The 111,980-nt window shown below is 40.5% G+C and overlaps 2 protein-coding genes across 9 annotated transcripts; both read left to right on the top strand.

Annotated features, from left to right (window-relative positions):
• Window positions 1-2,984: 2,984 nt before the first annotated feature.
• LOC119871535 (60S ribosomal protein L12-like) lies at window positions 2,985-3,387 on the top strand. Its single transcript, XM_038535115.1, has one exon. It carries the CDS (start codon window positions 3,049-3,051, stop codon window positions 3,382-3,384), a length of 336 nt encoding a protein of 111 aa, XP_038391043.1. The 5' UTR covers window positions 2,985-3,048; the 3' UTR covers window positions 3,385-3,387.
• Window positions 3,388-4,827: 1,440 nt separating this feature from the next.
• Window positions 4,828-109,987, top strand: HSPB3 (heat shock protein family B (small) member 3). 8 transcript variants are annotated; one of them, XR_005358469.1, is made up of 16 exons: window positions 4,828-5,073; window positions 5,176-5,341; window positions 9,005-9,102; window positions 9,194-9,251; window positions 12,639-12,793; window positions 33,313-33,399; window positions 35,827-35,960; window positions 37,298-37,516; window positions 62,545-63,701; window positions 97,699-97,862; window positions 101,635-103,312; window positions 104,705-104,825; window positions 105,732-105,762; window positions 106,950-107,064; window positions 107,165-107,361; window positions 109,843-109,987. XR_005358469.1 is itself a non-coding variant. In XM_038535114.1 (2 exons), exon 2 carries the CDS (start codon window positions 79,376-79,378, stop codon window positions 79,826-79,828), a length of 453 nt encoding a protein of 150 aa, XP_038391042.1. In that variant the 5' UTR covers window positions 62,783-63,581; window positions 79,260-79,375; the 3' UTR covers window positions 79,829-80,401. The 8 variants fall into 8 exon arrangements, 1 of the variants encoding a protein (XP_038391042.1); XR_005358473.1 differs by lacking the exon at window positions 109,843-109,987 and adding an exon at window positions 109,353-109,609 and having other exon boundaries at window positions 62,545-63,581; XR_005358470.1 differs by lacking the exon at window positions 109,843-109,987 and adding an exon at window positions 109,353-109,609 and having other exon boundaries at window positions 107,009-107,064.
• Window positions 109,988-111,980: the final 1,993 nt, after the last annotated feature.

Genomic DNA, 111,980 nt, shown 5'->3' with positions numbered 1-111,980 from the left:
GAGTATTGGAAAATTGGCATAAGCTGATAAATCAGAAAGGAATAATAATGACAAAGCAGTTACTATAAAGAATAATGGTATAAAAATATATTTTTAAGAACAATTGGAGGTAATATACACCAGTGGTGATTATCTTTGTGAGACAAGTTATTTTTACCTTATTTGTGCTTATTTGTAGCTTTCTGATCTTTCTACAGTGAACAAGTGACACAACAATAACCCATAAGCTTCAGGCTTCTCAGTAGGAGCTCAAGCCTGTAGGTATAAAATTTGAGGATGGCCTTTAGCCACAATTTAGTTATTTTTGATTTCATACTATTTCTGCCAAACATACATTTGTAAGCAAATGCTTGGAACATATTTAAAGAAAGAATGAAGACCAAACAGTTTCAAGAAAACATATTTCTTAAATACACAGACACACATCACTATGAACAATGAGTGTGCATCTCTACCCAGGGAAGAGAAAGAGAACCTTTTGTATAAGAAGTGATTGGTGAGGGAACAATCTTAGGCTGTTGCTTTGAAACTTGATTTACACTCATTCGAGGAACTGTTTCTTCAGTGTACTCATTTTATTCTCTCTTTAGGCTCATTGCACATTGGGGCAAGATAGCAAACTGTATTGATCAGAATCACAATAGAAAACAGATGGCACAAACGGGGTAAGTGAAGAGAGGAGAGCAAAGGGACAGTTTACAAAGATGTGGGCAAGGCTGAGGAAAGGTACAACATCAGGGCCAGCTAGCAATACCAGAGAGAGGCTGAAAGAATGAGAAGGAGGAATTGTTATTTGAACCTCAGAGCTCAGGTGAGAGATGCAGGGACTCAACAAAAGTCACGACACCAATCATGTCGGGCAGCTGTCCCCCAAATGTTGGCTCAGCATTTCAGGCAGCTTCAATGTCAGGGCACCTCCATACCAACACAAGTGTCCACAATCCTCATAGCAGGGGAAGAGAGGACGTAGAGAAACCCACAGCAGCTCTTCAATGCAGCTAATTAGAGGTGATGGGTCACTTCAATTCACATCTCATTGGCCAAAGCAAGTCATGTGGGCCTGCCTAACTATAAGGGGCTGGGGAAGAATCCTTATATGCACCCAGAAGGAAAGGAGAACTGGAAACACTGGTGAAAAACACAGCTGGCGAGGGACCCATATTCTTTTATATTATGCAGGATTCCTTTGTCTGAGAAACAAACTCTTACCCAACCTTGGGACATACTCTATGCTGTGCCGTGTCACAGTAGCCACCAGCCACATTGAGCACTTGAATGTGATTTGAGGTATGCTGTCCCTGTAAAATATACCTCAGAGTTCAAAGACTTAGCACAAAAAGAATACAAGATAGCCTATTAATGATTTTTATTATTGATTATATGTGGAACACTAATATTCTTTTAAATATTGGGTTAAATAAAAATACATTATGATTTATTCATTTTATCTATTTTTCTTTCTTAAATGTGGTTTCTAGAAAATTTTGTATGCGGCTTGTGTTTGTGGCTTGCATTATAGTGCTATTGAACGGTGCTGCTCTAGAGAGTTCTCTTGGTTCCCAAGAGGGTTTCTAATAGAAAGAGATAAAGAATTACCAATCTCTGCTAGGATCCTCTATAGGATGAATCATTATTTTAATTGCTCCTGTAGCTAATTAGCTACACAAGTGTGAAGGTTTTCTTCTTTATTTTAGCATCTAATTTAAATTCCTTTATAAAGATTCAGCAGTTTTTTTTTCTCTCTCTCCTCCATAAAAGCAAAGCACAGGTGGTTCATAGAGACCATTATCCCGTGGAGAGATTTTTTTATAAAACGTGTTTAAATGTCACTCAGTTCCATTAAAACAAAGGAGCCATTCAGCAAAGGTGTTGCTTCTTAGTTTTTTACTTTCTTGTGGAAACTAATTTTGAGACTTTGACTATATTTTTATGAGGAAAGAGGGTACAGAGAAAGCCATTAATTTTACCTTTTCCTACATATGAAGAGTTAAAGTTGTAAGAAGTCCTCGAATTCACCTGGAAATATGGTCTAACAGTAACTATCCTATGGCCTGTGCAGAGAAAAGCCTCCTTTGCTCCTTCAGCTCCCTCCTTCTCCTAGTCCCAGCTCTTTGCCCTGGAGGCTGACCTGCTGGTCTGCACGGAGAGGTCTGGAATGGAGAGTTCTCATAGAGACCAGGAGGGAGGGGATCAGGGTCACAGTATCTATTCACCTGCTAGGTAGCTGAGGGCTGTATATTTAGAGTTGAGTCAGGAAAAGGGCATCACTCTAAAAGGAAGAATTTAATACAGAAATTAGAGTATTGACTGAGTACCACTGCTTTTCTTCATGACTTCTGATTCTAGTGTTTGCTCACTTTGCTCCTCCTTGTGGGTCTAGGAGTGGTGACAACTTTGCTGCTCTTACCCTCAGGCGACTGTCCTATCCCTTGTGATTCTCTAGTACTCCCTTGAGTACTGTGCCGTCCGCATTTGATTGTAACCCTCGTAGTGGGCCTGCTGGCATCTTGTAGGAGGGCTGCATCAAGACAAGAGGTTGTTGAGTGTCCTGGTCAATAATGAAGGACAGAGGAGCAACATTTTGAAGGTATTTCCTCAAGTCTAGGAACATAAAACAGCTCTTCATGTATTTCTGCCTGGTATTTACAATGTCTTAGAACAAGGAACTCTGTAATATGCCTGAGGTAAGAAAGAAAGTTATCAAGATGCATTTTGTATGTTGCAGTTTTCTCTCTGGCAAAGAAATGTCAATATTTGAATTGCACATTAAGCTCTACACTCATCAATTCTTGGTCTTCTAAGAATATACTTGTACTTCTTTTAGATGGGAGGTTGAAATACTTCCTATGTTTCCCCACCTGTACAATGAGGGGTGTGTTTAGACTAGAGTATCTTAAATATCTCTGTGCACTGACATTCTGTAAGTTTATGATATTTTAGTCAAATTTGTAAAATATAGTTTTTTGGCCTTTTGCTCAGGAGAGGTGAAAATGCGATTGTCTTTGGTTGTCGTGAATTCAGGTTCATCCACCAAAAGCCACCTCCACCATGCTGCCTAAGTTTGACCCCAAGATCAAAGTCATATACCTATGGTGCATCGGTGGTGGGGAGGTCTGTAACACGTCTGTCCTGGTACGGAAGATCAGGCCTCTGGATCTGTCTCCAAAAAAGGCTGGTGATGACATTACCAAGGCAACTGGTGGTTTGAAGTTTCTGGGGATTACAGTGAAACTGACCATTCAGAACACACAGGCCCAGCTGGAAGTGGTACCTTCTGCCTCTGCTCTGATTATCAGAGCCCCCACAAGGAACCACCTAGAGATAGAAGCAAAACACATTAAACACAGTGCAAATGTCACTTTTGATGAGCTTGTCATTGCCTGACAGATGTGGCACCGATCTTTAGCCAGAGAACTCTCTAAAACCATTAAAGAGATTCTGGGGACTGCCCCATATATGGGCTGCAATGTTGATGGCTGCCACCCTTATGAAATCATAGATGACATCAATAGGCATGTGTGTAGTACAAAGCCCAGCTAGTTAAGAGCTACGAAGGAACATGTTTCGATAAAGGATCATTTGACAACCAAAAAAAAAAAAAAAAATATATATATATATATATATATATATATATATATATATGGAATAATATGATGACGTTAATGTGTAGGCTTCTCTGAAGTGCTGGGCTGAATATTTTGTGAAACAAAGTTCACCTTCCCACTTAAGAAAATCAGAGAAAAAAATTTTTAAAGATTTTATTTATTCATGAGACACACACACACACACACACAGAGGCAGAGGGAGAAGCAGGCTCCAAGCAGGGAGCCCAATGTGGGACTTGATCTCCAGGATCATGCCCTGGGCTGAAGGCAGGCGCTAAACCACTGAGCCACCCAGGGATCCCAAGAGAAAATTATTTTTATTAATGCCCTTGAAAGCACCATATAAAAGAGTGCATGGTCCTAATAGCACCAAGCCAAAGTCAGAGGTCAGTGAACAATGGCCCAAGGGTCAAATGCAAACTGCCATCTGTTTTTGTAAAGTTTAATTAAAACACAAGCCATGCTGATTTGTTTATGTATTGTCTATATCTGCTTTCTCACTACCATGGCGTAGTTGAGTTGTTACAACAGAAATTGTGTCAGTCCACAAAACCTAAAATGTTTACTACCTGGCCCTTTACAGAAGTTTGCCAATTCTTGGCTTAAGATGAGTAAGCAGCTCTCTTTAAGTAAAATTCCTATTCAGGTTTTTCAGGTGTGACATATCCCAGACTCTGATAGCGGGTAGTTAAAGGTACAAATAATTGCCCATTTTGAAAGTGCCAAAATTAAGTGCTCACTTCGACAGCACATTTACTGAAAGCACCAAAATTATAAAACTTGGTTTGTATGACACTTGAAGGGCAGCCTGGTAATCTGAGGATTTGAGCTCAATTTTATTCTTTACCAGCTTAACAATCTTGCGAGAGTTACCTAATTTTTCTTAGTTGTAACATCACATGAGATAATATGTGGAACACCTTAAATTTCTATCTGAAAGTAAAAAGTTATTAAATATTAATTTTGACGCTGCAGGAAAGGAAATTGTAAATCTCTGAAGTCAGAAGGTCGGAAAATGCATCATATTTACCTAGAGCTTAACATGCAATGTTCAGTAAACAATTGCATAGCCATCTTCCCCCCATTGCCCTTAAAAAGCCACTCCTTCAGCAAAACAAACAAAAAAACCCTTGAATCTCTCAGGCAGGTGACATACTAGGAATGATGCATGGAAGTGAGAAGCTCAACAGCAGAATTTGGAATGACTGCTGCCTGGCAACTGTGTACACTAGGACCCTGGCCAGGAAGATATTGGGGTTTCATAGCTCTCAAGCTACAAAGGCATCTGCAGTTGGCTCCAGGAAGAGGCTCTGAAATAGAAGCTTCCAACTATGTATTCATAGGGGACTTGATTTCTAAATGAGGAACAGACAACCTGCTGAGAAATACCTGTGTGTCTCAAATTGCAAAGCTGGAACAAAAGGGGTTTAGTGATGCAGAGCAAGGAAATCCTCAGGAACAGACTAAGGTTTAAAGGGATCATCCTTATGTATTTATTTTCAGAACAATAGGGGATTTTTTTAAAAGATTATTACAAAGAAGAGCTAATTCTTCCTTTCTGGTTGTGCAGGGTTTAAAGTCCAACAATTCACTCCTGTTTCTCTGCCTGAGCTGAATTCAACAGATAAGAAGAAAGTCTTAATGATTAATAAGCCCTCTGGAGCAAGAAAGGGAGTTTATTTTCATTTTACAGATGAAGAAACCGAGGCCCTGAGGGATCAAAACACCTATTTGAGGTCATATAGTTCTTTCATGCAGAGTGAAAATGAATTCCTGGGTCTCTGATTTCTTTCTTTTTTTTTTTTTTTTTAAGATTTTATTTATTTATTTATGAGACACACACACACATACACACACACAGATAGAGACACAGGCAGAGGGAGAAGCAGGTTCCACGCAGGGAGCCTAATGTGGGACTTGACCCCAGGACTCCAGGATCACTCCCCAGGCCAAAGGCAGGCGCCAAACCGCTGAGCCACCCAGGGATCCTGGGTCTCTGATTTCTGCTGTACTTTTTTTTCTCTAAAGCACCCTGCTTCTCCAGAACCCTCAGCTTAGGTAGACCACACTGGTCCTGCCTCTGACTTACTGCATGATGCAGGCATGCTGAAGGATCTTTCTGTGGCTTTTTTTTTTTTGTCCTCTGTAAAATGGTTCGAATACCCATCTATCCTTCCTCATAAGGATGGTAAAACTCAACTGGCATCACAGACATGAAATTGTGATTCAGTAGATATGGCAGACACTTATTCCTTTCTATAAAATCTATTCCCTTCTTCCTTCTTAACCTGATTTTATTCCAGCAGCCATAGACCCAGTCACAGAGAATAAATCATGCTTAAACCATGGGAGCCAATGGTGGTCCCATCCCCTTTGCAAGTGATTACCCTAGAGATTGTCACGTGACCCAGAACTGGTCAGGAAGATAGAGAGGAAAGCCTGGAGAGGGGTGTGGAAGATTTTAAGAAAGCTCTGCTCTACCTGTTAAAAGGCACAAGTGGTAATGTGAAGGAAAGTTTAAGCGTCTGCAAAGGATGCTCTCAGGTGAGATGGAGGACATCATGAGTGGAACAAAGCAGATATCAGTTACAAGCTCATTCACTTTTTCAGGAAATATTTACAGTGTGTTCACCATGTGTTAGGTACTGGGAAATACAGCAGAGAACAAGCAGACCCAATTCCCTGGTCCCGTAAAGATGACACTCTAGTGAGGGGAGACAAGATAAATAAGCACAAAATGTAGTATATTGGGGAGAAGTGTAGAAGAAACAGGGGAAGGCAGGGCTGGGAACATGAGTGATTGGGGGCCGAAGTTTTAGACAGGGCTGTGAAGGATGCTTTCACGGAGAGGGTAGTTTTGTATAAAAGCCTGAAGGAAATGAGGATGGGAGCCACGATGGAATTCGCAATTTAGAATCATCTTGTCAGAGGGCACAGCCAGGTGTTTGATGTGACTGGAGTAGAGTAAGCAACATGGGGAAGGATAGAAAGTGTGAGCAGTGGTATCGATTGCAGGTCATCTGGAAGCTTGAAGCCACTATGGGTCTTTGTTTCTTACTGTGAGTCACAGTGGAATCCATTGGAAGATTTTGAACAGGGAGATGACAAGATCTGACCTTCATTTTAGCAGGATCATTCTGGTAGCTTTGTGCAAATAGACTGAAGAGGTACAAGGGCAGAAATAAACCACTTGGGAAGATATTTATAATACAAGTAAGAGCCACTGGTGGTTTTGGCCAGAGTGGTAGTGGAAATGTAAGAGGTGGTCCAGATTCTGGATGTATTTTGAAGATGGAGTTAAAGGGACTTGTTAAAGATCAGAGTAGGGTTTGAGGGAATTGAGGACAACTGAGGTTTGGGGTTTTAGCACCTGGGATGGTGGAGTTGTCATTTACTCATTGGGAAGACTGGGAAATGTATGCTTTGGGAGCAATGTCAAAAACTTGCTTTTTGGGCAGCATGGGTGGCTCAGCAGTTTAGCATCACCTTCAGCCCAGGGTGTGATCCTGGAGACCCAGGATCAAGTCCCATGTCAGGCTCCCTGCATGGAGCCTGCTTCTCCCTCTGCCTGTGTCTCTGCCTCTCTTTCTCTCTGTGTCTCTCATGAATAAATAAAATCTTTTAAAAAAATACTTGCCTTTCATCTTGTCTGAGATGCTGAAAATTAGTCATCAAAAAGGATATTTCATGTAGGCAGTTGGATAACAAGTTGAACAAATTAGGCATTAATCAAATGGAAGAAACACCAAAAATGTGTCTTAGGGAAGCATCTGGCTCATTGTGTAAGAAGCAGGGTGATTTCTTCAGGCCTGTTTCCTCATCATTGAAATGGAAGTAACAGCCAGTGTTGTGTAGGTTTAACAAGAAGATAAAAGTACCTAGTACTGTGCTTTAAGCAACAAAAAACAAGTAATATTCTTTCATTCATTCTCCTACCTGACTGTAATCTTCAAGAAATTAAGCCTCTTGACCTATTAGCTAATTTTCCTTGGTCTAAGAATCAAAGAATACCTGAGTATTTGTGATGGGCTCAGTGACTTAAAATTCCTGAAAGCCATTGTATGGGCCTGGGGTAAAGATCTAATTTCTATTTTATTATTTTTTTAAGATTTTATGTATTCATGAGGGATAAGAGAGAGAGAGAAGCAGAGACACAGGCAGAGGGAGAAGCAGGCTCCATGCAGGGAGCCTGACGAGGGACTCAATCCCGAGACCCCAGGATCATGCCCTGGGCTGAAAGCAGGCACTAAACCACTGAGCCACCCAGGGATCCCCTAATTTCTATTTTATATAAGATGAAACAGATTTAGAAATAAGTTAATTTTTCCAAAGTCACACAGCTAGTGCCACCTTTGAAGATTGGTTTTTCCATTATTTTGCACCTAATAATTGCATATTTAAGGACATTCTCAACTATCTTTATTATTTACTAACATCAATTCCAAAACGTGACCATTTTCTCTCCATGTTAACAAATCATTTTTGGGAAGAATTTCTCAAAATGTTTTAGAGGACACAGATCTAGAAGGGGAATTCTTACCTATGCTAGCAACCAATTCAACAAATAGGGATGTTTCGTAATGAATGATGGTAACCCCCTGGGTTTACACCTTTGGAATATATCCACATGACACATTCCCTACTGATTAATTGACATCTCCAGTCTTTAGTTTATCTAAAGTGAGAGTAATACAGTTTTTAGCAAATTGCATATTGATCAGAGAGATATTACCGAACTATGATTTGATCTTTTGGTGTTAGGAGCCCAGTTCCAGGACAAATTTAATGTAAGAACAATGTTATCGCAATGCTTGGATCTCAGTTTAATCCTGAGTCAGTTCTGAGGTCCAGAGGGCTCGTGGAGCTGATGGTTTGCTAGATTAGAAAGTAGTTTTTGAAACATGAGAGCTAAATTGTGATTATGAAGGTGACAGTTGTGATCAAGTCCATATATGGACCTATTCATGTAGGCTAAATTATAAAGCAGGTGAAGAATGCGGTGTTTTCCCTTTCCTTCCACCCCTGCCCCCCTCTCTCTGAATCTTCCACAAATCTACTTTAAAAAGTGACCTTTACTTTATGAGTGTTTAAAACTCCAACCCATTATTAGTAAAATTAAAAGAACTAAGCAATCTGGAAGAAAAGTACAACAAAGGATAGTTAGAGTTCTCAATGGACTATTCATACAAGTCCACCATAAACAGCAAAATCCCAAAAGGTGAATAGGTACAAAGGACATGAGCCAACAATTCATAGAAATAATACATTCCTAATAAGCACACAAAACATCCACAGACTCACTAGTAACCAACCACAGAGACTTCAGCTGAAAAAAACAATATCACTTTTCACCAGTCAAATTAGACAAGGTTTTAAAATAGTATTCAATGTCTCTGTAGGATGAAGTTGGGATTCCATTCCATGTTTGTGGCAGTATAAGTGGCAAAAAGACTTTCCGGTAAGTGATCTGGCAACGTGCAACAGCAGCACAAACCATGTGTGTATGCTCAGATCCTATAATTTATTTGTGTGTGTGTTTTTAAGTTTTTGTATGAATTCCAGTTAGTTAACACACAGTGTAATATTAGTTTCAGGTGTGCAGTATAGTGATTCAGCACTTCTATCCATCACCTGGTGCTCATCACAGTAAGTGCCCTCCTTAATTCCCATCACCTATTTTCCCCATCCCCCCACCCACTCTTCTCTGGTAACCATCAGTTTGTTCTATATAGTTAGGAGTCTGTTTCTCGATTTCTCTCTCTCTCTCTCTCTCTCTCTCTCGTTTTCCCTTTGCTCATTTGTTTTTTTTCTTAAATTCCTCATGTAAGTAAAACCATACAGTATTTGTCTCCCTCTTATTCTTAATTATTATACTTATTTCCCTTTAGCTCCATCCATGTCATTGCAAGCGGCAAGATTTCACTCTTTTTTGTGGCAGGGTAATATTTCATTATATATATATAACATATAATATATATATAATGCAATCTCTATCAAAATATCAACAGCATTATATATATACTATATATGTAGTAGTATATATTTATATATATATAGTATCTTTACCCATTCATCAGTCAATGGACATTTGGGCTATTTCTATGGTTTGATTACTATAGATAATGCTACTATAAACATCAGGGTGCATGTATCCCTTTGAATTAGTATTATTGTATTCTCTAAGTAAATACTTAGTGGGGCAGTCGCTGGATCATACAGTAGTTCTATTTTTAACTTTTTGAGGAAACTCTATACTGTTTTCTGCAGTGGCTGCACCAGTTTGCATTACCACCAAGAGTGCAAGAGGGTTCCCCCTTCTCCACATCCTCACCAACACTTGTTTCTTGTGTTGATTTTAGCCATTCTGACAGTGTGAGGTGAACTCTAATTGTAGTTTTGATTTGCATTCGCCTGATGATGAATGATGTTGAGTAGCTTTTCATGTGTCTGTTAGCCATCTGTATGTCTTCTTTGGAAAAATGTCTATTCATGTCTTCTGCCCATTTTTTAATTGGATTATTCTTTTTTAGGGGGGGTATTGAGATTTATAAGTTCTTTACATATTTTGGATATTAACCCTTTATCAGATATGTCATTTGCAAAAATCTTCTCCCATTCTGTAGGTTGCCTTTTAGTTTTGTGGATTGTTTCCTTTGCTGTGCAGGAGCTTTTTCTTTTGATGTAGTCTCAATAGTTTATTTTTGCTTTTGTTTTCCTTGTCTCAGGAGACATTGTCTAGAAAGTAGTTACTATGGCTAATGTCAAAGAGATTACTGCCTATGTTCTCCTCTAGATTCTGATGGTATCCTGTCTCACATTTAGGTCTTTCATCCATTTTGAATTTATTTTTGTGTATGGTGTAAGGAAATGGCCAGTTTCATTCTTCTGCATGTGGCTGTCCAGTTTCCCCAACACCATTTGTTGAAGAGATTCACTTTTTCTCATTGTATATTCTTTTCTGCTTTGTTGTAGATTAAACTGATCATATAGTTGTGGGTTCATTTCCAGCTTTTCTATTCTGTTCCAATGATCAATGTGTCTGTTTTGTGTCAGTACTATACTATTTTGATCACTACAGCTTTGTAATTTAAGTCCAGAATTGTTATGCCTCCAGCTTTGTTCTTTTTTTTCCAAGGTTGCTTTGGCTATTGGGGATCTTTTGTGGTTCCGTATGAATTTTAGGATTGTTTGTTCTAGATCTGTGAAAAATGCTGTTGATATTTTGATAGAGATTGCATTACAAGTGTAGGTTGCTTTGGATAGTATAGACATTTTAACATTATTTGTTCTTTCAACCCATGAGCATGGAATGTCTTTACATTTCTTTGTGTCATCTTCAATTTCATCAGTGTTTTATAGTTCTCAAGGTACAGGTATTTCATCGCTTTGGTTAGGTTATTTCCTAGGTATCTTGTTTTTGGTGCAATTGTAAATGAGAGTGATTTCTTAATTTCACTTTCTGCTACTTCATTATTGGTGTTTAGAAATGCAATACATTTCTCTATATTGACTTTGTATCCTGCAACTTTACTGAATTTTTTGATTGTCTCTACAAATACATTAAGACTTAAGGAAAAAGATATTCATTAAGGTTATTTATAAAGCAAAGTTTAAAAAACTAATATCCATGAGTAAATGTTTAAATTATGTTTAGCCATATGGTATACTCCATGTCATCATGGGATGCCTTAGAGACTTATAATAATGCAGAAAAGATGATAGAGTAAAGGCAAGAAATAGGACTTCTACAAGATTGTCTTACTTATATGAGCAATATATGCATAGAGGGCAGCCTGGGTGGCTCAGGGGTTTAGCGCCACCTTCAGCCCAGGGCCTGATCCTAGAGATCTGGGATCAAGTCCCACGTCGGGCTCCCTGTGTGGAGCCTGCTTCTCCCTCTGCCTGTCTCTCTCTCTCTCTCTCTCTGTGTGTGTGTCTCTCATGAATAAATAAATAAAATCTTTTAAAAAAAAGAAAGAAAAAGAAAAATATATGCATAAAAATACATTTCATCATATTTCCTTTTACTGTTTATAGTTGCTGATATTTAGCTGTTATACCAGGCAATTGCTCAAGTGTCCCCCTGTGCCAGACCCTGCACTGAGCATTTTCAGATATTCTCTTTTAAACAGTAACCAGAAGATGAGATTTTTTATCTTTTTTCCCTAACCCTTACCACTAATACTTTTATTTTTTTAGCACAGACTGTTACAAGTGGGAAGACTAGTTCCCATACTTAAAAAGGTCTATTGAAGCATATTTTATATGTCATAGAATTTATCTATTTCAAGTGTGCAATTCAGTGATTTCTAGTGACTTTACTGAGTGATGCAATCATCACCATAATTCAGTTTTAGAACATTTTTATTCCCACAATATGATTCTTCATGACCATTTATTGTTAATCCTCAGTCCCCCTTCCAGCCTCAGGCAACTGCAAATCTACTTCCTGTCTCTATAAACTTGCCTTTCCTGGACATTTAATGTGAATGGAATCACATAACATCTAGTCCTTCGGCCTTTTGTATCTGACTTATTTCACTTAGCAAAACATTCTGGAGTTTTGTGCATGCCATAGCACATGTTGATAGTTTATTGATGAATAAATCTTCAATTGTTTGAATACAGCCCTGTTAACCCTGGTTATCCATTCACCAGATAGTGGGCATTTCTTTTGTTTCCCAGTTTGGGGATATTATGAATATACCCATTTTTCAGGCTCAGTAACACCCTGGATTGCACAGCTACTCAATGTCAGAGCCAGAGTTTGGATCTAAGCTTATCCAACTCCAAAGACCAACCACTCTATTTATTGCTAGACATTAGAATAAGGTGATTAATTCTTTCCCTTCATATTTTTTGTCTCTATACAGTCTAAAATGCATATTTTGTAACTTAAAACTTTGAAAGAAGTTTTTAAATATCTTTAAACCGCAAGCAAAATAATGGTGATATGTTATCTGTTCCAGAAGCAGATATATTTTATAGACAAAACGTTAGCTTTATTCCTTCAGTAAAACTGTCCAATTTCAGTCCTCAACAAAGGATCAACCAAAGATGGGACCATGGCAGCAGGCTATCCAGAAGTACTTGGAAAGTTTATCTCCAGCCCTAATGAAAGGCTCCTGGATTCTGTGTGCTCACCCCTGCTGTGGACTTGCTGCAGGACCTCCAGCCAGGATCATCAGGTACCCGGTGCTTTTGTTTCAGGTGATCACTGAAGATGGGGCCAAACCCAACTGAGTGACAGTAGTAAAAATGTCTCTCAATGAAAATATTTTATAGCCAATTGGTTCTTTCTGACGTTAGACAGTAGCTGAATAAATCCTGATATTTTAACTGTCCTTTTGTCTTTCAATGCTTTGGCATGTTTTACAAACTATTGGCATTTTCCTGTATGTCTTTTCTATCACAAAGATACACAGTTTAATTACATTTGAAAATACATGAAAGGGTTCTTGACATCACTAATCAGCTGGGGAATGCAAATCAAAAACACAAGGAGACGTCACCTCACACCTGTCACAGTAGCTATCATCCAAAAAAGACAAGAAATGAGTGTTGGAAGGATGTGGAAAAAAGGGAGCCCTGGCACACCGGTGGCAGGAGTGTAAATTGGTGCAGCCACTATGGAAAACAGTATGGAAGCTCCTCAAAATATTAAAAATAGAACTACCATATGATCCAGCGATCCCATTTCTGGGTGATAAAGATCACTATCTTGAAGAGATATCAGCACTCCCATGTTCAATGCAACATTATTCACAACAGCTAAGATAATGAAAATAATCTGTGTCCATAACAGATAAATGGATAAAGATGTCTTAGTTGCACATAAGCACACAGTGGGTTATTATCTAACCATGAGAAAGAAGGAAATTCTGCCATTTGTGACAGCTTGGATGAACCTTTCATTAGTTTAAGTGAAGTAAGAGAAAGAGAAATACTGTATGATATCACTTATATGTGGAAGCTAAAAAGGCCAAACTCAGAAAAACAGAGAGTGAAGTTGTGGTTACCAAGGGCTAGGCAGGTGATGGACACAGGGAGATATTGGTCAAAGGGTACAAACTTACAGTTATACAATTAATAAATTCTGGTGATCTAATGTCCAACATGGTGATTTTAGCTAATAATACTGTATCATATACTTGAATGTTGCTAAGAGAGGATCTTAAGTGTTCTATCCACAATAAAATGTAATTGTGAGACAAGATGAAAGTGTTAGCTAATGCCATGGTGGTAATCATTTTGTAGTATATTAACATATCAAATAAACATGTTGGATACCTTAAACTCCCACAACCCTACATGTCAATTGTAATCTCAATAACATTGAGGCAGAGGAAGAAAATACAGGTCGTTGGGATATGGTAGCCAGCCCCTAGGATGGGGCCCCCATCTCCAGACATTCACACTCTTGAAGAGTCCCCCACCACTTTATAGCAGAATGGGTCTTGTGTGAACAACAGAATGTGCAAAAGTGGTGTATAACTGCAGAGACTAGGTTGTAAGACTGTGCGTGCAGACTGTGCCTTAGCCTCTTCCTTCTCTCATCACTGGTTCTGAGGAAAGTCATGTCACAATCAGTTTTATGGAGAAGCTTGTGTAGTGAAAAGCTGAAGCCTCCTGCCAAAAGCCATAGGGATGAGACTTGGAAGAGATCTCCCCCCAGTCCCAATCCAGTTTTCAGAGATTGCAGACCTAGCTGCCACCTTCACCACAACCTCCCTAGATGGAGATTTTGAGTTAGAGCCAATCAACCAGCTCAGCGATTCCAGATTCCTGGCCCTCAGAAATTGCAAAAAAAAAAAAAAAAAATTATCAATGTTTGTAGTTTCTGGAGCTAAGTTTTGGGGAAATTTGTTTTTTATCAACACATAACTAAAACTTAGGGGAAATCAACCTATTATTTCACAATTTATAAATTACTGCTAACATTTTGGTATGTAATCTTTGTCTCTCTTTTTCTGTACTTAACAAATAGGTATGAAATATGAATATAGAAGCTGCTGTGGAAAACAGTATGGCATTTACTCAAAAAATCAAATAGAAGTACCATATGATTCAACAATTCCTCTTGTTGTAAAAAAAGATTTTATTTATTTATTCATGAGAGACAGAGAGAGAGAGAGGCAGAGGGAGAAGGAGGCTCCCTGCAAGGAGCCCCATGTGGGACGCGATCCCGGATCCTGGGATCAGGCCCTGAGCTGAAGGCAGACACTCAACCGCTGAGCCACCCACGCGTCCCTACCCAAAAGAATTAAAAGCAGGGATTCAAACGGATATCTGTAGACCCATGTTCATAAGCAGCATTATTCACAATAGCTAAGAAGTAGAAATAACCCAAGTGTTTATTGATGGAAGGGTGGATCAACAAAATGTGGAGTATACATACAATGGAAAATTACTCAGACTTAAAAAGGAATGAGATTCTGATCTATATCTGTGCTATAACACAAATGAAACTTGTTGACATTATGCTAAAGGAAATAATTCAAATGCAAAAAAACCCAAATATTGTATGATTCCACTTATACAAGGTGTCTAGAATAGTCAAACTCATAGGGACAGAAAGTGGAATAATGAGGAAGGAGGTAAAGGGGAGTTATTGTTTAAGTGGGTATAGAGTTTGGGATGAGGAAAATTTTCTGAGGATGGATAATTATGATGGTTGCACAAAAATGTGAATTTATTCAATGTCACTGAATTATAGACTTAAAATGGCTAAAATGATACATTTTATGATATGTATATTTTACCACAATAAAAGTGTATTAATACAAATTAATATCAATTTGTAACCTATCTTAATGGAGGCTCTTAAAAAATTTAAAAATAGAACCGTCCTATGATCCAGCAATCATACATCTAGGTATTTACCCAAAGAATGCAAAAATACTAATTCAAAAGGATATATGCACCCTGATGTTTACTGCAGCATTATCTACTATAGCTACAATAGCCAAACTATGGAAACAGCCCAAGCGACCATCAACTGATGAATGGATAAAGATGTGATATATGTGTATATATTACAGTGGAATATCAGCCATAAAAAAGAATGAAATCTTGCCATTTGCAATGACATGGATGGAACTAGAGGCTATTATGCTAAGTGAAATAAGTCAGTCAGAAGAAGACAAATATCAAATGATTTCAACTCATATGTGGAATTTAAGAAATAAAACAAATGAGCAAAGGGAAAGAGAGAAAAAAGGCAAAACGAGAAACTGATTCTTTTTTTTTTTTTTTTTTTGTTAGATTTCATTTATCCATGAGAGACACAGAGAAGCAGAATCCCCGCAGGGAGCTGGATGTTGGCCTCAATCCTGGAACCCAGGGATCACACCCTGAGCCAAAGGCAGACGCTCAACTGCTGAGCCAACCGGGTGTCCCAAGAAACAGATTCTTAACTATAGAGAACAAATAGGTGGTTACCAGAGGGGAGGTGGGTGGGGGTGGGTGAAATAGGTGATGGGGATTAAGGAGGGCACTTGTTGTGATGAGCATCAGACGATGAATGAAAATGTTAAATCACTATATTGTACACCTGAAACTAATACAGCCCTGTATGTTAACTAGCTGAAATTAAAATAAAAACTTAAAAAATCATAACTAACCTTTCTACTCAGTATCATGAACATCCTTCTATGTCAAGTAGAATACATTATTCTTAATGCCTGAATAGTAGTGCATTTGATGGACAGTTTCTGACCTGGGCTTGAGGAAGTCACAGAACTTTGAGTTACGACCCACTGACTTCTCCAGCTAGGTCTCTTATTTGCTTATCCCTGTCTCCTTTTCTATATTTGTCTCTCAGGTTTTTTACTGCAGAATTCAAGAGTCTTCCTCTGTAAAAGGTCAGAGATTCCTCAATAAACAAACAAGTAGAGGATGGGAGGACACATTTAACATCCTCTTTCTCACAGATTTGTTCTTTCTTGCCTTACTTCCTGCATCCCTAGTCTATCAAGTATTGTGAGACAGAAGCCCATAAATAATGAAAAGGCATTAAATAAATCTATTTGTTGTCTGGTTGTTTCTTTAGTCTTCCTTTATTACAGGTCTGTTGCTCAACTTTATCCATGTTAGCAACTTTCGCTTATTGATTATTTTATCCCCTTCTCTGGCTAAATGAAAAGCTTTCATTTATTTCTCCCTAATTAGCTTGGGCTTTTCTTGCCAATAAAGTGCCACTTGCTGCTGTTTAGAATCTTACCACACTTGTAAGGCTCATTCTGAGCACATTCCTTCTGTGCTGATGTGCAATTATGGGTCAGAAGGAAGAAATGCTAATGCAGTCCTGAGAGACCTGCTCTTGGTTCTAGTTGTTACCTCCATGACAGAGGCACCTTGGCAGGATGACCGTCTGGGAACTCTGCTGAGAGGCTGGATAGGAATAGATTTGAGGGACTGTACTTTGAAAGCTGCTTGTATGAGCAAAGAGACTTCAAAGAGATTTTTCTGAAATTTCACTTTTGGGTTTGTGAATGTAGTGTACAGGTGAAGTTGACCATTTGTTTGAGGCTGCGCCTCACAGGAGGGATATATCCTCATAGGGTCATCACAGGGCAAGGGAGTATTTCTTTCCATCATATCTCATTTTGCAGGTTCAGAAATCTGATTTTATCAGAGGTTTGTAACATGATTTGTTCATATTCCAAATTTTAAGAGCCTGATTTGTGGAAAAAAAGAGGGGAAAAGAGAGGAAGAAAGAAAGAAGAAAGAGAAAGAAAGAAAGAAAGAAAGAAAGAAAGAAAGAAAGAAAGAAAGAAAGAAAGAAAGAAAGAAAGAAAGAAAAAGGAAAGGAAAGGAAAAGGAAAAGTTAACATGAGAATTTCCACTCAATAGCACTTATCAGGTAGGCCAGGTCAATACTTTTCCTTCTCAATAGGGAATTCTTTTTTCCCTTCTTGAGTTCAGATTTTGGGTTCTGAAGTCAGACCACCAAACGTACAATAGTTTGTGATGTTGGGCAAGCTACCTGAACCTCAATTTCCTCCCTCATAATATGGAAGAAGCGACTATATCGTAAGGTCGTGAGGAATAGATATAAAACAGTACATAAAACACGTAGCTCAGTTATTAGTAATGTTCATAGTAAGTTCCTCATCCCTTTTTCCTTCTCCAAGATGGCATTAAGGAATTTATAATCAAGTCATAAATACCCAGGGCACCCACTCAACAAGCTGCACACTGTTGCCTGCACAGTTCAGCAGATGTGTGGGACTTGTACCATGGCAGGCACAGAGGAGGATACACGGTGATTCGGTATACTTCCTGCCCTCCAAAGACACGTGTGCATACACACAAGCCCACAAAATCTGTGTTCAAGTGGCTTAAAGTCTCACCAAAGTGTGAGTCCTGGGCCTCTGACAGCCTCATGGGAAATGACTGCACTTTCCCCGACCCGTGGCAGGCACTGTAGGTAGGTGGAAAAAAATCTCTTGCATATATGTGCAAGGCCTTATTTATTCATACATAAATGCAAAGTTTTAAGGAAAACTTTATAGCGTATAGTTTAAGGAAAAAAGAATAAAACTCAAATAGAAGCTTCTTCATTGTACTTTTGATCTTTGTAAAGAAAACAGATAAGAAAAAATAAAGAAGACAGATGATGAGTAAAGCTATCATGCGGGGATAGGAAGTTTATTGATAAAAACAAATAGCCACCTCAGTGGCTCAGTGGTTAAGCATCTGCCTTCGGCTCAGGGCATGATCCTGGACACCCGGGATCGAGTCCCACGTCAGTCTCCCTGCATGGAGACTGCTAATCCCTCTGCCTGTGTCTCTGCCTCTCTTTCTGTGTCTCTCATGAATAAATAAATAAAACATTAAAAAAAAACAAAAACAAATGATGGGGTGGTCTCTTCCTTTTTGAGGTATGCGTAGTGGGAACCCCGACCCTCAGCATATGAATCGTAAGGGGTATATCATGATTATAAACAAGGGGTTTTGCTTTATGGAATCTTTTTTTTAATGTTTTTATTTACTTGTTTTAGTAATCTCTACACCAATGTGGGGCTCGAACTCACGACCCCAAGATCGAGTTTCATGCTCCCCCAACTGAGCCAGCCAGGCGCCCCACTTTATGGAATGTTAAAGTAGCTGAGCTCTCAATCAGCCAACTGCCTCCCAGTCTCAGCATCAGCTATGCTGCTGCCTGAATGACTTTACGATTCTGTGTTCTTGTTAGCTTAGTTATGGTATCTCTTGCTGACTGATCTGTGTTCTGGGGATGGGGTTTCCATTTGTCCTGGGGCCTGTACCCTTATATGAGTGGCCAAGGAGGCAAACTGTACTGTCTGCCAAGGTATTTTGATTGCGTGATTTGATGTCCTTAGATGTAAATTCATTGCTCTTAAGCAGTACTAATGCTCACTAAGTGCTACACCGTATCACCACTTTACTTTTTGCCCTATCTCCTGAAGGTGTTTGAGTTTTTCATCCTAGCCTTAGAGTAATCAAAGCCTTTACAATCTTGCTGAATCCTACCTCTCTAGCCCCATCACTGAAGAAATTCCTAAGTAACAGCTTGATAGCTGATATTCCCTAAGGGATAGCCCAAGGTCTCTGTGACTTTGCCAGGTCTTTCCCTCTCGGGTAGAATGCCCCTCCTGCCCTTATTTTCAACCTAGCCAATCTCGACTGCTCCTTCAGATCTCCATTTGGACATTGCCTCTGTGAGGCTTTGGTCCCTGAGTCTACCCTGCCCCCTCGCTAAAATTTGTCAAACCTCCCTCCGAAGCACTTGTCTGTACTCCAAGCACAGTGTGGTTATTGGAAAGCAAATATGCCACAACCATTTCAGAAGTTCCTTAGAGGCAAAAACCAGGTGTTCTCTGTTTTTTCCTCAATGTAGGATCCTTTGTGGCATTGAATCCTTTCTGGGATATCTATTATGTATGGAGTCTCAAAAGATAACAGATGATGGGTTTCCCTATCTCAGACCAGGACAGGGGGGTGAGGCCAGTGAGCAGAATCTCTCTCGGTTCTCAGCCTGTTCCAACACAGCCCTTTGCCACTGCCAGGTGGAGCCCTTATGAGATTCCCCACTCCTCCAGGGCGCCTGACATCCTCTGCTCAGGGAAGGGAGAGAAAGCATAAAATCTTCTCCTTAGTCTTTATGCTTTGTTTCCTTGATAACAAAGGATTGCCAGGAACAGGTCTGATCTCCCAATGTTAGACTTAGGGGAGCCTCCTGGATCTACTTAGTACCAAACACTCTCTTTTGTCTGGCTGTTGCCCAAACTGTTCTTGCCCAGGTGCATATAACCACTTGGGTGGGTGGCCACCCCTAGTGATTTTAAGTTACAAGAGAGTAGAAATACGTGAATCTCGTTGCTCCAGGAAATCCAGTTATCCTTCCAGTTCTAAAATAAAATCTGGCGGATGTTTGTTAGAGACTTCATAATTCGTTCTTCAAAGGAAGGAAGAAAGATTAAATGCTATTTACATACCTACAACTGGGATAGGCAGACATTTGGGCTTTGGAATAAGCAATGGTCTGGGGAATTTTGAAGGAGAGACAATCAAGGAAATTGCAACTCTTTCAGCTTCAAAATTGAAGCATCAATTAGAGAAGAAAGTAGAAGTGGAGAGAATGTCTATTGTCTAATTCAAGGCTGATGGACTTCCTAAGTGTTTTAGACTAGAGCAAGCCCACATTTGGAGAGTACTCTGAGCTCTTTAAATAATAGTTCACATATATTAGACATAATCAAATATGTAGTCACTTAAGGATGTTAAACTCTTTTTTTTCTCTTTCAAAATTCTCTGTGTTGGGGTTTAAAAATACAAGTGATAGCAGAGTCCCTGCAAAATGATTGCCATTGCTTTATTTCTGTAATGGTCTATAAAAGTTGCAACTAAAATAAAATTGTGTGCAAGTTAAGACTTTGCCCAGCTTAGATTCTGGCTATGTTGGAATATTTGAACCCAAGACCCAGTATGAGATGCGGGCAGTCCTCCTGTTCATTTCCTCCTGTGGATATTTTCCCCTCTGTTTTGAAATCAGAAAAAGGAAATCCAATCCTGAGGGTTCCATTCCTGGCATATTTATGCCCCAGGCAGATTGAAGGTGTAAAATAGACTTTGCATAAATGAAGAGACAACACGCTTTTCAGCCCAGGACAGGAAACTTCAGCTGTTGCCAAGACAACTGTAGGATTCTGGCTTCTAGACTGGCTGCCTGAGGAGCCTCTCAGAGTCCCAGCCTCCTTGGCTGTCACTTACTTTCAGACCTAATGCACAGGTCTTGGTCATGAATTCACAGTGACAAGATAGAATTATTCTACAAGCTTCTCCAAACAATGGGACCATCTCTGAATTAAAAAAAAAAAAAAGCAGTGGGGCCTTGCAGGAACAAAATATATACATAATATACTTCAAACATAAATAATTGAATGATACTATAGTGGCAGAGAAGTGCCATTACACATTTGTCAAAATTCATAGATTAATGTCCGACATCCAAGAGTAAGCCCTAATGTAACCTATGGGCTTTGGGTCATTATGACTTGTCAGTGAAGGTTCATTAGTTGTAACAAAGGCACCTCTTTGGTAGGGACACTGATGATGTCTATGTGGGTTGTAGGGGAAAGAGCAAGGCGTATACGGGAACTCTGTACTTTCTGCTCAATTTTGCTATGGACCCCAAACTGCTCTAAATCATAACATTATACATAAATAAACAAATAAATAAGTGGAATCATTGTGGGGTAGTGGAACAAATCTGAAGGGCTCAAAGCAAGGCTGTGCAGGAAGGCTGCACTAGTTGGAGCACCTTACAAGCAGAAACCCAGTGGGTATGAAAGACCCAAAGAATACTCTGTTGCCTATAAGAACATCGTGCTGCTCTCTGGGTGAGAAAATAATTTGGTTCAAGTAGCCTGGGAAACTAGTCTCCCTGGGATAAACCATGTTTCTTATTTATATTCGTGGCTGCAATGTAGAAACATGCTGAGATTTGTAAAGGTTACAAAGGAGAGAATATGGCCTTAAGAAAGGTGATGTTTTATATAATGGTCTAATTAATGCTGATATCTATCCATCTCAGCCCCCTGCCTTGAGCCAGGAAACCTTACTCCCCCGTGTCTATCCAGGGCCCAGACACTAGGGACTATTGAGTAACCTCTTCAGGTGCGTCTGTACGTCTGCTGTTTGTTGCGGGACCCTTCCTGCTCTTTCCCAGTCCCTGGTAATAGTTTTTGTTGCAGCCACTATGATTGCCCTTGCGAAGAAGGTGCGGTGTGTAGTGGCAGGGAGTAGAGGAGATAGGTGTCAAAGTGAGGTTGAAGGGTCTCCCCACCCCCAAGAAAGCAATCTTGGAAATCTTGGGGTTAAGGTGGCACATGCTCACACCTTTCTTCCCACCCACATGGACCTTTTTCCCAGCCAGGTGGACCAGTCCAATCCAATGTCTGTGATCTTGATCTTGACAGGCCAAAAATATGACATTAGTATGAAGTATGTACATGTTGAAAATAGAAGAGTAATTAAGAGGCTGGGCTCTGGAGTCAGACTGGCTGGGGTAGAAGTTCACTTCTATCACTTAGAGCTAGGTGGCCCTGGGCAAATTCCTTAACTTCTCGTCCCTCAGGTTCTTCATCTGTAAAATGAGGATAATAATAGCACCTCATTGTGAGTTGTGAGAATTAAATGATGTCATCTATGTAAAACACTCAGAATAGTACCTCGCACACTACAATCATCCCAGTTGGCTTATGGTCATGCTACTGACTTTCTGGCTTCCTCCTATTTAGACCCAGGCATGGCTATCTCACTGCTTGATATAATGCATTTGGGAATGCGAAACTGAAGCCCCAAGACAAGGAACAATATATTCTGGTACAGTAGTATTTAGTTTTAATTTCATAAACAACTGAAAAAACAAACAATAAAATGTTGATACTTTTCTAGATTCTTGCAGTGACAAAAGAACAACCAACATAAATGGATTCAAATCCCTTTAGCACCAAAGCCACTTTATGAAATCTGTTTCATGGCGTGTTTACTATAAGAGGCGAAGAAATTTTAGGTGACAAAAATCTGTCTTATAATTTAAAAAAAGACTGTGATAGTGAGAAATCCTACTATAAAGGTTGGGAAAACCTACTTTAGTTCTTGTACTATGTCTTGTATAAGAACTTGTTTTTAATCCATGAAGAGGAGGAGATTGCCCTCTATCAACTTCCTTTATGCACTTTGTGGGCCAAGGTTGTGCCTAGACACACTTATGAGTTGGCTCCAAGCCTGATGGACCAGTCACTGGGAAAGTATAGTTCCCCCTTCCCTCTTCCTTCATGTGCTCACTTTACTAAACAAGGGGGAAAAAAAACCCCAAAAACTGTCCTCCTGGATCATTATCCATTGATTTTTTTTTTTTTTTTTTTTAAAGATTTTATTTATTTATTCATGATAGTCACAGAGAGAGAGAGAGAGGCAGAGACACAGGCAGAGGGAGAAGCAGGCTCCATGCACCGGGAGCCCGACGTGGGATTCGATCCCGGGTCTCCAGGATCGCGCCCTGGGCCAAAGGCAGGCGCCAAACCGCTGCGCCACCCAGGGATCCCTATCCATTGATTTTAATGGAAGTAGAGTGGGAGGTTATCTCTTGGATTTGAGTCACAACTCTACTTGCCCAAGAGGCTGTTGTTTTTATTGTAGTATTAGGTGCTTTACAGATATACATGCTAATGTTGAGTTGTACTTGTTTAATTTTTTTTATTATATTGATCATTCTGTGATAATAATTTAAAATGTTTCTGAAGTTACCAAATGACTAGAAAGACATCAAAATCATAGCAATGACCAAAAGAACTTCCTGTGATGGCAGAAATTTGTTTTTATACTGCTCAACACAGTGGCTACTAGCCACATGTGAGTTTTGAGCCCCTGAAAAGTGGCTTATGTAAGTGAGGAACTCAATTTTTAATTTTATTTAATTCTAATAAGTTTATCTTTAAAAAGTCACAAGTGGCCAAGCCTACCAATTGGACAGTTTAAGTTCAGAATATGATTAAAAGTGAGTTAACCTCTTAAAATCTCATTTTATTAATGTACTTTTAAAGGCTTGAACTAAGCCATTGGTTCTCAACACTGGCTGTACCATGATATCACTTCAGCAGCTTTGAAAAATACGAATGTTTGGTCTCCCTATCCAGTGCTATTTAGGGTGCAGCCTGGGCATTGAGGTTTTTGAAGCCACTCAGAAAATTCTGAAGTGTAGTCAAGATTGGGAACCAGCACTGAAGTACATTACCTTTAATTTCTCTTCCAGTTCTAGATTTAGCTGCAAAATATGCTGAATTTAGAATTCTATAAGGCAAATACAGCACTTTACTCTAGTGTTTTAGTAGAAAATTACCTATGGATATAAGCTTTTTGCAAAAGCTGTTCATCCTAAAACTTATCTAAAACTTAATTATTTGCAAACATTAACCCAGGCTGACCTGATTTACTCTCCTTTGGAGTTTTTCCTAATTGATACAGACCATGGGTTCAAGCTATAGACAAGAGGCTATGTGTATGTACTTGTTTGGGGATCTGACTGCAGCTTTGTGTCAGGGTTTGGCCATCTGCCTGTGAATCTGCAGGGGGTGACCTCACTGAGTTATCCAAGCTGCAAGTTCATGGAGATCTCAGTGGGAGGTCCTTGGGCAAATCACTTGGAGCACCATACAGCAACTGCTGAGTTTGTATCTTCCCTGGGATTAGAAAAACAAAGTTTTTGGCCAAGCCATTCTCTCCAAAGCTACCATGGACATGGCTCCAGAAAGTGTCAGGACAGTTGTTCCCAGGACTTTTAGGGCCTTAAACAGAGGTACAATTCTTCTAGCTACTAAATGCCTCAAACAGTGAGTGAAATAGGTGTGAGTATTCAGATTTTTAAAAACTCCTCATTGATTTTTTTTTTTTAAGATTTTATTTATTTATTCATGAAAGACACAGAGAGAGAGAGAGGCAGAGACATAGGCAGAGGCAGAAACAGGCTCCCTGCAGGGAGCCGGATGCGGGACTCAATCCCAAGACCCCGGGATCATGACCTGAGCCAAAGGCTCAACCACTGAGCCACCCAGGTGCCCTCTTTAGTTTTAAAAGGCAGTTTGACTCATAACTGGGATTTTTTTGAGGACCTTAACTAATTGATACTATATTTACATTGAAGAGTAAAGGACTACATGTAGTCAGAATATTATAGATCACTGAGAAAGGAAGGAGGGAGGATCACTTTACAGATTGCTTTATTTGCCATCATTTTAAAATAAAAGAATAGACAATGGACTAATGGAACAAAACAGAGCCTGACACCAGACTCCATGTATCTCTACGTATTTGATATGATGGACATGGAATTGCAGATCACTGAGGACAAGACCGTTTAATAAATCTCACTGGGAAAATATTATGTACACATAAATTTAAAATAAAACTAGATCCTCACCTTACACTAATAAATTCATCAATTCCAGGAAGATTAAAGATCTAAACGTGGAAAGTAAAACTTTTAGAAAAATTGTAGGATATATACATTATTCTCCACTCCTTAAATCATGAAGATAAGACAAAAATGCCAATGGAAAACACTGAAATTTGCCTGCACAAAATTCAAAACTTCTACATATTAAGATAGCAAAAAACAAAAGTAAAAGAAGAAAATGCAGACTGGGAGAATGGATTTGCCATACATAGTTGATAATATTGAAGGTTCTTTTAAAGCAAGGAGACCAAAAGAAAAATGGGCAAACAATCCAAACAAACTATTCAAATAAAAGGCATCATATTTTCCAATAAACATGCCTCTCCACTAATCAGGTAAATCCATTTTTTTTCAAGAATTTTTAAATTTTAAGTAGTTAAAAGCCCCAATGTGGGGCTTGAATTCATGACCGTGAGATCAAGAATCACATGATCTACTGACTGCACCAGGCAGGCACTCCAAGGTAAATCAATTTTTAAAAAAAGATTTTATTTATTTATTTGAGAGGGAGAGAGAGACAGGGAGAGAGCAGAAAGCATGAGGTGGGAGGAGAGAGGAGAAAGAGACTCCCTGATGAGGAAGGAGCCCAACTGGGGGCTGGACCCTGGCTGGGATCATGACCTGAGCCAAAGGCAGAGTCAACTGACTGAGCCACCCAGGTGCCCTGGTAAATCCAATTTTAAAGTACTATATCATTTCATACCCATAAAATTGGCAAAATATATTAAGACTGACAATATCAAGAGTTGATGAAGAAGTGGAACAACTGGAACCGTCAAATACTGCTACGAAATCAAATGGGCACACCCACTTTGGAAAGCAACTTGGCAACACCTAGAAAAGTCAGGTGTGCATATCCTATAGTCCAGCAATATAACTTGGAGCATGTACCCTACAGAAATTTTTGCACATGAGTGGAAGGAAATATTAAAGAAATAGACATTCAGTATTCTTTATAAAAGCAAGTAATTAAACAAAATTGCTATCAATCAGAGAAGTGATAAGCTGTGGTACAGCTCTGCAAATTAGTGAGTTAGCACTAATGGAGATGTCTCTAATAGGATTGAGTGAAAACTAGTTGCAGAAGGATACTCCCTATGCTATTTATATAAAGCTTCAAAAAATAAAATAATTTATTATTTTTACATGAAACTATCTACATATATATAATTAATTGTCCCACATACACAAATAGCTATATAAAACATTAATGGTTTCACTTATTTTATGGAACTAGGATGAGATTTGGGAGAAAAACACAAAGGGTTTTAAAAATATTTAAAATGTTTTATTTATCCAGCACAACAGTGGATTTGTAGATGTTCATTATACATAGTTTGGAAACCAAGAATGCTTCATTAAGAAATAAAAGGCAGGGACGACTGGGTGGCTCAGCGGTTTAGTGCCTGCCTTGAGCCCAGGGCGTGATCCTGGGGTCTGGGGATCGAGTCCCACGTCAGGCTCCCTGCATGGAGCCTGCTTCTCCCCCTGCCTGTGTCTCTGCCTCTCTCTGTGTTTCTCATGAATGAATAAATAAATAAATAAATAAATAAATAAATAAATAAATAAATAAAACATTTTAAAAAAAGAAATAAAAGGCAGTAAGTTGATGATCTTCCAAAGAATGTTTATTTATTTATTTACTTATTTTAGAGAGAGAGAGTATGTGTGAGAAGAGGAAGAGGGAGAGAGAGACTCTCAATCAGACTCCTTGCTGAGCATAAAGCCAGACATGGGGCTTGATCCCAAGAGCCTGAGATCATGACCCTGAGCCAAAACTAAGAGTCAGATGCTTAACTGACCAACCAGGCACCCTCAAAGAATATTTAATGATAAGATTTTGGTGATAAGGAACAACAGCAACCAAGTTACAACTTGGGAACTCTCAGACTATGACTTATGGAACTCTCAGATATTCAACAAAATAACTGGTAGTTATTAAGCTTGTATGTGTAGTAGGTGTGTATCTGGGTCTGAAACATAGGTGTGCAGGAGATAATTCTTAATTTTAATAAAGATCAACATCTTTTCTATTTCAGGCTACCATTTGAGTCTTGTCATTGGTGACAAAGAGGAAGCTGTTTAGTTTAGGGGTGTAACCTATCCTGGAGATCCTTATCTGGTTTCACTGTACTGACTGGCCTTCTGTCACTGACTGTTGCAAAATGTATCCCTCCACTTGGGTAGTTCTTTATGCTCTTCCCCTGACATACTTTGGGAACAGAAATCCTTCTGTGAGAATGCCTGGCCTGGTCTTGACTGTGTGGGCATGGTGGAGTGGAAGCATTAATTGCTATTTCAAAATAGTACCCTATTTTATACTTATATTTTGTAAATGAGCTTACAGTCTAGAAAGTGAAGGGGATTAGAATATGTCACCCCAAACTATGCCACTCTGCCATAAGGATTATTTTGAGCTATAAATAACTAAGAAACAACAGACATCAGAAAAGCTCTCTACCTTCTCATTTCTGTCTGAAAGCAGGGCATACATTTTCCTTTGTGAAGCAGTTCTGTACCAGGACGAGAAGATGATTCTTGTCATTGGAGACAGCACCAACTTGAATCTGCATAAATAAACCTTACTGAAATAATCCTGGTCTCCTCTGTTAGTTTCTCCCATATATTTACCTTCCCCAAATTTACTACTCCTAGAAGTCCAAACCCCTTTTCCTTTGTCTTGTTACATCTCCACAGTTTGTTGTTCTTTGTTATAATGGTATATAAGCTCTCAGATCTAATTGCTTCTCGCAATTTTCACTTCTTTTCTATGTAGCTCCCCATGCCACATAAAAGTATTGACAGCAAATAAAATTTATATGTTTTTTTTTCCCTGTATAAGTCTTTTTTTCAATTTTATTAGCAGGGCCTCATGGATTGAACCTAAGAGGATAGAGGAAAAAAGATTTTCCTCCTCTACAAAAGGAAAATGACATATGGGGGTGGGGGAAAGGTAACTGCTTAGGTAAACATGGAAAAAGCTGAAGACTTACCTCATCAGTAATTTTTAGGAGCTCACTTATTTAAGAAAAAGTACATATATTGTGAGATAGCTAAAAAAAATTACATTTCAACTCCACATCTTGTCAGAAACATTGCTCTTACTAGGTGATAAGTGATAAGTCTAATAATCAGCTATTACATGTTGATTATTAATTAATAACAAATATTTTTGAAATAGATTTCTATAGACTGAATGCTGTGTGTCCCACCTCATCAATTTCACGTATTAAATCCTATAACCCAGTGTGATGGTATTAGGAGGTGGGATCCTTAGGAGGGTTCTACCTTCATGAATGGGATTAATGCCTTTATGAAAGAAGTTCCAGAAAGCATCCTTATCCTTTCTGTCATACAAGGTTACAGAGAGAAGATGGCCATCTATGAACCAGGAAACTGGCTCAGCAGATACTGAATCTGCCAGCCCCTTGATCTTGGATTTCCCAGACTCTAGAACTGTGAGAAATAAATTTGTTGTTGATAAGCCACTCAATCTTTGGTACTTTGCTATAACAGTGCAAACACTTTAAGACACGGATGTACTGGATTATTTTCAGATTGGGGTAAGGCTATTAAAATTGTGAAGTCCTCATTTAATTCAAGCAGGGTTAAGAGGTGGGTGTGGTTGTGTGGGCAGACTTCCAGGGAGATGATGGAGGCCTCAGGTCTAGAAAGTTTTCTTGGACTGTCATCCTCTGCCTTGCCAGGTCTCAGCTTGGCTGCTCCATGGGAAGTGGCCTTCTGGTTCTCTTTTTCCCTCTTCCCAGGCTTATCCTAAAGGTCAGAGCCAGGTCTATGTTAAGGAGTTTAGGATATTTTCAGGAGCCTGTTGGTACCTTATATTCTCTACCTACTTCCCAATGTCTATAACTCTTACAATTAAAGACATATTTTTTTAATTCAAAATTGGAGATATCTTTAAGATCTGTTGATGCGATAAAGTTGGCCAAAACTTCTTGCTCAGCCAGTGATCCTCAAAGGATGGTCTTCATAGCTGCAGCACCAGCAGGACCTGCAGATGTGTTAGCAATGCAAATTCTTAACCCCCATGTAGGCCTCCTTCCAAATTAGAAACTCTGAAGGCAGGCCTAGCCTGCCGAAATCTGAGAACCACTGTGCTAAACTGAACAAACAAATGACTAAGAATGGAGCTTTCCACACCTCTGAGTTACAACTTAATTGGAAATGAAGTTGAGAGAACAGCCCTAGGCCCTGGAGGAGCAGGTGTAGAAAGCACAGACGCTGCATCAGTCGGTGGTCAATGGGAACCAGACCTGAAGGTTCGTCCTGTTCTTGGCTGCCCAGTGGACCAGTATAGAAGCCAACACTAACATTTGGCAACTTGTTAAGTGCTTAATTGCCTTGTTGACTGACTGGCTAAGCACTGATGACCTACTATGTGTGAGGCATGAGGGACAGCAATGGATAAGCTTTGATCCCTGCCCATACACAGCTTGGAGTCTAGTGGGAAAAGCAAATAAGTAATCCAATAGTTGCCGTCTTTGTGACTCCTGTGACAGCGTGGTAGATGCTATGGAACCTGATGAAGGATGTCTATCCCAGACTTGGGGTGTTGGGAAAGGTCTTGAGACTTAAAGCATGAATAGAATTATGTCAGGTGAAAGGAGTGGGGCCTAGGGTACAACATTCACTGAGTTTTCTTTCTTAATAAAGGAGCTCTGTCTCCAGATGATTTATCGATCTCTACCATCCCACACAGGACATGAAAAAATGCCCAAGATGTTTCCTAACTTGTTGAAAGTGAAATATAATATGTATAATAAATAAGACAACTTCTGATTTATTTGGGCCCTTGAGGCCCTCGGTTTGGCCAGATAACACTTCGCTAGGTTACTCACACTACAAATTTAGGTTTGAAGTTATATAGGAAATTATACCCATCAAAATTGGAAAATGTGATACAAAATATTACAGGATCTTCTTGCATGGAACTTACAAATCATTATTGCTTATTTAATCAGTGTTTCAAGAAATAAATGGTAATATCCTTAATTTATCAAAGGAGATTTTTGTTGAGTGCCTCTTTTTGATGTTCACTGAGCATCTACTAGATGGCAATAAAGGGAAATGAAAGAAGTCGGTAAATAGTATTATCAATAAGGAATAAGGCCCAGTGTACTCTTCTAGTTCACTCCACATATCTTCTTTCAAGATAATTTACTCGTAAGAGTGGTTCCTTCAGTGTACATCCTTCAAGGCAGTACCCTCAGCATCAGAACATTCTCATCTAGATCTGTGGGTATCAAATCTATCAGAACCAATACCCATTTCTATTATAAATACTTTGATTATCCCCCAATGCATTTATAATGTAACTTTCTTTGTATCTATCTTTTCATTTCCATTAGTATGTTATATCATGTTGATTTTTATAATTGCATGTAGGGATATTTTCTCAATAAATGTCAGAATGTGCAGTAGGGCTCAACTGCACTAGAAGACATAACGAAATTGTCTGTAAGAATATTTTTGTAGAATCACCTTGAATAGTAGATACAAATGCGGATTGATGGTTATGTTACTTTTTCAAATTATGACCAACTTAGTAAAATTCAAACAAGATTTATGTGGTAGTTGCATTCCTGGGAATTTTATAAATATTAAAACCATATACAAATTTTCTCTCTCTCTCCCTTTCCTTATTTCTTGTAAAAGAAAACATAAGTCCTTTGCCTAGATAATTATAAACAGGTTTTTAAGCAACATGAATGTTCTTGGCACATTAAAGTTCCTGTGGATTTATTTTCTGTTGTGTGAGACCATCTCTTTCACTACAGGCAAGCTAGCATCCCTGGACCATGGCCCATAATCCTCATAATCAAAGACTCCCCTCAATTTCCAAAATGCCTTCCAGGAGACAATATAAACTTTGTTCTCCACTTGCCTTGAGAACCATTATTCTAGAATCTACGACCTAGTTGAATTTTATTTACTCCTTTCTCAAACTAGGTTTACAACTAGCTGCCAAAATAGAAAACATCTGAAACTCAACACAAATGTCTTTGCTAACCTTGCCTCTATCTTTCTTCTAGGGATAATTTACCTTTTGTTGGAATAAATGACTCATCTAAGGCACGAAACTAGGATTCTGAAATGTAGTAGCAATTTTGGTGATAGGAATTTTGCCAGCAGATCCTTCCAAGTTGCCTCTTGCCATTTGGTATACCTACAGAGCAGGACATATGAGGGCCAGAAGGTGGTGTTTTGCACCTTTAAACAAAAGTAGTGGTGTGAACCTGACCATCTGGACAGCAGCAAGAATTCCAAAAGGTTACTGGCTTTTAGGAGGATGACATGAGCCTCAAGCAAAGTCACCTGGGCTAGCTCTGGAAAAGCAAACCTGTAAACTGTGGTTTACTCATGCTAGGATAATTCAAGGTGATAGTTCTAAGGGATTGTTTACAGATGTGTGGACAGGGTGAAGGAAACCAAATGGATAGTGTAGGACTCTGAGAGCTATTATTGCCCCTAGGCCTTGAAGAGACAAAGGAGGGAAGAATTCCTAAAAGCTGGAAGACAAAGTTTCCTTTGAGCAGCAGCTGCTTGGGAGGACCCATGCTTTTTGTGAAAGAATGCCATCAGTTGAGGTGACCCTACAGGAAGGGAGTTGGGAAAATTGTCTTCCTCCTCTGCTTTGCTGCTGGGGAGGCTGAACCCAATGGGAAACCTGAGGGCCAGGGTGCCTGCTGTAGTTCATAAAGTCCCATTTCCTGGACAGTGAGAGGGTGAAGGGTGGGCCTGGAGGGCAAACAGCTAGAAAGTTGTTGAGCTGAGTGTTTTCTAACTTCTTTGATGGAACATTTAGAATGCTAGTACATTATAAATTGATAGTCTTATTCTTTCTTAAGTATAAACATATTAATCTGCCTCCAAGTCACATGTACATGGATAGGAGACCAAGATGAATATATAATACCTAATGTACAATTAAGGTTGACAAGTGAAAATAGAGAAAATTGTGCTTGTGACCACAGGTCAAGAAGATGAAGGTGGAGTTAGTGGAAAGCAACTGCAGGAAATTACTGTTTAGTTTCAGGCTACACGCTGGGTCCTACCAATATTCAGTCCTTAGTATTTGATGGCAATCTTGTGTAGAGGAAAGACCACAGGCTTTGGACTCAGATCTGGCTTTGAAAGACTAGGATGGCTTTGAAAGTCTAGGATGATGTAAACTTAGCCAAACAACTTCACTTCTGAGCCTTAGTCTCTTTGTCTAATGTAGGGAAAGGGTTAATGAAATCTATCTTACCCTGTTATAAAGACTAATAAAACTTCTGAGCCTGGCTGGCTCAGTCAGAAGAACAAGTGATTCTTGATCTCAGAGTCATGAGATTGAGCCATGTTGGGGGTAGAGTTTACTTAAATTTTTTTTTTAATAAGATACATATAAAGCACCATAGGTACTTGGCCAGTGTTAGGGTAGTGGTTCTCAAAGTGTGCTCTCAGGTTAGCTGCATCAGCTCTATGTAAGAAACTTGTAAAGAGAAAAGCCAACTTTCCAGGGATGGAGCCCAGCAATCTACATGCTCAAGTTTGAGAACGATTGTGTTAGACCTTCCTGAGCAGATGAAGAAGAGGCAACACAGATTCTGATAGGTGTGTTGCATAAGTGACACCTGTGACTGCTCTCTGAGCTACCCAAAGAAACCAATGGTGGGTGCCCCCACCTCTTGTCCTCTTGTCTGTGTGGAAGAACAACAGTTAGACAAACCTTGCTGTCCCACTCCCGTCTTTGATTGAGAGCACTTCTCCCTAGACTTTTGTTTGGCTGTTTATGTGGGAAGCTGATCTGGGAAAGGCAAGATGTTGTCCTGTTCTTTCCATGATTGGGTGGGTTGGTCTAATTCTGAGGTCAAATATTAAACCTCATTATGGCCATATAGTTAGGCCACCTCCTTCATTTAGCTTCTATCAATAATAAAGTTAATATTTTGATCTTTGTTTAATTCTTGCATAGCAGCTACTTTTCAATTGGTTCTGGGAAGGGTAAATAAAGGAGTGTTTTTTCAAAACATACCCCATGATAGTTAGCCTCCAAAATACTCCCCCAGTGATATAAACTTCAAGAATTCACACCCTCCCACATAGTTCCAGAGTTGGTGTATCCAATACAATATGTCAGATGTGATGGTATGTTGCTTCCAAGATTAGGTTGTAAGAGACTCTGTGACTTCCATCTCTTTTTTTCTCTTTCTCTCATAGATCATTCACTCTGAGACTGCTGATTACACATGCCAGCTGCCATGTAATCAGCAGTCCAATTGAGAAGCCTGCATGAAAAACACCCAGGTGAGTGAGACTGTAAGTGAGTCCATCAGTCCCACTCGAGTCTCCAGGAGACAGCCTCCTGGCTGACACTTTGACTACAACCTCATAAAAGACCCTGAACCAAAATAACTCAATGAAGCTGCTTCTGGATTATGAGACGGTCATATTTGTTGCTTTAAGCTGCTAAATTTGGGGAGTAATTTGTTACATGGCAATAGATAACTAGTATACATTGTAATACCTGGAAGCCGGTGCTACTTGCAATTGAAAAGTGGCTTTGGAACTGGGCAGGGGATGGTAGCTGGGAGGATTTTAAAGAGTGCCTTAATGATACTAGTCTGCAACAGACTGTTAGTTGAATTTTGACTTTGAGCAGGTTGCTGGTTGGGGTTTAAAAGAAAGTGAGGAAAATCTTATTGAAAAAGGAGGACAGAGCACCTGGGTGGTGCAGTTGGTTGACTGTCCAACTCTTGGTTTCAGCTCCTGTCACGAGCTCAGGGTCCTGGAATCTGGTCCTGCTCTGGGCTCTGCTGTCAACTTTAGAGTTCTCTCTCTCTTTCTCTCTCTCTCCCTTTACCCCTCCCTTTGCTTGCATGTGATCTCTCTCTCAAATAGATAAATACATCTTTAAAAAAAAAATAAAGTTGGGGATCCCTGGGTGGCTTAGCGGTTTAGCGCCTGCCTTTGGCCCAGGGCGCAATCCTGGAGTCCCGGGATCGAGTCCCGCGTCAGGCTCCTGGCATGGAGCCTGCTTCTCCCTCCTCCTGTGTCTCTTCCTCTCTCTCTCTCTATGTCTATCATAAATAAATAAATAAATAAATAAATAAATAAATAAATAAATAAATAAACAAACAAATAAATCTTTAAAAAAATTAATTAAAAAAAAGAAAGTAAAAGGACAGAGAACCCCCCCCTTTTTTTTGTAGGGGCTGTGAGTTTAGCCACATTGTTATCTTTAGTAATGTGGAGGATAGAAAATATACCTAAAGAACTGGGTGATAAGAAGATTTCCAGCCAGAGTGTTAAAAGTGCCACTGGTTTCTTCTAGCTCTTTATAACAACATGCAAAAAGAGAGCTATACACTTTAGGAAGAAATGGTAAGCCAAAGGAGCCACCTTTACTTATTAGCTGTAAAAATGTCAAACTCTACCTATCACAAACAATGCTAAAATTAAGAAATGTCTTTAGAGCAAAAGTTAAATCTAGGACACCATCAGGGAAATATGGTCTAAAGATGAAGCTGAGAAAATGAGTGAAAATATCAGTGAGGGTGACAAAACATGAGAGACACCTAACTCTGGGAAATGAACAGGGGGTAGTGGAAAGGGAGGTGGGTGGGGGGTTGGAGTGACTGGGTGATGGGCACTGAGGGGGGCACTTGGCAGGATGAGCACTGGGTGTTATGCTAAATGTTGGCAAATTGAACTCCAATAAAAAAAAGAAAAAGAGTTGGACATTAAACTTACTGAGCAACCCAAGCACCCTGCTATTGAGTGTTAAAGGAACTTTTTAAAAAAAAGTACAGTCATAACTCTAATACAAATATAAAACATGTATCAAAAATAAATAAATAAATAAGGGCGGCCCCAGTGGCGCAGCGGCTTAGCGCCGCCTGCATCCTGGGGTGTGATCCTAGAGACCTGGTATCGAGTCCCACGTCGGGCTCCCTGCATGGAGCCTGCTTCTCCCTCTGCCTGTGTCTCTGCCCCTCTCTCTGTGTCTCTATGAATAAATAAAATCTTTAATAAAATAAAATAAAATAAAGATGAAGCTGAGGGTGTGACTTTAAAATCCCTTGCTGTGATCCCAGAAAGATCAAAAGTGGTGCTCTGGTGTACCAATTTAGTCACATGAAAGGTCCTCTAAAGTTGTAAAAGGTATAGCTCACAGATCCTCTCAAGCAAACAACTGGGCATCTGGGAAGCTTAATAGCATTGCTCCTCAGCAGAGTCCCTAGGTGGAGAAGAGGTTATCTTTTGCCTAATAGAATGGATCTGATAAAATTTGTAATAGATTCACAAAATTTTTAAAAAGAATTCTATCAGTAGAAACATTGCCAATTAGAACTCAAAGGGACAGAAGAAGTACAAAATGAAAAGAAGGCTTTGTACCTCTCCCCTCAACCCCCATCACACACATTTTACTATAGGTTTGGAAAATTATTCACCTGTTCACAGGTACTAATTTTTAGGAAAAAGGAAGGATGACTCAGGAGATGTAGCCTTGGAGAATAACTCCTGGGTAGGAATAGCGCTGAGTCCTGAGGAACTTTCAACATTTGCCTGGCTGGATTTCAGAACAGCAATGAGGACTCCTGTGTGCCTCCCATTTCCTCCCTTTTGGAAGAGTACATAGTATCTGTGCTGTTTGCCCTACATCTTTTCTACCATCCTACATTGGCTGTGTGGGCGGCAGCTCACTTATCTCTTTAGTTTGCTGGTTTTTAGATTAAGAGGTACCATACTAAAAGGAACTGTATCCAAGGAGCCTCCTGTGAACCTGGACCTGACTTAAATGATCTGAGTCTGGATTTTGAACTGATGCTGTAATGGAAAGAGGACTTTAGAAGTCTTGGGATGGGGTGAGTATACTTTATAAGTGGTGAGGGAAAATGAATCAGGGGGGCCCAGAGGGCAAACTGTGGCAGCAGTCTCCAAGGCCTTCTCCTGCTGGTATCCTGGTATAGCTCTATAGAATCTCCTTCCATACCGCCAGGATTCACCTGCAACATACTACTACTTCCAAGATTAGGTTATAAAAGACACTGCGGCTTCTCTCTTTCCCTCTCTTTTATAACTCACCCTAAAGGAAGCCAGCCAGTGTGTAGTGAACATTACCCCTATAATTAACACCCCAAGTGATGAGGAACTGAAGCCTGTCAACAACCACATGAATAAGCTTGGAAGCAGAATCTCCAGCTCCAGTCAAGCCTTCAGAAGTCTTTAGCCCAGGCTGACAGCTTGACTGTGATCTCATGAGTCAGAACCGTCTAACTAAGCCACTCCTGGATTCCTAACCCTAGAAACTGTGTACGATAATAAATGTTAAGTTCTTAAATTTGAGAGTAATTTAAAATGCAACAATAGATTTTAATATGCACCTCTAATGCTCATTGTACTTATACTATGGACCATAAGATCTCACAGAAGAGCAACTTCTAAATTTGTGTGGATAGTTTATATTTTTAGAACAAGTCTTTCATGCATGAAGGAGCAAAGAAGGCTCTTCCTTTTCCTTTAGTATAATCCTTTTGATAGGAGTGAAAACTTGTGAATCTGGCATAAGTCCTAATAGATATTATTCACACTTCTCTTTTATTTTAGACAATTCTAAATGGATGAGATCAACCTAAGAATTTTCTTGGATCTAATTTAGAATCAATACCAGTTGAGTTTTCATGCAACTTTTAAATTGGGCTGGCCTTAATTTTAGCAATATGAATAGACTTGGAATTCATCCAGAACTCTAAGCAATAAGCTTACTCAATTTCCTTCAGCTTCTTGGAAGAAGACCTTAGTAAGTTGGTGGAAATTCCATTCTTTTAAGGTTTAGTTTTTGTGGAGGTATCTTTAAGACACACAAATGGACTCCAGAGACAGTCAAGATAGGAGAATATCACTCATAACTTCTATTTATCTATGTTTTATCTATTTTTCTAGGTTCTTAAGTGAATTTTGATACTGCATTTGGCTTCTTACTCTTATAGAGAGTGGTGAGGAATGCAGTGAATTTTTAAATGGCCTAGGTCTAACATTTGCATTCTCCTTCCACAAAGCTTAAACACAGCAATCAAAATCCACCTTCACCTCATGAGTGATGTTCACTCTCAAGTTCCTATACATTTCACCTTCTTCTACTCAGAACTAGTTTGACCAATTAATTGGACATCTGCTTTTCTTCTCCCTTTTTGGAAAATAGGCTGCTCCTGTGTTTTCAAGCCCTCCTTTCTGGAACATGTGAAAGCTTGTTCACAGACTCCTTACAAGCAAGACGCTCTCTCTGAGGATCCAAGTCTGGAAGCACTTTATGAGCAACAATTGGAGATCTGTCTGTTCTGTTAGTGCATTCCATGGGAGTGTTATACTGTCTGGAAAGAAAAGCTCTGTGCAGACCACTTTTACGTGGACACCACGAATGGTACGAAATGTCATTTCACTTATTAACATTAAATGCCGAACAGAGTGAGGGAAAAAACCTCACTTAGGTTTGATTAGAAATGTAAATGACTTTAAAGATCTCTTAGTTGGTCAAAACTTTTTCTCCTTCATAGTTCATACATTTTCATGGATGAAAATGGCCAAGGGCCAAACTTCTACAAGAAAACTGTGAATCTTTTCAGGATATAATCCTGCAAATTCTTTCCTCTTAGCAATTTCCAAATATAGAATACAGCTTTGCTAACTATAGTCATCCTGCTGGACCTCACATCCCCAGGACTTACTGATCTCATAACAGGACATTTGTACCTTTGACCTCCTTCACTCATTCCTCCTACTCCCTACCATCTCCTTGCAACTCTTTCCTGAGTATTTTTGTATTTTTTAAAAATATTAAAATATAGGGCAGCCCGGGTGGCTCAGCGGTTTAGCGCCGCCTTCAGCCCAGGGCCTGATCCTAGAGACCTGGGATCGAGTCCCACGTCAGGCTCCCTGCATGGAGACTGCTTCTCTCTCTGCCTGTGTCTCTGCCTCTTTCTCTCTGTGTGTGTCTCTCATGAATAAATAAATAAAATCTTTTAAAAATATTAAAATATCGGCAATATAGGACAATAAAGTCAATATGTGACGCCCCCAGGCATGAGTAAGTCCTTTGCCATTTCTTAATATTTTAGCCTCATTACTGCCTTTATTTTCTTTTTCCTATTTTCTTCATCCTATATTCTTTTTCTCCTTTCTTTTCCAGTCTAGACCACCCCTCTGAAAAGGACCCTCAGTGAGATCAGGCACTGGGTGTGGTCTGGGGGATGCCCCGGGTCAGAAGGGGCTGAACAGGAAGACAGCTTAGTTCTTAGGCACCCAGTGGGGACAGATAAGGTGACAGAACAAGCCCTGGGTCTTGTTCCCAGCAACTTGCTCTTGCATCTTAGGACAGATGCCATGAGGGGAGATCCAGGCCTCTACTATCAGTTTGGCACTATGTTTTAATTTTTTAATTTATTCAAATATTTTATTTATTTATTCATGAGAGACACAGAGGCAGAGACATAGGCAGAAGGAGAAGCAGGCTCCCTGTGGAGAGCCCGATGTGGGACTCGATCCCAGGACTCCAGGACCATGACCTGAGCCAAAGGCAGACGCTTAACCACTGAACTACTCAGGTCCCCCCAGCACTGTGTTTTTAAACTCCCTTCAAGTCTGACAAAATATATAGGAAAAAGCCATACTGGAGGATGCCTGGGTGGCTCAGCTATTGAGTGTCTGCCTTCAGCTCAGGACATGACCCCCCCAGGGTCTGGGGATAGAGTCCCGTATCGGGCTCCCTATAGGGAGCCTGCTTCTTCCTCTGCCTATGCCTCTGCCTCTCTCTCTGTGTCTCTCATGCATAAATAAATAAAATCTTTAAAGAAAAGAAAAGAAAAAGCCATATTGGGTAGAGATGAAAGGGCTCTTAAAGTTTCTGGCTGGGTTCCCTTTATACCTGTTTCCTCCGACAGAAGAATTTGCTGTGCAAGCCCCCTTGGGGTTGCTCTTGACCAAGCTTTTGCAACCAGAAGCAATGAGGAGGGCACAGGGGTGATGGGACAGATATCAAGGCCCTGGCCACTGGACTCTGAAGTTGGAGTTCCTCTGGGGAGAAATATCAGGCCCTGGCTTATCACAGACTGCCAATAGGATGCCTGGAAAAGACACTGGTTGGGCCCCCAGCATGGCTTCTCAACATGCCAGATACTAACCCAAGTTAACCATCGTCAGAAGCTTGAACTTAGCTCAGTTTGTCTGTAACAGTCAAGACAATGGGTCAGGGTGTGGCTCCATCTGGGGTTTGAGCTGCAGACCAGAGGAAGGAACAATGAAAGACTGCCTGTGTTTCTGTGGTTTGGCTCAACTGGAGAAGAGACTGTGGGATAATCGCTGCGTGCCCATGTCAGAATCTCTGCAGTTAGCCTGGTTACTTCTGAAGCTGCCTGGCTGAGTGGTGGTAGGTAGACAATCAAAGCTGGTCTTTGGACAATAATAGCCACTATTTATTCTCTGACTCTCATGTGCTCGACAACATTAGGTGCTTTATACACATAATCTTAACAGTCTATAGAGTCAGGTGGTATTCCCATTTGTGGAATAAAAAGTTGGGCAGTCCAGGGAAATTTTGTGGTTTGTTCAACATCAGGTTTCTACTAAGTGGTCAACATTTCAACTCTGGTATACAGTTATTTTTGCAACAATTTTATAAGCATCCCTAAAAAATCCTTGCAGTTGGCAAAATAGTGAACCAAAAATAATAGGGCTTTTGGGAGAAATGGGGTCAGTGCTAGAAAACTTTATTATTAGAAACTAAAACCTCTTACAGCCTTACATCCTGGGGCTGAGACTTCTTCCCAGCCATGCTTGACCTCAGGGCATTCACTGCCAGTAGACAATGTTTGCATCAGCACTGGGAATCTGATCCAGGGTTCGAATACAGAGGGGTGCATCCCCTCCATCTTCATCTGCACCTGCTGCTCTACTGAGAAAACTTAGTGGCTGGTTTAGTGGCTTCAAGGACCACCATGTCATTGAAGGTCCTTATGTGTAGACTTATCGCTTATTTTCCTAAAGTCTTCATATATTTCTAAGACCTTCTTCCTAAATGTAAGAAAGCTTACCCTGACCTCAAAAATCATGTATTTAGCAACATAATTTCTGAATCACAGTTTTCACTTCCCCAAATTCCTACACTCATGAGGTACATCCTATCAAGGAAACAAGTGCTGTTTTGGATCAGAAAATTCCATTTTAAAGTCCATGCAAGGGATCCCTGGGTGGCGCAGCGGTTTGGTGCCTGCCTTTGGCCCAGGGCGTGATCCTGGAGACCCGGGATCGAATCCCACGTCGGGCTCCGGGTGCATGGAGCCTGCTTCTCCCTCTGCCTGTGTCTCTGCCTCTCTCTCTCTCTCTGTGTGACTATCATAAAAAAAAAAAAAATAAATTAAAAAAAAAATAAAGTCCATGCAAAATTTTCCCCTGTTCTAGAGAGGCTTCGTTGGACTTGAGGGAAATTTATACTGGCTGGGGCATTTCTAACTGATAGGGACTGTTTTTTCTACTCATATAATCATGACATCATAATAAAATCATTCCTTTTTTTTTTTTTTAAGATTTTATGTATTTGAGAGAGAGAAAGATTTTATGTATTTGAGAGATTTTATGTATTTGAGCATGGAAGAAAGCACTATTGGGGGTGGGTGGGTTGCAGAGGAAGAAGCAGACTCCCTGCAGTGCAAGGAACCTGACCTGGGTCTCAATCCCAGGACCCTGAGATCATGACCTGAGCTGAAGGCAGACACTTAACTGACTGAGCCACCCAGGCACCTAACAGTGGCTTCTTTATTTCACCTAATATCCAGCCCATATTAAAATTTTTTGATAGTCTCAAATGCTATTTATAGTTGGTTTGTTCATATTGATCCAGACAAGGCCTAGTTACTGCATTTGTTTGTTACATCTACTACATCTTTTGTTCTATACCCTCTTGCTCCCTTTAAATAAAATTCATTTGTTGGAGAAACAAGTCCTTTCTATTATGGAGAATTCTACATTTTGAATTTGGTGGATCGCTTTTTCACAATATTTGGGTAGTTCTCTATTCTCCATTTTTATTAGCTGTAAACTGGTTGTTAGATCTGGAAGCATAATTAAGTCTTGGGTTCCATTTTATTGGTAAAATTATTTGAAAAATGGGTCTTTATAGTTCCTGTTGCCTTGTATCTTGAAGTGCAATGCTGAGGCCTAATCTCAGTGATGCTAAGCTAGATTAGTATATTAGGAGATGGCAACTGGATCCCTCCATTATAAAGTCCCCAGGAACTTAGCACTTAATGATTGATCAGCCATTGATCATTTCTTATATCCACTGCTTCCCTGAGATTAAAAAATGGTGATTTTCTAGGTCTGTTATTCCTTCTGTATTAATTAGCTGAAACTCTTTTTGTGAAGAACTTGACCAGATCAACTTTTGGATAAGCTGAAATATAGCTGGTTCACGAAAGATGGAGTCTTGATTCTTTTCTTTTTTTTTTTTGTATTAATTTTGAGTGTAAAGTGTCGGTACCCTAGCAGACTCAGATGGTTACCAGTCTTTCCCTGCGAGTCATCATAAATTACTGAATTTTTATATATTGATGTTTTAAGCACTGATGTCATTCCTTTTTGCTCAAATTGTCCCAACTTTGCCAGCAGACGTCTTTTTGGCTTAGTTGCTGTGTACTGTTGACGTGACCTCTTTAGAATCTGATTGTTTCCTTGCTTTCTGGCACAAAAACATGTCTGACTCATTTTGTAAATGTCCTGATGTGGACCTGAAATCAACTATTTCTCAAAAGGAATGGCTTTTAGTAGAAAATAGTACTTAAAGATCACAATTTGGTCATTGAGGAGAATTTTGCTCTTGAACAAGAGCTGGATACAATCAGACATAGTTTTTTTTTTTTAAGATTTTATTTATTAATTTACGAGAGACAGAGAGAGAGAGAGAGAGAGGCAGAGACACAGGCAGAGGGAGAAGCAGGCTCCATGCAGGGAGCCTGACTCGATTCCAGGTCCCTGGGATCATGCCCTGAGCTGAAGGCGACGCTAAACCACTGAGCCACCCGGGCTGCCCAGGTTTTCTAATTATGCACTAACATTTATAAAACTTCATATTGCAATTTCTTCAAGAGAAAATATCATTATTGCAATTTTAAACATAGTTGTTTGACTCTATTTGCCTTATGAAAAAATATTCTGCTCTTTGATAACATGAGTCATACGAATACAATTTGGTGTAGCCAAATTGATAGAGAAGTGTACTGCTAGCAAGTACTAGGGAACTACCTATGAAGGTAGTTTGAAATACTGCCCTAAGTATTTCAAAATGTCCAATTATGATGCTATGGACTAAGAAGTTATGCTTCAAAATTCAGGTTTGTTTTTGAATATTAACACATTTAGAAGAGTAAGGCTTTTAAAAAATATTTATTTGAGAGAGAGAGAGAGCATGCATTAGCACACAGGCAGGAGGAGCAGCAGACAGAGGGAGAAGGAGAAGCAGGCTCCCCACAGAGGAGAAAGCCCAGTGCAAGGGGGGCTCTCGATCCCAGGACGCTGGGATCATGACCTGAGCTGAAGGCAGATGTCTAAGCACTTAATCAGGTGCCCCTAAAACACACATTTGCTCAGTTTTTGGTGGGAACATTGATATAGTTTCCATTTTATAGATTATTGTAGTTTAAGAATATTTTGTTTTTGTCCTTGGTTGAGAAATCTGTTCATTTTATTTGTGGCAGTCATTTGCAATTCTTCAAATTAGCACATGAAAAAAAACCCAGCTCCAACTTTATTAGTAACCAAATGTTATGCAAATTAAAACAAGAGCATTTTTGTTACAACAAATTAACAAAGACTTTAAAATTTGTATTCTGTTTCAGGGAGGTTTAATTGACAATCTCACTTTTTAGGCCTACTCTGCCATCATGACTCCAAGATTTGGTTCTTTTCTCCTTGGGATGTCTTCTATCTCCTTCCCCAAGTATCAGAGTTCCTGCTCCCTGACACACCCCCAAGCCCGCTCTTCTCACTTGCCAGACTTGATGAAACAACAAATACATTCTGCACAGAATTCAGGGTTCCACTAATTCTTTCTGTAAAGGGATAGATAGTATTTTTGCCTTTGTATGCTAGGCAATAAAATAATCAAGATATTATGAAGTTACTTACATCATCATTTGAAATGTAATCATTAAACTATAAAAAAGAATTTCTAGTTTGTAGGACTCTACAAAAACAGGTAACAGTCTAACAGTCCAGACTTGGCCCAAAGGCCACACTTTGCCAACTCCTGGCTAGATCCTCCTGTAAGGAAGAACATACTGCCCAGCTGTGGGGAGTATTCTCTAATGGCCTTGGGCAGTTAGTTTCATTACCATCCACCTCACACCTGAGTCCAGCTTGTGCTATTCTTGGGCAGCTCCCAGCCAATGACTGAGCAAGGTCTAGACTCCCACTGGCAGCCAGCAAGGGAAAAGGACCTAGCTGCAAAGAACTGAGGTCTGCCAACAACCTGAATGAGTTAGGAAGTGGATCCTTCTTGAGGGCCTGCAGATTAAGAGCCCAGCTGCCACCTTGAAGGGGACCTTATTGAGATCCTGAGCAAGAACCAGCTGAACTCACCCAGACTTCTGAATTACAGAACTATGCGATAATAATTGGGTGCTATTTTAAGCCATAAAGTTTGTGGTAATTTTGTTATCCAACAATAGAAAATGAATACACTGGGAATTTTTGTTTGCAGGGGACAGCCCATGAGACACAGAGCAGATGGGGAAGAGAGAATGGATCTGAAAGCAAAGAAGCCAGTGACCAAACCATATCACAATTTTTTGAATACCTCCTTTAGTTTAAGGCTTTGGCACATATGGATTATTGTTTTCTCAATAACTATAAAGATTTCACTAACTATTGAATGTGGCTTTATTTATGATGACAATAGGAATGTTAGAAATTTCAGTTGATTATTGTTAGTCTTATTGAAGAAGGACTTTATTAATTGATGATGGCCACATAAGCCCTTTTCTCCCCCCAGACTGGTTCTCTCCATTTGCTTTGACGTTTGTAATTGAGGAAAGGCTACTAAGAGGTGTGGCTGCACAGAAGAGTCCAAGGCCATGCAGATGGATAGCATTGAGTATTCCCTACAGGAAGCTTAGTAATCAGCTGGTGTTACCCACAGCAAATACCTATAACATCACAGGAGTGACTGAGACCACCAGAAATGCATTTAAGTATAACAAAAGGCCAGCCCTCAAATGATCGCTTACAAAAAACCAAAAAGAACCTAGAAATCTCACTGCTTAGCTTTTAAAAATCCATTATTTCTTCCAGACAGAAGCACTTAGTGGAGCAAAATGGCTTATTTCAGTATACATGTAGAGAAAGCAATGTAACAATAGAGCAAAGCTTCAAGATCTTCTGATCAAAGACTTGTGAAACTAATAGCTAACACAGAAAGGAGATAATAGTCCTCTTGAATGCGTTTTGAGTGCTCCTATGAGATGTGCAATCTAATTGGGGTGTAATTGCCAACTACTGATAATGGATTTTTTTCCTATGGGTTGTGCTACCTGAGGTCTGCATCTGCTAGGGCTAGAACTGTATGGAAAAACAGGGCTAGCCAGGATACCTCTGCAACAGTGACTGAAGGTTAGAAGGCAAATGGAGTTGAATATAGTGTGTAGCATCCAGTTTCCCTGATAACCAGCTCAAGCTTAATTTTATAGAATTCTGAGGCCTTATTAATGAAACATGATATAGGGAATTTATAATAGTAATGGTATTGCATTGATCGCCTGATTTCAGAGTAAAGAACTGAAGGGAGGAGAAAACTTAGAGTGTATTCTGCTTTTATTGTAACAGCTGTTGTCAGGAAAAAGAAATAGCCTTGTCATCAAAGTAAAGCTCTTATTTACAGAAGAACATTAGCATTAAAGGTAGAAATAATGATAGAAATAGAAAATAATAAGTTTATAAGACATAACGAAATAATTATTCCAGACAAGGATCAATAATGAATGTTAAAACTGCTAGCAGAATGGTTGATAGAGCCCTAGACATTGACTTGGTACCAAAATATCACCCCCACAGATTACTTGACAATAGCAAATGGGGGGGAAAATCTTTTGAAATAGGGAAATAAGGCTATCATCACTTAGTAATCAAACTTACTTCCCAATTTTCCCACTATGAATGATGATAATGCCTTACATACAATATTTATGATGGAAGTTGGATCTGAAGGCTTGATTGGATTCAAGTTGAAGGAAATACAATGCAGAGAAGAACAAATGGAGTAATGCTATGAGGAAACAATTGGACATTTTCAGAAAGTGGGACTTCTATGAGAACTGGACTCATACAAAATGTCAATGACAAGAAAAAAAAGGAGGAGTTATTAATGAAGAGACTAATGAGGGCAGATTAGGAAATTAGGAAACTAACGAAATAGAACCAAGTCCAACGTGGTATCCTTGATTGTATTTTGGTTTTAGGAAAAAAAGCTTTAAAATTACTTTGGACCAATGGTGAACATTTGAAAATGGGTCATTCAAATATTACGCAGGATCTTTAAAGGAAACAGATGACAAACTAAAAAGAACTTAATCATTTATTATTTCATGGCAATACTATGAGAGGTGTGGTCAGGGCCAGACAAACCATCAAGGGAATCAAGGGATGCTGATGTGCCTGGGATTAACATGATGTGATGCAGCCAGTGCCAGACCAGCAACCTGGCAGGGAGGAGCAGGGTAAAAATGTCCCATCCACCCCCACCTTTCATCTCTTCCTGGTGCTTCCCATTAGCCTCCAACGCCTGGGGGTGCCTGCTGTTGGCTGGACCCAACTGAGAGCCTAGCTATGACAATCTCTTTCTGGGCTCAGAGGCCAGCAGAGAACGTGGATAACACCTCTGCAGGTGGGGAGCAAAGGGACAATAAAGCAAAAGGGACAGTTGACTGGTAGATTAGAGAATTTTTGTTAATTGTTAGGTATGGTGTTGATAATGGTGTTGTGGTTATATAAAAGAACATCCTTAGGTTTTTGCTTTGTTTTGTTTTTTGAAATTCATGTTAATGTATTAAGAGATGGGATGTCACGATGTCTTATTTATTTTGAAATGATTCAGCCAAATAGGTAGGTAGGTAGATGAATAGATGGATGGATGGATGGATAGAAAGGAAGGAAGGAAGGAAGGAAGGAAGGAAGGAAGGAAGGAAGGAAGGAAGGTAGGTAGGTAAGATACTTGAAGCAAATATGGAAACAAGCTTGTAGGATTTTGTTTATTGCTACCTGCTTTGTGCACTCAGGCACCAATTGTATCACTTCTGAAGAAATAGTCTTTCCCCCCCTCTTCTTAAACCCAGGGTCTGGCACATGAAGGATGCCAAAAATTGAATTCTGACCTATATATTCCTTTCTTAGTGATAATTATAATTGCTGGCTATCCTATACATACTATTACAAATTAGTTTATGATGTTGTTATAGTTTGTCTGCCTTGCAAGCTGTGAGTCCCCTGACAGTAAGGGCTTCATCTTAGCTATCCTTGAGCACTACTGTGTGCCTCCTAATATCCATAAAATATGTCATGATTCAGTTCTGTTGCTCACAAAAGAAATGCTATAAGAGGTGACCAAAAAAAGTAGGAACAAAAGTTATATCAGGTGGTACAGGCTTGCTATGGACCCAATGTTGTGTCCTCCTCAAATTCACATGTTGAAGCCCCAGGCCTCAACATGATGCTATATGAAGGTTGGGCCTTTGGAAAGTGATTAAGTCATGAGAGTGGAGCCTAATGATGGGACTAGTGCCTTTCTGGGAGGAAACACAAGAGATGACCTCTCTCTCATCTATACAAAGAGACAGCAAGAAGATAGCCATCTGAAAACCATGAAGAGGGTCCTCACCAGATACATCATCAGCCAGGACCTTGCTCTTGGACTTCCCAGACTCCAGAACAGTGAGAAATATGTGTTTGTTGTTTAAGTCTATGGTATTTTATTATAGCAGCCTGAACTAGGACAAGCATCATTTAAGGGCCACACGTGATGTCAGAAGGGACAAGGGAAAGTAAATGACAAGGCTTTAGAGGAGGATGAAATGGCAGACCTCAGTCCAGGGTGAATGGAAGATCCTAGAGTATATGGTCACACAAATTGAAGTAGAGGGTCTGGGAGGAACTAAGGTCTTTGGGAGGTCTGGGATGTCCACAAGTAAGGAGCCAGGTGGTACTTAGCCATTCAGACCAGCTAGCTCATTGGCAGAAGTGAGGTCCAGATGTGGATAGGTCTTGGGGTCCCGGGATCAAAACAAGCAGATAGAAAAACAGAGTGTAAAATCCAGATAGGGATGCTGACAATATGATCTGAGATTCTTCATAGGCAGATTTGAGAGGAGGCACATGTGCTCTAGTTATATGCACACATAACTAGAACTAATACTTCTTGAGCACTTAGTTTGCACAAGTTACTTGTTTATGCATACTATATGTAACCCTGTTGAACTCACACCAGTGCCATGAGGGTAGATATTATGCCTACATTACAGTTGAGGAGAGTGAGAATCCTCTATAGGCTGATCCTCTATAGGCTGACATTATAGAAAAATGGAATTTCCATGGAAACTGACCAAAACTGATTGCCTTAAATTCTAGGCTATAGCCAAACACAAGGCTTGCTGTCTATACCAGTGCTTTTCCAACCACCAAGGTGAAGGTGATGGATCCTGCCACTGGCATGTACCCCAGTTTTCTGATCTTGCAAACAGAAGGGCTGATTCTATTTTCAATTACCAATGCTGAGCTAGAAGAACAGGGCTAGAGGCAAGACCTACCCCACCATATTGCTATTGCTTTCCAGCCTCTGATGACAGCAGAGAGGGGCCTGAGCTTTTCTAATTATCAAGCTTAAAAGCTCCAGAATCTGGAAGGGGAGGTGCGTGGGAGGTTGGGGTGACTGGGTGATGGGCACTGAGGGGGGCACTTGATGGGATGAGCACTGGGTGATATGCTATATGTTGGCAAATTGAACTCCAAAAAAAAAAAAAAAACAAAAGCTCCACAATCCAAGGGTAGAAAGCCCCTCTCCTGAAATCCAGTGTCCAGGTCTGCCAGATTGCTGTGTGCTGTCCTAGAATGGGTAGCTGGAGACCCATACACCTAGCTGTTTTCCGAGCTACAGTAGTGTTTCCAAGTGATGCTGCTTCAGAGGCTTGGCCATTGACCTTATTTGCATGATAACCTAAAGCATGAAGAGGAATTTCAAAGGCCACATAGTAAGTGGTAAAACTGAGATTTTAACTCATGCAGTCCAGACTCTATCAACTCTTGTGCATGGTTTCTAGTGGGTAAGTATATCTCTGCATTTCCCCAGGATGTACAGCATACAGATTTACAATACATTCTCAGTAAATATTTGAATGACTATAACAGTGATCTGAAATAACAAGGAAGGGAGATAGCACTGATTTAATAAAAAATCTTTATAAAACTAGCCCAGCAAATTGTCTTACACACACTATACAAATGTTTTGTATTTAATTGCTAAAGAATTTTGAAGTTGAATTCAAATTAATAAATACTATTGCATCTGTCAGTTAAATTAAAAGCAATAAACCACCAATTGCCACCTATTTTCCAATCAAGAGGGAATGGTCCTTTAAAGAATATAGAGTGTTTAAGAGATACACGATTAATACTAAATTTGTGTGATAAATTTTAAGAGTCTAAGAGATGAAGCAAGAGATAAAGATGGAAATGGAGTAGTTGGCATAAGATTTCTCACAAATAGATCTCTAAGTGGATTTAGGAGGAGGGACATGATTTGAATAAGAATAGAAGAGGAAAATTACCTATAGGTATAATAAAAAGCACAGATTGAGAAATGCACACAGAAGACGTTGCTGGTCAGTGGAGAAGGATAATGATCTAAATTAGGGGAGCATGTGATGTCTGGTAACAGGGAGAGAAGGCAGAAAAAATATGATGTGACATATTACATATTTTCAAACCTTATCAGTGGACATTTGAGCTAGAAAGTAATAACGTGTTCACAGGTGGTAGCAAGGTGTAACGAAAGTAAGCCGTGCTTTGCAAAAATTAATCTGATAGTGATGTTTAGATGGATTTGAAGGAAGACCCATTAGAAGGTTATTTGCAGACTCCCAGCAGCATAATAAACTGAGCTGATGTAGATGGATGGTCCTCCCACTACTCAGAAATGTGAGATCAAATATTAATGGGTGATAGACAATGACGGTAAAAAGGAATAATAGGATAAATGACATGAAGAATGGGAATTGGGAGGATCAGATTTAAGATTCTAAGGTCTTTAAATGTGATGTGTACACTGGCTTGAAAATGTAGTACTAAAAGAATGAGAAGAAACATATTTTCCAATCCAGTAGCACGAATAAAGAAAACAATCCAAGGGAAAGGAAAGAATAGTGCCCATGGGAACACAACAATAGATTATAATATGAATGGTACTTCCTTTTATGTGATATAAGCATTACAAATACAGTGGGACAGCCCCATCTGTGATAGAATAGTGGTTTATTCTGGAATTATTAAGCACAGGGAGGGAAGCAAATGAAGCTGGCACAGAGTTCAAAAAGGCTTCGTTATCTGTACTGTTTTTTGGTTTCTTGAAAATATCTGAAGCAAGTACCTTTATCTCCTTACTAAAACCTTGGGATGAGCATATAGATGTGTACGTTCTCTAATTTGATGTTGTATAATAAAATGTTTGAAAAGCTATTGAAGTAAATAAAGCCTGAGGTGAAAAGTCAAACTAGATGTTGGACAAGAGGAACCTTCTAACATTACCCTAGGCATCTCTAACCCTGGAAGGAATCCCCTAAATAATATCCATGAGGCTGGTATGGCAGTGAGATATGAAGGTACACCTTCACCAAGCCTCAGAGAGACGCACCTTCTCACTTTTGTTACTAAGGGTTTACCTTCTATAGGACAAAAGCGGCCTTCAGCTCTGTGTGGGACAACAGGCACACCGAGTTTGTTCTGTAATCTGTTTATAGTGCCCTCTTGTGGTGGCTCAACACAATTCTCTAACCCTTTTTCATGTGTAGGTTAACTTTGTATGTATTTTCCGAAGTATTAATGAAAGCATTCACCAGCGGTTCTCTGTCCCATGTTGTAAGTCAATGGCACGATAGGGTTATCAGTCACAATTTCATTTATTATTTAAAATTTGGCGACTACCTGACTTTTTAAAATTTGAATCTAAGATCTTGGCCAGTGAGTGGTTTTTAGTTGGAGATATATGTTAGACTTACCTCTGAAGTTTTATTACAATGTAGTGTTTAGGACTTCTCCAGACTTACTGATTTGCTTTACTTGGTATTCTTGGCATATTCTTGGTATACACCACCACAAATTCTGATAAATATAGGAAATCTCAGGACGCTTGTGTGGCTCAGTGGTTGAACGTCTGCCTTCAGCTCAGGGCGTGATCCCAGGGTCCTGGGATTGAGTCCCACATCGGGCTCCCTGCAGGAGTGCATATGTCTATGCCTCTTTCTGTGTGTCTCTTATGGATAAATAAATAAAATCTTTAAAAAAATATAGGAAATCTCATCAGAACTATTTCATATTATTTCTGTGCTTCCCACATATTATTGAAAAATTAGCATTCCCATGAAGTACAAAACTAAAAGTATTGTACTGATAACATTTTACCTGTACAAATTTAACAGATTTAACTTACGGTTAAAAAGAAAAGCACGATTCTTTCACTATAGGAGATGAATAATAAAATTAAATAGCTGAATATTCTGGAATTTCTTATATTTGCTCAATAATAAAAACAATGACTGCCTCAGAACCCCATAGAAGGACAATTCCCAGGACTTTGAACTAATGGCACTTCAAAGAATTGGCTCTTGGGTTTAGGCTTCTGTTGGCGTTGCTTAGACAGATTTTAGTCTATCCCTGAAGTTGAGTAAGGATTTCCAGAATGTTGTAGTTGGAAGCAGATGGTTCCATAAAGCTGTTAACCCAAGATATGACAGAGCAAAAACTGATCATAGGGAACTGAAAGAACTGATGCAGCATGATTGTAGTTGCATATTTGGAATATTGTTGTTTTAATGCTATATTTTCTGGATATAAAAGGAAGCCTTTTCCTCTGAAGCTTATCTGTACCCCCAAAACTGTTAAGTTGCCTTTATTTTGTAAACTGAAATAAAACATTTTTTTTATTTTTTATTTTTTTGAAATGAAACATTTTTAAATGATATATTTTTCCCAGTGACCCCCCCACCTCCTGTTTCTTGAATTCAGAAACTATTATTGAGTATCCTTGCTTTTCACAACAATGTAGTTATTTGCAAAGTTTCAATAAGAATCTGTTGTTGTTTTTTTGTTTTGTTTTGTGTTTAACCAGGCCGTAACTGGGAAAATTGAGTAAGTATAGCCTTGCCTAGAATGTCATATTTGGGAAAGATGCCCATTTAAACAGATGTAACCGTGTATTTTTGAGGAGCTAGGGTTGACCTCCCAGAAAAACTGGTACCTGGCTTATATTTCACCTACAGGTGAGCAAGGAAAATCACTTCTGGGCAGGCCAGGAAGCTTGGGGTATTTGGGAGACATCCACAACAGGGAAACAGAATTTGTTTACATTTATAGATATTGCCAGTAAAATCTGGAGGAGAGAAATTGTTCAGCATGGCTAAGAGGCTAACCTCAGGATAGCAAATAATAAAGTCCATCTTAGAGTCCTTAGGGTAACTTCCAGGAAACCAAACTCAAGAAGGTCCATATCATAAATTAATATCCTTGTTGCTCTTATGTGGATAATCAGGCAAACCTAGGCAGCTTTTCTTACTGGTCTAGATGTCTTCTATATTTGCTGGGTATTAATATTCTAATTAAGATTTATGGTTAAATAATGTACTAATATGTTCTCTTGTTCTTTTTATTTTCTTAGATCATAAAATGATGCTTTATTAAATCAGATCTGGTTCTTTCTTTATAAATCAATTTCTTGGTTCACTATTTACTATAAATGAGATGGAAAGAACACAATCTTTCAATTTTCACCAATTCACAGCTCCCTTGTGGCAGGGAAGGGTACAGAAAGTAGAAGGAAAGAGAGAGGACGGTGAAGGAGATGGAGTCTTGGAGAATGAAGAATGAAAACAGGGTAGGATTAGGTGTTTTAGTTTTTTTTTTTTTTTTTTTAAGATTTTATTTATTTGTTCATGAGAGACACAGAGAGAGAGAGAGAGACAGAGAGAGGCAGAGACACAGGCAGAGGAAGAAGCAGGCTCCATGCAGAGAGCCTGATATGGGGCTTAATCCCAGGACCCTGGGATCATGCTCTGAACCGAAGGCAGTCCTCAACCACTGAGCCACCCAGATGCCCTAGGGTTAGGTTTTCAGAAATAGGATGCAAGACTCTTGACAGAAAGCCACCCTCCTTTTTCTCTTCTGCCACAATGGAGAGAAAAGGACATTTCCAATTTTGCACCTAATTCTGGGAAAACGCTATTGTTGCCCTGAAGTTGTGTTTGACTCCTAATAATAACGATTTGAGGTACATTTAGACTTTTATTTACACAAAATATCTAGTTATTACTTTCTTACTCATTTTGCTATTTTCTTTCAAATTAAAAAAAAAAAAAGGAGAATTGGAGAAAACCTGGCTTCAACAGCTTTGATTTTGCTCACTACACCTCACAGCACATTTCTGGTCATAGAACAGATGGCAGTATTTTCTCGTGCTTTTTTTGTGTTCTCTTCCTTCCCCATACTTCATTGATCACCGTTGATTTCAATCACTTATTTAGTAGTTCATATTGTGTGCTGGCCTAAATGGTATAAATACATTGTGTTCGAGACAAAAACTAATGAAATGACTTTTAGAACGGAGGTGACACATTCCAGATGGCATCTGCTCTAGCGGGCTTTTCTTTCCCTGGGTCACCTGTGCTATTCTGGAATTGCAAATGTAGAGGTCACAATGAGGGTTCTTCTAGAAGATTTCAAACCAGCACTTACTAGATTAAAATGGTTTTGTGTATGCCTTTTAAGCATACATTCTTCCTTATTTTATTTCTGAAAGTTTTCATGAAATGCATGCGCCAGTTGCCAGGCATCTCCCGTCCCCTTTCCCCACTGTCAAAGCTCTTTTGGGTCTTGTAGGAGGTGGGTAGGGTGTGGGAAGCAAACAGCCAATGGTTAAGAGCTTGGGCTCTAAGACTCTTCTCCTCATATCCCAGCTCCCTACCTAAAGCCAGCTATTTATGGTCCCTGTGCCTCAATTTTCAAATCTGGAAAATGGGCTTGGTCATAGTACTTAGGTCATAGGGTTGTTGGGCAGATGAAAGAAGAGAGATGCATAGAAAGAGTTTCAGGTATGGCTAACATGTGCAAAGTTGCTATAGTGTTATTTTTAGCCACTCAGAAGACCTCATTCTCTCACAGGGCTCGTGTACAGAAGTGTCACCGCAATAGGAAACCACAACACAAGACAATAAAAAGTTGCAGGTAAACTTCTGATTTGGAGGTCAGTTATACTTTCTGTGTATTGATAGAAGCTGTCAGTGAAGTTTTAGAAGAATGAACTTTTGTTTACAGCAATTACCAGATAGCAAGTAACTGAGTTACTTACTTTCTACTCTTCAGTGTTGGTGGAGGCCTGGTGTCTGGAAGTTGGAGCCAGGATCTCTGAAGCTCTTGAGGAGTTTCTAATAATGAGAATCTGAGGAAGTCTGATGGCTTCTGAGCAGCCCATGAAAGGGGCTTTCCCCTAGGCCTCCACTCACATCAGACACCATTAGGAAAGACTGGAGTTATTACTGTGTATTTCTTCTTTTCTTTATTTTCTTTAATTTATGATATTTTCTTTTCTTTATTTTCTTTAATTTATGATAGTCACACAGAGAAAGAAAGAGAGCCAGAGACACAGGCAGAGGGAGAAGCAGGCTCCATGCACCAGGAGCCCGATGTGGGATTCGATCCCGGGTCTCCAGGATCGCGCCCTGGGCCAAAGGCAGGTGCCAAACTGCTGCGCCACCCAGGGATCCCTGTGTATTTCTTTTCCATCATGCCTTTCTCTCTGGTTCTTTTCTCTCCATGCCAACGTATTGGAGGGGAGAACACCTTTCTCATATGGCACTTCTATGTAGCATCAGCCCATGGGAACAGGTTTTGTTAGCATCAAAACCCAGTATTTGTTGGCTCATTGCTCTTACTGCGGGAAGAACACGTTAATCCCCCTACAGAAGGTCTTCTCTACCATATTTTTCTAAGGAATCCCAGAAGTGTCTCATTTGTGCTCAAATCAGCCCCTGCCTTCTGAGCCCCTGTGGGTAGGTCATGTTTTTCCTGTTTGTCATGTGTCACCTCTTGGAGCCTGCTGCCTGCCCTGGTGTGCTGAGTCTTGGACTGCAAGGGCTTCCAGATGCCAAATGGAAAACCATGCCAATCAATCCTTTTTGGACCAGAAGTGAGCCAACTGCTGCTCTTTCGTGGAGTTCAGAGCTGGTCTATGAACCTGAGCTGGGTACCCGCTGTCAGACTGAGCCACCATTGTACTACCTCCCCCCCTATGGTTCCTCTCTCCCTCTGCCTCTCATGCAAAATATCCACCTGGGGAGATCATCCACAGCCTCTTAGCCAGTCTTAGTGAAGTCTTCCCTCCCCTGCTATGTGGTCTCACCAGTCAGTCCTCATTTTCCCTATGATATTTTCTGCCCTCTGCATGGGTCTCTTGTCAGAGGACAAATAGATGAATAGTCTATAACCAGAAGTATGGTGCTTCTCCTGGGCGAGATGTGGTCAGCAGCTGGTAGGCTCTCAAAGACTCTAAGAACAACAACATGAGTTTGGCTTCTGAGGAGAGTTCAAAGCTTCCCCAGTGAGAAGCTGATCTCCACCTATTGCCTCTTCCATTCCTGCACTGAGCCCTTGATGGGTGCCCCTGACCTTGGGGAAGACCCTGGGTGTGTGTGTGTGTGTGTGTGTGTGTGTGTAAGAGGTAAGTGTGGCAAGACAGGGATGAGTTTGCTCTCTCAAGTGAACAGCATATTTGGAACTGACTGCTGGTCACATGGCTAAATTCATTCTTCATTTTCATCTCCAGACCCATTTTGTCTATCCTCAGGTTTGGTGTTACTCTTGGCTCTCCCAAAAGTAGCTGTGTAGACATGGGAGAGCTTCTGCTTTGGGCCTTGTTTTAGGTTCTTGCTTTGGGCCTGACATGGAATTGTCTGTCTGCTGTTTCTAAGGGCTATGAAGAGCCTCAGTGTTGACAAGGTGACACTTCTCTCTACCCTGCTCCTGCCACTGTTCATCCCTTCCTCACCATCAAGCCATGTAGAGCCAGGTGGTATATTTAAACTGAGATGATTCAAACAGGGTTTATTTACAAAAGGACCAAATATAAAGGAATGGGTGGGATATGGAGGAAACACAGTGCTAGCAATGAAACCCAGAGCTAGTGGCAATAGACATGTTGCCTGATAAGGTAAGAAGTGACAAGAAAGGAAGGGAGGAAGTAAATTGAACTTGGAAGGAGGGAAGCCCTGTAGAGGAGGTGCCCTTGAGAGAAGTAGTAATCCCCAGTGAGGTACACAGACAGCCTGGGGGAACTTGCAGAAAGGAAGGCAGAGAAATAAGCACCCCAGCCTTCCTTCCTGCTCTCTCTCTGGTACCCTGCCAGGGACTCCCACTGGCTGAGCCCAAAGGGGAGCCAGAGAGCCTGGAAGCCTGTTGATGTAATCCCTATTGTTCCGCCTCCTGGCCAGGAGCAGCATGGAGGGGTTGGCCCAAGATATTTGGCAAACTCAAGGCCCTCACAGCTCATGAGAAAGAAAAAAACAAGAGAAACATATTTAACATTTAGCAGGTGGCTCCACTTGGTATTTGTCACTCCAGAAGATCTGGGTTGGGGGGGGGGCAAGATCATTAATAGTCTTCTTGTCCATGAGTGACAGTTAAAATATAACTATGGCCAGGATGATTGCACTAGATCTTGGAGCTTACCCTTTCTGAACTGGATGATGCTCCTTATAGACTTTCAGGCCCCCAGGCCCAGAGAAGGGCCTCTACTGTGGCTTCCATTTCCCTTGCAAGTGTAGTTGGCACACTGTCCCCTGGAGCTCTGGGCTCTTTTCCAGATGTGCCCCATCTCAGCCCTCATGCCTTCAAAACCTGAAAGCGGTTCACCTAGCAGCTAGAGCTGATGTTCTCAGGCCGATCTTTAGAGTTCTGGTCAAAATACTGACCTCTAGGTCCTCTTTCCAGTGGCCTCTGCTTCCAGAGGGGCCTTTCTCTCTCTGTTCCTCTGCACAGTGAGAATCTGGGGTCTGCTTTCTCAGGCAGAGTGAGATTCCACAGTGTCTGTGAGGAGCACCTCCAACTTTGCTCCCTCGTGGGGTGGTCAGACCCCTTTCTATTGCTCCCACCTGTGCTGCCTGCAAAAGCTTGCTCCCTTCTCCTTTTAATGCACACTTCTGTATCTTTCAGTGATGTGAAGCAATTGTCCATGACTCTAACACATTAGCTCAGTTGGAGCCGTCCATATGGACTAGCAGAAGGCCAAGACTCCAGCCCCGGCCAGCCCCCTCTGGGGTTCTAAGGTGCCTAATAAAAGTGCATTCACCCTCCTCCCTCTCTTGGAGGTGCTTTCTAAGCCTCACTATCTTGTTCCACTGCTATCAATGGTAGGCCATTTGTAGCTGGCTAGTCCGCCTCTTTCCTCATGGTCTATGAAGGCTCTAAGGCAGACACAGGGATTTTTCCAGGTGTCCGTAAAATCTAATGCTGATTCTATAAATACCTTCCAGAAGCCAACACCACAGGAGGTCTGTGGGACTGCATACAAAATTCCTGAAATCCCAGATTTTTATATTGTGGTTTCTGTCTTTGGAATCCCACAGACCCTAAAACAAGGATTTGGATGGAGGTTATTAATTTGAGAGGTGGCTCTAGGAAATATGGTGAGGAAGGGGGCAAGTGAGACAGAGAAGGACAAAGTTAGCATTAATGAGATTCCTGCCATGGGCAGCTGGAATATAAAGCTTCTGAGCAACTTTGGAGAACACCCCTCAGAACTGTCACAGGGAGACAAGGAAGTTGGGGTGTTTACAAACTCTAGCCTCTCTCTGCTTCTACATATTTGACTTTTTTAGATTTCACATGTAAATATGAGGTCATGAAGTTTTTGTCTTTTTGTATCTGGCTTATGTAACTAAGCATACATCCTCCAGGTTGATCCATGTTGCAAATGGCATAATCTCCTTTTCTAAGGCTGAATAATATGCAAATATATACCACAACTTTTTAATCCATTGACACTTAGATATGTTTCCACATCTTGGTTAATGTGAATAATGCTTCAATGAATATAGGAATGAAGATGAGATGCTGACTATATTTCCTTTGGGTACAGGCCCAGAAGAGGGAAAAACTCTTTTTTGAACCACTTGAGCAGGGGTACAATCTCCCCACTATGTTTGTTTGGGCTACTGCTGATACCATAGTCTCAAATTATGAGTGACTTGCATGGAAAAAGAAAAAAGAGAAGGGGCACCTTGGGTGGTTTAGTGGTTGAGCATCTGCCTTGGGTTTGGGTCGTGGTTCCGGGGTCCTGGGATTGAGTCCCTCATCAGGCTCCCTTCAGGGAGCCTGCTTCTCCCTCTACCTATGTCTCTGCCTCTCTTTCTGTGTCTCTCGTGAATAAATAAATAAAATCTTAAAAAAAAAAAAAAGAAGAAGAAGAAAAAGAAAAAAAGAGAAGATGTTTCTCTGTGGGATAAAGGGTAATGGAGGGGATTAGTACTTTTTTTGTTTCTCAGCCCACTGTCAGTGACTAGGTCTGGTTCCTGTTTTGGGGTATTAAGTGGCAGTTGAAGGAGCTTCTGATACAGAGATTTTGAGATTTGGGGTATAAAGCAGAGACATCTCGAGATCTAGAGGGCTGAGTGTGACTCAGCTGGAGAAATATTTTCTCTATTTCTGCGCTGTGCTTTTTACAGTGTTTGGGAGAAATAAGGACCAGAAGCCACATATTCCCTTTAGCCTGTGGAGTGATAGGCAGCTTTGGGAACCCAGGAATGATTTTGCAGTGGGGGCAGCCTCCCTGAAATAGCCAGAAGCAACAAATACCAACTAGAAGAGTGGAAGATAACTAGGAGGAGACCTGCCCACCACCATGCCATATCTCCAAGATTATATCTGGGAGAGCCCAAAGGGTATTGCATTTGCTCAAGACTGAAGTCCTGTAGGGGTGGGTGGGGGAAAAGAGCCAGCAAAGCAGGGATAAAGCTAAGTTTGACAGCATAGGGATGAGGCTTGAATATAGGAGGCCTGGGACATTTGGGTGACAATCAGAAAACTAACATGTCTTTAGCAACTTCACTAAATGAAAGTCATAAAATCTGTTTCCCTTTCTGTTGACTCCTGTTCTTTGCTGCTTTTAGTTACTCTCCAAGTATAGATCAGATGCAAAAAAGAAATCAACTTCCAGCATGCTGAATAAACAGTCTCCTAGTGATTAACTTCCCTCTAATCCTTAAGCTAAAATCGGTGGGTATCATGAGTGAATATGAATATCCTGTGTGAAATTGGCTTATTTGTGTAGGTTTAGGCAGCTCTACTGTGTGTCTGGCTTATTTTTACAGAGCCTTTCTTCTTGGGCTCCAGGTTTTAGGCCGTAGCTATAATTATGATGATTAGTTATAGAAAGTGGTTGTTAACCAACTTGTTTTATTTTACTACCACTTTACTTAAAAGCAATTGAGAAAGGAAAAAATATAAGCCATACTTATCTTTAGACGTTTAGAAAATATATAAACAAAATTTTGACGTTCTTCCCAACCAGAGACATATTCCTATTATCAAAAAGAATTGAGGTTTCTATCCAACAGCCAAAATACTTGCTGAGCCCATGGTGCTTGACAGGATTTTTCTTTTGCTATTTCAAGAATCATCATTAGTTTCCCCAAGAGCGTTCTATGGTTAAATGAGTGAATCAATGAGTTAATGTCAAATAGGTTTGATTATTGCAAGATTACTTCAATCAAAAGAAATTGAGATGGAATTCAAATAGAGTCGAGGAGGGTACACCAGGGTGGCTAGACTGTGGGCTCCATCTGAAACGGTGGAGAAAACTGATATGGAATTGTCCACGGAGGACTTAGTTTCTAGGGGACTTCTCATCAGTGGTGCAGCCCATGTAAACTTCTCAGGAGGAATGTAGGCAGGCAGATTTGAAACTGGTACCCGTAGGAGACACAGCTCAGGGTAATTTCCTGTCAACATTGGTGTGGGATCTTTTCATTCTTTTCTTTTCTACAACTTGGTAGTTGAATTTGTTATTCTTACTTGTTTCAAAATGTGCCTAATTTTCAAACAATTTCCATTCTTCTTTTAAAAATGGTATATTTTATTATTGCCTCAATGCTTCAATAACTCTTTGGAAAACTTCTCTTGTCCTTGCCTTTCTTTACTAAAAATTAATACAACATAAGTAAAGGAAATTTCATTCTGAATGTTAATCTCCAGGCTTCATTATTTGCTCCTGCATGTTTCTGAGATTTTAAGGGATCAGTCTTTCATCTTTGTGTAACCAATGCTTTTTCCAGACCTGGTACATAGTAGGTATTGAATTAATGTATGCTGCTCAAATATATTTGAATATTCGAAGTCACTGAACATAGAAATACATTCCGTATCTTATCCCCTCTGCTGCCTACAGAGCCAGTAAAGCCATTTCTTAAAATAGCTTATTTTTAATTGCTTCACAGTTATACCTTTATATATATATATTTTTTTCTTTGTTGGTTAACTTAGCTGATGATGCCCCTTTCTTCCGTAGTATAAGATGATTATCACAATTAGTATTAATGATCTCTTTCTCCATGTCTCTTCTTCCACTTTGTCTTAGAGGAATTTTCTTGGTTATTTTCCATCCCTTTCAGACTTAATGGTGTGGATGGTGGGTGGGCTGGGGATGGAATACTGATAGAGTTATGTAAGGGGTATAATTAGGGTGGTAGTTTTGTGACCCTAACTCTCCCCTCTTTTTTGAAGAGGCAGTCAAAACCATATCAATTACTTATCCTTATGCCAAAAGAGTAAAAACATAACTTAAGAAAAGATAAGAAAGTTATTAATAGTGTCCCATGGAACTCAGATGAAAAAGCAGTCAGACCCCTGGAAGGAAGTGGAAACAGGTACTGGGAAGCTACAGTATTCACCTTACTCATCTCCTCTCTTTTTATCTATATACAGATTGGTTTCTTCTTTTCTTCAATCCCATGGCCAAGTATGGCCACTGAGTTAGCTGGGGTCTCTGTGATGGAGACCTTGAGATGGAGTTAGGGGCATAAGAAGTTTGTTGGGATGTAATGCCAGTGAAAGAGAAAAGGAAGAGGAAGCTAGATTGGGCAGGGGAAGTTTTCACACTATGATGCAGACCTGACACTTGTTACAGGAGAGTTGGGAGGAAACGGGATCAGACCGGAAGAGCCTCAGATTATGATGCAGACATGTGAGGAGCTCCAGAATGAAGATTATCTGTTAGAGGTGCTCCATGTTGGCAGAAATGTCCAGGCTTCAGTTCCCTGTAGTGGTTAAGTCATTAGTTAGGGGTTGCCTGGAACCAGGTTGGCCTGGGCTCAAAAGTTGAGGCAGATTCTGCAGGTGTTAGCCAGTAGAGGCTGTCAGCTGACTCTACTCTTGTACTTCCTGACTCCATGCCATTCTTGAACTGAGAAGTGAATAGTATATTTCCATGGCTGCCATGGTCACCAAGAAATCAACGTCCCCTTATTGTGAGCATCTACATAGAGAGTTTACCCATGGGAGGGCCTGTGTATATTTGTCCCTGAAATTACCAAGAAAGGGTTTGGGCCTAGGAGGGTGGGTTTACCTTTTACACAATGTCCTCTGGGGCCTACTGCTGTGGTTAAGAAGATGAGGGGCTGGGAATCTTTTCCACAAGATATTGTCCTCGTAAAGCTGGTTAAAATTTGAAAGTTGGAGGTCACCAAATAAAGGAACATGTTCACTAATTTATCCAGTTGCTGCCAAAAGGCATGATGAAGCATATTTTTGAAAAATAATCTATTTTTCCTTTTTGTAACCTCATTGGAAGAAAGCATAATTCTGTTCAGATGTGCTGCTTTAAGATAATAACCTTACGGAAAATGATCTTTGACTTTATTTTTCATTGCTTCAATCATAAATAGTTCTACTCCTGGCCCCATGTCTCCCTCTTAGAAATTTTCCATAATTCTTTTTTACCCATTCTATTTAGAATTGTATCATTCAGCATGCAAGGGAGAGCAGAGGTAAATTAAATGTAAGTATTGGTAGAAATACATAAAGGGAAAGCAGTACCACATTCCTGGAGGAATTGCAGAGATTAACGTCACCATCGAGAATTTGAAAGATGCAGGAGTAGTGCTTCCTACCACATCCCTATTCAGCTCTTCTATTTGGCCTGTGCAGAAGATGGAGGGATCTTGGAGAATGAGAGTGGATTATCATAATCTTAACCAGGTGGTACTTGAAGTATTTTTAGATAGAGATACTCTTTGGAGCATTTGGCAGGCCTCTATAGGTGAATTATAGTGCAGACTTCTAGGGTTTTGGGAGCAAAGCCTGGCCATCATCTGCAGATAACTACTCTCCTTTGGAGAAGCAACTCTTGGCCTGCTACTGGGCCTCAGTAGAGACTGAGCATGTAACCGTGGTCCACTAAGCTACCATGTGACCTGAGCTGCCCATATTGAACTGGGTGCTTTCTGACCCATGACATCATAAAGTTGGGCCTGCACAGCAATACTCCATCAGCAAATGGAAATGCAATGTATATGATTGGGTGTGAGCATGTCCAGCAGGCACATGAGGAAGTGGCCCAAATGCCCATGTCCCCACTCCTGCTGTATTTCCTTCTCTCTCCTGGCCTGCCTCAGGGGGAAGTTCCCTTTGAAAGCTGATAAAGGAAAATAATGAACTACAGATAGTTCTGCATGATGTGCAACACTACCCAAAAGTGAATAGTGGAAGCACTACATCCTCTCCCTGGAATATCCCTGAAGGATAGTGGTGAAGAGAGATTCTCCCAGTGAGCAGAACTTCAGGCAATATGTCTAGTTTTTCTCCTTGCTTAGAAGAAGAAATAGCCAGATGTGCAATTATAGACTGATTCATGGAGTATGGCTAATGGTTCGGCTGGATGGTCAGGGACTTGAAAGGGACATGATTGGAAAATTAGTGACAAAGAGTTCTTGGGTAGAGGTATGAGGATAGACATATGAATGGGCAAAAAATACAAAAATATTGTGTCCCATGTGAATGCTCACAGAGGGCGACCTTAGCAGAAAAGGATTTTAGTATTAAGTGGATGGGATGACCCATTGTGTAGATACCAATCAATTTCTCTCCTCTGTCTCCACCCAACAGGCTTATGACAAGGGGGCCATAGTGGTGGACATGAAGGTTATGCATGGGCTCAGCAACAAGGACTTCCACTCACCAAGCCTGACCTGGCTATCGCTACCACTGAATGCTCGATCTGTCAACAGCAGAGACCAACCCTGAAACCCTGATACAGCACCATTTCCCATAGATAGCTGTGTGGTGGCAGGTTGATTATGTTAGACCACTTCCATCATGGAAAGGACAGCATTTTGTTCTCACTGGAATACAGACCTACTCTGAATACAGATTTGCCTTCCCTTGCATGCAATGCTTTTGCCAAAACTACCATCCATGGATTCATACAAAGCCTTATCCACCATTATGGTATTTCACACAGCATTATTTCCCATCAAAGAACTCACTTCACAGCAAAAGAAGTGCAACATTGGGTCCTTTCTCAGGGAATTCACTGGTCTTACTTGTGTTTCCCACTGTCCTGAAGCACATGGCTTAACAGAATGGTGGAATGGCCTTTGGAAGACTTAGTTATAGTGTCAGCTAGGTAACAATACCTTGAGGTTCTGGGGCAAGGTTTTCTAGAAGGCCACATAGGCTCTGAATCAGTATCCCATATATGATGTTGTTTCACCAATAGCCAAGATTCACAAGTCCAAGGATCGAGGGGTAGAAATAGGAGTGGCACAATTCACTATTCCCACTATTCAACCTCTAGCAGAATTTTGCTTCTTTTCTCACAACTTTATTATCTGCTGACCTAGAGGTCTTAGTTCCAGAAGGAAGAATCCAGTGGCTTTCACCAGGACAAAGCAATGATCCCATTAAACTGGAAGTTAAGACTGCCACCTGGCAACTTTGGGCTCCTCACATCTCTAAATCAACAAGCAAAGAAGGACGTATGTGAGTGGGATGACTGATCCTGATTACCAAGGGGGAACTGGACTACCACTCCATAATGGAGGTAGAAGAGTATGTCTGGAATACAGAAGACGCCCTATGGCATCTCTGAGTATTACCATGACCTGTGATTAAGATCAATGGAAAACTACAACCCCATCCAGGTAGAACTACTGATGGTCCAGAACCTTTAGTTATGAAGGTCTGGGTCACCCTCCCAGGTCAAGAACCAGCTGAAATACTTGCTGAAGGCAAAGGCAATATAGAATGGATAGTGGAAGAAGGTAGTTATAAATACCAGCTATAGGAACGAGGCCTATAATTGTTGTATTTCCTCCTTATTTTGCTATAATTACGTTCATGTGTGTGTATAGGTATGTATGTACATGTATGTCTTTGTTTTCTTTTTTATCCCCTTTTTGTGTAACAAAAGATGTATTGATTTTATATATCAAATACTTGGTATTTAGGTATAGCTAATTTTACATCACAGTAATTAAGTTCTGAGAGATCAAGGAGAAGAATAAACATCACTCAAGGATTTTACCTCCTCTTCTGGGAAAGGGGTTAGTGCATTTTTGGTTGTACACAGGCTAGTTGTATCATGTTAATTATGGAATTATGGAATTAATGGAATTATGACTTTATTATTGTCTTCATTAAATCATACTTCATAAGTATGGTTTAAGGAGATACATATGAAGGCAAAGTTGACAGAGGGTGAATTTGTGAATGTTAATTTTATGTGTCAACTTGGCTGGCCCAGACTAAACATTATTTCTGGATGTGTCTGTGAGAGTGTTTCTGAATGAGATTAGCATTTGAATTGGTGGACTCCGTAAGGTAGCTCACCCTCCTCATTGTGGGTGAACATCATCCAATCTGTTGAAGACCTGAACAAAACCAAAGGCAGAGGAAGAAGGAATTCACTCCCCTTTTTCCTGCCTCATTGTGAGCTGGGACATCTTATCTCTTCTGCCCTCTGAAAGGGATTTACATCATCAGCTTCCCTGGTTCTTAGGCCTTTTGACTTGGACTGAATTATATCACTTGCTTTCTTGGGTCTCCAGTTTACAGAAAGTAGATGAGGGGACTTCATAATCATGTCATAATCAATTTCTCATAATAAATTTCCTTTTGCACATACACATATATATGTATTTATACAAATGTGTGTGCATATGTATTTATATATTACACAAACATTATATATGTTACATAAATAGATAATCTGCTATTGGTTCTGTTTCTCTGTAGAACCCTAAGTAAGGAACTAGAGGTATATTAAGACTCTCCGGTTGAAAGAAAATAAACCATAATTAACTAGCTCAAGTAGACAGGATTTATGAAAGTGTGCTAAGTTGCGGGTTTCTTTTTTTTGACCCAATAAAACACTCATGGTGTATTAGTTATCTATTGTTGTATAACAAACTGCCACAAAATTAATGGTTTGAACAATACAAGTTTATATTCTCAAAGTTTCTGTGGATCAGGAATCTGGTTTTACACGAGCTGGGGGCTCATCGGCTACAATCAACAGGTCAGCTGGGGCTCTCACTTAAAGCTCAGGGCCCTCCTCCAATTTCACGTGGTTGTTTATTGGCAGAATTCAGCTCTTTAAAGTTGTAGGGCTGAGGTCTCAGCCCCTAGAGGCCACTGCTCTCTATGGGAAGTTCACAGCATGATGTTTGTTTTCTTCCTTGAGCAGGCAGGGGAATCTCTCTGCTGTTTTCAAGGACTTTTTACTTGATTAAGCCAGGCTCACCAGAGGTAATGTCCCTTTTAACTCAAAATAAACTAATTTAGGACCCTAAATACATCTGTACAATGCCCTTTGCGATATAGCATCATAAATTGTGGGAGAGATATCTCATATTCATAGGTCCTTCTCTAGGAAGAGGTATTAGATAGGTAGATACCAGGAGCAGCAGTCTTAGGGATCATTTTAGAATTCTGTCCACCACAAATGGACTCTGAGTGCTGGAAAACTGACAAAATCCCCTTCCCTTCTTTATTACCTCTTCTCTGCAACAATTACTCTCCTCAAATTCTCCAAATTATCAAGGAAGAGCTCTGGCCTAGCAGGTTGGATGTCCAATTTGTTCCATCAACTGCAGCTAGGGGCATGGTTTCATGTATAAAATGGTTCCTGAGGGCCCCTGGTGTGGTTGGGAAGCCAGAGGTGGTGGGCCAGGGAAATGCCCCTAAGAGATTTACCTCCTGCTTGTCTTTTATTCCAAAAGAGGACTTTCTTCTGCAGAGTCTCAGGTAAAGTAGAGAGTGAAAATGACCCTGGGTAGGAATGAGAGTGCTTGTGATCTCTTTTATGGCACTCTAAATCTTTCCCAGAAAGAAACTCATCGTAAAACTAGGCTATGTTCATGCATGCAACATTCAACAAATCTAAACAAAGCAAAACTGAAATAAAAACTTATCTAGAGTCATAGTGGAGAAATAGGGAGTGACTGTTAATGGGTATACAGTTTTCTTTTGAGGATGATGAAAATGTTCTAAAATTAGTTAATGTGTATTCCAGAATGAGCCACAGAAATGGCTTAGAAATGATGAGCGCCCTTAGCTCCCAGACTGAGATCTCTTAATACTGTTACTCCATTAAAGATGAACTCTTTGGGGTAATGGCTTATTTCACATTAGGGTCATATCAGATGAGACGGGTATGTCTCGTGTCATGAATTAATGGGATCATGTGAAAAGTTTGGCCAGTGTTAGCCCCTTCACATTGGCTACAGAGTTGTGGGTTCTGGCTTGGCCATATATGTTCCTATTCAAGGGGGTAAAACAAGAAAGCTCTATTACTTAGGCTCTAGGAAGTCCTGCAGATGATGCTGGAGGCTAGGGTTAGAAATGTTGCTTGTGCCTGCTGGATCACTCTGGAGGGCTCTGCAGTGATATACTGTATCTTTCCAGTGGTGATGTGTGCCTCTTCTGATATATCCTCCCCTAAATCTGTTCCTCCCATTCCCCACTTCATGGAGTTTTACTATCTGAGATACACTGTACATCTCTTTGTGTGCTACAGCCCTTTGAAGGGCCACAGACCATAGTTATATCTAAGATTTTTTTTTCACCTTCCCCCACCCCCCAAGGATTAATTTTTGCCTTCTGGGGGTTGATATCACACATGCTCTGCACACTCTAATCCATTTGTTCTAGAAAGAATGGACAATGTGGACATTCCTAAACTGATAAGACATAGAAGCCTAAGTGGCTTATTAGACATGGTAGCCCAGAAGGGGCCAAAGTAAATACACTCTATTATTGGGAATCAAAGCTGAATCTTCTCTGGCTGAGACCTTGGGCCACTGTGACAAAGGAATAGCAAGATAGATTTCGGGAGTTTCTCTGGTGCCCAAAGGTCTTGAACCACAGATGTTGACCCTGAATAGATCTTCTGCATGCTAATGCCCACATAAGGATCGGCTTCCTGGGAACACATGTGTCCCAACCTGAGTGTGTTGTTAACTTATTACTGCTAAAGCATTGTGGTAGTGGGCAAAACCTTATCACCATGAATACTTGCTGGATCTCTTTCATCACCCTCCAGAGCCACTCTCACCTCTGTATTCAGGAAGACTGACCATATGGATTGTATCAATTGGCCCCTTGCCTCTGGCTTCCTGACAGGCTTGGTCAATGGGAGGCAATGCGTTGTGGGGGCGGGGGGGCGGAGAGGGGTGAAGTTAGAGTATTTATGCTCCCAGCTCCTCCCCTCTCAGGTCACAGTAGTCTGCTTATGTGTCTCTAGTAAGGGCCTCCCTCCTGCCAGCTGGATTATCTAAAGTTCTCACTCTCGGTTCCAGTAGCTACCTCTTCTCCTTGGCCTCTCCAGGCCTAACACCTGTAATAACTTCCTCCTCTTGCTAGCCTGAGGGGCATCACATTATCTCTATGCTTCTCCCAGTTCTGCCCACCTCTGTATGGTCCATTTTTTGAACTCCCCTTAAATTACTCAGTGTGCAGATGACCCATTTCCTGCTGGGAACCTGGGTGACACATCTAATGCAGTAACCTGAATTAGGAACAGTGTTTTGAAATGGGGGAAATGTTTCAGTGGGTAAAGGTCAAGTGGGATATGTGTGTTTGCAGAAAGGGTAGGAAGGAGAAGGAGATTCAGGTGATGAATGTGTAAAGGCAGGTTTTAGGGGCATGGTCTTGAAGGCAGTAGAGTATAAAAGTCTACATTTTTCAGGAGTTGGGAGAAATATTGCACAGTGTTGTGAGGAATGAATGTAATGCATTTCATAAAAGCATGTGCTGTAACTACCAAGATGTTATCACAAGGAGGTGCTTAAGAGATGGCTAGATTGTTGCAGTGCTACATGGTGACATGGTTAAAGTTAATGTTTTGTAGAAGAAATGAACAGTTGAGTGTTTACTCGGTGCTAGTGTGCTGACATAACACTGCACTCAAGGAGACTTTGCATCCTTCAGTTTACGAAGCCCATGAATTTGCCATGAGATGGTGCATTTTACTTTGGGACTTAGAAAAAGACATCATCAGAATAGTCAGTGCACTGTGAGGACCCCTGTCTGACACTTACAGGAGGAAAGAAACCATTGGGGTTTGTTCTGCCCTTTGATTATTACTGACAAATTGTTGCAGGTGGTAAATTTCTAATACAATTTTTCATTAATCCCCACTGGATATAACAATTCAAGGGCTAAGCATGGGTTCCACACATCGACACAACCACACTCCCAATTTCTTAGAGCTCTCTCTAGTTCCTCCTGTGACCAATAAGCTAATGTATACCACCTTAAGTTTTAATTATTTTTTCTATCTATGAAATCTAAGATCTCGGTTACACTCTGCTTTGCAAACGATATGGACAGACAGCTTAGTCAAGCATGTTCCTCTAGAATTCCCACCAAGGCCAGGAAGATGGCTCAGGAAATTGTTTACGAATTTGAGGACCCCAAGAAGATCTGTCTGCCCCAAAATATGTCTCTAATAGCTTGTATTGTGTCTGAAGTACTCTCTCTTAGAGTTAACTCTTCAAGTCATGGACTCATCAGGGTCTTGAGCCCCAGAATAAATTCCTCAAAGCTCTTTTGCCAGTAGATATTTGCTTTTTAAAGGCTAACAGAAACCTACTCAAACTAGCTCTAGACTAAGGACAATTTTACACAGATAATTCAAATGTTTCCCAGAGCACAAGGGTACAAAGTAGCTTGGGAATTGGTTCTTAGCAATTTTTTGCACTCTAGTAGGCTGTATGTATTCAGCATAATACCTAAGTCTTTTTCTTTTCTTCTTCAATTTTTTAACTTGAAAGAGACCTTATAAATTTAGTCCAGTTCCTTGTTCTCTTTTCAAGCTGAAAATGAGGTTCATGGAGGTTACAATGATCTGCCCGGGGTTACAAAGCTAGTTAGGATCCTGGCTTCTATCTCTGCCCCTGACTGCTGGTTTTTCATGCCACCCTCTGCCCTACTATCTCGAATCCTGCGTTTTCCTTAACTTCACATCCTTATCTGACCTCTCAGTTAAACTATGTTGTAGAAGAAATCACTCACAAGCCCCCAAAAATCATTTGTGAGCAAGCTATAGTAAATATTCCCTGGGAATTGCCTTCAGGTTAAAAAAGCAGCCTCGAGTTTCTCAAGCTTAGTAGCTCAGCAACTAAAAAGTAATATTAATTCCACCAAAGGGCTTAAAAGCAAATTGTGGAAAAGGGGAAAAAAATAATTTGATCATAGCTGATAAAGACAGTCCTGGTACGACAGGGAAGCTTTTAGTACGTTCCTCCTGGGGTCTGAGTTGGTCTGAACCCTGTCTGCACAAAATTAGTGACTTGTATAGTTACCCAGTAACATCTTATATTTGCCAAGACCTTGATTAATGTTTAAAAAATATGGGAAATGCTACATGCTATTCTTTGCAAAATAGCTGCTACCGAGTGAAATGGGTCAGCTTTCCCCTCAAAGAGTTTCATTCCTCCTGTGTGTTACCAATAATATCTAACATTTAGTGAATACTTCCTATGTGTCGGGTTCTAGTCTAAGTGTTTGATATCTCTTCTAATCTTCAAAGCAACCTTAAAAAGTATATGTATGTTTCCCATTTTCCTGGCTAAGAAGAATATAACCCTTAGAAATGTTGTGACTTGCTCCAGAATAAGCAGAGAGTAAAGGGCAGAGTGAGGATTCAATATAATTCTTTATGTCCCTAAAAACTGTTCCCTCCCTCACACTATGATGATCCCTCTTTCAGTATATCTATGTAGAACCGGCATAGTTTGTGCTTGGAAGTTTTCAATTGGAAAGCAAGGGTTAAATCTTTATTCTTCAAAAATTTTCCAATCCTCATCCTGCACCCCTTCCCAATAAGAATGACCTAAGAGCTGCAAGGGTAGACTAAATTGTGAAATGGGCTTAGTGTATGAGGACTTTTATTTGGAATATGAAGTCAAAGACAAGAGGATTAAGAATTGGTCCTTTAAAATTTCGGATACTATTGCCTCTTACCTGTGTAATTCTAGTCTCTTCCACCAGAGGGCAGTTATCACATAAAAATCTGAAACCCCCCTCCTGGCTTCACTTTCAGACCACCAAGTCACACCACATCTGGATTTGGTTTTATAGCTCAGTACAGATCCTGAGAAGATCTCTGCTTCTTTCAGGTCTGAAGCTAATATGTCATGCCTTGGGTTTTTGTTTTTGTTTTTGTTTTTGTTTTTTGCCTAGCAACTGAAAGGAGCTTCTGATATCTTAGACATCATCTCTTCGAATGGGAATGTTAATATAGGCCAAAGACAGATGCTTGTATATGTCCTATTTTGGGGGTAAAAATCTTGCAACAAACACTCAGTGACAGTCCAAAGCATTCTTCTGTGTCCAGGAGTTTATAGTTTTATTTAAATATCACCTGGGTTTCAGTAACCTGTAATGCTCTAGAAAATTGGATTTATATGCTTTTTCATGAGGATTTTAAAGATTAGCAAAGAAAAAAGATTGAAGTTTTTGATACAACAAATAACTTTTCAAGTGTCCAGCCTTTTGATCTAGAGAGGCAACTAGAAACACTTCTATTTATTGATCGGTTAGCACAATACCTTATAGAGAAAATGCTTTATGGCCAGAATCAAATCGAATCTTCCCAATATCCCTGGGAGGTATGTTTTGTTATTGTATCCATTGTAGAGATGAAGAGATTTCAATGTACTTAGGTAAAGTCACATGCCAAAGGATACACCTTTATCCTTTATCCATGTTCTTAACCATCATGAAATAGTAGATCTGTAAGAGATGAGATGGGCCCAAATACAGACACTTGGTTCAAGATCAAGGTCCACTGGTTCTCAGAAAATCAATGTCAGGAAAAGGAGGATGAGGTGGGGTGGGTAGGCTACCTGTCTGCTCTCACTGGCTGCACTGCAGCTTTCACTAAGCCCAAGGGCAAAGCTGCTTGAGTGATGGTCATAGATTATCATTCCATGGCAGGCCGTGATCCCAGGTGTTATTTTAACTCAGAAGGCAGACAGTCTGGCAGGATCTTGGCTAGCAGGTGGAGAGCACAGAAACTAGGATCCATGCCTACAGAAAGAACAGGTGGGCTCTAGAGGGGTACCCTGGCCACAGCCACAGGTTAAGATTAGAACAGGATCCAGGCCTTAAGAAGGACTGTGGAAATTGGCAGGGAAGAAAGCAAAGAGAGGAGAAAATCTTGGCCAATGTTCAGCTTTACAAATTGGACAAACTCCAAAAATAGGAAAGGCTATGATTTGGAATCTGGCTGGAGGCTCAAGAGGGCAAGCAGATATCCAGTTGTGTGGCCATGCCACAGGGTCTGGGGAGCTTGGCTTCACTGCAACAGTGAGGTAAGGCTGTTGATGAGTCATTTGTTTTGGTTACAGTGGATTAAGGAGCAGGAGCAAGGATGAGCCTGAGAGTGGGTGCCTTGGTGAATGCAACAAGGTGGACTTGGGGCAGGCAGAGTAAACTTAGTAGGAGCTCATTCTGAACCTGAACTCCTGCCTTTAACACATCCATTCCTGAGCAGTGCCAGATGAACCTGATTCTAGGATGAGAACACTCTCAACAGGAGACATAAGTGAACTCTTCAGACTTGCGGACCTGAAGGGTCATGAGCACATTAGAACCAATTGAGTGAGTAGAATCTTTCAAAGCTTTTCTCCTTCACTAGTTCTGGAATGCTTGCTCTATGTCCCATGATTCCTAGCATAGTACCTAGCTTAATAATGTGTAAAATGAGATCAAGGAGTTCAGAACTAAGGCTCCAGGGGAACCTCATACCCAGCAAGTACAGGAGAATTATTTTTAGTTGAAGATACATGGGCTCTCTCCAGGGAGAATGAGTATGAAGCCTTAAAGGAAGGACATCAGAGCATCAGCAGTAAGATGAAGTTGAGGGCTTCCATATAGTTTCCTGTGACTGTTGTAACAAATTACCACAAACTGCCTCATTTACCAAGAGGTATTTGTCCTCCCCCAGTCCTGGAGGCCAGCAGTTCAGTAGCAGGGCTGCCTCCCTCTGGAGGCTCTGGGAGAGAATTGTTCCTTGCCTCTTGCAGCATCTAGTGGCTGCTGGGATTCCTTGGCTTGTGACCTCATAACTTCAATCTCCAAGACCAGCATCTGCAGTCTCTCTCTGCTCCATCTTATCCGTGCTCTGCCTTCTCCTGTGTGTGTGTGTGTGTGTGTGTGTGTGTGAAATCTCCCTCTGCCTCTCTCTTATAAAGACACCTGTGGTGGCATCTGGGGCCCAGGATAATCTCCTCATATCAACACCCTTAATTTAATCACATTTGTAACATCTTTACCAAGTAAGGGAGGGAATATTTACAGATTCTAGGGATTAGGACATGGACATCTTTGGAGGGCCATTATTCAGCATCCCTTATTATAGTATTACAGCATCTCAGCTGAAAGAAATAGCATGGGGGTAGGGATGGAGGGGGGGAAGGTGTGTTTGGAGGACAGCAGAGCAGTTAGTCTAGAGGATGGGGATTATCCAGACCAACACTCTCTACCTATTTTATTGGTCCTATTGGTGGAGGCCTTGAATCCCAGACCAAAGAATTTGGAACATATGATGGAGAAAATCCTATAATGTTGGTTTAGACAGAATTGTCAGGAACAGATTGTATAACTGCAACAGTTTTCATATGAGATAGCCTAGGATCACCGCAGTTACTTGGCTGGAGGAAGGACCAAGTGATCCAATCAATGTCTTAGGAAGACTGTGTTCTCCAGTCTCTCAAACCCTGTTAAAATGTATTTGTGTTTATTGTGGCTCCTATCTAAAATATAATCCTTAATAGCCATAAGGCTAACATTATAGAGTTGACTCCAGCCTGCAAGATTGCAGTGACGTCCAATCAAATCTCCCTTCAAATATCTTGGGGTCCCGGTAGGCATGGGTGCATGTTGCAACTTGGCTGTCACTTTATCTCCTCCCAGACTGCTGCTATGGTCTGTTGTGATTTCATAACTGCTTCTCTGGGAAGCGGAGGCCCTTGACTCTGGTTTACCCAAACCATGCGTACAGTCCTTTTCTTAATTCCCCCAAAGCCTAGTTGATACCAGACTGTAATGTGTAACAAAACCTTATTCAGGATGACATAAGGAAAATTCTTTAAAAGAAATATTTAAAATAGGGTATTGGTCATCCAGTTCTCGGCTCTATCAGTCATGTGTCCCTCAGAAACCCGTGCTGATCAGTTCTCTCCTTTCCATCAGACTAATGGTCAATTTTCTTAAAAGCATCTAATTAAAACAAAACAAGCCTTTCAGACCTCATGTCAGCCTCTAGGGAATTCTTTCCATCTCCTCCCACCTGGCTTCTTGAAATCGTAGTCTTATACAATATTCATTGCAGTTTAACTTCTGCCCCTATCTTGCCTCTGACTCTCCCTAGTTAAGTCAAAGATACCCTTGCTGCTAAATCTACACCCCTATTCTTCTCTTCCTTGACCTCATCAACGTTTGACAGAAGCCATGCCATTTGGCCTTGCTGCACCTCTGGCTTCCTACCTACTGAATGTCTTACCTCAGCCACAGAAGAAAAACCAGTTCAGACCATCACAGTCTTTCTGGAGAGAAGTAATTCACCCCACAAAGATGGTAAAAACTACTTTGCTTAATAACGTAAAAAGTTAACTATTTTCCAAACTGTGGGTTGTGGTCAGTTTGAGGGTTGTGAAATCAACTTAGTGAGTTGCAAGGCTCAGTGCTAAGCTCAAAGGAATTGAATAGACCATCTAAGTGGATCACATGTATCTAACCTAAGTGTTTTGTGCCTAGGAGGTGCACATGTGTGCTCCTTGGGTGGGGATGCTAACTATAGTTCTTGTTGTGGGTCTAGTCAGAAAAGTAAAAAAAAAAAACAAAAAACAAACAAACAAAAAAAAACCCACAAAGCACTGATTTGGGTCTTCATGAAGGTAACTCCAACATTCCAGAATAGAACCTGAACTTTAATTTCAAAACATAAAACAAAAATCTTCAGCAAAAGTCTTTCACAAAAATCTTCATTGTGAAGAGATAAAAAAATAATAATGTTTACTTTATTTTTTTATTTTTTATTATTTTTTTTAAAGATTTTATTTATTTATTCATGATAGTCACAGAGAGAGAGGGAGAGAGAGAGGCAGAGACACAGGCAGAGGGAGAAGCAGGCTCCATGCAGGGAGCTCGACGTGGGATTCGATCCCCGGTTTCCAGGATCCTGCCCTGGGCCAAAGGCAGGCACTAAACCGCTGCACCACCCAGGGATCCCTAATGTTTACTTTAAAACAGGTTTCCAGTTCACTCCTAGAGTGACTGGTAAAAATTCAGACAGCTTTGATAATGTTATTTTGTCCCAACAAAAGTGATACACAAGGCTCTCCACGATCTGGTCCCTGCTCACCTCTCCAGCCTCATGTTCCCACCTTGTACTTTGTCGTCCACACTGCAGCCACACGGAGTCTTCTGTGTCCTGCAATCACGGAGTTCTGGCTCTAGGCCCTGCAGCATGCGCTTCTGTCTCAGGGAATACTTTAAGTTCCCCTTTACCTTCCCTGCTCAAAGCTTCATCTGCCCTGCTCAGTTGTCCATCTCATCCAGGCTGAGAGAGATCACTCTTTCTAAAGAAGCTTCTCAGACTCCAAGCCTAGTTGTTACTGGAATCCCCCAAGTAAGCCCCTGTACGTGGGAGTCCAGGTGAGAAGTTCATGAAGCCAACTAGAGCAGTCTTGCCCACCTGTTTATTATTGAACCATGCATCTTTCTTCCTCACCCCCAGGAGTCTTTTAAGAACTTTTTTACCTAATGCTCCTCCCTCTCTCCCCCATGAAATTTTAATACCACAAATATACTATGTGTTTGTTTAGGTCCTGTAGCCCTTTGGAGAGCCTCAAACCATTATCAAATAGCTAAGATTTTACATAATCTTAAATTATATGCATTTTTTTCTCTATAAGGTCCAATTTTTGTCCCCTTGTGGGTGATGTCGTCCCCACTGAGAATGCATAGAATAGAATAAAACTCTGCTAGTCCTCTTGAGAGAGCTAAGAAAAAAACAGTTCACATTTTTTCCTGATGAGAAGTTCATGTCAAAGGCTCATTAGGTGCAGGGAGATAAAGTTAAAGTATAGATTTAGCAATGAGGCTGACTTTGACTTTAACCAAAGGTGGAGTTGGTGGTAGGGAAGAAGTTATTCTGCAGCAGTGTGGAGAGTGACCACTGAGCATAGGCTACGAATCCAAAGAGCTAGTCTGTAAGGGGATGAGAATAACTAGCTCGAAGGTGACAGAAAGTCTAGGAGGTCTTGTTTTAAAAAGATGAGGCACACTTGACTTTAGGCTGATGGAGAGTGGGATACTGAGAGACTGGAGAACACCCAGGAAGGGGTAGTGGCTAGATGAAAGCCCCAGACGAGAAGAGAGGGAACAAGGGAATCATAGGCAGGGATCAAGAGGTAGAGGAAGCTTCTTTCCCTCTGAGATGTTTGGGTGTGAACGTACCAGGCCTCAGGGGAAGTCACTTAATCGGAAGAGTGAGACCAGGATGCAAGGGAAGGCCTGAGGAGTAGAAGACATCTACAGTATCCACTTTGGAAAAATGGGAGAAGCTGAGCTAAGAGCACAGAAGGATGGCCAAATGATATTAAGGACCAACTCAAATAAGAAGTACAAAATCAAGACACCTGGGTGGCTCAGTGGTTGACCATCTGCCTTATGCTCAGATTGTGATCCTGGGGTCTTGGGATCGAGTCCCTCATCAGGATCCCTGCATGCAGCCTGCTTCTCCCTCTGCCTATGTCTCTGCCTCTCTCTCAGTGTCTCTCACAAATAAATAAAATCTTTTAAAAAAGGAAGTACAAAACCTATAGCAGTTTGATGTCTTTCTTCCTATCCCTTTCTAGGTGGTGTCTTAGGGGTGGTGTCTTATATCACCTAACAAGTGTTAGGGGATATAGCAGTAAACTGTCCATTTCTGACCCCAGACTGCCATTGTCTGCCTTCCCCAACTGGAATATAAAGTCATGAGTAAGATGGCTTTCCACACTGGTCATGGTGATGAAGAGAAGATATAATACTATAACGGTATGACAGGTGGAGGACCTTGCTGGATGGCCAGAAAGACCTGCCTGAAGAGATGACATTTGACCTGAAGCCTGAAAGGGCAACATTGGGACATTCTGGGGGTAGAGTTTTCAAAGCAAAGGGGACTTGGGCACAGCAGCCTGAAGAAGAAACCAGCTTGTAGTATTCAAGGCTAGACAGCAAGGCTGAATCATAGGATCAAGGGGGAGAGGTGGTGAGGAGGTGAGCAGGGACTGAGTACTGCTGACCCTTGAACAGCAGGGGGTTAGGGGTACGAATACCCTGCACAGTCAAAATTCCAAGTATAACTTTCAACTCTCCCCAAACTTAACTACTAATAGCCCTCTGTTGACTGGAAACCTTACCCATAATATGAACAGTTGATGAACACATATTTTGCATGTTACATGCTTATACTGTATTCTTAAAATAAGCTAGAGAAAAGAAAATGTTACTAGGAAAATCACAAGGAAGAGAAAATACATTGATGGCATTATACTGGGTTTATTAAAAAAAAAAATCCACGAAGGATGGACAGTAGGACAAGGGATGGGGCAGAAAGAACAGTTTGGAAGCCTGGTAGATTCTCCAAAGGGAGAAAGGGTCCAGGTAGTTGATGAGGATGAGGGGAGGGCAGTTCAGGGGCAGGCAGGGCCAAAGGGAAGTTTTGGGGAAATGTTGGGAGAAGTCTCGGGTGTTGCTTCAGAGACGTGGATGCTCATTTCTAACCCCAGCAACTCACACACACAATCCCACACGGAAACACCTGTCACATCTGGCCCTCCTTGCCTATGTTAGAGGTCCCTCCCTGGAGCCAAGAAACTCTAAGATTACTAGATACGTTTCTCTCTGCCCACCCTGACAGTATCTTTGCAGTATGTTTTTAAAAGTGTTTATTTTTTAGAGGAATTTTAGTTTTTAGGTTTTCAGTTTTAGTTTTTTTTATTTTTTATTTTTTATTTTTTATTATTTATTATTTTTTATTTATTTTATTCATGAGAGACACAGGCAGAGGGAGAAGCAGGCTCCATGCAGGGAGCCCGACATGGAACTCAATCCCGGTTCTCCAGGATCACACCCTGGGCTGAAGGTGGCACTAAACCGCTGAGCCACCCGGGCTGTCCAGTTTTAGTTTTTTAAATAGGCTTTATTTTTTACAGCGGTTTTAGAGCATGGTTGGAGGAGGGAGGGGTAAACAGGTAGAGCACGCAAGATCATTAAGGCAGTGAAGCTCCTCTGTATGGTGCCGTAGTAGTGGATGCGCGCTGTTATACCTGTTTCCAAATCCATGGAAGGCCCGTGAGCGAGCCCTAATGTACACTGCGCACTGTGGGTGACCGTGATATGTCAATGCAGAGTCATTGCATTGCAACAAATGCAGAGTCAACGCCGTGCGACAAATGTAGCCCTTCGGTGGGGGATGTTGACACAGGGAACGTTATGCATGTGTGGGGGCAGGGGTTATATGAAAAACCTCTGTACCTTCTCAGCTTTGCCTTGACTGTTTCTAGTATTTTAAAGCCAAATCTTTAGTATCTTATCTATTTCCTGCCACTGGCAGTGAGTTCTATTCTTGACTTACCCCTCAGACCAGCACTGATGAAAACGCCTCTCAATATTTTATAAGTCAGAGGACATTAAACTATCTAAAAGAGTATATTTTTCCTTCCAGGGTTACCGACTTCTAAAGCGCAGGTCAAAAAAGCTGAGTGTGGGGGTGCCTGGGTGGTTCAGTCGGTTAAGTGCTTTCAGCTCAGGTCATGATCCCGGAGCCTCCCCTCTCAGTGGAGAGTCTGCTTCTCCCTCTGCCTCTGTCCCTCTCCCTGCTTCTTCTCTCATTCACTCTCTTTCAAATAAATAAAGTCTTAAAAAGAAAAGAAAAGAAAAGAAAAAGCTGAGCTTAAACAAAACAGCAGTATTAAGGCATGTTCTTAAGGATGCACCAAAATGTTGGCAGAGGTTTTTAGAGTAATAAAAAAGAGCTAAGGGAGAGCATTCCCTTCTGTTCTCCGATGTTTAATTTTTTAGACATTTTTCTTTCATTCTAAGAAAATGGATGTAGTTTTTAAGGAAAGGTATTCCTGAGTCAACCCGTCTGGAAGATACTAACTCCCATGGAGTGGAAGTTTTTTATGTTTTAAAACTTCTTGTGTACTTGAACATTACACACTGTAGGAATAAAAAGCACAAATGTGTTTATAGTGAAGAGCCAGTCTCCCCCCAGCCCCTGCCTCCCTATCACTGTCACCAGCACAGGAGGCAGCCACTGTTCCCGGCCACATATCTTACAGAGAGGTTCTATTTATATAAACAAATACCTACCGACAAGAAAGCATAAATAGTAGCATATTATATGCTGTTCTGGACTTTTCTTTTTACTAAGCATGTCTCAGAGATCCTTCTCCAGCAGTGGATAGAATTGTCTCGTTTTTTTTCAATGTAAGTTGAATATAAAGGGTGTGATACTTAAGAAACTGTGTGTCATTTATTTTTGCCGATTTAATAACAAAGCTACAACTAGATTAATCCTTAGTTTTCTGGGCTTTACTATCAAACAGTTCAATGCTATAACATTTCTCTCTCCCCTGTGGCTTTATTTTCATTGCTAAGTTCCCCATTCGATGGCCCCCTCAGCTCCTACCTGAGGTTTGACATCATTATCTAATTTAGTCATCTGATCTCATTTTTGATGAGTCAAAATGTAATAAACTCAGATGGCTTGGCTCAGATGTCCCTTAAGGACAAATGATGAAAAGATGAAAGAAAAGAAAATGTATAGGACAGAGGGTTGAGAGTTGGTTGAAGGTCTGAGATTTGAGTGTGTGTGTGTGTGTGTGTGTGTGTGTCTTAATTCCTAGTCAATTATAACTACATTCATCCCCCCTAGCTTTGTACTTGGAGACAAGGACCAATGCAGTCTTAGCTCATATAATAAGATGAGTGTACATCTCTGGACTGTTCTAAGAAGTCACAGTCCCTTAGATCACCACAGTTCCCAATGACAGACACTCACTCAGAGATTTCTTTTAAATGCTGTTTCTGATTCTAATTCTCTTTTTCTCTTGAGGTAAGCAGAGCAGACACATTTGCCAAGGATAACTGAGAATGTAAGGATGATCCTTGCCTGGGCAGCCTGAGCGGGCTGTGTGCTAAATGCAACTTTGAACCATGCCCTATAAATAGCTGTTCATTGTCAGCGTGTGTGAAAAGACAAGAGTGGGTGTGTGGTGGTATGATTCAGGCCTAATTAAGTAGTTGCGTCTGCGCAGGGTTACAAGGAATAGCTGTTCCAACTGATAATCTAGTCAGTAGGCAAGGGGACGGTGTGCCTCTGACTGAACATAGACTGAACGAAAGCTCTACCATACTGGTTCTGCCTCCAACCATGGCAAAAATCATCTTGAGACACCTCATAGAGACCCCAGTGCGCTACGAGGAGGAGTTTGAAGCTCGAGGTTTGGAAGACTGCAGGTTGGATCATGCTTTATACGCCCTGCCGGGGCCAACCACTGTGGACCTGAGAAGAGCCAGGGCAGCCCAGGTTCCTCCGGTGGACTCGGTGGCAGAGATGCCAACCCAAGAAGGCAAATCCCGCTTCCAGATCCTGCTGGATGTGGTCCAGTTCCTGCCCGAAGATATCATCATTCAGACCTTCGAAGGCTGGCTGCTGATCAAGGCTCAGCACGGAACCAGAATGGATGAGCATGGTTTTATCTCAAGAAGCTTCACCCGACAGTATAAACTGCCAGATGGCATTGAAACCAAAGATTTGTCTGCCATCCTCTGTCACGATGGAATTCTGGTGGTGGAAGTAAAGGATCCAGCTGGGACTAAGTGAAATCTTACCAATCCCTGTTCAGACGGCAGGAGGAAGATTATAGCTCAGCCAATGGTACCACAGGAATATTTGTATTAATCATATTTGAGATGATTTTTATGAAGATTAAAAATAGAGACATAGTTCCTGGTATGTTGAGGTTGTGTTTGTTATTCTTACTCAAAGAGGAAAATTGTTAAATGTTCTTATAGCTCAAAGCAATATTATTCTTACACCTGAAACATTGACAGTTTAAGAGATGACTTGGATACTAGTAAAGACTCAGAACTGTTTCTTCATTACTCCAAAAATGCCACAGAAACTGCATTTGTAATAATTGATGGCAAAAGAGCCATACGAATTTCTCATCCATTTTATGAAAACTTCTTATATTGCTAAAAAATGTTGTGATTCCCTTCACTTGACAAGCTTTTGTTTTCAATGAATTTTAATTAAAGTGGAATTTGTAAATTCCAAAGGTCAAATTATAGTACTTAGAAATCGGGCCTGAAATATATTTATGATTCATCACAGCTGTTACTGCCTTAAACATAATATTGGAATTTTCAGATATAAATTTTATTTTTAAAAGGCTCTAAATATGTACCTCATTTTTAAAAAGCTGAACTGAGTCTTATTTGAATCTATTTTTGACAACAGCATATGTTCTGTGGCTATTTCTGCAATATTACAAAGATATATGTTGACTCAGATTCTTATAAGTTTGTATTAAGTTTAGGAGACCACTTTTAAAAGTGTAATTACTGAACTGGAAGAATTTTAATCTATGTTCTTTGATGCTACTTAAAATTTTAGATTTCAGGAGACAGCAAAATGTACCGCATCTGCTCTCTCTGCATAATCCTTAGCTTTAAATAGCCTGGCAGGTAGTAGAGGTTTCCAGGCCAGAGCTTGCACGGGGGCTGAGATGGGCTGAGACATTGGTGGAGGTTAAGAAGTTGCTTTAGGAATACTGCCATCAGCAGCTGGTCTGTGACATTCCACAGATTTGCTATCTCATTCTGTACATGCTAAATATTTCTTGGGAGGAAGTAGCCGCTTTAACCCACACCCCACGTGTGCTGCTGTGCACAGTGCTAGGAATAGAAGGGGCTGGAAAGAACCAGGGTGGACGCAGGCCACTGATGACACCCCTGTGCTCCTTCACAGTGCTTGTCGTTCGGGTGAAAATGCAAGAGACATGAAGCAATAGAAAAAGAAATCAAACAGTTCTGGAAGTAGTTTTGAAAGCAAATGTGATCGGAGAGATTTGTTTACATATAATTACAATTGAAAGGATTTTGAAGCTCTGTGTTAATGCTTATACACTGAAGTTTGTGTATCTAACTGAGAAATTTTGTTTGAAAAAGTGAATATAACAGACCAGCTTTGCTACATTATCATAATTAATTATCATAATTATTATCATAATTAATGGGATTACATTTAGAGCGGGGATATCATTTGTCCCACATTATTCTCTTTCCCAGTGATTGTCAGGATGGTGTGAAAACAAAGTAGTACTTTGAGAAACCAATCAATAAGCAGAAAAATCCCTCTCATTTGGCCTGAATCCTACTTTAGATGAGATCCTACTTCTGGGAAAATTCAAGAAGTAAAATTGTTTTTTAAAGATTTTATTTATTGGGGTGCCTGGGTGGTTCAGTCGGTGAAGCATCTGCCTTCAGCTCAGGTAATGATTTCAGGGTCCTGGGATCCAGCCCCCTCCTTGGGTTCCCTGCTCAGCAGGGAGTCTGCTTCTCTCTCTGCCTCTCCCCCTGTTTGTGCTCTCTCTCATAAATTAAAAAATATTTTATTTATTTATTTGAGAGAGAGAGAGTGAGCGTGCATGCCCGGGGTGGGGTCGGGGGTGGGGCAGAGGGACAGACTCCCCATGGAGCAGGGAGACCAATGCAGGGAGAGCCCAGGACCCCGAGATCAGGACCTGAGCCTCATGACCAGAGCAGAAGGTGGACTGAGCCACCCAGGCTCCCCAGAAAGTAAAATTGTTACCATGGGGAGCCACTGATAGAAACTTTTCCTTTAAAAATAAACACTAAAGTAGCCACATCATCCAATTAGCATTTTTTTCTGAGATAAAATTTAAAGTATTACACAACCATTTTTTGGTTTGGAAAATATACAAAACACTATAAAAAATTTTAAAAAAATTTATTATTCTTTTATTACTATGAGGTTGCTACTTTAAACTTCTAGTCCAGTCTTCCCTTACATATAAAAACATGTATCACTTTTCATGAAATTAGGATAATATTTGCATCAGAGTTTGATAGGCCAATAGTACTGGTTACTGTCCATTGTCTGCCTCACTTCGTGCCAACCCAAACCCATGCTTCGCCCTTGTCAGCCCAACTCTGAGCCCAAGCAGGCTGACCCCCCTGGGCTGACATCATTCTAGTTTCCCACTGGATTCTGACTATGGGAATGCCGAGGGGAGACCAGAGATTGGAGAGAGAACACTGGTGGGCAGGAGGGGAGAAAGGTCAGGGCATTTCCTTCTGTCAACCTGCTGTAGACGAGGCGCTGGCAGGCCTGTGTCCCTCCAGGACTACACCTCTGGAGAGGTGGCCCCTCCTCTAGAGCTCCTACTTGTACTGGGCTCGGGTGTTCTGATGGTTTCTTCCTTTTGTCCTGTCAGCAGTTGGGGTGGTGATGTTTTCTATCCTTTTTTGTCCCTGGTGCTTCACCATCCTTTATCGATTCCTTTGACTTGGCTTTGTCATAAATGGTCCCTTCATTAAAGCCCTTTTCAGGTGATGGGATTCTGTTTCTCTCCAGAGCTCTGACTGCTTGACTTCTTAAGTGATTAAAAAAAAGGGGGGGGGGGGGGAACATCACTTGCTTTTATTACCAAACATTAAGATTTGTAATGGCTATGCACTCTTCCAACACAGATAACCATGGTATAATTTAACCATTCCTTTTCACTACTGGTCCCAGCAGGAAACAGATAGCAATGTCAAAATTAGAAAAATTCAAATTGGAATAGTTTATTTATAAAGAGAGACATTCCAAAGGAGTGGGCAGGGTGAAGAACTGCTGCAAGAGATAGTCTATAACCTGAAGGTAGCAGTGTGGAGCTGTTCTGGTTCCCTAGGTCCAAAGAGATGAGAGGATGAAGCAAGTCTCAGAAATCAAGCAAGTCAGATGGAGGAGTCCACCAGCTGTGACTTTCTTGTGACAGCCCCAGGTGACGCCTTAGTGGTGCCAGGAGAATAAATACTTTATCCCTCTAATCTCCTCCCAGGGCAACCCCCTTGCCAGACTTAAGTGGTAGCCCGAGGGCATGGACACCTTGTTGATACCGATCCACAGCCTCCCACAGTGGGGGGCAGGGTGGAAAAAAACATGAAGAGTGACTCCTGGGGACAAGAGGAAAATACCCAACATTCCTGTAAAGGGAGTACTGTTGTTACAGCTCTTTAAAAAAAAAAAAAAAACTTTCCTACAAAATACAGCCTGAAACAAGTGCTGAGACTTTATTTGGGAAGTGCAAGCACAGAATGGTAAAAGTGAGAAAATAGGGGGAAAGAGGTGAGAAAAAATGGGAAGCAAAGTGAAGTGATGTGTTACCATGCTGGCCAACACTTCACAGTGAGCTATGAAGAGACTTAGCCAGCTCTTGGCGAGGATGTTGGCTTAGCACCTGGAACTTCTCCAGAAGAGTTTTGGGAAGAAATAAAATCTTAAAGCAATCCACAGGGAAGAAAAAAGAGGGAAGTTGCTTGCCTGGTCCCTACTATTTCCTGTTTCCCTTTAGTTAAGATTTAGCTCACATGGAATAGACTGTCCTGCACTTCTGGGGTGTATCATCCAAACTCTTAGTGGCTGCTGGGAACACCAGACTCCAGACCCCACAGTGTGACATTTCATCCATGCTGGGAGCAGAAGGAGACTCAGCATGGTTAGGGCTCACTCAGGGTGAGAAACACGGGCTCAGGGTTTCACCTTGGCCTCCAGCCACCTTAGGAAAATTGGCAGCAGCTCTGATGGCAGGAGCATGGTCTGTGAGGCAGGTGATACCCTCAGAAAAAAGAAGGCAGATGGAAGGCACACACGGTTATGTATCCACCACAACCCCAAATCCAAAACTGCGGGGAGGGGGGCGGGGAGGGGAACCAAGCAAATCACTCAGCTTTATGGCATCTATTGTGTATGTACCCCCAGACTGCCTTCAAATTTTATGGACTCTCACATCACCTTATATTTTAATCTTATTTTTTTATTGGCTTAAGTGCAAAGTCAGTTCTCTTAAACTTCTTTGGGATTTTTCTTTTCCTGTAGATTGTGGATCAAAGGTTTAGTTTTGTTTTAAATTGCCTAACTCTTATCCTGGAAGCCCAGAAGTCACTGTGATGTGGGAAACAAAGGTAGAAGAAAAATTATTAAATTTCCTCACTACTTACAGCCCACTGCCAAGTCCTTGAAACAGGCAGAGTGACCTTCCTCTAGAACTCAGCTGCCTCAATGTTAATACTTCGCTAAGGGCAAAAGGCAATCTTAGCCCAACCTTCTGGGAACCTGTAGGTCTACTTTTACATGTAAAAATTCCTTTGGGAACTTCCTTTATCTCTATTCCCCAAGATACGCACTGGTGATCATCCCCTAAGCATATGACCCACTGATATACATCTGAAGGGTCTCATCACTAAGGTTTTATTAGACAGTAATAAATGTCTAATAAAATAGCTAGCCTCCTCAAGGTCCTGGAAACCTTGCTTCCAAAATTCCTTAGAGACTTATGCTCTCCTTAACCCCCTCCCAACTTGAAAGTGTATAATGGGCCACTCCTCATGCTCCCAGGGCAGCTCTGTCTGCTCATGGCTCCTGTCCTTGTGTTTAATAAAAGCACCTTTGTGCACCACAGATTTCTCTAGAATCCTTCCTTGGCCGTTGGGCTTCAAACCCTAACAGTCTTCCCTACATCAGTTGAAGACTTTGGTTCCTATGAGCCTCCCTGAGTCCAAGCTGCCCTGGGATCCTGAACGTGCTCTTGCCTTCTTCTCACCTACTTGGGATTGTCTGAAAATTGCTGTTAGTGGTCCTTAGCACTACAAAAAGTGATTTAAAGAAACACGAATGGCATACAACATCAAGGGGAAATGATCAGAACACCTCATATCATTTCCTCAAGCTTAACAAAAATCTCTTTTTCACTAGTCACCACGGTTCTCTTCAGAGATTCTCAAACAATGAGTAAGAAAGAATAAAAATGTTCATTTGGTATGCAAATTTACAGCTCACATACTACATTTTGAAAATAAGTCTTTGTCTTAGAAATTGAGTTGGCCAGATGTCCCCCATCAAAACGTGAGACAGCATTTTTAATTTGAAAAACAAATGATTTTAAGTAAATGTTTTTTTCTACCTTTCCTCAGTGTTGTTTCATACACAAGAGCATGCATGTACATATACTAATATAAAATCCTGTTTATTAATGTCTTCTAACTTTAAGGACAAATACAGTGAAAATCTATTGTAGTAAAATAAAATGGCCTATATGACCCACATTCTTTGTAATTTGAGATTTTCTTCATGACCTGGTGCATAGTTATTTTAAAAAATGTACCACTTATGGGAAAGTTTATATTTTCTATTTGGAGTATAGTATATATATGTATATGTATATATGTAAGTAATTTTGTTATTTTATTGGTTCAAATATTCTTCCTTTTCTTGTTTTATTTACGGCAACTAGAAACACACAGATTGGCATTTTAAAATCTTTCAGTATGAAAGGACAGTTGAAAACTAAAAAAAAAAAAATCTTGTCCATTTTTTCCATCGTATATTTCCAGGTTGTGTTGTCATGTGATTTTACATTTACAATTTGTCTCAGTTGGATTATGTCTTACATTATTATGTAGGCCTACGCTATCTCCGTGTAATGTTTCTTGCATTGTTTTGTCTGATAACATCATTTTTTGTTTTATACTTTGCCATGACACCTTTTTTCCTTATATATTCAATGTAGCTCTGTCTTAAGCTTGTTTCTTAGGAGCATTTGTGTGTTCCTCTTTGTTTCTTATTTTCCACAGTTTTCCTTCTGGGTTTCTGTCTCTTCTTAAGGTACCTTGTTATTTTTGCAAAGGTCTGCTGGTGGAAAACTCTAGGTCTTTACAAGGCTTCGTTCTTGGATAATATTTAGGAGGGTATAAAGTTGTGGATGAGCAGTCATTTCACCTCCACTTTGCTCTCTGTCTCCAGGGGACCACTGTCTGGTTTCGGGTTGGAGTCACCCAATGGAAGGCGCCAGCAAGGGAGCAGCATGTAGAATGAAAAAGATATTAGGGTAGTTTTTTTCCTCTGGTGCCTGCTGCTTTGGTTGCAGGTGCTGGCAGGGGCTGCCTCCCTCTGATATACAGAGGGCCAAAAAAAATAAAAATAAATAAAAAAAATCACCTGTTTGGCTCTCCCTGCGATGAGGGAGCTCCCTCTCCCGTGGCTCTAGCCCACACTGGGAAAGTAGTTCTATTTCTTCCCTCATCCCATCAGGCTCAGCAGAGTGATGGCTTCCTTCCCACTGTTCCTGGTCTCTGGGTGCCTACAATTGTACACCAATTTTAATGTGTGGGTTTCTTTTTCTGATACCACCAAGCAATTCTGTGACACCAGCTGGGTGGCCTATAGTTCAACTCAATTTTAAACACTCTACCCAGAGAGAACATCAGACCCCAAAGGTCAAGTGTTCAGGCCTACAAGACGGCCCTCCTCCTCCCATTTCAGACACCAGTCACAAACGCAAGTTGTCACCCGTACTTCTGATGGACTAGCTATAGATTGGAGGTTCCAAAGACCCCTTCCCTGGGTTCAGTTAATTAGCTACAGTGTCTCACAGAACTCACAGAAACGTTCTATTTAGTAGATCACCAGTTTATTATGAAAGGATATAACTCAGGAAGAGCCAGATGGAGGAGATGCATAGGGGCAAGATATGAGGAAAGGGTGTGGAGCTTCCATGACCTCTCCAGGTACACCACTCTCCCCAAATCTCCAGGTGTTCACCAACCCAGACACTCTCTGAACCACATCCTTTTGGGTTTTTATGAGGCTTCATCACATAGGTACGCTTGATTAAATCACTGGCCAAGGGTGACTGAACTCACTCTCCAGCCTTTCCTCCTTAGACCTTCCTGAGTGGAACTGAAAGGTCCAACCCTCTAATCACCTGGTTGGGGGATCCCTGGGTGGCTCAGCTCAGTAGTTTCGCGCCTGCCTTTGGCCCACGGCGCAATCCTGGAATCCCAGGATTGAGTCCCGTGTCGGGCTTGCTGCATGGAGCCTGCTTCTCCCTCTGCCTGTGTCTCTGCCTGCCCCCCCACCTCTATGTCTATCATAAATAAATTAAAAAAAAAAAAATCACCTGTTTGGCTCTCCTGGCAACAAGCCCCAGTTCTGTTTTTTTTTTTTTTTTTAATTTTATTTATTTATGATAGTCACAGAGAGAGAGAGAGAGAGAGAGAGAGAGAGGCAGAGACACAGGCAGAGGGAGAAGCAGGCTCCATGCACCGGGAGCCTGATGTGGGATTCGATCCCAGGTCTCCAGGATCGCGCCCCAGGCCAAAGGCAGGCGCCAAACCACTGCGCCACCCAGGGATCCCCAAGCCCCAGTTCTTAGGTTACTTTAGAGGCTTTCCAAATGTCACATTAACATAACAAAAGATACCTCCCCAGTTAGAAAACTCCAAGGGCCTTAGGAGCTCTGTGCCAGAATCTGGGATGAAGACCAAATATGTATTTCTTTTTAGAAATCATAATAATCATAATACCGTAGTGCCTCAGCATTTTTGTTTTCCTCAGCTCTGCCTACATCTCTGTAATTCATCACTTTATTATACATTTAAAAAAAATCCACACTGAGCATGCCTTTTGTTTATGTGAATGATGAATCCACCAATATATTCTTCTTTCGGTATGAGAAAGGCCCCCTTTAAACCAAACAAGAAGACAACAACAATAACAACAAAAAACGGACAACATAAAAGGAGACATATGAATTAAAAAATATTTGCATTTTTTTTGGATTTTGTCTAGTTTGTGTTTGAGACAAAAAAGCATGATTTTCTGTGCTGCTGAGTATGGTATAAAGAAAACTACTGGCTGCTGGTTTGTCCCATAAGTTTAGCACAATCTTTCTGTTGGTTAGTAGTAAGGCTCTTGATATAATTTTTGAAGTGAAATGCAAGAACTAAAGAATTTACTCTAATGATACAATAACCCCGCACAAAAATTTGTGAGGCATTCTTCAATTTGAAATATTGAAAATATAAGACATTTGTTAAGCAAACTAAAGTTTATCCATATTATAAAAAATCCATTACTGCTATTAAAAATCACGAAAAATATTGAATGAAGTGGAAAAATGCTCACTAAAATTAAGGAGGGAAAGCAAGCTACAAAAGGTGTACAAAATTCCCACATTTAATTTCAGCAGGCATATTTCCATGTCAGTGTGTTTTTGTTTAGGACATGATTTTAGTGGCAGTGTTGCTCTCTATAATCTGAATATGCCATAATTTATTATACGCAGGAAAGGAAGAATCAAGGTATAATCTAAAAATGTCAGAAGTGATTATATAATTGAGATTTTAGAGTCTTTATATTTCACTGTAGAAATACAGAAAACAAATTATTTTATAATTAGGAAAGGAGTAGAAATCATAGTTTAAAATATTCTATAAACATAACACTTAGAAAAGGCCAGCACAGTGTCTTGGAATAAAGTCCTAGCTGCACCTACATAGAATGTTAACAATATTGGTGGAAGGCAAGTGTTTTACTCATTTGATGAACATACCCCATTTCTAGTCTATTTAGTTATTCAAAAGAAATCAGAACTTTCAGGACCAACAATCTCAAGAGGTTATGATCCTATACAATGCAATAAGCACAAATGACTTTCTAAAAATCTAAATTTCAGTGCATTGCAAATTATTCTCCAATTTGAACTGTAGATGCAGCCCAGAACTTCACTTAAGCTCAGAGAGTTTATTAGTGAGGAAAATAAAATGAGCTGTCTTGGCTGCATGGCAGGCCAGGAAAGTGTATCGCCTTTCTTCCCCTCCCCTGGTGGACTTGACTGGATGAGATGCCACCATCACTTCCCTCTTGAAATGCTACACTGGGGTTTGCTCTGCTCCTCAAAGCAGCTGTCAGGCACATACCATTCTCCTGAAACACCACCCTTCCAGAGGGTGGAATTTCCCCATACCCTTGTTTTGTCTCCCCAAACCCAGTTTTCCAAGCAACATTCAAAGTCTTAGAGAACTCAATGTGGATTTAATTCTCTGTTGCTTTTGAATGGGATACAGTTAATTTCTTGTGAAACTGATACTTAATTTGCCAGGAAATTCTAAGTAGGCTATTTTGGTGCTAAGACCATAAATAAACTTTATCCTTGGGACAAGGAAGAAATAACTGAACCTCTAAGGATTGTAGCTTCCTGGCAAAAAAAAAAAAAAAAAAAAAAAAAAAAAATCAGAGTAATTAGTAAAGTAGACCTTGAGAACAAATAAATGTAGCAAAACAGGGGTTTGGGTACCAACTCTGCAACTTTCTAGTCTGGTGATATGGGTCAGTTTGCAAAATACCCTTATGCCTCAGTTTCCCCATCTGTAAAATGGTGATGATTATAGTCTCTATCATGTACAGTTGTTTTGAAGAGTAAGCGAGATGAAAATGTAGGGTGACCGACAGGCCTGGCTTGCTTAGGCTTGAGGAGTTTCTTGGGACACAGGATTTTGAATGCTACGATTGAGACATTCGGAGAAGACTGGGATGGTTGGTCACCCTATAAAATGTCAGGTACTTACACAATACCTGGTATCAATAATTAAGGGCCATTATTTAATGTATTACAAGTATCTTTGAGAACATTCCCATGGACATGTTTTCTACATAGGTTAGACATATCCTGACTTTACCTTTTATAAAGAAACTAAAACATACAATTAAAAAAATAAAAAGCTTCATCAGTGAATCAATATCACTGTCCAAGTCTAAGGTCTACTTGGTTATTTCTAAAATTCTACAAGTCTATTTTTTTGCTCACTGAAGCCAAGTCTTAAAAAAACTTCTCATTGCTCTGTGAATTGGTATGCAAGAGCATTTTTTTCCCCCAAAAAACACCTATGGCAAGATAAAAAGCTTTGTCATGATAAGAAATGATTTGTAGAATAATCTTTTTAGTACAATGAATAAAAAGTCATTTAAGGCACATAAGCTTTTAGAGACAATATTCCCATCTGGAACATTTCTAGTTAAGATAGCAGACTGAGCATATTTCTTTGTCTCTCTTACTTGTCAATCCCATTTAGTGACATAAATTTCTTTTGTCCTTATTCATTGGCATTGCAGAGAACTTGGGGGGGGGTGGTTATCAGGTGACCTCAGACTCTAACCAAATTCTGGCTGACCAAAAGCAATTGGGGTCACATTGACAATGAAGGAAAAGGGATCCGGAGCCTAGTCATTGTTTTCTAAATTTATCTGGTTTTAAGAATTACCTGGGGCTCTTATTTAAATATATAGATTTCCAGGTCCCTCCAATAAAGATTCTGAATTAGGTGGAGGGTGGGGAGCCCTTGACTCTGTAATTGGTTGCTATCCCCTGAGATGTTTATGATGGGGCAAATTTGGAAATGGTTCTCAACCTACGCCCGAGTGCCTCCCAGTATTTAGTGCCCTGGAACCAAGGGTGCTGAATACCCCACTGTGCTTGAGCCAACACAACACAAAAAAATAAAACACTGAAAACAGGACCACACTGGGTAGCATTTTAAACGGAACTCTATCATTCAGACACTTCATAAATGTTTGTTAACTTAACAAAACTATAGATATTCCAAGGAACTAGACTAAATATAGGCTGACCTGGTAATTTTCCAGCAGATGATGATGCTCTCTTTGAGGGATAAGGGAGCACTACTTTTATACAAGTAATTATTTTTAACCGATCTATTTCTGCTATTATTTTCTTCAAATGTTATTCAATCCTATGTTTTAAATATAACACCAGGGAAAGAGGTACACTGCTCCTTCCAGAATGGACATTCTTTTTTTTTTTAAGATTTTATTTACGAGAGAGAGAGAGAGAGAGAGAGAGGGCACAAACAGGGGGAGGGGTAGAGGGAGAGAGAAGTAGGCTCTCCACTGAGCAGGGACCCTGATATAGGACTCTATCCCAGGACCCTGACATAACGACTTGAGCCAAAGGCAGATGCTTAACCCACTGAGCCACCTAGGTGCCCCCAGAATGGACATTCTAGAAGAAAAGAAATAGCTACGTATAGAAAGATGTTTTTAACAAGTCTTATTCTTTGTTTCCTCCCTCCTCACTGCTCATCAGCATGGCATGCACCATGCTTATCCTCCTATTACTATCTCTATTCTTTCTGTGGTGGTTACCAGATATTTTTTAACTAGGTGCTCAGTAAGTAGTTTTAATTTTTTTTCTAAATATTTTATTTATTTATTCATGAGAGACACAAAAAAAGAGAGAGGCAGAGACAGGCAGAGGGAGCAGTAAGTAGTTTTTATTTATTTATTTATTTATTTATTTATTTATTTATTTATTTATTTATTTTTAAATAAGTAGTTTTTAAATGAGCAATGGATGGTGTTGCCATAGAGCATGGTGGATGTGAAGCAGTGCAAGTAGTTTAACTCAAGGGTTCGAGGTCCTGCATGATTGGGCCTCTGCCTCCCTCCCCAGCTGTGTCTCCCATGGACTGCTCCCCTTCTATCATGCTGAGGAGTTTGAACTTTACCCAGAAGGCAGTGAGGACCCACTCCCCCCAGGGGAATTTTAATCATGGCCACGACATGATCAGCTTTGTGTTTTAGAAAGATAACTCTGGCTGCAGTGTGAAGGATGGATGAGAGAAGGACAACTCTGGAGTTGAGAAGATCATTTAGATCAGTAGTAGTAGTTCAGATGGGACAATGCACATGATAATCATCTGGTAGTTTCCCAGTGCCAAACCCAGACCATTTAAATCAGTATCTCTGGAGATGGGATCCAAATATCAGAAGCTTCTTAATTGTCCTGGTGATTCCAGTGAGAAGTGAAGGTTTAGACATTTAGATAGTTGTAGACTGAGAAAAGGGGGCACAGATACAAAGGCCATTAGATGTAGGGGAACAACATTATTAGTTAACAGAGCAGGAACAATGAAGATAGGAAAGGAATTAAACTACTTACAGGTTCTGGCTGGAGTCATGGAAATTGGGAGATAGTGTGACCAAACTTTCTGATTTGCCAAGGAGTATCATGGTTTTATACTGAATCAGGTTCATCATCCTAGGGGACTTGATCACCAGCCCAGGAGGTATCACCATCCAAGACAGGCAGTGAAGGATTATGGTGTGGTTGGGGAAAGATGATTAATGTTAAACACACATGACAGCTGCTGAGTATTGGTGATTAACACCAACCTAAAGCTCAGAGCTGAGGATCAAATGGGCTAACGACCCCACATTCTAAATTCCTAGGATGATAGCTGTTGGGGCCATCCATCCTTCAACAGGGCCTGCTAAGACAAACCAGGAAGCAGAACCAGCACCACCACCTCACCCTCTAATACAAGATGAGGTTGAAAAGGAGAAGGCCATTGCCTTTTGTAGAAGTACCCACTCATGTAGAATGCTGTATGCGTTGGTACAGGAGGCGGGAGAGAAGAGAGCCACTAACTGGATATGAAAATAGAGGTTTGAAACAAATCACCTAATCTTAATGACAGGAAGTCATTGTTTGAACAGCTGTCAGTAACTATTCTAATAACTGAGAGTGACTGAAAAAGTATAGCATTGGGCTAAAACATTACGGAAGTCCACTTTCTATGGAAAAGGGGATTTTGACATAGCGCTTATTGCCAGGTCATGAGCAACTTTATGGAGCAGCCAGGAAGTGAGACACCGAAGCCTGCTACCAACAGTAAAGTGGACCCCCCCACCCCCCCGGCTCCCTCAGATGACCGTGGTAGACAGCTTGCCTGCAGTGTCATGGGAAATCATGATACACATCCTGGAGCTTTGGGTCACCTGATCTGCTAGACAGATCTTGGTTTTGTCAAACACAACTGCTGTTGCCTTGAATAAGGACGAATACATCTCAGGTCCAAGAGAGAGCCCCAAGGCCTTAGAAAGCCAGGAAACAAAACAGACTGTAGTCAGGTCTGTCTCCTGCCTGGATCTGCTTCCTCCACCTATCCTGTGATAGAGTTGCCCTGCACGGCAGGTTGTGCTCCTACTGGAGACAGATGTAAAGATCCTCAGATGCTGTTGCTCTCTTTCAGAGGCTTTTTGTGAATGGAATTAGCTAGCTTATTTATCATTGAAATAAGGAATAGTTTTTAAAACAAATCTACAGGACGCCTGGTGGCTCAGTTGGTTAAGTGTCCAACTTAATTTCTGCTCAGGTCATGATCTCAGGGTCATGAGACCAAGCCCTGTGTGGGGCTCTGCATGGAGCATGGTGTATGCTGGAGCTTCTCTCCCTTTGCCCCTCTTGCTTGTGCTCTCTCTCTTTCTCTCTCAAATAAATACATCTTTTTTTTTTAAAAAAAAAATCTACATTATGGGCTCATTTGGGGAAAACAGCTAGCTACTCCAAGATTCCAGAGGATAAGGGGAATTAAAAATCTGATCCCAGTCCATGACATTTCTAGATTGAAAGTTGCCCTATGTCTAACTCAATTGAGATAAGTCTTTGGAATATGTGTGAAAGTTTCCAAGTTTCCTTGTACTTGGCTTAAGGCTTAAGTGGTTTCATCTTGGGGATGTGTTTCATACAGGATGAATCTAGATGCCCTTTTTCTATATATAATTTGTACACTTGGGACTGAAATTTTATTTTCCACTTTCTCATATGAAAATAGTATAGGTTGCTTATTAAATAGCCCTGAGGCCAGAAAATGCATGGGCATTATAATGAATCATCCTAAACTCACTGTGATCTTAGTGAACAGGTTCAGATTCAGGGCAATACTGGAACTAGTGTTTAATAACCCTGATGGCAGTCCTCATCAGTTTCATTATTTAGTATATGGGATAAATTTAATGTGCATCACTGCCAAATACAGTCATGCTTGTGGAAAAATGAGTAACAGCACAATTTTATACCAGAAGTAACACTATCAAGGCCCATTGATGTTACATGTAAAAATGCCCCTTTTTGAGGCATATACACTTATATCATGATCACCCAAGAAAGAGTAGTGGTGACAGTCACCCACAGGCCTAAGGCAGAAACACAGTTCCTTTATGAAATAAACCGGCTCCCCTAAATTATCTGGCCTCTTAAATTAAATTAAGCCAACAGGGTGGAGACAAATTAGATTAAGTGGAATTTAAGGCAAAGCTATCTAGCTCGATGTTTTGTTGGACTGTATTTAGCTGTACATGACATTTAGAGTTGTTGCTGGTATTTATCTTGCGCTCCTTATAACCTCCCATCATCAAACTGAACTGCCACATGCTCTATTAATGGAATAAGCTCCCCTGGGCCTTTTCTTGGGTCAGGAAATCAGTGGCATTGTGGAAACTTTTTTTTTTTTAAGATTTTATTTATTTATTTATTTATTTATTTATTTATTTATTTTTTATTCATGAGACACACAGAGAGAGAGAGAGAGAGAGAGAGAGAGAGAGAGAGGCAGAGACACAGGCAGAGGGAGAAGCAGGCTCCACACAGAGAGCCTGATGCGGGACTCGATCCAGGGTCTCCAGGATCACGCCCTGGGCTGCAGGCGGCGCTAAACCGCTGAGCCACTGGGGCTGCCCTGTTTATTTATTTTGAAGGAGATATATAGAGAGAAACAGACAGAGATAGCGACAGAAAGCTTGAGCAGGGAGGAAAGGAAGAAGCAGGCTCTTCACTGAGCAGGGAGCCCAGTGTGGGGCTCCATCCCAGAACCCTGAGATCATGACCTGACCCCAAGGCAGAGGCTTAACCAACTGAGCCACCCAGGTGCCCTGGAAACTTTCTTTTTATTTTTTTATTTTTTTTTTAAGTATTTTTTTAAATTTTTTATTTATTTATGATAGTCACACAGAGAGAGAGAGAGAGAGAGGCAGAGACATAGGCAGAGGGAGAAGCAGGCTCCATGCACCGGGAGCCCGACGTGGGATTCGATCCCAGGTCTCCAGGATCGCGCCCTGGGCCAAAGGCAGGCGCTAAACCGCTGTGCCACCCAGGGTTCCCGAAACTTTCTTTTTAAAATTCAATCCTGGTCTGGGTTCACAGCTTAAAGTAAGTCCTTGTTGTGTAATTATGTGCCCGTAGGGAAAGTCTGACTTTCCCGAGCTTTAATTTCCTCACCTGTGAAGTGAGGGGATAATGCTGTGAAATTCACAGGGTATGTACCTAAAGCAGCCAGCACAGAATGTGGCCTGTAGTAGGCACTGAACCAACAGTGGTCACCATCAAATAAAGTATCAGCAGGTTTGATTCGAAATCCATTTATACTTTACACGACTTTGTGATGATAAACCTGCAACAGATCATTGATTCTTTTCCTTTCATGCCTCCTCTCTCTCATAAATACACAGGAAACAAAGCAGAACTCTGAGGGATATGACTAGATAGTGTCCTCTAGTGGTAAACAAGTAAAACACATGAAGACCATTTACTTATTATTTCTTTTACTTTTTAGGATTCAGACTGAAATTGATCACAGAAATACAATGTAAAGCTATAAGGTGAAATATAATTAATATTTGGACAGGGCTTTAACTTTAACATCTTCCTGTACAACAATAAAGAACAACTTCCTTGTCTAGTACAAGTTGTGATTTAATCATATGAGCAACAAAATTATTGAGCCAGAAGTTATTTTCTTTTTGAATCAAGTGTGAGCTGCTTTGATTCATTTTCAAGCTCATGATTAGATATTACATAAAGAAGTTATTTCAGCAGTTCAGTGGGATGCATTAACACAGTTCTTTCCAAGTTCAATAGTAGTCCATAATTTGATTATTTCATAGGATTTCTGATCATTTAGAAAAAAAGGTAAATGTGCTCTAGAACCTTCTCCAGTGATTCTAAGTATTATATGTTAGTCATAGAACTTCTCTTAATCAACACGATCAGAGCTGTTCCCATTCAGCTCTGATCTCTCACAATCTCCATTTCTACCAACACGATTGCTCTTGAAATTCAATCAGGGCAGTATCAGATAGTGATTAAAAGCAAGAATTCTGAAGCCAAATTGGTCTAAATCCCAGCTTCACCATTTATTGAGCATGTGAACTCTACACTTCAGTTTGCTTATCTATGAAACATCAGTGTTAATACCAGCTGCTTCATAGGGTTGTTATAAGGATACACTCATCTCACACATGGAAGGTAATTAGAATACAGCCTGGACTTATTATTAGTGAATAGCTTTTATGTGCCCATCCTTTTCAGTATTATAGAGAATGCACGAGAGGCTTAAGACACAGGTCTTGCCCTCAAAGAATTTATAGTCTTTATGAGAAGATCTTGTGGGATTAGTGATAGGGGATGCTTTATCTCACTTCTTGGTTTGTAGGTGGAGGACTTTTCCTTAAACATACCCTTGACACTCACATTCTTGTTCTCCGTGGGGGGAGTGGAGTTATTTCCTTGGAGTGGACTGACTTTAAGACAATCACATGGGGAAGAGATGCATTTTCCCATGCAGTTAGCCCATCTGACTCTCACTCAGTAATATATCCTACAATTCAGCTCAGTCAACAATAAAGGTGATAATTAGGGCTCCACCTGCCAACCACTTAGTATATAGTTCTTTATTTCTTGAGAACTCAATTTGAGAGTGGCCTATTTATCAATGAGACCCCCTGAAAACTCCAACAGAACATACCAACTCACAAAACAATTCAATGATTATTTGTATGGTGTGAACCTACCATGCAAACGTTCCCAGAAATGAGAATTTGGAGTAGACTGAAGGTATAGGAAAGAGTTTCACAGAAGTGGGACTTATACTGGCTCTTAAAGAATGGGATCAAAATTGGCTGAGAAGGAGGTAAGAAAAGGAATCCTAAGCATAGCAGTTTTTTCTGACATATAACAGTTTGTACTTCTGTGCAATTGGAATAAAACAGAAAATACTGCTCAAGATTAGAAAGTCATATCTCTGCTTGATGACTACATGGTGACACAGCCAAGCTATGGCAAAGAAATAGATGACACAGTTCCTCACCACCTGGTTTTCCAATCACATGTGACCTGACTGCTGGGGATGGTTTAGCTACTTTATACATATTAAGACACTTACTCCTTACAAAAACCCTATGAAAGAGATATTATTATTACCCCCAGCTGACGATACCAAAGCATAGACAGTGGCAGTTTGTCCAAGGTCTTTAAGAGATACAACTGGGATTTGAACCCAGACAGTCTGACCCTGGACTTCATTCTCTTACATCATCCTGCTTTGTGATTTCTCAGTCTAAGACAAAGGGCTGTAGTGGTCCTTCCTTGTAAAGGGGCTCAGTGAGGAGAGCGGCCTGACTGGAGTGAAGGTTTGGGCTCTGGAGTGAAGGTTGGATTCAAGATTTTAACTTGAGCTGAAAGGTAGGTAGGGCTGGTTGATAGGGCAGGGGGTAGAAGTGGGGGTATGAAAAACCAAGCACAGGAGTTTGGAGGTGGAGATATAAAAGAATGGCAAGATTAATCCTATCATGCTCCTGTTCAAGGACAAGGACAATTTTATATTGCTCAAGATATGAAGTCCAAAGATTTCAAGGGTTTCAGTTTGGGGGAATGGACACTGTGTAAATATGAGGAGATGGGAGAACAAAAACAGAGCTTGATCCCATATGCCTTGGCTAGGCCATGGATGGGCAGGACATGGTGACATGTGTTCTCATTCTTTCTTTCCAAGGGCCTGCCTAGAGGACAAGTATGGCTGGAGATATGAATCTGAGATTTTATACATACACTCAAAAGCTGACACTGTGAGAAGTGAAGCTCCCCGACAAAAGGATGCCAAAGGAGGTAGAAGAGAAATATAGAAGAGGGAATGTGGGCAACCCAGTGCTGCAGATGGTAAGTGATCCTCTGCACAATGAAAGAATTTCTGGTCAGCTAGTTCAAAGAGGTGGTTGAAGATGAGAATTGGGACAAAGCCAGGAATTTTAACAATGAGCTTGAAAACAAGAAAGAGAGGAAATGAAACTTGGCTTTTTCCCTTACCAACACTGTCGCATCAGGTAAAGAGAGGAATGTCTGGTTAATGTCAGTCCACGTTATCATATGTGCATACTCTTTCCTGTATAAAGGGCATGGTTATGCTATCAGGAAGATGTTTGTATCAGTCCAGTCCCCTGCAGGGAAGCAGAAACCATGATGACTACTTGAAATAAGGGATCTAATGCATGCAAATTGTAATGCAGGTAATGGAAAAGAGGAGGACAACAGTGAAGCAACCCAGAGATTAGGAAACCACTTCTATTCCAAGTCTAGAGGGTTGTCACAAGGAAGAGGCGGTGTTGCTAGAAGTCAGAGGCTAGTTTCACCCATAGAACTTGGTAATGGTGGGCCTACTGGGAGAAAGCTGGATGTTGAAGAGCAGCAACTGAATAGGGATTGGGGATACTCTGGCTTTTCTCTTCTTCCCACTCAACAGTCTCCCTCCAGCACCTTCAGTGGCCAAACCCAGCTGGATATTAGCTGACAGGCGAGCCAGGGAAATGCAGCCAGCAGAGGTCAGGCCCCAGGATACAGAGCAAAGCCGGCAGTCTGGCAAGAGGGCACCTGAGGACAAACACGTCCCAGACCTGCATGGTACTCTTGTAACATTTGGTCTGATGTGGGGATGGTCTTCTCATACAGAGGAACTAAGGCCCAACTGAGGTCAAGTCACCATTCCTCTAGACAGTCTCCACAGTCCTGTCACCCACCTTCTCCTACCAGAATCCAATCAGACTCATTCTTTAGCCTCAGTCACAGAAGAATCAAGGTGTCCGATGGTAGCTCTCATAGTAGGCCACGCAGTTTTTTCTGCATGCTGAGAGGCTGCTAGAGTTAGAGTGAAGGGTGAGAAACAAAAGCCCATGAACACCTCCCATCCTCTACCGTTAGAAGCTGTGAGGGGACTTCTCTGCCCTGATACAGGCAGCAGAATCGCACTCAGGCTGGGTGCTGGAGGCTTGAGTTGTGGGAACAGAGACCGTACTCATAAGCCAAAGGGTTTATGTTTCATATGCTTCCTCTTTTGCTCTGTTTCAGTATTTTGTTAATTAAAAAAGACATTCTGGACCCTACATGTGGCGCTGGTGTTAAAGAGTTGGATGATGAGTGTGGTAGAGTGGTGGATTTTTGTTCAAGTTTGTGCCATAGCTCTAGAGTGGCAGTAGGTCCCTGTGGCCAGGGTTGGCAGGGAGACTGTCATGACAGAAGCCCAAGAATAAAGTGAAACCCAGATCAAAAGCTCCAGGAAGAGGGAATCAGCTGGTCATGTGCCCTGACTATATAACCCTAATACTAAAGCTTAGTGGTTTGGGGGTTTCATAGTGAGTAGTCATTGAGTGCTGTCTAATACCATGCCCTGTTATAAGTACTTTGCCTGTATTAATTAATTTAACCCTAATAACAACCTTCTGAGGGTTGTGGATGATAGATGAGTAAATGGAGGCTTAGAGGCTCAGCAACTTCTCCGGGGGGAAACTGTAGGGCCAGGACTTGAATTTAGGCAGGGTGTCTCCAGAGCTTGCATAGTTAACCATTACAGGGAAATCTGAGCAACTTGGGAAACAGAAGAGAAGATGGCTGAGGGAAAAGAGACAAGAGAAGGTTCTAGAAAAGGTAAAATGAAAAGAAGAAATTTTAGGAGAAGATGGGAATGACCAGAGGGGAGAGGATAAGTGACTGATTAGGTGAGAGTTTATGTACCATTCAAGATCACATCAGCCAAGCATGGAAATCTCTGTGAGGAAATGGAAACCATTGCTGTATAGTCTGTGTCTGATGGTTCCAATGCATAGATTCCTTATAGATTTGTTTTTTTTTTTAATCATTTCTGTTGGATCTTATTCGTGGTCTTGTCTCCTTACAGTGCTGTCTATCATTGAATGTTGGGGTTGTACTTGAACATAGTTTACAGGAGTATTTTGAAGCAGAGACTTCCGTAATCATCCTCAAAAATGTTTGCTTCTGAGGGGTTGCTGGCAATCTGGGATTAGCTTAACTCAAGTTCAAGCCTTGAGGTTTTGTGAACCATCAGATGATGATAAGCCAAGGCTTGTATGAGCTGGTTTATTTCTGATTTACACTTTCTCCTGTGGCTGTGGGGGGCCTTTTGGGTCTCAGGCCAAAGTAAAGATTACTTACCATGGGGAAAGTGTTATAAAAATAATGAGAAAGCAATTAATGGATTGCTATACATTCCTGAGTTGGTTCAGCATTTTCTCTCTCAGATCTCTGCTCTCTCTGATCCTCTCAGAGATGGTGATTCTGAGCTATTGATTGATGCTGATGGTGTAGCAAAAGGTCAGGGTAGGGAGCACAGTCAGTAAACTGGAGAGACAGAAGTATAGAAGTGGTTGAATGGAAATTCTTTGCTGGGCTTTTAGAAAGATCCTGAACAATGCCTCACTCACTCTGTTCATGAGAAACAATATTCATAGTGACAGTGCCACAAGCTATGACGTCCTCTCATATCATGAAGAAACAATGAGGATGAAGGGAGGAGGTTTGGTGGGAGGCCTGCTCAAACACAAAAGGGCCTGGGCCAAGTGGGCTCCCTCACCTTCTTTTTCCTAACATAGCTATCTCTTGGCTGCTAAGGGGGCTCCCAGGAGCTGATAAGGACAAATCAAGTACCATGACCCAATATTGTCAGGGGCAGGGATGGTCAAGATCAAGGATATGACTTTATTTTATTTCTAAGCTAATAAATTAGCTTACTAATTTACTGTTGCTGTTTCTAGAATGCTGGCAGAAGATATCTACTCATACTTCAGAGAGAAAGGACTTTAATACTCACGGCACAGCAAGCAGCTTCACTGCCACCAGCACATTTGCACTGGTTCCTCTTGCCCCTACCCCTACCAAGTCTCACAGGAGCAACCCAGAGGGGCCCAGATGGCTGTCTGTACATGCAGTGAGTTGCATTACAGCAGAGGACACTGAGCTTGGGGAACCCACTATTTTATAGCCAGCAGAAAACAGCCTCTGCTTTGCTCTAGAGGGAGACATTATCTCATTCTTCAAGTTTGTTCTTTGCAAACACAATCTGAGAAATGGCTTAAGTAAAGTGTGGCCAGGGCCATGGTTTCCTGATACACCAAGCAAGTTTGTGCAGGAATGTTCAAAGCTCATGGTAGATTACCTTCCCAACAGAGATAGTATAAGGGGATTACTTAAAATGTGCATAATCTAAAAAAACATTATTTTCTGTTGTATTCTCTACATTTCGGTTACCTAAACTGGGTCAGAGCCCCAACCATTGGGGATTCTGCTATGTGGTCCCAGTCTGTGTGTCTACTAGCACACTCTGTCTACTATTCTCTCCTGGAGTCTTTCTCTTCATTTTAATCAGCTGTGCTTGTTTTCATTATGTTCTTTCACATGCTCTGCTTATTTCAAAAACAGCATGCCCAGTGGAATGATTGCTGATTTTGGCATTCAGAAAGCTGCATTTAAGTCCAAGCTCTAAGACTTATCAAATAAGAGACCAAGACGCCTATCCAGCCACTCAGGTGGCCACAGTCCCTTTTGTTTAGTGAAGTATATCTTAAGATTATCATTTTGAAAGTCAAATTTCTTCTCTTCCTCCTAAAACTTGTTCCTTTACCTATACATTTTATCTCACTTACAGATCTGCCCATCCAGATTCTCCATCTTCATGCCTCTGCATCATCAAGCTTTTACCTGATAAGTATTATTTTTATTACCCTTTTCTCTACCTGCCAACATTGTTTACCTTGATCATGTTTCACTTGGAATCATTCAAGAGTTCCCTAAGCCTTGCCACCTTCAATGGTTTGGTCTTCCTATTGCCTGATCTTGTCATGTCCCTCATTCAAATGCCTCCCTCCTCATTCAGCCCAATTTCCTTACAGCATTTGTTCCTATTCATTCCTTCTACACCTCACCTTGTGTTATCATACACCGTAATATTCCTGATTTCCTGTATTTCTCAGTACCCACCATGCTTTTTATACTCTTGTGTTTTTGATATTTTCCCTGCCTCATATACTAATCCTCTTTTTGACTAAGCCATTTTCCTTTAAAATCTCAGGTCTTATAATTGCCAATGACACGATATGAGGAAAGGAAATTAGAAACACAATATTTGGAAAGAATATTGTGACCCAGGAAAATTCAAAAGAAACAACAGAAAAATTACTACCAGCAGTAAGAGAATTTCTATAAGGTAGCATGGTCTAGTGAGTACCCTGAAAGGTCCATCAAATGGGGAATGGAACATTTAAATAAATTATGGCACATCCATATAATATGATGGTATGGTGCTATAAGAAAGAATGAGGACACTATATTCTGACATGGAAGTATTTCTAAGATACATCATTAAATTTAAAAAGCAAGTTGCAGAACAATGTGTATAGTGTACCTCTTTGTGTAATGGAGGGGGAGGGAAAAACATGTTGTGTAAGGGAACTCTTGAATAACAACAAGGAACTACAAAAGTTTTTGCTTTTGGACAAGGATGGGGAAGAGGGTTGGAAGTAGACAGTGGTCAGTATGGGAGCAAAACTGCCCACTGTGTACTCTAATGTTGTTGAGTTTTGAGTTCTGTGAATTTAACACCTGTGAATTTAACACCTGTGCAAAAGACAGATACCTAAAAGAAAATAAAAAACAAAACCTCAGGCATTACCTCTATTCTTCTAGGTCTCCTTAATACGAGAGGATGTCTAGTAAGGTGGCTAAGAACAGAGGCTTGGCACCAGGCCCACCTGGATTTAATCCTGTAACTGCACTCACCAGGTTTTTGGCCTTAGGAAAGTCCTGTATCCTGAGTCTCCATTCTCCTCCTTTATAATTTGGGAATGGCAATCCTCAAAACAATCCTTTTAGATGAATATCAAGTGCGATAATATTTGTAATGTAATTAACACAGTAATTTACATACAACTAGCACCTGGTGTTTCATACATACACGTGAGAAATATATATCTATAGGTATATATACACATATATACATACAACTCACATATAAATACATACATATATGTCCATATTAACATACGCACTTGTATATATACCTATATATGTGTGCGTGCCTAACACACTGCATTGAAATGATCCGTTTCTATTTCTCTCTGCCAAAACTCTCCTTGTTCCCATCCCCATAGATTTCTATGATTTATTAATATTTTTATCTCCACTACTGGCTTATTTAGGTGCTCAAGAAATATTTGTTAAATTGTTGATGAACTAAGCATGGTCAGCTCTTAAGACTCTGAACAGAGGGGGAAGAAAACCAACAGAAATACTCTGAAAAATTTCAGTCGAGTCATCTAACTCCTAAGGTTGGTATTATTGCAAATTCCTTCTCTCCCTATACCCTACCCCTCCATGAAGACCAGAAAAGTATTTATGGACCAACTGGTACCAAAGATGGAGATTCTTTTCCTTTCTTATCATAGGTTCTCATTAGATACAGTTGAAGGTTGAATGGGGAACAAATGCTGTCCCCAAGCTGCCCTTCTCACTGCTTTCCCCAGCAAGCAGCTTCTCCAAGTATTTGCACTTATAAAATTTCAGATCCAGACTATACTTCAATTTGTTAACCAAGTTGGCTTAAAATTTTATGGAAGCCCAGATTTCAATAAGCAGCAGAAATAGGCAATGCTAATAGCTTTCTTTGGATTCCTCTGAAAGGAAAAGTCATGCTTTAGTTAGGCAGAAATGTGTGTCCCATTTTCTTCTAGTAGTAGTTTGACTTACTGTTGAAGCTGGGTCCCCATGACAGCTGGGATTGAGAAAAGGCTGATTATCTCACTGAGGCAAAATCTCTTCCTCCTGAGAGCTCAGCTTTGATAGTCCACCCAGTGGTGCAAACACTCTTCCTTCTAGACACAGAAATGGCACAATGTTAGGTCTTCTGCGAGCTCCCAACCCACCCTGCCTCTTTGCATCAAGGCTCAAAGCTTCAGCCTCTTATGTGCTTACAAGGTTAACAATGCTGTTTAAAAAAATATTTCAGGTTTATAATTTTTCTGCATGCCTAATTTAGCCATCAGACTCATCTCCAGATATTTAATATAAAAACATGAATTTATAGAACTTGTATGAATTTATATAGGAATATAAATTTATAAGGACCCTCTACATGTCTGTTTTATATGTTAAAAGGATTCTTTCCTAAGGAATTCATTCACAAGATTTCCTAAAAACTGTCCATATTCAATTAAAATGTTTTATTTACCTGAATCTTATTTTTTTATTTACCCAATATAAAAGCAGTTATCTCTGATATATGTGTACTTATGTGTGTAATATCCTAGATTAAAGGGATCCAATATATGCTTTTTCCTTTTCAAATTCTTCTCTAGGTATATTTCTGAGTCAGTTTAGAAAACTGTGATGATGGCATTTAGTGGCTCTGTAGATCTTGAAGCAAATTTGTTGATGTCAGTGCTTTCTCTGCCATTAAAAAGTCATCTGATCCATTCCACTACTCCTCCTTCCTCCTCCTGGTTTTTATAAACATGTTCTCTAATCTAGGACAATATGCATAGATGGGGTGGGGAAAATGTTTAATCCCAAGCAGCCTGCCTTTTCCTGTTATGACAGGAGACATTTGAGTGACATTTGTCATTTTAGAGCAGAAATTTTCTCTAAAGGAGGAGCTGGTCCACAGCTGCTCTGGGGAAAATCAATTATACTCCCTTGATTGGAAATGGGCGATTCTCCTCCAGATGTCTGTTGTGCTTGTGGCCTGACCAACCTCCTTGAAGATCTTAAAGCATTTCCAAGAGAAACACAGTTTATGCTACCCAGCATCCCCTCAGACATTTTCTCCAGCAAAGATTAAGTCAGGTAAGAAGTAACTTGGACTTTCAAAATGAGTGTTGCAAACCAGAAGCCAATAGAGTAAATGTCTTCAGAGACATGTTATTGAACTCACATAATGTTTTAAAAATCAGGACATATTTATATACAAATGAAGATTATTGGCTTCTTAGAATAATCAAGCCATATGGCAATATAGGGCCCATTTCTGGCATGTCACCAAGGGGCAGGGGTTGAGTCTCTGTCTTTGTTAAATGAGGTGCACTCTGCTTAGTTCACTACAGGCCCCTGAGTCCTTACCCCTTGGGACCTTTCCACCAGGCCTGTTCACATGACTTGCCTGTCCCATGCAGGAATTTGAATTGATGACTTCTTACTTAAAATATTTCTGGGATCCCTGGGTGGCTCAGCGGTTTGGCGCCTGCCTTTGGCCCAGGGCGTGATCCTGGAGACCAAGGATCGAGTCCCATGTCGGGCTTCCTGCATGGAGCCTGCTTCTCCCTCTGCCTGTGTCTCTGTCTCTCTCTCTCTCTCTCTGTCTATTTCTATCATAAATAAATAAATCTTTAAAAAAATATTTCTATCTGATTTTGAAGTATCTATTTCTCATGCTTAAATAATAGATCTGCTCTGTACCCAGTCCACGTAGGTTAGATTGCAAGATCAGCACATAGTGTTAACCCCGCAAAATGTAATCTGTAAATAGCAATACTCTCTTAACAATGCTATGTTAAGTTCTTAGTGTGATAAATGTTCTATTATGTACATATTATTTCTCTTCTAAGTCATTTCCTCGTCTTAGACATTAGGATGTTTTGATAGGTCTTAGAGGAGCCGTCAGTATATTGTGAAAACCAATCTTTAGTAAAATTTCACTTAGGTTTTGTTTGGTTGTTTATTCTTTGTTTGTTTATTTACTTCTTTGAATTTTAGATTCTCCTGTAATTTCTGATCTCCAGGCAAGGTAAATGAATGAATGGACTTCTGATATGTTAGTGAGATAAAGGCCCTGTTAGAATTAATCAGAGAATGAGGGACACAGCTGCTCCAGGGAGAGCCAACATTATCAGCAATAAGGGAAGTAAGGGTTCTCTCAGAGTACTAGGTTCCTTTCCTGGAGTAACATGATACCTTCCGCCCCGCCCCCTTCCTAATCTCTTATATTTTAACTTTAAAAATGATATTTTTTCTTTTTTGAGCTATAGGACAAAAACAGAAGATTATTTCCACTTTTACATCTAGGAACTAAAACTCACTGTGTTTATTCTAAAACATCTCCTTCAATTCTCCCAAAGTTGGCCAATGTCCACATTTATAGCATGCTTACATTTCTTATAGCTATTACACATCTGATTACTTCCAACATGAAAGAGTTGAGTATCTCCTGTATTTCTGCCATTATACGATAGCCACAGAGAATACAGATATAAACCCAGGATAATGCCAGCCTGTGAAAACTATCACCTCAAACTCTTAGAGTGTTCATCCTGAAATCCATGTAAAGGGGGCAGATGGGTAGATTGGTAATGCATCTGCAACACACTGGTCTAGATGCCACCAAACAGGTATGAACAGGATGCTGCGAGAACTCAAGGGAAGGAATAAGTTATTCTGCTAGAAGCTTCTTGGGGGAAAAGGAACAGAATTTTGAAGGATGACTAACAGTTTTGCCAAGTACATGAAAAAAGATGGGTACTTCAGGTGGAGGAAAGAGCCTATGTGAAAGTCCCAAATCTCGACACACATATAGCCTGTTGAGGAAATGACAGATAAGCTAGTATGGCCGAAGAGAAAAGTAATACTCTCATTTCAGAGGGGCATTTGCTACAACCCATGACAGTTAGAAATGCAGCCTAAATGTGTGGGGTAGTGGAACAGGTAAAGAGGGGCTACTTTCAGGGTATAGGCAGGAGATGAAGCAGCAGTAGGCATCAGCAGTAACCAAAGTTTCCTCTGTGGGAGCACCTCTGCATGCTAACATCATCAGAGGAAAAAACCCAAGAGGCAGCAGGTCTGGGGTCAGCCAGCAGAGTTGGGACACATGAATCTGTTGAATGACCTCTTTGGCTAAATCCCAACGGATGTTCTTCATTTTCCTCTGATATGATTTCTCCCCCTCTTCCCCGAATTTTTTTTCCCTTATTTTCTAAGATACCACTTCATACATTTCTTCTTTCCTGTGCAATCCCTTCTTTTCATGCTTACTGAAGAAAATGAGTGACTGAAGGAGGCCATGTGTCATCGGTCTGCTGTTCCTATTTCTTGTGTAAGTTCTTTCACTCCGGTAATTTCCTATTTCACAACTCCTCAATTGCCACCAATGGACTAACTTCTAACTCCATGACTCCATCTCTCTCTATGTTCAGACTTTTGTGTAACTGCCTACCGGGCATTTCCACCAGGGTGTGGGCGCCTCAAAGTCAACATCCAAAACTGCACTCACCTCCCTGGACTCTCATAGATGCCTCATCTCAGCATATGACCCTCCATCTACTTGGTTTCCTGGGCTCCTCTCAATTCTAAGTTCTACGGGACCATTTCAGTCTTGGTTAGCACTAGCACGGTGAGTGACCCACACATAGCAGACCCTCAAATATTGGTACAATAAATGAAGGAGGCAGAATGGGCCCTTAACATTTCTGGCTTCTGTCAACCCTCCTGGAAAAAAATGTCATCCTCTACCCTTCTCCCATCCCACTTTTGCCTGAGTTAATCAAATGAGCTTCCATTTGTTTCAAAAAGCCTTCCCTGACTACTACCCCATCTCCCTCCCTGGTCTGTTAAGTTCCATAATTTCCTGCATACAACCTAACCATATCAGATTGCATGGTTTCCATGCATGCTTATTTACCTACTAGCTCCACGAGGGGTAAAGCAGGTATTTTCTTTACATCCTGGTACCTATTTGCTTGATGAAAGGAAGCAAGCAAAAAAAACAAAAAAAAACAAAAGGAAGGACAGACTGGTAGATATTCCATGGAAAATGTCCAGAACATATATGGAAATGAGTATGGAGCTCAGAAGAGAGCTGTGGCAGAGAGAGATTTGAATTATTCACAATGATACCAATGGAGTGATTGTTCTCACCCTGGAAGCTGTGTGAAGGACAAACTCTCCTAGATCTATAGGGGCTGAGATGGAAGGTAGGCCCCGTAGGCCCCAGTGCAGGGCCAGCACTTTTGATCTTCTGATTTTTTTTTTTTCCAAAAGAAGTAAAAAAAATCCCTATTCTTTAATGAATGAGAAGTCTTCTACATTTAAAATGCAAGTCAAACTAAACATTAGGCCAGATGCAGGCTGTGGCTTGGCAATTTATGCCTTCTGGTATAAAACATTAAGGAATGCTGACTTACAAACTATGAAATTGTGTATATACTGATGATAGGAAGAAAAGAAGGTCACAATTTCAAAGGGGGACAGAAAAGTATCTACAAGAACATACTCATCAGCCTCTAGCTGAGTTAATTTAGGAGACACATATTTGAGGAAAGAGGAAAATTTATAAAAGGGACTATCAGGTAATGAATATTGGATAGGGTCCTCAGTTTGATTTTTGAATAGGAATGAGCTGTGTTTGAAAGAGGTCCAGTATTGAAAAATGAGGGATTTCTTTAATAGTAGTGGAAAATTTTTTAGACTTGTGGTACATTCTCAGCTATACATAGCACTGCAGAAATGAACATCACAAAATTCAAATATGAAAATATGTCCAAGCCAGTGAGCTCTCTACTTACCTCAAGAACTAATTACACAATTTGAGAAACTAATTTTAATTAATAATTGGACTATATTTTAAATTATATTAAAATTAATTTTACACTCTCAGCACTATGTGAACTTATGAACACTGTATGAACTTATTATGTCATTAAGCCCAGCTATGACCCTACGAAGTGAGTTTTTATTCCCATTTTTCAGACTAAGAAACTAAGGTTCAGAACGGTTCATTTGTTCATTCATTCATTCATTTGACAAATATTTGATTTAATATGGGGGCATACAGTAGTGAACAAAGCAGATAAAATCCTTGCCCTCATGGAGCTTATACTCCTGGTGAAACCAAGTAGAGGTACAGTAAGTAGCCTTCCTTCCAGACTTAGTGCTTTCTTTGAATCCAGGCCTTCTATTAATTCTCAGGTATGAAGGTTCCATCAAGTTTTAAGGAGCCAGCAGGGGGCAGATCTATGACTCAGACTATGAAAGTTCTCAGGACAGCTGAGTAGCCCCTGGCCTACTCTCCAACCACAGAATGTCAGCAGAGACCCCTCTGTAGTTGGGTTTCCTGCTCTGTGACAGTAGAGATAGTATCTGCTCTGTCCATGGAAGGGCTGTGGTGAAAATACAGCAGGAAATAAGATTTTAAGTAGTGACAGTTATTATGAAATCCTATGTATATATTTGTGTAAGTTTGATATATTTTACAAAGAGCTTTCAAGTAAATATAAATATAGTGTAATTTATAATACTATACAAACAGCCAAATATAAATCAACCAATGGTGAATTTGTCAATCTCAGAAAATCTGGAGTACTATTCTGGGTTGTTAACTTTAAGGTTGTTGATTTGAAGAGAAGCATCATTTGGTTGCCCTTAGAAGCATTTAGTTATAGCTGGCAACGGAGAAGCAGAGGCAAAAAGACCCAGACACATGAAGAACTACTGAGAAGAGCTGACTCGAGGGAGGAAATTCTTTGAACAAATATTTGTTAGTTGCCTACCATGTCTGTTTTGTTCATTGCTGTATCCTCAGTGCCTGGGACAAACTTTCTGTTCTGAAAAGGTTTGGATTCTAATAAAGGAGCCAATTAATATATACGTGTGTTTATGGTAGGTAATCAGTGTTACAAAAGGAAGCACTGGTTGGGGGGATGCAAAGGAGGGAGGGAGAGAGTATTACTTAGGAGAATTAAAGTCAGCTGCATCAATGAACACATCGTGCAATCTTAATGGCTTGACCAACAAAGGTTTCTCTTAAAGTCTGATTGGGGTTGGTGACTTAGGATCCTGGGCCCTCTCCATCTTACTTCCGTATTCTCCAATGCAGAAGAAGAAAGGAAGAATAGAGAAACCACAGTGATTGCGAATGAAGTGGAGATGCAGCATGGTGGATCTCAGGGGGAAGAGGATTCCAGACAGAAAACAAAACAAAACAAACAAATAAACAAACAAAATAACATCAAAGACAAAAAACTGAAGCAAGTTCTGATTTCTGGTCTGACATGTAAGAAGCTTGGAGGTTGCTACTCCATTCTAAGGAGAAGTAAAAAGATGAATAAACTGAAAAAATAAAGTCTTCTTAGATCCGTAAGAGAAGTGAGGTCACAGGGCAAACCACCATATCCATTATAGAGAGAGAGATGGTGAATATAGAGAATACAACTTATCAGAGCAGAAACCTCTGTAGGAAATAGTGTTAGAGTAGGAAAACCTGAACTGTAATTGGTGAGTTCCTGGGGGAACTTAGCTCAGAGGTAAAAGCTCCCAGGAGACCCAGTCATTAAAGCATCCCCATACTTTTGCAAATTTTATCTCCTGGATCTCTACCAGGTCTTCACAGTGAACGCTGGAGAAAAATCCTCTAGTGCTTCTGTCAGGGGATGAGGAAAACCATTTTTAAATATGCTAGAGCATTCTGTTCTTGTTAACGTTCTGACCTCAGGAGTAACTCTGAGCCTAACATGCTGGGGCTTTATTAGGGCCCAACAGACCTGGAAGAAAGGGAATAGCCATCTCCAGTCCACTCTAGCCATCCTGTCCCACTTAAGGGAAGGAAAAAACCTAAGAAGCATATGTGAAGTTCACAGTCCTGAGGTGGAGGCTCACTAAAAGACTGCAACCTAATCATCATGATAAAATACTTCCCTTCTCCACTATACCTTACCTCACACAACAAAAGGCCTATTTACAAAAGTTCCTTTTACCTAGCACAACATATCTGGCTATGAAAAAAATACTACAAGGCATACTAAAAGGCAAAAACTAAAAACAAACAAACAAACAAAAAACAACCACAATTAGAAGAGAGCAAGTATCACAACCAGATTCATATATGTCAGGAATGTTGGAATTACTAGATCAGGAATTTAAAAGAACTGTGATTAATATGCTGAGGGCTCTAATGAATAAAGAAGACAATGTGGGTAATGTAAACAGAGAGGTGGAAATTCTAAGAAAGACCCAAAAAGAAATGCTAGAGATCAAAAACGCTGTTACAGAAATGAAGCATGTTTCAATGGACTTGTAGTAAATGAACATAATTGAGGAAAGAATCTCTTTGAGTCTATCTCAATAGACTCAAAAACTGAATAACTGAGGATATCTCAAAAGCTGAAAAGCAAACAGGAAAAACAGACTAAAAGAAAAAAGAAAAAAAAAAGAAAAAAAAAAAGATAACCAGGATAGAATATCCAAGAACTTTGGGACAACTACAAAAGATGTAACATACACCTAATGGGAATACCAGAAGAATAGAAAGAAAAGGACAGAAGAATTATTTGAAACAACAAATGAGAATTTCTTCAAATTAATATCAGACACGAATCCATAGATACAGAATGTTTAAAAAACACAAAGCAGGATAAATACCAACCCCCACGCCCCATACCTAGGCACAGCATTTTTTTAACTACAGAAAATGAAAGAGTAAGAAAAAAATCCTGAAAGAAACCAAAGGAAAAAATATTTTACCCATAGAGAAGCAAAGATAAAAATTACATCATACTTCTCAGAAACCATGCAAGCGAGAGAGTGGAGTCAAATATTTAAAGTGTTGAGAGAAGGGCACCTGGGTGACTCTCAGTCAGTCAGTTAGATAAGCATCTGCCTTCAGCTTAGGTCATGATCCCAGGGTCTTGGGAATGAGCCCCACATCAGGCTCCATGCTCAGTGGGGAGTCTCCTTCTTCCTCTGCCCCTCCCCCTGTTCACCCTCTTTCTCTCTCAAATAAATAAAATATTTTAAAAAAGAGAGAGAAGAAAAGAAAGTATTGAGAGAAAGAACTACCAGTTTAGCATACCTTGAGAAATTAAGACCTTCTTAGACAAACAAAAATGGAAAGAATTTATTACGAGTAGACCTGCTTTGCAAGAAATGTTAGAAGTTCTTCATGGAGAAGGAATATGGTATAGCTTAGAAACTCAGATTTACATAAAGAAACAAAGAATGTTGGAGAAGAAAAAGGTA

The sequence above is a fragment of the Canis lupus genome, chromosome 4 (assembly GCF_011100685.1).
Source record: "Canis lupus familiaris isolate Mischka breed German Shepherd chromosome 4, alternate assembly UU_Cfam_GSD_1.0, whole genome shotgun sequence".
Classification (NCBI taxonomy): domain Eukaryota; kingdom Metazoa; phylum Chordata; class Mammalia; order Carnivora; family Canidae; genus Canis; species Canis lupus.
This window is presented reverse-complemented; position numbering and strand designations above follow the sequence as displayed.

Excerpts from the sequence above, each read along its gene's own strand:
- LOC119871535 (XM_038535115.1), top strand. The coding sequence starts at position 3,049 with ATGCTGCCTAAGTTTGACCCCAAGATCAAAGTCATATACCTATGGTGC.
- HSPB3 (XM_038535114.1), top strand. The coding sequence starts at position 79,376 with ATGGCAAAAATCATCTTGAGACACCTCATAGAGACCCCAGTGCGCTAC.